This window comes from Pholcus phalangioides, unplaced genomic scaffold (genome assembly GCF_987345545.1).
Source record: "Pholcus phalangioides strain wild (caught in Gottingen) unplaced genomic scaffold, Ppha-v1.0 ptg000001l_1, whole genome shotgun sequence".
NCBI lineage: Eukaryota > Metazoa > Arthropoda > Arachnida > Araneae > Pholcidae > Pholcus > Pholcus phalangioides.
The window spans coordinates 15,454,691-15,598,869 of record NW_028301594.1 but is presented as its reverse complement, the minus strand read 5'-3'; the positions used below and the strand labels follow the sequence as shown (position 1 = coordinate 15,598,869).

Genomic DNA, 144,179 nt, shown 5'->3' with positions numbered 1-144,179 from the left:
CTTATAAATGCAAAAATATGCACTTATAAATGCAAAAATAAGCACTTAAAATTTAAAATGTGCACTGAAAATTCCAAAATATGCATTAAACACCCCAGAATATGCATTAGAAATCTTGCAAAAGTCAAAAATTCCGAAATATGTATAAAAAAGGGAAAATATGCATTAAAAAATACACCATGCAAAAAAAAGCGAATGTGTTTTTAAAATACATGTTTTCTATTAATGCATATGTATTTCATTTTTACCAAAAAATATCCCCTCATATATATATATATATACAGCATATGCAAATAACTTCTACATACTTTTTATTCAGGCATTTTTTTAGTTTTCAGTTTGTTGTAGCTGCTCAATAACGAAAATAGCAGTAATAAAAGAATTTCGACACTATTTCTAAAAACAAAATTAACATTTTGACACATCTCTAGAAATAGCCTTACAATAAAACAGTTAGTAGTCGTAAAATACTTTATATCGGCGTCCCAACGCCCCTTGCCGAGAGAAATTCAAATCCCGACAGAAATCGCGAAATGCGGCTTATACATGGAAATTGAATTTTTAAATTCGACCGTGTCGGGATTTTGACCATGTCAGCATTTTGACCCTGTCGAATTTCGACTTGTCGGGATTTTGACCTGTCGGGATTTTGACTTGTCGGGATTTCGACCCTGTCGGGATTTTGACCTGTTGGGATTTCGTCCGTCGGGATTGTGACTTGTCGGGATTTCGTCTCTCGGGATTATGACCCACACCCTTTATAAATATGTATTAATTCACTAAATTTCACATACGGGGAAAAAAATCGATGTTATGAAAATACTATGAACAATATTTATTTGGAAAATTATAAAAAAAAAGTGAGTTTAAGTAAACCTTCAAAAATATGCACTTATACTGGAAATTCTTTGATTTTATGCATTTATATGCATTAATGCTAAAAAAGGCCAAAATATGCAAATGCATATGCACATATGCATTTGCATATAATCCGGGCTCTAGTGATAGCATTTCTGGAATTACTCTTTTATTAATTATAAATTTTTATCAATATCATGAAATAATTTCTTCCACTTATTCCAAAATTATTTCTTTTCATAATTTTGAAATAAAAAATATTTCTTTCATTAATTCTGAAATTATTTTATTTATCAAAGGGTTTTTGCAAAGCTTACGTGAATTCTGCGATTACATATGCACCTTTCTGATGCTGACTTTCCCCTTCAGAAATATATGAAACTGGGGACAGCAAATAGTCTTTGGGCCCTGAAGTACAGGCTCCCAACAATAGTTACAAGCATTGCTAGATGGTCCTAGTAATGTATGAAATGCACAGCGTTATCGGTGAATATTGAAAGTATCTCACAAGCCCGCAAACCTGGTTAATATATGGCTGCCCTCAAGGTTCCGCTGGCTCAGTAGACATACATACAGTACAGCGGGTCCCGCTTATAACGTTTTCACTTAGACCAGGGCTGGACAAAGCGCAGAAAAAAATCTAGGCACCAGAACAATTTTTAGGGGCCAAAACAAAAGTTCACCTGAAGAATACTTCACCTGTTCCAAAATAATGCTTCTTTTGACTTTTTCAGCTCATAGTGATCCTCTTTCATGTTGGCAGATATGCTGCTGAAAATTCCAAACGTTTTGTGCTGCTCTCAGCCGGCAATTTAGTAACTACACGAAACTTTTAGGTGCCAAGACCAATTTTTTAGTCGCCTTAGTCTCCTGGGATTTGTTCAGCCCCGTAGACGACCTATTTTCATGGACCCAACTAGCACTTATACTCATCGAGATTTCCCATTTAAAGCGTTTTTCCATGATGGCTTTTCGAAAAACGTTATAATCTGGGTCCACTGCAAAAATCTCATTTCCTTCGAAATGCAAAATTTATCAACAAAAATGTTTCTGAAAACAGTTATTTGAACACTATGTTTTGGACTGCACTACAACTTTAATTGCTGAATATGTTCAATATTCAGAACGATTGCATTTCGGGAACAGATAAGGCTGATAAAAATAAAAATATATGCATGTACTCTTGCTTATGAAATCTTGTGAACCCAGTCGTGACCAAAAAAAAAAATTATACACTGGCATATTTCTAGTCTTACTTATTGTCACGGAATTTTCTTTTCTCCATATGCGTGTACGGAATCGAACCCGCTTCGGTCCAAGCGGTGACATCGGTGACCGTTCATGCGAAAAACCAACGGTCACAGCGATTATACGACCAAAACGAACGACGTCAAGCACGCTTTTTACATGTTTAACGGTACTGTATGCAACACTTGTTCATACGTTACGATATTGTAATACATTGTTATTAAACTACAAATATTGATAATGATGATCTCGATAAAAATTGTTACAGATCTATCTTAATTAACGCTTAGTCCCGCTCCACACTGGGTTCTATTTTAATTATTATCTTACATTAATTACTTATTCTAAGTTCACAATTTTCAAGTGGGATACAAGCAGGATAATAGATACGTAAGCGATTACATCAGCTCTGTGTAATGTTTGGTGTAATTATATAATGTTAAATACGACTCTGCGATCACAATGACTTCTTAATAAGTAGAATTTCCCCCTCACAAACTTAAGAATATATAAAAATGTACGTGGTTTAAATTCACTAGTGTTTTTAATGTCTCTTTGTGCACTTTTCTTCACTAAGAAATGCCCCAATTTGACGTTATTTATACTGAAAGGCCTAGAAAAATATGTATACATTTTAACATTGAGCCATTCTAAAATTATAAGTAGGCCAACTGTATTTATAGTAAAAGGGGAATCGACTCGAGTGGATTTTTGCAAGCACGGAATTGGGTAAAAGTAGCGAGCACTCTTGGGTGCTTAGTTGATGATCCGACGCTCGCGACTAACAAGCTGAAGATGCCTGGTGTATGCCTGTTATCAGAATAGAAGCCACATTTTTGCCCACCATCAGAAGAAAACCACCTCAATATGTCACAACTATGGCATATTTAAGACTAAATTTCGGTATCCACTCACAGAGTTTGAAGATTTCTGACTATGAGAATAAGCATTTACTAAGGCTTCGCACATAATGGAACGAGCAGGCACGCGGTACAAGCATTGCGATTAGGACTAAAAAAATCTCATCGGGTAGACGAAGAGATGTCCCCACATAGTAAAGGAGGTGGTTTCTGAAATGAAAGGGTGCGATGAAGATGATTCCTCCGCAGAAGTTCGTTTTTTTAAAGAGAAAAGGGGGGGGGGGAGGCAGAAAACGGACCAACGCGCTGACCAATCAGCAGATAGCAAAAAACAGCAGATCGACGTAAAAACAACAAGTCATGCACCTCAATAAGTGGCCTCTTTGTCTCGCTTCTCGAGTATGTGGTGGAGAATAAAATAATAACTGTTTTCGTCGCTAATCTCTACTATACACTCCCGTACATCTTAGGTCGTCCCTCTATATGCGCGGCCTAAGGCGGGTTTTATCTACTCACACGGTATCCATCCATCCGTTTCTTTCTATATTAATGTACGCAAACGAGTCGGGACCAGTGTTATCCCAATATATATTTTTGAGAAGTAATTTCACTCCTTAAAATCTTAAGAGGTATTTCTGTAAAGTGGGGAGGGAGGGTATTTTTCCCATCATAAAATAATTATTTAACAAAAATAACTTGAAAATTTGAAGCAGTAAAATTTAATTTTGATGCGTGCACCACGCATGTAGATACGTATTGGCGAACACTGGCACTACCTTCTACAAACAGGATACTCCTATATGTATATAGGAGGTAGTGACAGTGGTCGGGAGTATGAAAAAAAAGTCATTTCAACCGGTTAATCCATCCTATATTCTGGTTACTACCAGAGCTTGAAGTGGTAGTTACCAAGTGTTTAAAAAATTGGAATTATGCCTAAAATTTTTTTCCTTGTGTTTTTTACTAAATTATATCTAATGATCAGATAACGAAGCAAAATTATCGTAATTTATGCCAAGTGGTAACCAACAGGCAAAGAAGGGTCATCAAGTTGGGGGGGGGGGGAAATATTTCGGATCGTTTTTCTTGAAAAAAAAAACTTTCTTGGATCCTTAAGTCAATTGGTTCGTCCTAATTTTTTTTTTATTTCTCAAGAAAATTTAATACCTTGTAGAAAACTAAACCCTATTTACCACTTTCAAGAACCAACTACACATTTTTGTACCGTGTACAAAACAAAAAATACTGCAAATTGATGTAATGAAATTTTGAAATAATGAAATTGCGTTGCAAATAAAAAAAATTAAATTTCTTAAAATAAGGAACTTCAACTTGATATAGCATTACCTTTACTAAGTATCCTTATTTCTTCATAAATTCATATTTTTTATCATATTCCTTTATGGTTGGAAATACATTTTTTGTTTACTGACTCAAGAAGTTGAAAATTCCCCACCTGGTCCTTATTTAATTTTTTTTCGCGAGTTCTATCTTCATAAATTAGATTATGAGAAAATTTTCTCTCCAATAAACAACGCAAGTTCAAAAAGGGGGAAAAAACGACTCTCTTCGTGTGGTTTTTTTCCCCCTATTGTTGTAAGAAAATAAATAAATTAAATCTAATTTTTGCCATAAAAAGTAACTCGAATCAGGAATTGAGGATAGAAGAAAGAAAATAATATCGATATTTTTATTTTTACGTCCTTTGATATCGTTATCATTTCCTGCAAAAATATTAAAGAAATTCCTAAGAATGAAAATAAGGTGGCATTGATCTCTGGAAAGAAGTTTTAACATTTTAAATACAGTCTACGTCAGGGAATCTTAACTTTTTCTCAGCCGCGACCCAAAATCAACGAGATGATCAGCTTCGCGATTCATTGGTCTATTTTCAATTTAAAAATTCTGATTAAATGTTTCTGATGAACAAAATGTTTATTTTTCGAAATTAGTGACACCAGTTCATGGTGTCGTAATAGGTGGGCCAACAGGGCCCTGGATGCAGGAACTTGAACCCAACATAGAGCCCCCAAATTATTGAAAGCTTCTAATTATGAAATTATTTCTCATAAATTTTGAAATAATATTAATTTCGGAATCATTTCTTCCATAAATTCTGAATTTCAATTAATTCTAGAATTAGCCACAGGGACCCAAATTTTTAGGTCGTGATATCCGTAGGTTAAGAACCCTCCATAGAGAAGCTTTGTGAAGGTGTTATTTTATAGCGAGCAATAACCATTGGGAGAGGTTTTTTTTATTCTATGTATGGTGCTAAAAAACGTTTTCCCACACTCTATAACATGTTTTTACGTGTTTCTGCTCGACCCGTGAAATAGGTGTGGCGTATTGTTATCAGTTATCCTGGACAACAAAAACTCTCCTAAAAATTCTGAGCTCATTTAAAGAAGAAAAAGGGGGAAAAAAACAGAGTCGAGAGTCATATTGGGTATAGAAAGAATTTCGAGGCTTTTTATCACGCGCACCCTTTGCTCTACTGAGATATTGGGATTCTTCAAACAACGTCATTGAAAGCGATAAGATTATTGTTATTAATATTTCTTATCGAAAAATTCTTTTATTATTGCACGGAGGGGCTCTCATTTCTTACGTCAGAGCTTGTTTCTCTTTTCATGAAGAAAAGTGAAAAATGTTTCAGGTGAATGTCCAATAAGTAGAAATTTCCAATTTTGGTATCAATGAATTTCTCAGAAAAAGCACCGCAGCGGGAAAAAAGAAAAGCTATTTAAATATATTTGTGAGATTAAATTTGATCACTGCGCCTTCCTTAAAATGAAATTTAAATTTCGTTTACTTAACTGTTTCCTTGCATTCTTCGTAGGAATACCTCGTACACATTCCTCTACGGAATTTCTAATGAATATCTGTACATGTCGGAATGTCTTATGCGAATGTATGTATATGTATGGCCCTAACGTATTTAAGTTGTCAGAGTTGTGCTTGTTTCGTGTTCTTGCTGATGTGTCTTCCATATTTCAAAGTTGAGACGGTAAAAGTTTTCATATTATGTCAGCATCGTGTTGGTCTGCGAGATCTCTGCGGAGAGACTTTTTCAAATGGGGGACCGGCTCGCGTATTCGCGCCTCGAAGTTGGAAAACCCCACAAAACCAACTTCAGCCGACCACTGCTGTGCCGCCAACGAGGTTTGAAATTGGATCCTCACAATGAGAGTTCAGTCGACACCCCGTATAGATCTTATCTATAGGGGTGTTGGTTCAGCACGATGCCCATACGATAGCGACGTTCAAGAGGGCTGACACGGTGCTCCAGCCCGGGGGTCCCTGGAACGATTCTTATTTTTTTAGTTTATAGAAAAAGTTCATAATGTGAGAATAATGGGCACCGGCTACAGAATGTAGGAGCCTTGTCATAGAGTATATGAGACAATGATGGACTGACACTGATAGGTTTGAAAGCTAATCGAGTCCTAGAATGTCTAGTTGTCCATTGAGGAATGATTATTCGGGCCATAAGGCCGTCTTATGTTAGAGTATCAACTCGATTTTTCTCCAATTTCAGTGATTGGCAGGGAATCAGCAATGGTCGACGACCTTGTTCTACAAGCAACATTAGGAGATTGGCGGCATCACTAGGAAATGTTTTCGTTCTTGAAAATAGAAGTTTCGGTTCTTGCACTAAGTTTTAACCCTTACAGCGATAATCTCGAGATATCTCGTCAAACTGCTTCATTTCGGTCACCCCAAAATATCTAGTATTCTTAATACGCTTTTATTTCCAATATGACAGTTATAATGTGGATCGAGAAAATTTTAAAAACCGCTTAAAGGGTTAAGAATCGGAAATGCATCCTGTTGATCACAACTGCAGCAGTTAGAGAAACTTGGAGTCAATAATGAAACATACAACCTTAAACCCTGAAAATCATATATCAGTCTACGATGGCTACGAAAACCTGACTGGAGTCCAGTTGTACGTTTAATTACATTTCTGTCCTACGGGTCTCAGGTTCCAGATCTGTTGGAAAGCCTTTGAACGAAGGGGGAAAAAATGCATAAAGAAAACGGTGTAATTAGCTAGCTTTCGTATTCGTTGATTTCGAGATCCGGGCTGACCATTGGTTACTACAAAAGCTTCAACACTAGAGCGATTGTGTGCTCTATGTTTGCACATTTACACACCCCTGTGTCCGTCAAGGTAGACATTACGTTGTGCCTTCTCGTTAATTAATGGTTCCGGAATATATCTTTTCGATCTCATAATGAGCTCTGGGGAGCACGTTGTTTTGTGATGTCATCTCGTAATGGCTACCCTACCGCGGTGGCTTGTTTTCACGTATGTACTTTTTATTTTTTTTTTAAACATTAACTGTTGCCAACAACGCCGAGAGAAATACACATTATTTTTTCCCGTCTCTTCGTTTCTCACGAAAATGACGTTACGCCAGCTGAATAAGTAAACGTTTGTCTTCTCATCAACCCTTATTTTTTCTCCTTTCTGTTGCTGGTTCTATAATAACAGTTTTGTCGTGTAGTGAGGCGAGACTGATCGGTGCGACGCCCACGGAAGCTTCGACAACTGATCGTTAAACTGGTCGCCAGAGGTAAAAACACTACTATCACCATATAAAACGTGGCGATGGGTAAATGACTACCTGTGCTGTGCGAATAAGATGTCTCTTTATTTCTTCACTTAATGTAGGCCTGTACGTAATACTCATCTTTGCATGCTGATTTTCTTCTGTACCCGATCCCTGGTCCGAGCACCTTAAGTAATGAAAGGTTAATTTTTCTGTGACTTCCATCACTTGGTTTAGACAGGTTCTTTGATTCCAAACTTCTTTTTTCTTTTTCAGTTTGGGAATCTAAAAAGTATTCAGCTAAATTGAAATTCAGTCGGAAGCTCCTCAGTAATACAGTAGAACCTCTCGATAACAGACACCCATGGGACTAAAAATTTTTTCCGATAATGGGGAGGGTACGACGTACAGTGGGACCTCATTTATGTGACTTTCAGATTTATACGACGTTGGTTTCGTTCGCAATCGGTTTCTATAAATTTTAATGTAATAAATAATTAATTAAAGTTTATAATTGTTACCGTAAAAGTGAACACCGGTGCGGTAGTTATGCACAATCACCAATCGTCACGATAAAAAAAAGGATAAAATTTCACTACATTTATCACTTTTATTTGCGATTATGCATAGCTACCAAATAAAAATGTAAAGTTTAACAAATATGGGAAAACATTTATAACTTTTATCACATCATTAAACCAATTAATTATTTTTATCCGTACGTGATACGTGCACTACACGTAAAAACTGAATTAAAATAAGTGTGAAGAAGATAAAAAAAACCATTATCAGTCTTGTAATGTTGGCTTTCTTTACACGTGTCAACAAGTGCAAACGAAACCAACATTACCATTCAGAATTACCATCCTGGCCCATAGCTATGTTCAGTTAATCCTATAATTTATTAATTTTTTGTTCATAAATTGAGACTTTATCATATTCAAGGTGATTATGTGTAATCCCAAGCTCGTATTGTTAAATATGATGATCCGACAATTAGAGTTTGGAAAAAAAAAAACTGTGTTTGCCTGATTTTACTGCACGCTACCGGAGTTGAGAAAAGTGTTCGTTAATGGGGACTAATAATGTCCGTTGGGGGGGGGGGGAAGTTCCACTGTAAGTAGATTCAATGTAATCCCTGAAAGGTCGATTTGAAGAATTCGTGTGAATCTAAGCACTTTTTTTTTTGAGCCGTAAGTCCGAATTCTGAAAAATGTGCGTTCTAATAAAAAGGTTATTGATACACAGTGGAACCTCGTTAACGTATGTTAGCCAATTAAAATTGAAAAAAAAAAATAGAATCACGTTAATGTGAAATAATTTCCTTGATCCCTTTGACTGTGCATTTACTAGGGAGAGACTAATTTTGGGGCTTTTATTGACTTATTCCTAGACCAGGGCTTCTTTGGTTTACCCGCATCTTACGTGAATGGCACCACTGTCTCTTATATGGGACTCCTGGGAGCAAGCAGATATAGGCTTCTCGAATCGGGGGTCCACCTCTGCGGCCCTCCTACGCCAATAATAGCCCACAAGTTTTCTGTTGGATGGGAGGGGGCATAGTCCCCATCACCTCTTTCTTGTATCCGCCTATGCTTCTGGGCTCAAGGTATTTGGAATTTATTTTTGGAAAATAATATCTTATTTCGGTGTTTTTCCATCGGCGTACACCCGGGCAACCCTCGGCGATGCACTCAGGAATACCTGGGCTGCGCCATAGCAGCAGCTCGTTATATTCTCATTCTTAATGTCTGGTTTGTTCTGAATCCCCTTAGCAACATCTTGCGGACAATCTTTTGGAAACTGCTGTTATAATTGCGTGCTTCGAAAGATGGCTTAACAAATTTCAGCGCCAGCCAAATTTTTTTAAAAGCCAAGCATGAATTTTTCTCAAAGAAACAGCCCTAAATAATGTTTTTTATTTTTTATTTTACAGGGACTTAATGATCCCTCCAAGTTGCGAACGCACCGATCATGAAATCAGAAAAAAAAAAACCATACACACACGCTACTGCCAAAGCCCGACATTAGCCAATTCGTGACGGGGTTGGTGATCCCTGGCCAAAGCCCGATAAAAAAAAGACATGATTCGGGATCATCGTCAAGTTGGCGTATTTATTCTTTATTCGTGATAATTATGCCCATTAGTTATGGCAACCCAATAAACCTGATTCACGATGCGGTAATAATTTTTCCCTAAAACAATTTGGCAGAAAAAACTGTTTATATGCTTATTTTTGTAGTTTTTCCCTGAAATTTCACTTTCTTTCTCTCGTCACATGGAGCTAATCCGCTATATCTTCTATACATAGACATGCATCACACGTCGGTGATTAAAAAAATGGATTTGGCTTCTACTGGGCCGTCTTACACCAGCAAATCGAGCTTTGGCCACGGACCTCCGGAATAATGTGAAATGGCCGACCAAAGTCCGAATCATTTCTACAATTCGGACTTTGACCAAAACTCTTGACCGACTCGTGAATTGGCCGCACTTCGGTCTTTAGCAGTAATAACCCCCCCCCCCCCCCACCACACACATATATATATACGCATTACTGTATGCAAAAATTAGAAAAGAGAGACAAATGCAGAACAAAAATCGTAAAGACCCGGGTTCGAACCCCATCGGAGTCACATTGGTGGTCGGCTGAAGTTGGTTTCCCGGTCACACCAGTTTGCAAATCTCTATACTTTGTAATATGATCAATGTCTGGAGAAGCCTTTTGATGTAGGGATATGTTTAAAAAAAAATGTAACAAAGTTAACATAAGACACGTCTCTTGTCTATTCACCCATTCATCAGTGAATGACCCTTTCCGAAGACAGTTCGTGATTATCTCGAGAAAGTCTCATGTTTCGTGCCAAACAGTAATTACTTGGTCAAATATAGAAAACTCTGGAGCACTTCGATCACTTTTGGGCCTCAGGGGAATCACGATCAAGACATTTGGGTCCCTTTTTTTTCCCCTCCAGCTCTCAGAAATGTGAACCACCAGTGAAAATGATGTAATGTATTAATGAGTGAGTGTCTGGCAGTGATACCTGCGACGAGTTTTCATTTATGTAAAGCTTTATATAAATGCTACTGTCTTAGGAGCTGCCCATCAGAGTATAGCTTCGGTTTTAGGAAAAAAAAAAGTGTATAGCTTTAGAAAAAAGAAAAGCCTTCATTACGTCAGAAAATAGTTGCCGCTGTTGGTACATAGAACCCAGACATAACGTAACAACGAGTTCAAAGACCCCCCGAAGGCGGTAGAAGTGTTTAACCCTATATATACCAATTCTCTCGTGCAACTTGTGCTTCAGATGGCTCGTGTGAGTGTTTACTGTATTTCTTCAACCAAACCGTAACCGAACAAACCGAACGCGAGGAACCTCGGAGGCATATTTCACGGTCAGATGCTTTGGATAAGATCTGGAAAAGGGACTGATAATAAACAAAAAAACCCACACACACAAAACGGTTCCTAAATGTTCTTTCGCCTATAAATCTTCTTCATTGCAATGCGTGCGCGCTTTTCTTATTTTTCCCGTCTTTTTTACAGAACGTCTCTTTAGGTCGCCCTGACTTACCTCGTGAAACCCGCCTTCGGAAAAGAAAAGGCGGAAATACACTTCTCTTTCTGCGTGATCCTCCAGTCGTGATTGTCTCATAATTGTGGTTTGACGAAATCATTGGGAATCGCTTTCTAACCACGGAGTTGCACTCAGATAATGTACAGGTAATTTAGAGTAAGGCCAACACGACTACCTGTTAAGATAATTTTTTTAACCAAATTTTCGCCTACGGTGAGAGGAACATGACTTTTTTTTTGGTTTTATTTACTTGTACAGTATATTAGAGCAGTGTTTTTCAAACTTTTGACACTTGCGGACCAGAGAAAGTGAAAAATTTTGAAGACCGGCATTGATGGAAGAAATGATTTGCGAACCCGAGAAAAATAACAAATACAGAAGAGAAAATTCCTAATCTTCTCACTTAATATTCATTTGAGAAACGAAGTTAATGCAACGCTTTATACCATAGAATAAAGCGCTGATATAGTTTCAGCGCTTTATTCTATATATGTGTATATATATATATATATATATAGAGAGATATATATATAGTTAGTTAGTTAAATTCTCTGAAATTTTGCCACAAACAAAAATACCGTCGTATGGCGCATACAATTTTGGTATAAACATGTTCTCATTTTCATGCTGCACACCGGGTTAAAACCAACATTAAAAGTGTTTGGAGAATTGTAACACAGTTTTGTTTTTAGTGGATAGATGGCAGAACGGGTTCAAGCTGAATCATGTTTCTCTAGCTGAAATTCTATGGTAAACATAAAAGCATAGTAACCAGTAAAAAGTTACACCGGTTAAAATGAACGAGAAATGGCACAAACCATATGTTGCTTGAATTTCAGCTGGAGCGTAGTTTCCCAAACTTTTTGTTCCGTCGATCCCTTCGTGAGAAACTTCTTTTTTCTCACCGCCCCCAAGTATCCATAGGATCCTATTTAAAGTCCGTAGCTTCCATTGCCCACTTTGAGAAACACTGAGCTAAAGAAACATCGTTAACTGGAATTCCTTCTGCCATCTCTCCAATAAAAACGAAACTATGTTATACTTCTCCAAACACAATTGCTTGTCTTTGAACCGGTGTGCATCATGAAAAATGAACACATGGGTTATGATACCAAAAATTGTTTATATTTTTGCTGCACACCGGTGTAAATTGTATAGCAGTTATTGTATTTTTATGTTTGTCACGGAATTTCAGCAATAACCTTTTGCTGAATCAATTTAGTAGTACAATGAGAGAGGCATCCGCTGCTGCTTTGTGAAAAAAAAAAAATTGTATAAACGTTGTTTCTGGGATACAAAGCACTGAATTAACTTTGTCTGTCAAATGAAAACTAAGTGAAAAGATAAAGAAATTTCTCACTACAGTATATTGTTATTTTTCTCAGATTTGCAAATCATTTCCCCCATCAATGCTGGTCTGCGCAATTTTTGAATTAATTTTGCTGTTCCTCAAGTATCAAAAGGTTGAGAAAGTCTGCTGTAATATACGAGTAAATGGGGCCAAAAAAAGTAATGTCCCTCTCGCGTAGATGAAGATTTAATTTTAAAAAATTGTCATTTTAGCAGATAGTCGTGTTGGCCCTACTTACCTGACATTATCCCAGAGCAACAGAGAGGTTAGGAAAGTGATTCCAAATGCCACAATTATGGAGACATTAAGACCAAAATTGGTAATTGAAAAAAAGAAAAAATATATAATATATATATATGGAGGTTTGTTTAAGACGAGACAAATAATTCGCAGATCGTTATAAAAACGATTCACGGTCATTAACATCAAAGATGTATAAGTTGGAGGAGACTTGTTGTTTTCAGCTTGGTATAGCCGTTGGCTGACCATAGGGGTCCTCAGGTAAGTGCTAATTGAAATACACTGCTATGTATAAACCGTTTCCATTTAATCATTTTTCAGCTGCGTTTATTATATTCATTAACCGTAATGGACGTGCGACTCTCGTAGTGTGATGCTTTACACACCATATGGCTCAACTTCTATTCTACGTACATCGATGATTTTAAGCTGTATGATATATTTATTCGTGGAAACGATTTTCTTATTTGTTGGCATAGGGTGGTGAAACCAGAACAATTGTAAAAATCTGGAACGTGTATGTTATGTTGAACTGGGTTAATTGAATCAAGCAGGTCCCATTCACGAGTTTTATGGTGAATGAACGATCGCTATATCCTTGAGCGAAGCAAACGGGTAGGGCCATGTAAACAGCATCATGGATCTTCGGGCAAAGATGTCTGCGGGTTTCCCAAACAGCTCTCAAGTACCAGCCTACCCCAATTTAGAACCTTGTTAATTGTATTTTTTCCATTTGTCTCACAAATTCGAAGTTTCGTCATTCATCTTCAGTTCGGATACGTGCTTCATACGTTAACTTTTAGATGCGTAGCTTCGCATATATGCAAAGCGTCCTTTAGACGTTCATTACTGCAGCCAGTTTGAAGATAAAAAATTAAGAATCGATTTTGCACCTAAGCTTAGGTCATTTTCTTCAAAATTTATATCTTTAATTTGCTGGTAGATGTGTCAATTAAAGACATCAACTATTTGTTTGTTGCAGAGCATGTGTGTCTGTGATTTCATTAGTTTGTTAAATGTTTTTTTTTGCATTTCTTTTTTTCCTTGAAGTTTCCAACCCGAATTTTTTTTCCTATAGTTTGAATCACAAAGAAAGTAAGTAGTTATATTCATGCATTTGAAATGTAATATTACTTCAATACATTTATGCTATGGGTGATTTTTGCGGCTTTATATGGTTTCTTTAATACAAATACAACACCACAACGGGCAAATTTCCTAACGAAGGTTGGCTGAGAAAAGATGTCCATAACAAATATGAACGTCGTATATTTCTAAAATACAGCAACCCATTATTAAGGCCACCATTTAAGGCCCTATATAAGCAGTACAAATCGAGATTTTTTTAATGATTTTTTCAGACTACCTATATGTGCCATTAACTATGAAAAAAATTATCTCGGAAAAAAAAAACTGCATTTCAGTGTTAAGATGGCTTCTAGCAGGCCAAGACTATGCCTGATTTTTATCGGTATCCCCCCCTCCCCCCGTTTCCTACCTTGATTTTTATCAGCAGAGCTAACATTAAATCTCTAGAGAATTTGTTACGCACAGAAATGTAAAAAATGAGGAAGTTGGTCTCGGGCTACAGCCCCGGGATCTGTGCTGTGATTTCAAGGGGTTCGTGAACTGGGTATGAGAGAAAACAACTGACTTATTTTCATATTGATATATACTCGCACTCTTTTCCAACGTATGCTGTGCTGTATGAACTGAATATTACTCTGTAAAACGGCTCGTGGTGATCATTTTGTTGCCACAGAGGCTCCGTGAACTTCATCAAATTGACACAAAGAGTCCATGGAATGCAAAAGTTTAAGAACCTTTGCTTTAAACCTATCCTGGAGGAGGAGCCATGGGTGTGAACAGGGCACCTTTCTAGCATGAGCAAATGTAGTACGTGCCCAGGGCCCCACAAATTTTCGGGGCCTAAAAATTTGCATATCTTTGTATGTTGATTTTTTTTACAAAAGTGTTAACAAATATTTTTAATTTTTGATCGTCTGAGAGGGAACCCGTGCCCTTCTCCCTTGCGTACGTCTCTGTCCTCTAAGAAGGTTATATAAAGGGGGGGGGGGCCCTTGAAGTCCTGTTTGCCCATCACCGAAACAGGAACAGGTCCTTGGTGTAAATTGTCTGGACCATCCCCTCCGTTGTTTTCCAAACACCTTAATGTTTGTAAAGTGTTTTTTATTCATGCGTTTTGCCTTTCAAGTTCTCTCGGAAAAACCATCGACAAAAAAAAAAGTTATAATTTCTCGTAAATATGTATTTAATGAGTTGTGAATTACTGCAAATCTAATCGTGATGCTCGGTTTGATAACCAGAACAGTTAGCAGAGAAGAAAAAAATGCAGCTGTATTTATTTACATTCAAAAGTTACTGTTTATTACACGAAAAGAGGTCCTTGAAACCATTCGGAGATCATTAAAGTGCAATTACAATGAGGAATTGAAGTCACATTGATGCAGCTGAAGGGAAGCACGGAAACTTTTTTTTTCTTCTCTCTATTTGATAAGCGGAACTGTTGTGTGGAAACGGAAATACGATATATTATGTGTGTGTTTGTGTGATGAAAGAAATTAGAAGAAAAAGAATGTTCTTGCTGCATGACATGTTGAGCAAATTAGGGCAGTAGGATGCACGCATTTTGCCGTGAAGCAAATCAAATATCCCATCGTTAGGGTAACGATGTCATTTTAATAAATTGCAAATATGGACTTCTATCGAAGAACATGCATGTATTGTATGCTCCCACACATTATCGTTCTTGAAATATTTCGGTTAAAAAAAAAAGCTATACTTGGTTCCACTCTAAATTTTATTGTGAATTCATGGTAATCACAGGGCTGAACAAATCCCAGGCGCCAGGTCACTATGGCGACTAAAAATTTGGAATTGGTGCCTAATATTCCTCATGTACAATATCGTCTTAATTGAAGTCGAAGGGCAGCATAAAATTATCAGAAATTATGCCATCGTGTGAGCTAGCATGCATAAAGGGGTCCCTAAGTGCTAGACGAGTAAAAGAAATTACCTATTTGAAACCGGTATCATTGGAAATAAAATTTTACTTTCTCCTAAATTTCCTTTCGATTTCTCCAGCCATGATCTTAATACAGTAGACTCTCGATAATCCGGCCGTGTGCTAATTCCGTGTTTTTAGACGGGTTTCTCTTTGAGCCATAGAAAAGGAAAACATGCCGTTGCATGTCTGTGCAAATAATTTTGTTATTCAAATGGGCTTTTTCAACTAACTTCCAGTAATCCGGCTCACCCTGGACTGTATGTACGGGATTAGCGGGAGTCTACTGTAGTTACACAGTCGGAACTTTGTTTTCCAAAAAACATTCTTCCCTATTACGAATGCATTTTTGCAAGCCGTCTTCAAAAAGAAATCTTGAAAATTTCAAATAGCAGTGTGTTCAGGGGGGGGGGGGGGGGGGGGTCATGCATTCCCATCAAGTGCCGTATTTACATCGGTAAATTACATGTGAGCAACAACTATTGATTCGGGGGAACAAAAAAAGGTTATACCGGGCTTTGTCTAAGGGCTCTAGGCTGTATAGTGGTTAAGTTGGGAACGATTGACTCCTTGAACAGATTAAAAAGTCAAATACTCTGAGGATATTATGGGAATTGACATTAATATATTATGCAATAAACAGTCTATAACAGGGCTTGAAGATAAAAGGAAAATTAAGCCAACCACATTTCTTTTTCCGACAAAAATATCAAAAACAGTTTTACATGTCCAAAAACACCGTTTGCATGTCTAAGACGTGGGGGTCCTTTTTCCATACTAGCAGACGCGCCGACATTATTTACAATAATTTTTTGTTGCCCCCGGACTCCAATTCAGTTATCATAAATTCCTGTGTCAATGTCAAGTTTTAAATCGCCGTGATAACTTGTCACCTGAGATTTCTCAAGTCCCGGACTTTCATCGTTGCTTCTGAAGCTTGTTGAACATCGTTGGCTTACGAATTTTTCATGAACGTACCATACACCACCTCGAGTGATATGACAACCATTGATGAAGAATTTTTAGAGAAACTTGTAACCAGTTTTTTTATAACAGCGCTTTAAAATCTGGTCGCTTTGACTGGAATTTTTTCATATTCACAGACCCAAATTTTCGATCACTGATGGGCATAAGCGGATACACGCTCTTCAAACGCGGGGGGGAGGGTGGGACGTGTTTTGGACCTCCACCCTTCCGCCCATGCTAGTAATAGAAATTTTTTGGGGAATGGGGGCGGTGGCCCCCTCCACGTTCTAAGCAAGGCTCATTAACATTGTTCTCTATGGGAATCGGCTGTGGCCACTAATTATTGACATTATAGCCAAGGTTCTGTTACAACCGAGGTCGTTATATATAATCACAATAACACTATTAATGCTACCATCTAATGAAGAGCAGCTAAAATCTTTCAAAGTGATCGAATTTATAGATAATCTGATTTTTCAAGTGTCACACCGTATTGTGAAAACGTTAAAATTCAAGGCTTTTCAAAACGGCAACTAGAATTTTGTTCTGAAGTTCGGAGATATCAATGCGTATCATTCATCTGTACGTTCGGTTTCATTGGATGTGTAACATAAAATATTCTTCAAGAAGATAGACTAATCAAATCACTTTGATTTCATGATACGTCCTTAAGCTCATCTTTTGCATTTTTATGATGAGTACACAAATGTAATAAAGGTTCAAGGAAACCCTTTGAAAGAGATTCAGCCGATTGAAGAATAAACACGTTATCACGGGGCTTCCTGGTAATTTAGGGAAGACTTTCACACTGACCCCCAGTTCATTTACTGCAGCTTGAGAATTTTTCTTATCGATGCTAAAAGGTCACAGGCTCCTCAAGATACGAGAAAGTTAATTTGAACAGGCCTATTATCGACGTGCTAACAAGATAAACACCCTGCGTATCATCATGTACAGATGAACTGTTTTTGACTCCACGTGGAGAAAAATGTTATAGAAACTGACATATCTTGATTAACAACTTCCTTGAATGGCAACCCTTTGGGACCGTTCAAGTATTTACATCAGCAAATTTTTAGCCATTTTTCACCCCCTCCCCCCTTTGTAAGCGAAATTTTGACAGCACTTCCACCTACCTCCTAACGCATATTGGGATCAGAGAAACGTACACGGGGGGGGGGGGGGGAGCACGAGCACCGCTATGCCCCCCATGGTGAAAAAAAAATTATTTTCATGTAAAAAAAAATATATTTAAAAACAAATTGAAATTTCGGAAGATATCTTCATATGTTATTGTAATCAATTTCTGTTAATTTCAATGCTATTTGAAGACTAAGAACTCAAAATTTCTCTAAGAAATTCATTGCGACCCACTCTCTAAGCCATATGTCAACCTGTGGCCCGCCACCTCAAACCTAATTTTGTAAAAATGAACTAAGCGACACATTTACAGATCGCTTAAGTGACTCTTGGCACAATGCCAGAGAATTTTAAGCGGCCCGACACATTTCAGATCACTCAAGTACGCCCGTGGCACATTCATAGATCGCTTAAGTACGCCCGTGGCACATTCATAGATCGCTTAAGTGACCCTTGACACATTCACAGATTATTTGAGTGACCCACGGCGCAGTTCCAGAACACTTAAGGGGGTCTGTGGCGCAGTTTTGGAGCTCTTAAGCGGTCAGCAGTGCAGTTTTACGTCACTCAAGTTACCCGCGGTACATTCTCAGATTATTTAAATGATCCGCGGCATACTTACAGATCATTTGAGTGACGTGCGGCACAGTTCCAGAGCGCTTAAGCGGCCCGGACACATTTTCAGATCATTTGAAGGATCAGCGGGATATTTAGAGATTACTAAAGTGGTTCAATAGAGGGCTTACCAACAGAACGAATGTTAGTTCAGGTGACCACAAACTAGGGAAAGGTTTTTTTAGTTTTTGGTACACCTAGTAAGATGCCATTGAGAAATCTCATACCTTTATAAAAGGTGGTTGATGACAAGCAGCATTCAAATCCCACCCCCCTTTGTAATCAAAAGTCAGCAAACCAGATTCCTCCCCCCCCATCAATGCTGACATAATACTTGAATGACCCCCTTTTTTTATACCCGATTTTTCCAAAAAAAATGGCGATACCACTTCCTGGAGGACTGCTGCAGCCTCCTATGTAGGGGGGGGGGGATTTTTCTAAAGTTGGTATATACATGGCTCTCCCAAAGATGGGTTAGCCAGATGTCCCGGTTTTTTGCTATTGAATTCACTGTCCCAAGAAAGGCTTTCGGAACACCTATCTGTCACTGTTTTACTTTTCGCAATCAAAGATCTAATGAAACAACTATGTTGAAATACAGTCCATCTCGTGTACATAATATTCTTATTAGATGAAACATATGTTATTATGTATTCATATTACACATATACTGCCAACTAATATTTATAAAAAAAAAAACCGAAAATAAACCGAGACTTCTGTGTCTAAGTTGTCTTCAGTAGGTACATTTAATTACTTTGTTTTATTTTTGTTTACTATAGAGTCAATAGAGGACGCTAACATTGCCAATGAAAGTAAAAATCTCAAAAAATTTGCACAAATTCAACAGTTTGATGAATTATCTTGAAATTAGAAAAATGATCGCGGAAAGAAATGATTTCTGTTCGTGCAATTAATTAAAGGTTTTGGATGCAATACGCCCCCCCCCCTTCCTCACGGTGTACGCCCTTCAATCCCGTATATGAGGGACATCCGGTGTTCATCGCCCTATCTTGATGTTTTACTCATTTTGATATCTTTGTGTAGAAGCAGTATGATAATAATTTCGTAATATACCGCGAGTTTGCAATTCTACACTGTAATGTGCCCAAAAAAAAAAGAGTTTCTGTAATGTCCCAGTTTTCATTAATAGATTATGTGTTTTCTGCACTATAAATTCACTGTAGTGGGTGAGGCTCGTGAAAAATCTGATCGGGGCCCACCAATGATCGTATAGCTTGGGCCCCTGTTACTACCACAACAACATCTCACATGCACCACGTGTACATTCCTCTGTGGCATTTCTAACGAATCGGTACAAGCCGGAATGTGTGTCCCAAGGGAATGTATGATCCTAACGTATTTATGTTGTTAGAGTTATGCTTGTTTCGTGCTCAGGTCGACTAAAAAATCGGCATTGGCTCCTAAAATTTTCTGTGTGTGAATTCTAGCTCGGGAAAAAGAAATATGTTTGGCTCCCAAAATATTTGGTTACGTAGCACCTAGATTTTTTTTTTTGATTTCTCGAGCCATGATATGTTTACCCAGGCCTATCGCTTGGTCGATTTACTGCCTATTAGCTCCGAAGGGTTGGGTTGAAGCGGAAACGTTGACAACACCCGCCTTCCGGTCACCTCAAGAGCGGCCCGGCACTAGGGCCAACCGACTCGTATATCCTCCCACCAGCGGGGCTCAAGGGTGGCAGCACTCACCAGGGTACTGATCACCGTCACCCGCGAGTCCCGAAAGTGGACCCACTTCCTTCTCACATCCCACACAGCGCTCCGTCATCATACAGCATCACACTCGGGCCCCGTGCACGCACAAGACCAGAGAACAGCAATACGAAGTCACTTCTTTTATCCTAACAGACCAGCCCGCAACCCCCCGAGCGTAAGCAAGTCCATAGACGAAATCCGACGGGACAAGTCATTCGACTGATAAACTTTGTTATGGACAAATGCCCCGTGAGGTACGGCGCTATTATTTGTGCAGTAATTTGGCTGCTGCGCGACGATTCGCTCACAATTCGTGACCTGGCATATAAAACTACACATCCGCTTCGCGAGCGATTGCTTGCGCGGTGCTGCTCACAGGGCACTGCCACGCAACATGTGCTGATGCAGTGCAGCTTTCGTCGCCCTCTCACATGTAGGGTCCATAATAAGACAGTTTCGGTTTTAGTTACAGTACAGTTCTTTTCCCTATTCAGACTTTGCTAGTGCTGGAAAATGAGTTTTTCCATCAGTGAAGGATCCCCAAGAGTGGGCACTCTGTGGTCTCTGCTTGTGCCGTTCGGTATTCTGTCTAGTCTTTGTAGGGGGTCCTACTGCAGTATGTGTTGGGGGCACGAGTCGGTGAAAAGATAAATGTTTGGAGAACTCCTATTTACAAATGATGACCTAGGTCCATGACCCCACCAGAAAGAAGCTGACACGGCTATCGAAGGCTCAAGAATAGATGATTTTATCTCCATATATAAATTTCCTGTAAAATCAATATAGATTGCTGCTGCTCTCTCGTTCAAGGATTTTGGTGGTGCTAGGCATAGCCTGCGGTCGAGAGGCCGGAAATAGATATCCATCGTTGGATCGTTTCTGAAGACTTAAGATCCGGTCGAACTATTTTCGCTCTTTTAGAAATCGTTTCTTGCATCACCTTTAACTCGGAAGTATAATGTCTAAATGTCCAAGGTTGATCGTCAATAATGTTAATCCTCCTTGCGCTATTATGCGCTGATCGCCAACAATCCTCATTAAGATTATGGTTTATTAACAGGTTTAGTTTTGGCACCAACTCAAGCGCTAAATCCGATTAAATAAAATCTGATATTTCTCTTTGGTGCGTGAACTTCGATAAGAAACACGCACATCAAATATTTGTTTTCGTGTACATTTTTCAGCTTAAATTCACCCCCTCCTACCTATTAGAAGTGCGTTGTTTCAGGTTGCGTCTTGTCGCCATTAATGTAATTGCTCACCAAACAATGATGCCCGGGAGCGCATATCTTCTATCTGTTTGTGACTTCCCCTTTCAATGACCCACTTTTATGCTGCCCAAAGAATGCCAAAGAACAACTTTCTCATTTTGAAGCCGATTTCTTCTCTTTTTTTAAATCGTGTTTCTTATGTATTATATAGAATGTTTCTTATGTATTATGTAGAAAACATGTAGATGTTATGAATTTTTTTATTTTACTGTATAGGACTTCGATTCAATATTTGGCGCCGACTTTCTCTCCCAATATAATACAGAATGAGAATAAATTTACGTGTGAGGAAGCGTTTTCAACAATGTACAATGGAACCCGTTTAAGACGTTTCCGGTATTAATATACGTAAATAAATAGATTTTCCCCTTTGAAAATACATTTTCCATTTAATCGGATCTTCGTTGATCGATCGGTATCGGTCTTTGAAAGATTTATCTTCGAAAAAATCGCATCCGCTCATTGTAAGCAAACAAACTAAAAATCGTGGGAATTAAGTGGATCATTGTTCAAAGAAATCATTATTGGAGAGAAAGAGTAGGCGGAGTATTGCTTAAAATGTGATTGTTGTCTGGAATATTGTCAGAAAAGATTTGTTACAAGAAACATTGTTGAAAAAAAGCATTGTTACATGGAACGCCTGTTTGAATAACATTGTTACCGAAACCATTCTTGTTATTATCATTGTTAATTTTTTTTACATATTATCTAAAAACTAATGTGCAGCTTTACGAAAAAGGACATTATGATGTAATTAATATTATAGTACCATAACTTTTGTATTTTTTTTTCGCATGGTGTAATAATCCCGTACAGTTGAGTCTGTATATAATTAATATGTCAGTCGCGGTCATACGGTATGAACGTACCATATTTAGTGAGTAAACTCGTTAAACGTAAAATGTTTAGATATGTAAAATGAAATCGAAACTCTGAAAATCAGATTCCTTAACGGGAAAAATACCTAAATGGAAAATTTGCTAAATTTCTTAAATTTACATCTGCCATAGTTCTTCGACAATTCTCCGTCAGAAAAACATATTTTTTGATAATTTGATTTCTCTGGGGATTATAGTATTATTCTACCTCAAAAGGGAGGGATGACAGGCTCCAGTCTGAGTGTGTGTGTGTGGGGTGGATATTAACTTTTTTTTTTTTAACTCTTACATTATAAACTTATTAGAAAACTAAATTTCGTGAATAGAAAGAGACCTGTGGCAAAATTCTGATCTAAGTCCACTTTAGATGTGGTACTTATCCGTGCCACTTTAGAATGTGGGTAACAGAGGTAGAGGTCTGCCTGATTGAAACTCTGGCTTCCCTATCTCCATGTGAAGGGCTACCTACTAATTGGGAAAGTATTTTTCTGGTCCGGAATTCTTTTTCCTAACATATTATTTCATCTCTATTTAAGCATTAATCATATAAAGAACCGACTTTCTCGGGAAAGAGGTGTGACTTTCTTATAGATGTTTTACTGTAGATCAGTGGTTCTCAACGTGTGCGTCGCGCCAAGCAGGCGATATTGATTTGTGCCATTCATCGGAATGGTTCTTTGTTTTCTGTGAAGCCACGGATACATATTTGTAGGAGCAAGGGAGCCGCGGGAGACAAAATTTTGATAACCACTTCTGTAGATGATAACAGAAGTGGGCAGTGAAAGATTTGAAAAAATTTGAAGGCAGTGAATGCATTATTATTGTTTTATAATTATGTTTAGCTTTGATTTTGGTGGGTTTTTTTTTGTTTCTTTGACTTTTTTTAAAGTTTCATTCTTTTATTTTGGGTTGTTGTATTCAAGTTTTATGGAGATCCGCGTATTTAGTATGGGCATGTTTTTTGCAATAATATTTCTTTATGCTGCACAAATATATTTCATCTTTATTTATTTAGTTTTTTTACCTGTACTCGTCTGTTGTGGCCTTTACACAGTTGGTATTTATAATAGTTATTTATGTATCATTTTTTTTAGTTGGGTAAGAGAATTTTATTTGGGAAAAGTGTGAAAAATTCAGTGTTTTATCAATTTATTCAATATTACAGTGGTACTCGATGAAGAAATGTAGAGATATAGAAATTTTTGTTTTGTAGTATCAAATGTTTGAAAGTTTTTCGTTGGTATTGTAATAAAAATATGGATTGAAGAATTTTTCCTTATTATTTTTCTGTTCCGTGGAACATTGGCGCATCATTCCAGGATTCCGTGCGAACTAAAATCTCTGCTTTTCATAAGAGACTCTTCCTCAAATATTTTTTTCCTCGCAACGAAATTTTTATCGGAACGCTCATATATTTTCAATAGTTTACTTCACATTGAGGATATTTTTCCCCCATCACGAATTTTTCCGATGGAATAAAGCAGCTTTTTTTGTACGGGGACTTGATTACGTTTGGTTCGTTCTTCTGATAAAACGCACAGTACGTAAGAAAAAAATGTGTGTCTCGATGGCAAGAATTGGAGAGGTTTTAAATTACAACTTTCGCAAACCAACAAAAGGGAAAACAATCTAGTCATTACGAAAACACACACACCCGTTACAATAAGGCAAGTGTCTTTTCAAAACCGATAAAAAGAAAGGACACGAATTCGATTGTGTTCACGAAAAACACACAAACAAATAACAATCCACGGATTTCGTTGTTCTTCGAAAAAAAGACAGAAAATATAAATAAATAACAATTTTGAAAATTGTTACCTACAAAAATAACTGGCGCACGGCCGACCTCTCATGGGAATACAACACCGAGGAAAAAGTAAGCTGCATTGTGTTCAATTTTTTTTCTACAAGAAAGACATGATTATTCATGATTTTCTCAGCTCAGGACAGATAAAGAAAAAAATTAGACGAAACTCTTATTACAGAAATTTCTGTAGCAAAAGTCCATCTTTTCTTTCTTAAGAAGATATTTTTTTCTTTTCAATGGAAAAAAAACCCTATCTAAAATACGGTACCAAGTGCTTTCGAACATGTCCTAATCTTATAATGATATAAGGACTAGTCAGGCTATTCTTTTTCAGGCCCATAATCTTCGTATGACATAAACCGATGATTTCTATCTGATGATGTTGAAAATGTTGTTTGGTTGTTAGAGAACAGGTTCCGTTCAACCAGCCGTTGAAAAGAGAGGATTATTAAGGCACGGTAGAGTGTTTTTTTAGGTTATAAATATTATTACATCACACACACACACGAATGTTAGGAACTTCTTTTTTATTCCTCTACATGTTCCGTTAGATTATTCAGATACTAAAACGAAACTCTTTGATACAACATACGTATGGAAAAAAAAGTACACGGTGGAAAATAAAATAAGTTGTCCCATTCAAACCATTCTGCAGCTTTAACCAATAGTCACATAGATATTAAAATTTGAGCACAGCTTTTCGAAGATTGCCTTTAACGATTTTGCAGTAGAAGAAAAGAAATTGCTGAAAAATTTCCAAAAGAGGGCAATTTTAACGGCATACATACGCAGAAAACCGATACAAAATAACAATTTCACATTGCAGTATTACATCTTTTAGCCAGTGATACTGCACAATACATTCTTCATTATGAATTTCGTGATGCCCCGATTCGTCCTCTCTCCGAAATAGTTTCATCCTCGGGTGAGAAATTCCAGTTCTGTCGCATCTGCTCTGTTTCAGGGCTTGACAAATCAAAAGAAAAAAAATTAGGTGCTTGTCAAATTTCTCAGGAGCCAAGCGTGGTAAGGAAAGTCGAAAAAAATCATTATTTTTTTAGGAACGTTTATTTTTTATTTTTCTCTCAAGCAATATGGTCGTCGTAAATAATGCTTTTGGAATTTTCCGAGACTTTATATTTCCTTCCTATGTGCACTGTCCTTTTCCTATGCTCACTGTCTTTCCTATGCTCACTCCTTCAATATCAATCCATTCTATATTCACTGTGATGAAATCAGAAAATATTATTATTTAGCAATCTCAAACAGAAAACTTTAGGCACCAATACTGATTTTCTAGTAACTATGGAAACCTGGCGAATGGGAATTGTCATACCCTGTTCTCTTTAACCCTCCGCCCCCTGTGTAATCACTTTTTAAGCCTGGGGTACATTAGTGGTCTTCAATGTTTTTTACATTGAGGAGCATGGATGTACGCTTATCATTTAAATAGTGGGATGTGGTGACCCTGATGTAAGACTGACCCCCTTGATTTATGCTCAAATTATGATCAGGACAAGTGAAATCATGAATGTTTTATTCGGCTATCGACTAGAAAATCACGAATATGGAACACTCTTGGTACCTTAAAGAGCACAATGGTGCTCATGAGTTGTCACCAAAACGCAATTTTGAACCAAAATCTGTCGTAGAAATATCTAAATTCAATATTCTAAAATCTCCATGTTTTAGGCTTGATGTGGTAGAACAAGGGAAAAAAAAGGGGGGGGGGAAGAAAGGGGAGTGTTAAAACGGAATATATTTTATCAATTGAGGATGAAACAGCACTAGTTTGACTAGAGGATGAATCGGGAAAGGATCAAACCGTACGTAATCATGCATTTGCCATTTGATCAAATTTTTATCTAGCACGTTGCGATCAGTACTTGACAAGTCGAAAAAAATTCGGACGGCAGTCGCATATTATAGGGGCTCGCTACATTTTGTTTTCATTAATTAAGATTAATCATTGTTATTGGGCCCGATTGCCCTAAATCTGTCATTATGTTTCGTAGTTCTTCTTATTGATGGTTGTTGAAGTCACTAATCAATTTACTTTTGTTGCCTTTGTGTTGGAAGCGGTTCTATGTTACTTGCTATTTAATAAAATTTCCGGACGCATCCATCATTTGGGAACAATTCGATATCTCTGAGAGATGTGAAGTGGGGTGTATCCGGTCCTTGAATGCTCAATGTATTTTGTTTTTTCGAGCCATTCATCACACATAGAAAATTTTAGGCGCAGATACCAATTTTATAGTCGACATAGTGATTTGGCGCCGAGGATTTGTGAAGCCCTGGTTGTGGTGAACTCCCAGCCGAAAGTAACATGGATTTAGATCCGTAGAATGTAGGGAACATTTGAATCGATACGTCACATTGCGTGAAATAAGGAGGCAGGGTCGTGTCTCCAGTGGTGTAGATGGTAAAATGCTTGCCTGGTTTGCACGAGGGCTTGGGTTCAAGTCCCGTTGGAAACGAGATTACTTTTCTTTCCTAGTTCAACTCGGCATAATATCCAGAAAATACACATTTCCTTGATTTGATTCGATAATTGGCTGAACGTTGGTGCGAAAAAAAAACCAATTTGAGGTTATTTCGATTGTGGAAACTTAATTTTTGGAACTCGAATAAAATCCATTTATTTCCTTTCGTGCCGTACTTGGACTAACAGCATAATTATCAGGTTAAAAATTATTATATATAAAGTAGGGAAAAATAATAATTTTCCTTCATTTAAAAGTATTGGAATCCAATGTAAGGAACGAACGTATAGCCATTTTAAAAGATGGTATTGGAAATAGAATAGCATAGGCTGTTCCCCCCCCCCCCCCACAGATACAAAACTTAAAAAAGAAAAAAGACATTTATTTCTTATATTTTACAAACTCAGGATTCAAGAGATAGGCTATTTTTTTTTATTTTTATCATTGAAAAATCCACTAAAACGCAAGTGGTAAAAGCAGATAGAGATCAGAGATGAGAGATAAATTCCATGGAGTTATTAGATTGTGGTGATGGTCTGAAATATGACTTTTGAAGTTTCAAATAATTCAGCGGCTAGAAATGTTTTATTTATGATGTAGGGGGCATATGGGGGCGTAGGGGGAATGTGTATAATAAAGCTGCTATACATGACTAAGAATGTGTCATTAAATGACTATTTTTTGGAAGGATGAGTAAGGGAGAGAACATATTAAGGGGCGAGAATGTTATGGAATGAACGTTTCGAATAACCCTTCTCTTGGACAGAGGCTTGTCGTTTATTATAGATAAAAGGAAATAACTTGGGTTGAGAGAATATTTTTCCTGCCCCGATATTTAAATGTGAAATTATGTAAGAAAAATAAGTATCGGAGTAATCCAATTTTTTTTTATTTGCATTTACATTCACCTCGAAACGTAGAAAATGAGTGATTTGCCTACCTCAGTGTTTCCCAAAGTGGGCAATATCGCCTGGAGACGGTAGAAGCTATGTTTACAATTAGAGCCCGGATTATATGCAATAAAAAAAGTGGCACACTAAAAAATAGCAGTAAAACATGTCAAAACATGCACTTAAAATGCGAAAATATGCGTTAAAAACTGCACTAAAAATCCTGGAAAAGTTAATTTCAAAATATGTACTAAAAATGAGAAAAAAAGCATGTTTTAAAATGCATATTTTCTATTTCTTCGTAGATTATTCATTCACAAAAAATATCCCCCACGTATGTTATATGTATGCAAATAACTTCCCCATATTTTTTCTTTAGGCATTTCTAATTTGTAGTTAGTCGTAGCCGCTCAGTAACGAAATACCAGTAACAAAAGAATTTTGCTACTTGTATTTCTAGAAATAGCGTCGCATAAAAGTGGTCAGTTTTTGTTTACCTCATATTTAACATTTAACTCAAAAGATGTGGCAGACAAACAAAGCACCCTGCTTCCAATTACGGCCCATCGTAGCTATAACTTGCTAAGAGTTGAGTCGGCAATCTTTCGCAGGTCACAGCTTTCATTAACCGTAAAATAGTACCTAAAAAAAATCTCTGCTCAATAATACCTATATTAAGTTACGTCTTTCAGACGTATAGGTACCATTCTAGGGTTAAACTGTGATAAATTACTGAATTTATTTTGTTTGCGCAATTAATTCAACCTAATAATAATAATATTATTTTAATTTTGATCGCAATGCGCTATGATAGAGAAAACGAATTACTGAATCCCACCTGCGTGGGGAAAAACCCCGATGTTATGAAAAAATATTATGAGCAATATTCATTTGAAAAAAAAGCGAGATTTTGTAAACATTCCAAAAATGTGCACTTTGAAAATGTGCACTTCTATTCTTTGATTTTATGCATTTATATGCAAAAATGCAAAAAAAAGGCCAAAATATGCATGTGCGACTCCACTGGAGATGTATCTTCCACAAAATTTCCGGTGAGATGCGGCAAAGTGGACAATAGCACTTTCGACAGTGATACAGTGTTCCCCTAATGCAGAGGTTTTAAACACTTTTTAGTCGCCAGTACTGCCTGCACCCAGCCTCAAAAGAAGAGCGCCCTTTACGGCAAGTTTGACATATGAATGTATGAGGGCGCGGTAGCCCAGGTCGATAAGATATTCGTCTGGTGTACCAAAGGGTATTTAGAGGTGTCGCGAGTTCGATACCCTGTTCGTCCTTGTCAGAAACTTTCCTAACACAGGGGTACAACAAAAAACGGCGACGTAATCACTGAAATAGATTGCTACCGCTGGGGGTTAGCGCACCAACCTCTCGATGAATATACAAAAAAAAAAAAAAAATCTGCCGTTCGGAATGGGCAATAAATTGTAGGTCCGCTGTCTAATTAGCCCTCGTGTGCAGAAAATGGCCGTGGTGCGACAAAAATGATCAAATGATTAAACGAATGTATGAAATCAGAATGATTTCAATCCTCGAACGCAATTTGTAAAGGGTTTTTCAACTGGAAAGTTGATCAAGTGCTCGCCAGCACGAAATCGGACATGAGCATCGAGCACTCTGGATGCTTCAGGGAGCAGCACAGTAGTGCTAGCGAGCAACGGGTTGAAAAGGCCTGCCCTAATGGAACTTAATGTATTGTTTACTTGTTTCCATTGATCAAACGAAATTTGCAGCGACGTCGTTTTGTGTCATCGGACAAGGTGAAAGCAGCATGGCCCCTGACATTACGGAGGGTTGTACAAGACGGCAGTGTTTCCAGAAGCAGTGCGAGCTCTAGCCACTGTATTATCGCCTAAGATTTATTTTAAAGATGGTTGTACAAGCTTTGGAATCTTAAACTATTCAAGACAACGAATTTTACGATGAGGTCGGACTTTCGGATCGTTCCTCGTGAAAAATTTTCTCTAGATTGAGGTGAAACTTAATTTAAGGCAAGGGTGCTAATCCTTTTGGAGAGTGCGGGCCCCTTCATTGGTTTGCAAACATGTCGCGTGCCACCTGAGTTATTTGGAAACGTGGCGCTAGTCACTCATGTGATCTGGAAGGGTGACACAGGCAATATGTCATCTGGAAATGCACATCCGAAAATTGATATCAAAATATGCCACCAGCCATTTAAGTAATCTGCAGATGTCCCACTTGAGTGAACTGGAGATGTGCTGTTGGCAGCTTGAATGATCTGGAAATGTGCCGCGAGCCATATTAATCGTTTGAGAATAGTTCGTGGGCCACTTGAGTGGTGTGGCAATTTGTCACGGACCCCATCAGATGACTCCAAGGGCCACATTTGGTTCGTTGTCCATGGGCTCAGCATACGTGATTTAGGGTATGTTTCGTGGGAAATCCATTACCCTGTGCGAGTTGTGAAATACATTGGATTTGCTCAAAACGATCACACGCATCATACCTGTGTAATCATATAGATGGCAGACTAAAGTAAAATCAACGCCATCGCAAGATGAACAACAAGAAAAGCATCTGAAAATGAATATGGCCGGAAATCACTAGGCTAGGTAAGTCAGTGGTACCACCTGGTTGGAGGGGGTGGATGAAGGACATTCTAAGAATACGTAAATTAGTTTCCCAATTTCCTATTTTGAAAATTCGAAAGAGAATCCATGTGTTCGATCATTATTTTGAGGGATTTGAATTTCTAAATAACATTTATTGTGTCTGAAAAAAAAAATGTAAGTCTGCATTGCCATCATCACGAAATCTAATCAGTGGAAATATGTTTCCGAGAATTCGTGACTCTCGCAATATCAGAACGATGCGATCTTTGAAACTGGTTATCGTTGACTAGAATCGAAGTAGAAATGCCATCGATCACGAAGGTTTTGATGGTTCAAACATTCAGTTTCGCTACAACTATGAAATGGAGAAGAAAAACAACAAAAAGCATGGCGTACACTTCGTTATTTCTTATGTATAACAGGAAGATTGATGTTTGATGCAACTAAAGAGCCAATCATTTCTTGTATGAGCCCGAAATATGATACTGCAGTATAAATATACTCCAAACTGAATACAGGCTTCGAACCGTTTTTCAATGTCTACGTAATCGTTTTTCTTTTTGATTGGTTATGGTGACTAAAGTTCCTAGGAATCGTCAAGTAGGTTACTCATATCAAAGTGGTCTGTGCTATTCGGCCGTCGTAATTCCCTTCGCAACCAATCTAAAGGAACGAGAATTTATTATCACAAGAATTGCTTTTGTGAACGATTTTAAAAATATTGAAATGAACAGCCTCGCAATTTGGATAAAGGAGAATTTACAGGAAGAAGAAGAAACTGAAGAGCTTTCCCCGGTGGAGAGAACACTTTTTTTCCCGAAGTTCACTTCGGCCAGACAGCCTATTGAATTCATGTATCGTGGCCGGGCAAAAAAAATCATCATTCATCTCTAAACATCTTTTTATTTTACACCATATTCACAACCCAGTCGGGTTCGTAGGTGTCCTCTTACATGATGTGGTTAGCTCATTTGTGTGTCTCATGCATGAGGATGGAAAAAATAATCTTCTGGAGACCTCCATCCAGACCATTCAGTTTGATGCCAAGAGTCTTGCACAGTAAGAACATGTGCAACGAAAAAATTCTTGTATAGTTTTTAATACATTTTTCGCTTACAAGAAAGACCCAAAATCCTTTTGGAAGATAAAAATGAAGGCTTATTGGGAAAAGTGATTCTGAGGTTAATATAAATTAATTGGACTGTGAAGACAGTAATTCTGATGATGGTTGTGTGAAAATTCAGCTCACAACGGTGGTGTGATACGTGAGTGCTTGCATGCATATCCACTAAATTCTTTGTTCGTTAGCTGAATCCGTATTCGTTTGCAGAGGAAGAAAAATCTAAAAGAAAATCTTCGTTAGCCGTAGTAGAAAAACAGATAACAAAAATAAGGAATGTAAATGAAATAAACAACGGATCCTACGCCATTCCGTGGTTATCACTTCATGGGAGAATTTCCAAATATAGGTAACACAAAACGAAATAGTCAAATCTCAATGGAAATAATGTCGAATTCGATTACAACGTCCATAATAAAAAGTTTTCATAATAACGCCGCAGCTTCGTATAAGCCGCTCGTAATTTTCATTCAAGAAATAGAAAAAAAAAATACAAAAGTTTTTTTTGATGAAACTAAATATTGTACATACATCTTCAAATTTATTTGAGAACTTCTGCATCACTGTTTGATATTAGACATTAGCGCGGAGTGTAAAATATGCTGATAAAAATCCATTTGAATCACTCGAATGTTCAACGCAAGAAAAAAAATAACTTCATAGGCCACGGATTTGAATTTGCCACAACAATTGAAATGTGAATTTTAAAATCGCTGAAAATGAGAGAAAGAACAGTATGTGAAATGCAGAATCTCAGCTTGTCCGTTAGTTTGTAGTTCTTCCCTTCATTTTCAGTGATTTTTGAATTCACATATCTCAGTGAATATTGTTTCTAAAAAAATGGAATTTTTATGGACTCGGAAGAGACGGGGGCAAAAACTCTGATTCGGTTTTGAACGACAAGGCGACAAAATAAAAAGTACTTTTTTTTTTAAATTTTTGACAACTATGCAACCCTTTTTGCAATACGAATGTGGACTACAAGTTATTTGGGTACTTTGTCCGATTGGGAGTACTCTTCCAGGATCAACGGTTTACGAGTTAGTCCAGGGAATAATGTGCGCCCTGTACATTTTAACTAAATTCACGTGTCACGTAAGTACAAGTGAGGAGCTTATTTTCAAAAGGGAACATTTTCGCTTCTTTCCGAAATGCACTTTTCACCGGCTTACGAATCATTGGGATGAGCTCTGTCTGATTATACAACCGAGATTATTCAAGTGGAAATATTACTGGTAGAAATTACAAAAATAGTACATAATTTAGTCGTGTTTCTATCAAAAGGGAACATATTAATCTTTTTTCACACAATTCGGCATTTTTCATCTCGATAACGGACATCTAAATAACGAACATCATGGAACCGAAAATGTTTTCCTCTAACGAGGAGTGTCCGTGAATGGATAGCAAGATACAATGAATCCCGTCGATGTAATTCAAAATTGCGTGTGTTATGGGAGATTCTATTATAGAATGATCGTGTTTCTTATGTTGATGACGAGAGGGCAATAAAGGTAATTTCCTGGGATAGTTAAAATCTTCTGGAACCAACAGGTAACGTAAAAATTTCCAATTTTTTTAGACTTGACCAGCTCAAATTTTAATCATAAGGTAACATTTCCACTAATTTTCTATCAAAACGGAACATTTGCAAAATTCGAATATGAATAATTCTCTTGAATGCTGATCATGAAACATTATACTTAAATATTCTTCTACCATTCCTGTATGCTACCTGTTTTTGGCTATTTTCTAATTTTGTAAAGCAAAGGCATTCTATAGAAATACGTTGCTTGCTATAGAAATACGTTGTTCTGCTGTAAATTTAGCAAAACTGTGGAAATATTCGTTTCGAAAATAAGCTCCTCGACTGTGGGTTGATTGTGAGACAACAAAAGAGAAAAAAAAAAAAAGAGAGAGACAAATATTTGATTGAGAGAAAAAAGAAAAAACTGTTGAAACTAGGTTAGTACTTTCCCTTTTAATTAGTTATCTTAATTCCTTTAGGCATGAATGAAGCCCTTTTTTTATCAATTACCGTGACTCAATAAACAAAGTTTCCTCAAGAGGGACAAATGTCGCGAGTCAGCGGAAATAAAGACCTTGTCAACGTCTAGAAAATGAAAGATCTGCATTCAATGCTCCATTAACTTGCCATCTTGTCAAGTTGACAATGTAAAAAAGAAAAGGAATAAAAAAAAATCGGTGATGAAATTAATTAGCATACAAGAAGTAGTGGGTAGTTTGCTATCAATCAGTGTTCCTCCGTTTTACGTACCATGTGACGTCTTAAATAAGAAAATGTGAAACACCTTAACCCGGTCAAAGGCTTATCGAAGATGCTAATTATATGTGTCTTGGCGTTTTCTTCTTCATTATTATACACAGCCCAAGATATGATTCTGAGGTAGTAGACCAGCCCTACCTATAGTAACAGCCCTAGGGCATAGAATTATGTCGTGGATGAGGATCCTCATTATACCCACTTTGCAAGCGTTGGAAAAGAAAAAAAAAATTACTGAGGCAGAAAACATTGGAGATGTTTTCAAGGGGTCGACGGACTTACTGGGCCCTTCGGGGAGGTCTTTCAGAAACTTTTCGTTCCCCACCCCGTAAAAAGTAGCATGTTCATTTTTTATCTGCCGCAATGATTCCGAAAATGCTGTTTACTTATTTATTACGCGCTGTCCTGTCCATGAATGTCTGGAATACTTTGTCATCGGCCTAAAAATGGCCTTCGGTGTATGTTTTATTTATGACTTTTGATGGCTTTTCTACTCGCGCTATGGAATTCGCTCTCTTTGGAAGGCACTTGTTTTGGAGCGAAAATTGTCAGTCATTATGGCTTTTGATTACTTTTTGGTTGATTGTTTTTCTTTTGTCTATTCGAAACAGTCAAGCAAGACCGAGCACTCATTGAATACAGTGAAACCTCGATATAACGATATTCTGTAGACCAAGAAAAAATGTCGTTGTAGAGGGGGGGTTATCGTTATATCGGGAGGTAGCATTATCTAAGGCACCACCAAATTTATGCTATTGTTGGCATCTCTTCTGAATTGGCGTTGCTAAAATGCATTTATGTAGGTATTTATTAGTAGCAAAAAATTCTAATTCATCAGTTGATGAACAAAATTCAATTAGTTATTTTACGCTGTAAAGTGGTTTTTCCTCACAAATACTTTCGTGTACTACGCAGAAAGTAGCTTAGGGCAACTTCATTAACTCCTTCACTTACAAACTATAGGCATAAGATTCGGATGATCTCAATTTGACGAATGGGCGGTAAATATGGTAACCTATTCCTAACCTAATCATACAAAAGGAAAAGGTAAAAAGTAGACGAAAAGGAGAAAGAAAAACGTTAATAAGTACGGTAGATAAGAGAGTAGGTATATATTTCTTTTTTACCCTCACCCTACCTATTCTCTTTCGCTCTTATGTGTATATAGGAGGATACATTACATGTGGAAAAAAAAATCACTAATAGGAGTATAGAAATAAAAAGGAGGTAAAAAGAACAGCTTTGGTTCGTAGGGATACAACAAAGCCTCGGATGATGATGATGATGAGAGAGGAGAGGAAACAGAGAGAACTTGTTTGAATTTATTCCACCGACATTTGTACGCAATATCACGTCCTTGATCGTAAAGTGGTGAACTTTTTCGGACGGGGGAGATATTTCAAAGTATCGCTGTTATTAAATGCTCTTGAGAGAACAAGCACAGGTGAGGAATATAAAAATATGTTGAAGGTGATTTGATTGAAATATAAAAAACATCGTTATGCCGGTTTCGAAATACAGTCAGCCCCGCTTAACTGGGTAACGGATAATCTGAGACCTCGCTTATTCTTATAAAATCCTATGGAACCAGAATTTCTCCTATAGAAACAATGTTAAAGTTCACTCGTGATTAAGCGATAATTTCTAAAACTTTTCCCCCCTCTTAATCGAATATTGGAATTCACAGTAAAAATGGAATTATCCATAATGGAACAAGAAATTATCATAGTAAAGGATATCGTTGTATTGAGAGGATTTAACACTAGACTATACGCGATTCTAAACAAGATTCGGAACGAATAATCGTTGTATCGAGAGAGATATCGCTGTATTATACTTACAACTAAAATTCTAGCAAATAACTCGGTGGTCAAGTTGTACAGAAAGGAAATTATCGTGTTATGGGGATAATGAAAATACGAATAATACAAATAAGTAATGCAAATACGATTTTTTTTTTTGTTCACATAAGTACTGTATTTATTGAATCAAGTCAACTAAAGTAAATAGCTTTTGGAATGCGGCGTAAATGGGATTCGGGGTAGTTTCCGATCAGTTTACGAGTTGAAAGGCATTTGTGTAAATAGGACATCAGCAATTATTCCTTTGGAAGTAAAATTCTGAAAATTTCTCTCTCTTGATTACGTTATCATTCTTTCCCATCACTCTAATTTTTTTACGGTGGTGCCATCTGATATTTCATCGAAGCAGTTTAGATGATGTTTTGCGAAATTTAAGGCGGCTTTAAAATGAAAACTGAAAATTCATACTAGAATAGACACCACTTATTGGAATCACGGATAATGTTATCAATCGAGTATTGTTATTACTTCCGCAAAGTACATAACGGACCAAAAACGCAACACGAGAGAAGATTTCGTATATAGATATCACGATTTTGGGGTTTGTTATCAATATATTGCTTCGTAAAAATTTATTTTTTTGAGCATTTCGAATATGCTAAATATAAGGTTTAACCATACTTTTTATATTATTTTTCTATAAGCTATCATTATCGACCTGCAAGACTACGTAGGAGGTCATAAGGTGTAGCTTGCTTCCTTGTTTACAAATATTTCCGTACTCAATTGACAATGTCTTAATCATGTCGTAGTAACCACTGTGATCATGATATCACCATTCCTTCCTGTTTTACACGGCAAAAGAAAAGACTTTTCCTGGACATTAATGCCAAGGTGTGTGTGAATTCAGGAAGAAAAGTCTACTGGTCTCCACCGGGAATCGAATCCCGGTCATCTTGCAATCGCAAAAAGCGTACTATCACGGGAGACAGAACCTTAAGGCCGAAACACACTACACTGATGTGATTTCACGTCATGTCAGAGACGTTGTGAATTCTGATTTGTGGAAATTATGTTACGCGGAAGTCCCAAATCAAAGAATTTCCTCGAATCAAAATTCACAACGTCCCTGATATGACGTGAAATCATGTCACGTCAGTGTAGTGTGGACCTTTACTTTCTTACTTCACGCAGTAATGTAAGAGAGATTACTAGAGGGCACTAGAGACTTAAGTGCCCCTACACCTTTCTCTGACGTCAGAGTTGTGAATTTCGATTCGTGGAAATTCTGTGACGTGGTCTCATGTCACGTCAGAGTAGTGTAGAGTGGCCTTTAATTTTGTGGAAAGAGAAAAAAATATAGCTGTACCGTTTTTAGACGAAACTGGACGCATAGTCATCTCATTTGTTTCTGGGTATGGACATAGTTATTGGTTATAGTTATATATAAGTTATTGGATTCCGGATATAGTTATCAATCGGTACATCCATCCTCCGGGAAAACTTCGATATCTGAGAAATGTAAAGTGGGGTGTGTTCAATGTTATCAGAAACCCAGAGTCCCAACGCGATCACATCAAGCTGCGTGCTCTGTATTCAGTACATGGATACAGATTATGTACTTAAATACAGTGACATATTCGGTCACGATTGCAAGTGACCGCTTCCAATTTAGAGTAACTTCAAGCCTAATGACGATGACCCAGGACATCGAGCCCATAATTTTTCGTGTCTCCCAAAAAAAAAAAAAAAACCCGCAATATTATACACCATAGAAGGTTTTCCTGCTTGAAACTTCCTTTCGTAATGATATTTTCTTTTTCTTCTCGAACTGAAGGTTGCAGTCCACCCACGTAGCCACTATACAGCATCTTTTACTACAGGTGATGAAAATGACTCCGCTTAGCGCGTCATTCCTTTGTGAGATAATTATGCATATCTCATGGATAGTGGGCGGTTTTATTTTTCTCTTTCCCTCATTTTAAAGATCCGCTTTAGAGTGAATGGAATATTATAAAGAAAATAAAAGATCCATTTGTGGAAAAAAAAAATATCAAAGACATAATAGAAAATGTTTGAAAAAAATTTTAATTGGGTGTATGTAAGAGATTCGAGTTCCATTGCATCGCATATAAATTATATCCTATTATATAGCGTGTAAAGTGTATCAGTGCGTGGTGATAGCTTGATAATAAACGCTGTGCAGAAACGGAAATTTAATCCCCTTTTTATTATTAGTTGAAATGATTAGGCGTTTTTTTTTTCCTGCTAAATAAGTTTTTTTTTAGCTCTGATTGATATGCTAATGCGTGTTTTTTTTTTATTCATGTATTATGCTCTCTATTATTCGATTGTCCTGGGTAGGTCAGACGTGAATGTGTTTTTTCCCCCTTCTGTTTAGTACTTGTTGACGCGTAATAGAGTTCGAAATACGAGTAATAATGTTGAGGATATATATTTCATGGCTTTTATAATTTTCACTAATCGCTGGTAATCGAGTTGAGTAACTCTGTGAAAGTTAATATAGTCGCTGGTGAAAGGTTTTGACGTTGGGGGTTGAAACTGTATTAAATATAGCACGGAAAAAATATGTTCTTGTATTAAGGCTAGAAGTTGCAAAGTTTTTAGGTCGCACGGAACCCTTGATGGTACGTGACAGTTCCGCGGTATTCAAACAAAGAATAATTGTAGATACAGTGATACTTTGGCTAACGAACGCTTCGATTCACGAATTGTTTTGGTTAACGACGGTTTTTTTCCCCGACATTTGGTTTTACCCCACATTAGATTTGGCTAACGAACATTTTAGTTGATATGGATGCCTCAGCTCTCATAAAACAGCTAAATTTTTGTGCCAATCGAACTGAATCCAATGACGAACTGTCTCTAGTGTAATATATTTACACCTGGAATCGCTTTCCAGATGCACCGAATTTAGAAAGATTTTCAGCCATTTTTATAAAAGGAGGCATTAAACTGAAGAAAATGAATTTAAAAAAGACATACCTGGATGAATGGTTTCAGTGGATGCGGTAAGATGCTTAAAACAGTCCCAAACTGAAACAGTCTTGGCACTTATCCTTTCCATTCGCATGCGTGTGTGAGAGGCAAAAGCTGACTATATCACATAACACACCACCTAATACACTTTTTTTTCACGAACCCTACTGCATAACGTATATAGTGCGAAGTAAAAGATATGTGTTCAGTTCTTTATCTTTAAATCTATCCAATTGTGAAGTTGTTTACCTTAGACTTCGGTCAGTATTTGTCTTTTTCGAAGTGCTTAATTATTTAAATTTTAAGAGTGACGAAAGGTCTGATATCACCTAGGTTCAAACGCCACAGTGGTGGTCGGCTGAAATTGTTTTTCTGTGGTTTCCAACTTCGAAGTGTGAATGCCGATCTCTCCGTTAAAAAGTCTCGCCACAGAGAGTAACAGGCATACAATGGTACAAATACTTAACCATTAAACTTCACTCCTGAAATATAGATGGTAGTACTGAAAAATCATACACAACATTAAAAACACCTAAACTGTTACGTACACACACTCACACTTCTGGCTTAACTCACTACTTGCACGTGGTGACAGACCGGAGTTATGCTCGGTTTGAAAAAAAGCACTATAATAAGTATTACACAAAAACAAACTTCACGTTTGTTTCACAAAACATACACGCACATACCAATATGTACTCATTCGTTAGAGATTCGGTAGTGTGTAAATTATGGGCGAAGTGCATGTTTAGTTTAGTAGTGGTGTTACCCAGGTTAACGCCCTGTTGGCGTCTCGTTTGTGAGAATATTTTTTGAAGGATAGGGGTAGTTATAGATGTCAGGAAAGATGCTTATTTTGTTAGAAATTAAATTTTAAAATTTCTTGGTATGTTTAAACCAAAGAAATAATTCAAATAGGACTTTGTGTATGATTGGTGGTCAAATGTTGGCTGTAGTAGACAAATATATTCAGTCAGTGCACCAAAAATTTTATAAAAAAGAAAAAGCCGTCGATAAGGAAAAAAAAAGACGCTCTTGCAAGCTCTACCAGATGGCTCCACTTACTTCAAAATAGCGTGAAAGAAAGACATTGAAAATATTTTAACTTTCAAAGAGTCTGAATCCCGCATATTTTTCTAATAATTTTGTCTTTAGCTAAATTGACGTTCAATGTAGTGGAAACTGATAAAATGAAATCATCAATTCATAGTCTGATGATTAGTTGTTAAATTTTTTGGCGAAAGTTAATTTTTCTTAGAGAAATTTTTCCAGAGTAGGGTTACCATGTCCAAAAACAGAAAGGAGGATGAGACTGCGGTCGTATTTTTCGGAAAACGCCACTTTGCCAAATTTCTACAATAGATGGCGCCACTATTCCGACGAATAAACCGGCCAAAACTATAATTTTTCCTAACTCTAAAACAGAGCCACTTACAAAAAAGCAAAGACAGAAAAAAATTCTGGGAATTTCGAATTTTGACAGCTGTTGGTGAAGGCGTGCGAAAAGAAAACACAAAAACACTCGTATCAATGAAGAAATATGTTTCAGAGTGGAGAAAAAAAAATATTCCCCAGGGGAAAAAAGCAGAATGATTCTGGAAACTTAAAAAGGAGGATCAAAAGGATGAATTTTCCGAAACATAAGGAGGACGCTTAAAATGATATCAAGAAGAAGGATGGTTAGTAACCCTATTCCAGAAAGAAGAGAAAGATTTCCTATTATAATATCCATTTTAAACACCAAATAGTGCTGCCATCTGTTGTCGCAAGGAGAAGATTTTTGTTTCATTTTCAAACTGTCCTAAGTGATCGTTGTTATTTTTGTTTGCGAAAGAGTCAGGAAGTACCCAAATACAGTGGTAATTCTTATTAAATTTATATGCATGATTATAAAGCCAACAGGAATAATTTATGAACACAAATCATTTTCAATTTCCGAACTTGAAATTTTACGTAAACGAATACCATTATGCGTCCATCAACAGATAGCGGTATTAGACGCATCATACTAATTGTACGTACATTTACACAGGCCATGGCCTCCACATCTTAGAGCAGAGCCCTAGGCTGGGATCTTTTCGGGCCCCCTGGTTACACTTTTCACGGGCCCTTCTATAGTTGATTTATAGCGTGAAAAGGACAAAAAAAAAAAGATTAGAATTGCCCCAGGGCTAGAGTCCTGTCAGCTCCGCCCTTCTGGGGGCCTTCACACAAGTTACGTGTACGTTCAGTTATCACCTATTCAGTGTGTCTCGAAAATATGGGACGTTTGTTTGTCCCATATTTAAATTTTTCTAGAGGAAGTAGATGCACTCATTGATTCACAGAGTGTTAAATAATTAAAATTGGCGAGTACTGTGATATCTACAACCTTAAAAACCCATCAGAAAATTATGAAACTTTCGGAACATATTGATGAAGCGATGGGGAGAATTTCCGAAACGCTTAGGATCGGAAATCTCTTTATAGCTTTTGGTGCGGAATCACCGTGTTATAAATACAAACACAAAGGCTACAACAGGCAAGATGCCCATAAAAAATATGGTTGTCAAATGTAATTAAAATACAGCAACCCAATATATAAGTAATATATGTATAAATATAAAACGTAATAATATATAACGTAGATTAATTTATTTCATTTTATTAATTAATTATAGCAATTTATAACGTAATAATTTTTTATGAATATGAAAACGTGAATTTATTTCAACGTTGTATTTTTTAACGAAGAAATAGATATGGTTCGGTTGAAGTCGTTTGAACACCCAACGACGAAGCTTGTGCAGCTTGGTCACATGTTTGTAAAAAAATTAGCATCTGAACTGTAATTTGCATAGAAAACATCCCCCTTCTCCCCGCTCCAGTGACTGATGTCGTAACTGGTTAGTTTCACGCTCAATTTTCCCCATTCTTTCATTAAGATTTTCTCAGTTTCAGTGCTTTCTGGTGGGTAGTTAAGCCTGTAAATACCTCAAAATATGCCATGTTGGCTTCCATTCCGAGATTCGAATCCGAATCTAGACTTGTCGAACCGAAAGTTGTTATAACTACTCGACGGGGAAACGCAAAGCATTCTGGGTTTATCAACACCATTGCTGTTCAGTATTTTTAGCGATAATATGTGAATAATAATTGCAATTATATTCAATAATTTTTTGCCTCTTTTTTGTTTTTGTTTTATCTATTGTGTAGTTCCCCCTTGCGGGAAGATCGATCGGTGGATCCATTCCCAGATGGCCAATATGTTGGACACCGCAGCCGTAAGAAACATCGCGAAGCATCGTAATAAACTCATGTCTCTGGTGGAGACGACGAAGCGCAGAAAAGCCAATAAAAAACAAAAGAAATGGGCCGTCCCGCCTAGTAACATAGAGCACCTTGTGTTCAAAAAGATACCGACGAGCCCACCGGCCGGAGTAGGAAGCCCATCTGGTGATGCCCTGAATGGAACGGCCAAGAGCGACGATGATTACGACAACGATGAGGACGAAGACGAAAGGGACGATTGCAACAGTGGAGCCACAACCGAAGATGACAGCGAACGAGAAATTGCGGTAAGTTAGCATTTCCGAGTAACCTGCGGTAGCTTTTAGAAAAACTGTACGATGCAAAACAACCCATAAAAGAAATGCATGCTTATACTGTGCTGTATATTTGTTTATGGAAGAGTTATAGATCCGGTGATTACACTCAATTGCCTATCATTTTGATAAGATCTGCAAAATTTTGCTCATACCATAAGAATTTGACCGTCTGAATCAGGGTGTCGATAAAAACTTCGCGGACACGAAATAAGGTACAAGCATCCTTCAGCACTCTTGACTGATTCTATTAGTTATCACTAACAACTTAGTTACTGTAGAGGTTCTCAAACTGTGTGCCGCGGCAAACTGTGCTTTCCAAAGAGACTTCGGAAAGCTCTTCCTCTGGGGAGCGGTGGATAAGTTGATTTAAAGAAGGGGGAGCCGCGAGTGGAAATAATTTGTGAACCTACTGAGTTACTGGTTCTTGTGAGGTTTTGTGGAACAAAAATTATTTGTTTGTCATTTTCAATTGAAAACGGGGGGGGGGGGGGCAAACATCTAACTGAATTTTATTAATTAACATATTTAAAAAAATTATAGTCCCACACTTGTGATGTCACCTGGTTATCGTAAAGTAGTTATAAAGGCTTTATACTTCAAAATACCAACACCCAACAACGTATGTAAGGCAGTGTTTCCTAATGTTTTTTAGCCCGTGGCCCCCAATTTTCATTAGCGGCTCCCCTGTCTTATCCACTCCACCCCGCCCTCATCCAGGAGCTCCATTCTCTTTACTTATTGAATTTAGTCGAAACTGATTTTATGATGACGAAAGTCTTTACAAATAAGGTTGATCTGGGCCCCTGGACCAGAAGCGGAACCAGAGGGGGACGGTTATCCTTTCCAAGAATTTAATGGGGTGAAAATTGGTCTGTTTCGTAAGATATGGGACGATCCGACGAACCTATACAATAAATCGCCCTCTCCCGACACATCACCCTGGGTTTCTGCCAACTCTGTGTACAGTAAGCTGCTTTCTGAGGGGGGGGGGGGGTATGGCCGTCTTAACATCAGAATTCCCAGGGCAAGTGGTAAGTGGTGGTCTGGGACACTCCATACTTAGCAGGAAGTAATAACAGTTGATATATTTTCCTACTTGTGAAGATCATAGTACCATACCAGATCTCATCGTGTAGGCTTTCTACGGGCGTGAGGCTCTCGGGTCATACCCATGTATTGAGAGGTCCAGGTTCTATGCGAGACTGTTGGGTTCTGAAAGTAGTGACATTTCCCCCCCCCCATACTTCTTCACTTGAACGCTTTATTTCTACACAGCCGATTTTTTTTTCAGTTTTCTTTGGGCCTCTAACTACCTTTCGTGGCTTCCGTTTCACCTGTGCCCTCCCCCCCCCCCCGCCGCAGAATATCCCAGGATCGCAGGTTGAGAACTACTAGTGTAAGGGATCTTACGGGAGGTTAAAAAGTTGGTGGCACTTTAGAATACCGTCAGTACCAGGGCCCGTCATTTCAACTTTTTCCGGGGGGGGGGGAAAGCACATGTACTCAATGTATGTATATATATACACCATTTTTAGTGTATTTTCGAAAGTCAGGGCGCCCTGTTCCCCCCCCCCCCCAAATGAGGGGCCTGGTCAGTACTGAAAGGGTTAACCTTTTAAAAGGCATAGCGGAAATCACTAAATGTCGAGGAAAACAAATTTTTTTTACTGATTTTTTTCTTCCTAGTTTCATCAGTTAGAAAGTAAGGATGCGATGGGAGAATGTGTCCCATTGAGAAATCGGCTTTACGAAATACACTCATTGCCATAAAAATTTGCGCACCCAGAAGAAGTCGTCAAAATGAAACGAAATTTTACACATGTAAGTACTACGTTGATATAAGTAAGTGATTAGAAAATCCAAGAAAAAGGATCATTTATTGCAAAAAAAAGTACAGATGAACAGAAGTTTTAGTACTCTGTTGGACCCCCTCTAGCGCGAATGCACGATGCGATACGAGCGGGCATTGAGGCATACAAGTTCCGTATGATGTCCTGAGATATCTCGTTCCACAGTTGCTGTAAATGCGCCTCTAGTTCGACCAACCTCGTAGGGTGTCCAACTTGCCGTCCCAAATGATCCCAGATATGCTCGATTGGTGGTGACAAATCTGGGGATAGAGCAGGCCAGGGAAGGGTAGTAATGTGGCGGAGGCAGTCTTGTGACATCCTTGCTGTGTGTGGCCTAGCATTGTCTTGTTGAAAAATGGTTCCTGGGAGCCCTGCCATGAGTGGCAACACATGTGGCTGAAGGATGTTATGGACGTACCGCTGGGCTGTCATTGTGCCATGGATCAATATTAGGGGTGACCGTGTATCGTAAGCAATGGCACCCCATACCATGACACCAGCTGTGGGAGCGGTGTGTCGCTGTAAAGCGAAGTCAGGATTGAAGCGTTCACCACGGGGCCTTCACACACGAACAAAATTGTCATCACTGCTCAAGTTGAATCTCGATTCGTCGCTGAAGACGACCTGGTTGCAGTCCAATCCCGTCGTGCTCGACACCACTCCAAACGGAGGCGTTGGTGAGTGGGTGTCATTGGCAGCACATGTAATGGGCGCAGCGATACCAGATGTCCTTCAGCCAGGCGTCTTGCGATGGTTCGGGAAGACACAGGGGCCCGTAGTGAAGCTGCTGCCTGTGTCTGGATAGTGACCAATGAGGCAGTTGGCTCTACGCGTGCGTTTCGGATGATGTGACGGTCTTCTCGACGACTGGTCTGTCGAGTGCGTCCTGAACCCGGTCGCCGTGTAAATGACGTCTCTTCTGTCCACTGGTCCCAACACCTCCTCACAGTAAAATCAGAACGGCCTAGTTTACAAATACAAATACAACGCCACAACAGGCAAATTGCCCAACGAGGTGACTGACTTAAGAACATCATGGATCCCCCGAGCCATTTTTTGGATGCCCTACCTACTACTGCTACACCGCACATGCACCCCGCCCACACCACCTTCCCCCCCCCAATGAATCGGTACATGCGGAAATGTGCGTGTACGTGTAGTGAAACCTGACGTGAAGTTTTTTTGTTCCTCTGTAATGCTTGTTATGTGTAGTGCTGCCATCTGCCACCAGTTTTCCTAACTATGAGTGAAGTGTTATGATTGAATGATTTATCGTTGTAGGACTGTTGCTCTCTGTGGCGAGACTTTCTAACGGGGAGATCGGCTCGCATTTGCGCCTTGAAGTTGGGAACCACAGAAAACCAACTTCAGCCGACCACCACTGTGGGGTTCGAACCCGGATCCTCGCATCGCGAGTCCGTCACTATAACCACTCGACCACCACAGCGGCAAACTTACGAGCTACTCATCGAGCTGACCACCCAGCTTCCATCATCCCGATGATTCTTCCCCTATCGAACTCTGACAACTGCTCATATGGTCTTCGACGGCGGCGTAACGGCATGTCTACCTCAGCATTTCCTTTGCAAACGATTAAATACACTCCAGCAAGCTCTGCTTACCTGTTTTATACTCCAAGGAGAACGAAGTTCAACGCCCTCTAGTGGCATTACGCAATGCGCAATCACGCTGCATTTCTAATCATTTGCATATCTGCTCGACATGTACCTTCATGCCAACTTTCGTTTCGATCCCACAATTATTTCTTGGTGCGCAAATTTTTATGGCAATGTGCCAGCCCAGTGTATCTGGGCTGGCCGTTGCTAAAATGAAAGGCTTTTAAGAGAGAGATATCTTGACAATGTAGCTGAGAGTTAGACAGTGGGAGAAATTGTTTTTCCCGCAAATGCGGGTCAAGTCACATCACGATAGATTCGAAATGGTCACCTTAGCCTGACGTGACGTTAATTAAAAATAGAAAATATTCGATTAATAAAACGATTGTTTTGACATCTATTGGTTATTATTGTAACTTATTTTGCCATTCAATATTTCAGACGTCATCATCAAATTTACTACTTTTCAATCGCAATAGATATAAAGATGATAAAGTTATGCTATTTCAAAGTAAAAGTCTTTCTGAAACATCGTGCACAATTATATGAAGTATTGCAGTATATGTATGAAAACAGTGTAACATTTTGTGATGCTACGTCATACGATAACCTATGGTCTAGTACTTGTTCAGTCGAGACGAGTAAACAGGGAGCCCCGTTGTAATGTGAACTATATATGTAAAGGTTGAGTTCGGTACCTTAGTCCTGGGGCCCTTCTATTCCGCTGTCCCAGTCAGAGGCATATTTACGTTGAGGGAGGTGAACTTATTGGGCCACAGCGGAAAATTTAAAGAATGAGTGATCAACTGAATGAGAGAGAAATGAGGTAAACTATAAATCTTCTGCTTAGAGTGTGAGGGTCCAGGTCGGTGAGTGATCGAAAGCGTGTGATTGTCCGCCCTAGAGCATGTGCAAGAATGTGAATGACCAAAAGTGTGACCAAGAGAGCGAAGGACCAGGTCAGTGTACAACAAAAGGAGTGAACTAGCAGGTGCGTGAGTAAAGCAGTGTGCAAGCATGTGAATGACCAGAAGAATGATATAGAGAGTGAGGGTCCAGGTCGGTGAGTGATCGAAAGCGTGTGATTGTCCGCCCTAGAGCATGTGGAAGAATGTGAATGACCAAAAGTGTGACCAAGAGAGCGAAGGACCAGGTCAGTGTACAATAAAAGGAGTGAACTAGCAGGTGCGTGAGTAAAGCAGTGTGCAAGCATGTGAATGACCAGAAGAGTGATATAGAGAGTGAGGTACCAGAGGGGCGCGGTAGCCCGGTCGATAAGATGCTCGCCTAAAGTACCAAAGGATGTTTAGAGGTGTCGCGAGTTCGATACCCGGTTCATCCTTGTCAGAAAACTTTCCTGACACAGGCATACAACAAAAAACGGCGACTTGACCGCAGCAAAAATTGCTACCGCAGGGAGTCCCCCATCGAGGGGTTAGCGCACCAACCTCTCGATGAGTATAAAAAAAAAACAAGCCTGCCGTTCGGAATCGGCAATAAATTGTAGGTCCCGGTCTAATTAGCCCTCGTGTGCAGAAAATGACCGTGGTGCGACAAAAATGATCAAATGATCAAATGATCAAAGTGAGGTACCAGATCTGTGACTGATCTAGATAGTGTGTTAGCATGGGAGTGACGAAAAGAGTGACTTAGAGACAGAGACTTCGAATTTGTGTAGCCCAAGGGTGGCAAAACCATAAATCCGGCTCTGTCCCTAGTAGCAACCTTTCTCACGAAATCCATTCTAAGTGTTTCTTTCTCTTTAGCCATTTCCATCCAGAGAGGTTCCACAACCTCTACTGAAAACATCTTGCGTTTCCATGTGTTTGGCGACCGATTCTCATCATTATCAATTCTCTGTTTTTCATTGTTTTTCATGCATTCCATAGAAAACATTAATCCAAAACAGCGATTCTACAATAATCTGTCTGTGTGAACAATGACCAGCAATTTTTCAAGGAACAAATTAGTTTTGTCCGTGCTCAGAAATCTGTCCACGCCATGTTGTATCGCGTTCAACGTGTCAGTATGTTGTGTGTGGTTCACACACCATTGTGTTCACAATTTCGGGATTATGAAGTAATTTTGGTTGTACATAATCCTGATCTCTGAAGCACACTGACCCGCATTTTGGTGAGGAAATATGTTTTATCTTTTCAAGGTACATATAAAATGAACTTACATTTCCACATACAGTATTTTTTTTATTCGGACCAATGTGCTTAGACATGTTCCGTCGTTCACCGAGACATATGTTTGGCGTAGCATGGTCTCGATTGCGCCATAATAATAATAATAATAATAATAATAATTTTTTAGGTTGCTAATATTTTTTTTTGTTTTACCCTTTCAGAGAATTCCACGCTCGGGTGAAAGAAACAACTTACATTTTTATTTATTTTTTGGTTTCCGTAACCAGTCGACCTTCGATATATAAATGGGAAAAAAACTGGTCGTTGGCTGGCTGGTTGGTTTGTTATAACCACCGCACTCGTTACCGCTCTAGTTACGCCCCTCTCCATCTTCCTACCTGGGCCACTGAGCCAGTGTAGTGGCCATACAAAAGACTACACAAAGACATGCGGGTGATTCCAAAAATCTATGGAAACCCCCTTTCCTCCTAAAAAAAAAAAAAATAATAAATAAATTCACCCGTTTTTTGGCAACTGGGTTTCACTTAGCTCTTCCCGTTTCTGTACTATCTAAGCGTCTTTCTTAAATCCTGTTTCGTCCGAAAACTACGGGATCCCTTCTTCTCAGTTTAGGCCATTATTTTTCTTATGGTCCTTTTGTCTCATCCGGAGCCTTCCGGCATCTTTATGTAGGATTGAGACCCTTTCTATTTATTGAATGATTTTGATTTTTTGAGAAAAATTGTAGTGAACAAAAATTTTATGAATAGGTTTTGTTCTCTGGACATATGTTGGGTGAGCTTCCTATGCAGGACCGTAACAAAACTCGGACCTCGGCTAAAGTTATGGTCTTTGGACCAATACTTAGTTGGAAGTAACAGCTTACACATTTGCATACTTTCCCAGCATTTTTCATTAAATTCTTTTTCCCTTCAAATCTGATAATTTTTTTCCACAGCTCTCTGCGCCCATCCCCAAAACTACCTAGCTATGAGTTTCCTTCGACTTGATTTTCATCCGTGGCCTAACTAAGTCAAAATTGTTGAAAATGTGACTTACATCACTCTGAATTTAACCCAGGGTTGGACAAATCGCAGGCGCCAGATTGCCATGACCCCTCCCCAGCACCACCCAACCCACATGGGTAAAAGACACATATTCCGGAAGGGACAGAGCCCGGGTTGCGTCTGGTCTGACAGATCGTCATGGCAACTAAAAAATTTGATATTGGTGAATTTATATGACAATAACTCCACCTCTGCCTAAAGAGTGAGGGACTGGTCGGTGACCAAAAGAAGTGGGAGTGACCAAAGAGTTTGTAAGACTGTGAGTGACCAAAATGGTGTGCAAGCATGTGAGTGACCAAAATGGTGTGCAAGCATGTGAGTGACCAAAATGGTGTGCAAGCATGTGAGTGACCAAAATGGTGTGCAAGCATGTCAGTGGCGAAAAGCTTGACCAAAAGAGTTAGGGAATCTGATCAGTGAGTGACCAAAGGATTGACGTAGAGTATGTAAACATGGGAGTGGCTAAAAGAGCTACCTTAAGCGCGAAGAACCTGGTCAGTGAAAGGCCAAAATAGTGACCTAGAGAGCGAAGGACCTGATCAGTGAAAGGCCAAAAGAGAGCTTAAAGTGTGCAAGCATATGAGAGAGCAAAAGAGTGACTTGAGGACATAAGCATATTTACAGGGGGGTGGTGGTTAAGCAGGCTATAGTCCGTGGCTGCAATTTGAGAAATGAGTGGTCAATAAAATTACACTGGGAAGGTGGAAAATTTTATATGGCCCCCACAAGCGGCTAAACCATAAATTTGCCTCCATATGGCCCCTGGTTGAGAAACACTGGCCTAGCTCTTAGCTATCCTTATATTATATTATATTATATTATATTATATTATATTATATTATACCTCCTCTAAGGTCTAGCCTAGCAGGTACCACAGGAGCTTCAGCTATGCACGAATATTAAAACGGTAGAGAGAACTGGACTTCCTTTCAAGAAGCTCTTCCTCTTGGAATAGGCCCTCGGGGGGGGGGGGTGAAGCATATCTCTCTTCCCCATCCCTAGAAGAACCACCCATTCAAATTCATCGCAGGTGAAGCCAACGAAGGACCTCGAAAGCGGCATCACGAAGAAGACAACAACAACATACCTGGTAGGCACTAGAGAGGGTGTATAGTGTGTGAAAGAATATATGATATGGAAAAGAAGAAAGCCTGCAAGGGGAAAGAGAAGAAACAAGTTGCGAACCCGGGACGGAGGGGAGGGCAGTTATTTTGACATTGTGTGTGAGTATGTGTGGGGTTTTATATTCGGAGGAGAGGCAGCCGAACCTGTGTCCAATACCTGTAGTATTATTATTATTATATGGAGGTTTTTTTTTCTTTATTATTTCTCCTTTCCCTAACAACTACCGGCTTTTTTTTTCCTTTTATTTGCTCGGCCGGTTTGGCTGTGGTGTGTTCCGACTCGACCCGTGCCCTGCTATGATCAGTCAGTCAGTGCAGTAGTTCGTCCCGTAGGAAGAGAGAGAGAGAAAGAGCTGGTTTCGAACACGGGTGAAGAGACCACGCACGCATCTCCTCTTTTCTCTCTCTCGTTGTTTTGATGATCATTTTCATTACGGTTTTGTGGTAAAATAGAAGAGAGAGAAAAACCCCTTATATTTCGTGTGAAGTCTTGGTCTCGGACCACCATGGATTAGACTCGACCGGTTTTTTGAAATATTTCAAAGGATTTTCGCTTTGTGCTAGTCACATTGCGGAGAAGTTTCGTTAATACACTGGTGTATTGAAAGGTGTATGGAAACGGTGTGTGTTGTGCATGTGCGTTAAGTCGGATACTTCTGGATATATTGTCTTCTTACCATATGAAGTACATAACCATTTTCTCCAAATACGGATAATTGATGAGGAATCATTGTGTGGTGATTCGGAAGGTATTCATTCAAATTACGTATCGTCGTTGATTGATAACTTCAATATTGATGCATGTGAACGTCCTCGGGGAAGTTATTACAAGACTTGGGTAAGCATGAACAATTATATTGAAATTTTCCATGATCAGCTATTGATTAAGTCAAGAATATGGATTGTATAGATATTTATGTGAGGAGATAGGAACATTTGGATTATATTTACAGCGTTACATACGTTTAGGAATTTAAATAACCATTTAATTCAAGTTTTAATGACTATCTGAAACAGCCGACTGAGATAGCACACGTGTTCAGGATTTTTTCTTTCAAGTTGTGAACGTGTTCGTGATCAGAGAACAAGTTATGTGCATAGAAAATGCGAAATTTGAAGGAAATATTCGGTCTTGAAACGAAATGCTGTTGATGTTTTCTCATGGTGATGTCCATGTTGGGTTAAAAATGCGATGATTAGGGATTTGAAGTGATATTATTTATAGCGAGAGAGAGCGAAGCCATGTTGTTATGCGTGGCGAACACCACAAATGGAAATGGTTTCACGCAGCGTTATAGCAGGCCCAGCGAAATCAGCTTGAGCTCCTTGCCAGGACCCCCCGCGACGAAACGGGCCTCGACGCCCATGATGCTGCTGTCCGATGACTTGAAGGATCAGCACGTGACGTACCGTAGTAAATTACTGGTGGTCACTGAAGATGATCCACCGTCGGTTAGTGAGGACCCGGCGAAAGACGTTACGGCTACCACCACTTTCTTCGGATCGAGCTCCCACAACGGAGTGAGGTCGACAAACACAATATTCGTACGATACAAGCCACCATGGTCGCCGAACGGCCGTTCCAGCGGGGAGAACACCCAAGACCACCGCTCCCTGTCCCCGGGTCCGCTGTCGCAGTTACCCAGCTGTGATGATGATGGTAGTGCTGATGATGATACTGAAACCTCCCTTAAGTCCGAAGGGACTGTCTGTACTAGTGCGTGGGCTCAAATAATTGAATTGGAGGGCAATCGAAGTCCGGCCATCGGACTGAACAACGGACGTCCGAAACTCATACAAGGGTCCCAAGACAGCGATTTCGAGCCAAGTTCTAGGAGCGATAGTGATGATTCCCTCACTGGAGGATTAGGTTTGAGGAAAAACGTTATCGTTGTTCCGGAACACAAACACTCTGTGCCAGTCTTTTCTGCGGTGAACGGACGTTCTGTCAATCAGACAAGGACATTTCGAGTTACGAGACGTCCCAACGTCGAAATAAAGTCGTACACGCTTACTGGGGAAATTGCCAGCTCCACCAAAGATCATCACGTAGTTCCTCGCAGTAGTTTCCCTATTAGCAGCACATTGTCGGTGAATGCTGGGAATGGCAGTTCGTCAGTCTACTATGATTGCAATTCTCCCGACGAAGTCACCATACAAAGTCCTTGGATAGAAGGCGAAAAATCGACCGTGACTAATTTCCGGCAAATGTCGTCGGATCGAATGAATCATCGGGTCGCTTTGAAGGCTCGACGGAAGACCCTCCCGGACGCCGAGTTGGAAGTAAACGAAACTCGAAACCGTGTTCCGGTTGCTACGGTGAAGCATCATTCGTCTATGAAGACTTGTAAAGCAGTGGACACAGACCCGAACGCCTCCTGGGGCAGGTACAACTCCAGGGCTATGAGGGATTCAGCCATGAAAGTTGCAGAACAATATGAGAAACTGGCTTCCAAACAGAGACGCGAGAAGCTTCCTGCTGTCAGGGAAAATATAGTTGATTCTGGTATTCCGAGAAGACCTGAGAGCAAAGTCGGTTTCCGGGAGATGTTCCTTTCGAAGCCACCTTCACCGCTTGCCAGCGTTGAAGCGGTAAAGAGGATTGAAAATTCTCTGAATATCAAATACGTTCCAAACAGTTCGGATTTGAATAAAGGCTGCGAAAACAGCTTTACTATTAATGGCCATGTGCATCTGCGTGATTCTGGAAATACTTCGTCGTCAAATAAACTACCTCAATTGTGTGACTCTTGCGTGAAGACAGTTGAGAGATGTCCCCCGCTTAAGAGACCTTCCAGTAGAAATCGTGACTATTGTGAAGAAAATGTGACCCTCGACGACATTTCCAGTTGCCCGAATCGTGAATTTCCATCTTCGTCTAAAGATGAGCTACGTAGAACGTCAGTGACACCTGTCGCAACCCCAGTGAGTTACAATAAGAATGTGTCTCAACAAAATCGTCATCAGAGATCAGCTTCATTGAGTTCCGATTTCCCAAACGCCATTGTCTCTCTTCAAGAATCGTCACCGATTATTCACAATGGCGAACGTCCTGGTCAGAAAATCGAAAGAAAAAAGTTCCCGTTCATGTCACCCTACGTCGTCACAAATTGGTTGCAGAAGCAAAAGGACAGAAGGCGGCCTAATTCAACGGCTCCCGCTGATGTCCATCAGAATTCGAGGACGTCACCTGACACTGACATCAATCGCATGTCTAAAAAATCGACATCTTTGAAAAGCAGTGGGGGACACGAACGTAAAATCGAAGGGCGTTCGGCGAGATACAACAGCGTATCGGATTTACATTCCTTCAGCAGGAGTGCCGCGGACGATGAAGTTCGGTTGCTGACGGCGAGTCGAGGCCACTCCAACAGAGAGTGCGCGACGATGGTCAAAAGGGCGTCCAGCAGCTGTGGTCGAATGGGACCACATTGCGGTGGTGAATCTGATGTTCCTGATAAATCGCCACACGTGGACAGTGCCAGGCATCGCTCTGGTTTTCGAGCATTGCCCGAAGACCAAAAGCTGCTGCAAAAATCCGATTCCAGCCAAAGGTTCTTTTCGAGAGCCGCCGTCGTCTCACCATGCAACAACGACGGCTTTTCTCATTCGGCCTCTCCTCGTCTCAGCAACTCCACGAAAGTCAAATATCACAGCAGCGGATTCCGGCCGGTGGCTCACGACCACGCCAAAAGTCCCTTACCGGTTGTTTCAGGTGGATTCAACACAGTCTCCTATTCTCCACTACCTGGTAGCAACATGGCTCCATCTAGTTTCTTGTCACGGCCTACGTACTATAATTCGAGGCGCGGATCGTATTCCGCTGTCGAATCGTCCCCTAACACGGGCGATGATACGATGGTGCCTAGAGACCGACCTCTTCTGGTCAAAAAGCTGCTCAACTTCGGCCCGATATCACGAGCCCTATCCTTACATTCACTGAAAAAGAAGGCAAAGAGTAATTCGCCTCCCGTTGAGCAAGAGACCACCGATAATTCTCGAGACGACAGCAACGGTCCTACAGATGTCTCCGATCCCTCAAACGCAGATAGAGTGGGGCCGTTGAGGAAATGTCTCTCGTACGCGGAGTTGTGTTCCAGTGACACCACTGACAAAATCTGCAAGAAAACCCAAATCCAACCGACTTCTGTGCAAACGATACAACCAGCAGGATCTACCTACGATATGAAATTTTGCGGTAATTTGTTGGATCGCCAGGAAGTGACGGTCCCATCCGAAGAAAACGCCAAGATCCACGACAGAAGTTCAAAACGTTCCAGCAGCAGCAGCAGTTGCGCGTGCTACCCAACGAGGTTGAAACGGTCAGCATCACTGCCGAGATGGTTCCCCCAGAGGAAGAGGCCGCTGTTACTGAAGACATTTCCTGTCAGATGTTTGTCGCGTGTTGGTTGTCGACCGAAACGGAATTTCTCTCTGGGTTCGAAACCTTCCAAGTCTGAGTGCGTCTTCTCTTGCGCGGGTTTCTCCAGGAGAGGCGATAACTCAAAGGTGCAACTCGTGGAACCTAACAATTCAAAATTTTCTGAGGTGAGTAGAAAAGCATTCAGATATATATCATTAAGCATGCATTTCTTATGGGGAAAAAACAGTATTATTCCTTTTTATGTATATAGTTCTTATTCATCTCTCATGTTTATTCATTATTAATGTTTACATAAGTATTTATTATGTCTCACTAATACCTACGTTCTTCTCCAATCATCGGATCAATTATGGCTGGATACTGCAATCGATTTGTTCGCGAAATATTTCGGAATCGGTAGAATTATGTGTAATCGATACAGCCGTATTCTTACAAAATGGATTAATTTGCGATCATCATGTGTGAGACGGAAAACGAGAAGAGAACAACAAGACAACAACAAAGGTAAGAATTTAACCCTTGTCTCTTTAATTATGATGCATGATTCTCATGATCAATTAGAAACGGAAGTCGAATTACAGTCGACTTTTCCTTACAAAAAATCTTGGTTGATAATCCTAATAGGTGATTTTCTTCCATCTGGGTACATCCACTCATTTATATGCACTGCTATATACGGGGAGCCTCCTTCAACTCTCCCCATAGGCGTAAACTTGTATCCAGTGCATTGGCCCCGAGGCTTCCCCCAGTATTTCATACCATCTTCTTAATACCTATAGAGATATTTAGTTTTAGGTGCCTCCCCAATATTTTTGAGTTTTCTCAATATTTTTAACAGCATAACTCCTGCGGACGCTCCTTTTTTTTTTTTTATAAAGAATTAAACGATTTTGTATGAACGGAGTTTCCCATAAATTCGTGAAAATTTAAGGAAATGGTATATTTGAATGCGGGATGGGAAAATTTATTCTCACGTGGGGGATTTTTTTCGGTGCAGAAAAAAAAATTAGTTCGAAGTTATGTCGATAGAGGGCACTACACGAAAGTAGCGAATCGGGAGAGATTGGATGAGAACCTTACTTCTATCTCTTCTGTGACCGTAACGTTCGTAAAGGCTCGGCCGGCAATTCGTGGCTGAGGTAGAACAATTTCAAAAATAGTGAAATCGTCCCCGAATGTCAACAACACAATGAAAACCTGGTGTAAGCGTCAGTAACAGGAAAATTCAGAAACGAGCTATCAATCGTACACCTTGCATTTTATGTGACTCCGATCAGCATATTTCCAGTGCTTTGCTTTTTTGTATCTAGTGCCCTCTACTGACAAAAATTAATTTCAACTAATTCGTCTGTATCAAAATGAATCTTAATTCATAACTATAACTTTTCTTTCGTAAACTGCATTTAAATATACCAGTTCTTTCAGTTTTTATGAATTTTAAACTCTTCACTAATTTATCAATTTTTTTACATATGCGGTATGTATAATAAAATCTTTCGAGCTTAAACTTTTTTTTCGTATTCGTCAATTTTCAATAAAACTCCCACTAAAAGCTTAGGTCACTGGACATACAAGTCCTATTAATCAAGGATATGTGGGCTGCAAAATTGTTAAGGGAGTGGAAAATGACTCAGCGGCCCATGGGGAAATCGGGCCCATTTTCTTACGTTAGTACCAATGCCCGAAGTTCCAGTTCGTGATTCGGCCCGCAAGAGCCCGAACTACTCCCGAAAAAGAAGTTTTAGTTCACTTCGGACATTGGCTAAATCCTATTTCGCAAATCGGCCATCCTTCGAAATTACATTTTCTTTTTTCTGAAAAACTCTTGTCGACTGCATTAACAATGTTATAAAATCTGGTGTTTGATTGACTTTTGCAGAAATTTCTTTATGGCCGAAAAGACTTGTCGGTCAATATAAATCACTATTACTAAGTGAAATTTCCGATTTCCCTACTTTAAAAATTTTCGAGTTATCTTCGGTAATTTTCTTGTGAATTTTTCCACGATTAATTATTTCTGTTTCGGACGGGTAACTCGGTGGTCATTTTCCTGTTAAACTCATTTTAAGTATACAGATTCAAACTGCGCCATCTATGTATAAAGCGATCCCTGCTAGATCGTTAGGATAAAAAATTCATAGTTATCTCCCACAGCTACTGTGATTTTGCGGGCGGGGGGGGGGGGGGAAGAGGTGGGATCACCATTATTATCATTTCCCTTATAAATATTTTATGCTACTTCGTCTGAAGTTGGTGCTCATTTATTCATGGGAGTTTCGAACGTGAGTGGACGCGGATGTTCGTAATAACATCTTGTTCACGACGTGGTTCCGGGAAATCTTCCCTCATACGGTGGAAAAGAAAGAAAATGAAACTGAATAAATTAATAGGTGAAGAAATAATATTCTCTTATACGAAACTCGTCTGAGACGAATTTCTTTTGCTTATACTGAGACCAGGAAATAATCGCTTTATACGACCAATGAACAGCTCTCGTTCGACTGCCCATTCATGGACATTGAACTTCAATTAGTTTTCTCTTGTTGTTGCTGGTCGCATGTTAATTTTATACAGTTTTACAAAAGTGGCAACCATTAGTCACAAGCAGCTATAACACGCAGGGCAGGGTCTAGTCTAGTTTTTTTTTTTTAAATTATTATTGCGATATTTATGAGCTCACGGTTAGGGTGTGTAGGTGATCAGGTTCAGCTGGACGACGTTGTTAGTAGCCGCTGGCCTTATCCAGTAGAGCGTGAGAGACGATACTTTGTTGTTGAGGATAATCTAACACCAGTTGCGAAGGCCGATGCATGTCACATATGGAGCTAGTGAATGTGTAGAGAAACTTTTAAAAAATTGGCGCGTGGTCGTATACCTTAAAACCTCCCATACTGAAAAAATAACAAAAAATAATTTATTCAAAAAAACGTGCGGGCAGAAATGTTGAACGTGAGGTCAGCGGCCAAAGAAATCACACAGATCTTTTTTTTCGATTAAGTAAGGAAATTTCTCAAATGTTTAGCACTTTTTTTAGTTTAAAATTCCTCATTTCAACCTTTTGTTCCGGAGTTTTTTATTCCTGTCCGAAATGGGTTCAGCCCGTACTTTACTTCGGATAAAATAGATTCTACTATAATTTCTTTCTAATTGTGTCACACCTGAAAAGGATCGTTCTTACCATATTGGTTCCTCCTCTGGACGAAGAATTTTTCATTAATTTATTACAATATTTAGATTGTTCATCAACATTTTCATGGTGAAAAGACGCAGTCGCCTTGTTTTATTACAAAACAAAATTAATATGTATTTTGTTCATTTGTAAAAGATGTATACTACTTATGTGTGTATTGCATGTGCGAGTGCCCTCTCAAAGCATGCGACCCAGTGGGACCGAACCCAGGGGCGTAGCCAGAAATTTCGTTCGGGTGGGGACCACTTTCATTTCGGGGGGGGGGGGGACCAAAGTGACAGAACAATGGATTTGGCCATCTTTTTCCCTTTTTTCGGTCATTTTCTCACATTTCGGGGGGGGGGGGCAGACCCCCAAGTCCCCCCCCCCTCGCTACGCCCTTGACCGAACCTATCACATATCAGCGACTTTGTAACTGTGCATTGTCTGCACCATTTTTACTGATAATCTCAGAATCTTCTTCAGTTGGGATTTTTTTCACCAATTTTCGTCTTTAACCTTTTGCAGTCCTGTCGAGGTGGAAGCGACTTCTTCCTTATAACAACCCCTCACAATCACAGGAAGGCCCCTGTTAGTTTTGCTTCTTAACAGCACTAATAAGCTATACAAAGAAGAGCAATAACTAGGGGCAATCCAGGAACCTACCTCACTGCGGGAGGCGCTATACCAACGAAACATCGTAAAAAATCTGTGGAACTTAAAGGGTTAAATCTAGCGTTTATTAATGAGTTTTACGTGGGTAATCAAACCTAATGATTTACTTCATCTTCGCAGAAATTATTTATCATTAGTGAATCCAACCCATTTTCTTACTTGCCTAGTTTTTATTTTTCTGAATAATTCTTAAGGTGCAAAATAACTCTTAAGATATGTTGAATATGTAAAATAAGTGACTGACTTCATTGTATGCAGAGCCCATATGTTACCAATTTATGCTCAAAATTTTGCACTCTTTACGTACGTTTCAAAGGTAAAAAACACTCTTTTCTAGAATGTGGGTCGCGACTCTTCGTAGAGGACGACCGGTGTTTCAAGTACTACTAAAAAAATGAAGAGATGATGATTAATGATGAATTTTCAATTATTATCTCCCTTATTTGCTGATTTGGTTAAGGGGGAAAAAAACTTGAAGTACCAAAAATAATGAATCACGATTGACATCAAATTGAAACATGTCCAGCTGCGTTTATGGAGAACATAATGCTTACAATCAATAATTTTCCTAAATGTACAATTTTTGATAAATGTTTTTTAAAATACTTAATATATATTTATTTCATTTAAATTATTGTTTTTCCCAGCAGTTATATTTTACATTTGACATTTGAAAAAAAGTTTGTCAATTTTTTTTGGGAATTTAATTTGGCAGCATTGCAAGGAAAATAAAATATTTTGCTGCATTGGGAGCAGGAAGAAAAAAAAAATTTTTTGGGCTATATTCGAAACAGAACAGGTAGCTGATGAGAAGGGGGGGGGGGGAGAGCAAAATAGTTTCTTTTCAGATAGTAGAGGAAAAGCAATTTAAATCTACTCGAAACAGTATCAAATAAATAAATAAATAATAATAATTCATTTATGTTGTATTCGTGTATTGGACCCAACATAACAATCTGTTCAAGACACCCCTGGGAAGAAAAACCAAGAGGGTCACCCATTATTTCTCCGAGAACGGGAACTTTAGAAAGCTGGCCTCTTATTTTAGGTGAACTAATGTGTGTAGGAAAAAAAAAATGGCCCGATAAGAAGCCCCCTTCCTTATTAAATATGTGGCTCCCTAAAGGAGGTACAATAATTCACGAAATCATTTTCGAATGTGTATTTTCCGCTCGAGACGCTAATCGATAAACACGTGTATGAAAACGGCTTTTTTCCATTCACTAGCGTTAATTTCCTGGTACTCGTAATGTGACTATTAATTCCTCTTTTCTTTCCTTTACCTCGATTCGAGATCATTATTATTATTATCCGTGTCCATTATTGTTTTCGCCAGTTTAAGCGGAAGTTCCGATCATTTAAAAAGGTTTTATTCTCGGATGCATCATACTCTCTATGCTATAAGTAGGTAAATATACATTTGTATGATGCTATTTATATCGTAACCGTTCATTAGAGAATCGGAGGAAAAGGGATGATGCAAACAGAGGCTATTATCCTCAGAGGGCATAAAGTTGAATCGCTCTTCTCTTTTTGTCATCACGGCGAGATGGCACTGTTGTCACAATGCTGTTCACACACACGTTGTCAATGTTTGTTGTTATCGCACCCTAGAACGAGGAAAAATGAACGATTTTTAACAGAATTCATAAATATTGAATATCAATTCATTCTACGATTCTAAGTAATCTGAGCCTTATTTTATTTTTCAGAGTCAAACACATGAAATCCTTTATGTCCGTTTATAAGAATTTGTCCTGATGAAAGTTTCAAGTCATTTGAGTTTTTACACGCTTCTACAAAACTGACTCGTCATTAGGGACCGATATCTCGAATAGTTCACCCCCATTAGTTTTCAAACTAATTTATAGTGTAAAATTTTTGTTAAAAAGAAGAATAATCATCTCTCTAAAGGCTACCAGGCTTCATTCCTATCAATTTTCGAGTAAATTTACGATGTGCAGAATTTTTTTTTTCTATTTTCTTCTGTTCTCGAGTTCCTCCATTACCTATTTCTCTGTGAGCCCCCCCCCCCAATCTCCTAACATAGCCCCCATTTTATTCAAATTTTACTTCAGTCCCCCCCCCTCCCTTTAGAAAAATTCGGGAGAGGGGGAGAGCTATATGGCTTCAGGTTGTAAACCTTTGGCTTGGACGGAGCAATGGGATCAGTACGGCCCAATCTCCTACCATAGTTTCCTTTGTTTTTCGTAAAATAAACGCAAAAATACACTTATATTTACTTAAGAAAAAAACAAAACACAAACTCATATCACCCTAATAGCCCCCAAGGGCATGACGTCCTCCCAGGCAGCCCTAAGAATTTCCACGAATCAGATTTCACTACGTCTCTAACGTGACATTATACACATGAGTGAAGTGTGTTCGGTCTTTAGAGTTGAATTATTATATTTTGCCACCGTATTTGCCCGAGGATCATGCAGAGTGGATTACAAAGTTCTGGATACATTTTAAAAATTGATAGCAAACCAACCAATTTACATAAAAAGGTGTAGCTTGCACTAAAATACCTTTACTTATCATGGTTTAGAGTTTTTTTTTTGATAAAAAAATGTTTAAATTTCACTGACAAGTGGCGCTGCAAAACGGAAAACTCTAAGTAACACAGGAAATGCAACATAAACAGTGCATAATTAATGTTCATGACAATGTGCTCATATTGAAATGCGATAGTTTTATGTAACTCAAATTGTCATGAACATTAATTATGCACTATCTGTGTTGCATTTCAAGTGATTTGTCGAGTTTTTCGTTTTACAACGCCACCTGTGAGTGAAATGCGAACTTATTTGTTAATTTAAATAATAGAAAAAAGGGGGGGGGGTACTCTTGGCCATGATAAGTATTTTAGTGCAAACCCCAGTTTTTTTATGTCAATTGGTTAATTTGTTATTTATTTTTAAAATGTGTCCAGGACTTCTCGTCCACCCTGGATATTGTATTGATAAATGATATAATAAGAAAATATGATAACATCGTAGAACCACGTTATAATGGGCTAATAGGGAGGGCCGAAAGTTGTGTCCGTTAAATAAAAGATCGGTGTATGACATATAATTCTTATACGGGTGTAATGCTGCACATCAACCGAAGTACAGTAGTTAGTTGTAAAAAGTATTTATTTTACTGTACATCAAATAAATAACATCCTTCATTATAGTTTGAATTGAAAGCGATGCGTACGTATACACTATATTAATCTTAATTTTCCATCTGGTGAACGGTATGAGCGTGCAGTGCATCCACATTTGGGGGGGGGGGAAACAACGATCGATGCTTAATCACTTGTTTGGAAATCCATTTCTAATAAGTTAATACTTTTCGAGATACTTAAAACGAGTTTTAAACTCGTCAGATTAAAATTTTACAATTTTTACAGTTTTTAGCTGTCCGTTCTAAGCGAAGTCCGTTATAGTAAGGTTCTACTGTAATTTCAAAATGTTCTTATTTGATTTCCACCAGAGACACCTTTAGAATATTCCAAGTTGAGGAGGGCTATATGGTCCCAGGTTGAAAACCTCTATCTTGAAACAGTTGAAAATATTTCGTACTTTACATGCATATTACTTGGGAATATTTTTACAGCTTGAAATTTTAAATGCAAAGAGATACTTTCAATCCCACAGGCTTAAAATTAGTATGATTTTTCATTACTCTGAGAGAAATCAAAAATTAATGTGTCGTGTGTCTGAGGGTCCCCATGGTGGACCTCACTGTCAGTCGTAAGTAGGCCACAGCCGGCTTGGATGTTATCGCTAAATGATTCAATACACATCCCGAAATATTTACCGGTAAGAGGGAGCCCATCGTATGACGAAAGGGACTTTGAATGTTCGTTCAGATTTTCCTGCTTCTCTCAGCGGAGGGCACATAAATTAATTAAGATAGAGAGAGCTCTTGAGGAAACCCTGTGGATAGAGAACTTATCGCCCGTGATTACATGCGTTCACGCAGTTCTCGTCGCAACCACCACCGAAACCCCTTATTAGAGATGCGGTTCTCCTCCTCTTGGACGAAGTTACATTCCGTTAGATTTCCACTTTGCATCCCACAGTAACTTAAGCGTTCAGCAACTACGACTAAGGTGACAGCAGTATCCGAACGAGCTTATTTTCTTTATCGCTGTGGACTCTGCCGTAGCCTGGCCCCCATCCCGAAAGGCGACCTTTTTGTAATTCTTGACACGCTGCTGGCTGTGTCAGCTGATTTCGTTCACCAATGTCGTCGACATCTCACGAATATTTCGAGCTGGTTTTTTTTTTATTATTCTTTCTCTTTATATTATTTTCTTACCTACCAATCCTATTACTGACGACGACTGCATTGCATCACGACTAGCGGGTTTTAGCAAGCAAAAAAAAGAAAAAAACTCGTCGAGCTGGTCCTTAGACGAAAGATTGCATTTGCTTGATGAATGATAAGCATTTTCCCCCATGTTATAATATTTTGTTCGCTTTTTTCTTTTTATACAATCTTTTTATACAATTTTCCGTGGGTCAGTGCTAGACGAAATAGAAAATCCGTATTAAATAGGTGTTTTTACTCACATTTTCCCACCGAGAAGTATCACCCAGCCTGGGGTCTTCAACTCATGGCTCGCGAGCTAAATATGGCTCTGGGAGTGTTTTGCAGTGGCCCGCCCATAAAGAGAAAATAAATACTTTTCATTAGAAGGGGCGGGGGATCAAAAATCCAAACATCTAATCAGAAAAAAAAAATTTTTGAAGCCCGCTATCTACTGAGAGCTGCATTGCGGTATTTATAACGGCGATATGATTTCAGTACATCAAGAGCACTGTCTTAACCTTTAAGAAGCACAGCAAAAATCACAACCCCTTTAAAATGCCATTTCTTTTTTTAATGAAGCAGGCTGTCTTCCGATTTCCAACAGGTGCAAACTAAGGGATATAAGGAAAAGCATTACATTAAGAAATCAACTTTACAAAATATCTGGACTTTCCAATGCTAAGCCTATAAAATAAGAGGTTTTTAAGGAGGCGAGATATCTCGTCAGTGCCTCTTTAAGGGCTAATGAAGTCGTGGGGGGGGGGGATACCAGAGCTTAAACACTTTTGTGGATCCCCGATTTTATACATTTCGGGAGGGTGAAGATTGGTGCATAATTACAGAATTACTAAAGACGTGGCTGAAAAACACCTTAACAAGAGAAGTAATTTTAGAATCATTTGCAAAATATTTCCGAAATGATTTCTGAAAGAAATAACTTTACTCAGTTTCTTTTACGAAAAATTTCAGAATGATTCAAACAAATTATTTCTCGGAATAACATTGGGAAATGACTTGATAGTTATATACTATGCAAAATTAATTTCAGAATTCCTGAAAGAAATAATTCCACAATTGACCTGAAAAAAATTATTTCATTATTGATGAAAATTTATAATTAATGAAAGATATAATTTAATAATTACTTTTAGGAATGATTTAACTTAATGAAGAAAAACGATTTCATAATTCATAAAAATATTATTTTAGAATCACGAAACAGAAGGAAATAAAATTCAGAATAGGTGAGAGGAATAATCTTTTTTTCTCTCAGAACCATCGAAAGTTAATATTTGATGAAAGAAATATTTCAGAACAATACGAGATCCTTCGCATGTGGATCTATACAGGGGCGTCCTGTAAGTGATAATGCGGCCTTTATCTCATTAACCATCCGTCGTAGAGCTATGATTCCACTTTAAAAAATTCTCGAAAAGCGTTCAAAAATTACCGTGTAATAGTTTTGAGAGTGAAAATACAGTGTCACAAAATAAAACTAAATCTTTATACGGTCTCCTTGTTCTCTTACTTCCAATTAGAAAGGTGTTGCCCTGTTTCTCTCGAGGCCAACAGAAAAAGTTCTGTGTTTCTAAGTGCAATATTCGCTAAGATATTTTTGAATTCAAAAATCTGAGAGAAGTTACGAAAGAACGGCAAAAACTAACAGACACACAACACTACTTTCCCACATTTATGTTGTCCTTTCCCAACTCTTCTCCTCCGATTTTTGTTTTGGAATATCTCTGAAAATATTGCACTTAGGAACTTAGAATTTTTGTTGCTGACCTCAGAGGACAGACAGGGCAACAACTTTCCAACTGGAAGGTAGAGAACAGAGGGGGGGGGGGGACCGTATGAAAATTTAGATTTTTTTTTACTTTGCTACACACTGTATTTTCACTCTCAAAACTGCTGCAGGGTAATTTTTGAATGCCTTTTGATCATTTCTTTAATTGAAACTATACCTCTACGACGGACGGTTGAGATGAAGATCGCATTAGTACTCACAGGACAAACCTTTGTATGCTTCCCGCCTATTTTTTATTATATACTCCTTGAGAAAGTACACATTTTCTACTAAAATAGTTTCCCCTAGCCATTATGTGACTGGGATCACTGGTTGCCACCTCAAGATTGTGCGCTGAACATTAGTGTTCCTGAGGAAGGTGGTTCTGTATGTTCCAAATGCAATTGAATTGTACACGGATCTTCGATCATTTTGATTGAAGAAAAGGAGCGTAACAAGTATGAAAAAAAAAATCTCTAAAATATATCACCATATTTTTTGCCTCTAGATTGATGTGGGGAGTGTGCCTAACCCCCATTGAGATTGGTGCCAGATAGTGATGGTGGAAGTTTCCCCACCCCCAAATTATAATTATTGCAGACCAATATATGTTCAGTAAAATGAAAATTATTTCCTTGAATGGTATTCTCAGAACTAAATGAATCGCGAAAAAGAGAAGCCCCAAAGAGGGGGGGGGGGGAAACTCCGAAGGGGTTAAAGTTGGCGTGTTCTGCGCTGGCATGTCTGTCCCATAAATAACCGAGGTGCGTGTAGGACGGTGATAACGATTCCCAACACGACTGATCCATGGCGTTTTGCATGCTGGCGTTCAAGAACTCACTTAAATCGTGACGAAAATGGGACAGAGCACAAGATGAAGTCACCACTGTCCGTCTCCAACCGCGAAATGAGGCAATTTACTATCGTCCAGATATTGACTGTGGCAGACGCTTTCTCAATGTTTGGCGCCATCCTACTGACTATAAGACAACCACTGCGTCCTCTCAGAGCCACAAGCGAATATTTTGAAAGCGCGTTTTGTACCAAAGTACAGGGTGTCCCATAAACCCGTAAATGGTTTAGAAATTCGTAATAATTGAATTCTGTGAATTTTTATTTAAATTCTATGGGAAAAATTTCTTTGGATGTAACAAAGAAAGTTGAAATTTTTATTCATTGATAATTTTTCAGATTGGTTCACCATATGCCAATTTTGATTTATATATTACGCACTAATTTTGTACCGCATTCAATGCATAAAGCCGAGTTTTAATGATACAGCGCCATCTGTAAAGAAACTTTGAACTATATTTTTTTTCTATTTGCCCCAAAAAAAAGCTATAAGAATTTTAGTGTAAATTGCATTTTTTATAGTAAAAAATTGTTGAAAATAGTTATTAAAAAAATGTTTAAAAATCTAAATTATCAATTGTTTATATCTCGGCGAATTTTTGTTCGGAAATTTTGAAAAACATATAACAATACTACTGCATCAGTGTTTTCCAGATTGGTTCGATGTATGCCATTTTGTGGTTTCTACATCTAGAAACTGGTAATTAATACGCTGTTCCACCCATCTGGTCCGGTGTAGTCACTTTGTTACGCCGTTATCTCCTCCCTCTGTTCCCAAGTTTCACTCAAACTCGGTTATTACGATAACTCGGCTACGTCGTCAAAAACATTAGTGTTCTCGATTGATTCCCATAGAGAATAGTGGTAATGTTTCTTGTTTATAACGTCGATAAAATGCAAAGACCTCGGATATAACGACACTTTGCAGCGTTTTCTAAAGAAATTGGAATATCGCAGACTTCAGTACATTTTTCTGTTGTTCTATTGATACTTAACGATAAAAAAAATGCATTACATGTTTGACGGTTTGACTTGCCTATTGGTAAGACCCGTATACAGGACATTACTGTATTTTTCCGTAACTAGCCCAACTTATGAAAATGTCCCGTTTTTCAACTAAGCTCACTTCAATTTACAATCTTAGTATATTTGGGGATGAAATTAAAGTTGCATAATTTATTAATTATGTTGTAATGAATACGACTATAAATATTCCGTTTGTTATGTTAAACTTTTTCGTAAAATACATTTTATGTAACTGCATAATAGCTTTATTTACGCCTAGTATTATTTATACACAATAATTTGCCACCAATCGGTAACATTTTGTTGGCGAAATTTGGTAGTATCCCATCCAGTTTTCTATATTTTTCTCCCTCAATTATGGTCATTCTAATCACAATGCAATTGCACCTACGTGCGTGGTGTTTGATTGCATCTGATTATATTTTTCATACTTGAAAGGTCTCGAGAACGTCAATCTCGATTGTTGCGACTCCTTGGTAATAACGACAACTTACGTGGAATCTTCGATGGATGTCATGAGTGCGCTTAATTAAGATACTCGCCTGAACCACCAAAGGATGTTTAGAGGTGTCGGGAGTTCGATAACTGATTCGTCTTTGTCGGAAACTTTCCTGACACACCCCAGGTACAACAGAAACGACGAGAACATGACCACACAGAAAAAGATTGCTACCGCAAGTAGTCCCATACCGGGGGGGGGGGGGGGTTAGCGCACCAGCCTTTCGGTGAGTATAAAAAGGGCGAAAATGAGCTCTGTCGCTCGGAATCGGCAATAAATTTCAGGTCCCGTTCTAATTTGCCTTCGTGTGCAGAAAATGACCGTGGTGCAACAAAAAATGATCAATGATCTTCGATGTTGTTATAAGCGAGTTTGACTGTATTCTATTTCGAAAGGATTTTCCTGTACACCTTGTATAAAAAACAAATAGAAAAAGTCACGTTATTCTCTCACGCATACAAAACCAAATCCTGTTACAAAAACGGAGGAATTCGTGTTAAAAAACATATTTACTATTTCCCATAAAGCTCTCCCTCTCTCTACTACTTTTTTTATTACGCGAGTTTGAACTTGAACGCCGCGTAAGAAAAAACGAATTAGAACACCAGGGGTCAATCAGTGCTTAAAGTTAGTTATAATAGTTTGCACACACACATATACACACGTAACCTGGAGAATGACTTTGTTTACTAATCTGGGGTTTCGCACGCGATTTGTTTCCTACTCGCAGTGTGTTATTAGATAAAAGGAAAATATTCACATGTGTTCGAGCATTTTATTGAATATGATGCTAGTGTCTTTTTTCAATCTTTTCCCTGATAAAAGAAAAGAAGAGAGAGAAGTTCTCGGTTTTTTGTGGAGGTCAGGCGGACGACAGGTAATAAGATGTGTGAGATGATGCTTACCTGTTTCCTTACATGATTCCTAGCTCGGAGGCATATAAAGCGCCGCGACTCGCAAAGAATGCTGCCTTACGTGCTTTTGTCAGTCACAAATCTTCTCGACTCTGCCACTATGCGGCGCTGTTTCATACATATAAACATATTCTTTCTTTTTTTTTCTTGCCCTTCTCTCGTATGATTTAGATATTTATTCTTTGCCTCGTTGCTTCCGTAATTGCATATTTCATTAATGTATTCAATATTTAGCCTGTAACAATGATAATATTGTGATTGGTTGGTTGAATCTTTGTAAAGTTCTGCGGGGCTCACGGAATTTTTAGAAGTACGTATTCTAGGATGCGGAAATTTAAACTAGAAATCAAATTTTTTTAGGAATAAATTTTTACTTTACCAAATTTGATTTCAAAATTCCATTGGTTTCTTTTTTCAAGAATTAGTCTGATAAATTGAAATGTTATCGGGAGACCTAGATAGAGTAAGGGTGCTCAACCTTTTCATTATAGCCTTAGGCTACTTCATGGCTTTGTAACAGATCGCAGGCCATTTAATTGGGTTTTTTTTTCAACCGTTCCCAGGTCCATTAAATTAAATGAGCAAAAGTGTTTCTATTTGAATACCACAATAAAAATTTGAAATAATAATAATGAGTTTCACTGACGTCGTAAGTCGGAGATTTTTTTTTTCGTTCTGAATTTCTTTATTAAATTTCTGCGTCTTTCGTGTTATTCAGGCCCACGTGTTCATTTAGGCCCACGTCAGATGTATTCAAGGACCACATTTCGGTAGCAGGTCATGGGTTGAGCATGTATGGAGTAAAGTATTTAGGAGAGATCTGAACCGGGGGCATTTAACTTTTTATTTTGAGTCACGAGCACCTTCTATGGCCATCTCCATGAGATGGAAACATCTGGAAATTCTGACATGATCAAACTTAAATGAACAGAATGCATTGGCATTATGTTGGATGGAACTAGAAATGGTATGTTTGATCGTTGTAGGAAGATATAAGGAGGAAAATTCAGAGAGGAAAAACTCAGTTTCGACATTCACCACTGTAGGTGGTTGTCTATGCACATTAGATGTGCGCACATTTTATTTTTTTTAAAAAGTTACCTTCAAATTTCATGTCATTGTGTCTAAAACTCTCCAGCAGAACCACGTACATTTTTATATCTTAACTAAAAAGTATGCCGTTGAGCTTACATAAACGTGCTTTTTTGGTGAAATCCTTTTACAAACTCTTTTAATTGTGTCCACCAGTATGGATAGACAACGATTCCTTGCATGAATTTTCCTTGTTTATGTAATGTACATTTTAACAAATGTGATGATTGAAATTGAAAAAAAAAAACAAAAAAACCATGATTATTTACTAAATGTTTTGCGGTGATTTTCAGTGTTTAAAAGGGCTTCAAAAATATCCCAAGAATCTCTTGGTGCATCTCTTATTTTTGTGCAAGGTGTGTACAACTATCCGTAAAACGTCTTTAATCCCATATTCATCCTTCGATAATACAAAAATAACTTATACTTTCTAAAGCGCCTTTTATCAAAGAAATTTATTAGATGATATAGAACAGTTTCTCAACATTATGGTTCGCGACGATGGCATAGGTGGTCCGCAGGCAGACTTGACAATTCAATTCTAACTGAATTAAAAACCAAATGTTATAATTGATATTAGTAATATCCATATGGGTTATAATAAAAATTGTATCTTCACACTTGGGTTCACCATATCTCACTAAGGGACACTCGGGAGTTTGCGATCATAAATACGGGATTATTGTAGCCAAAAATGCAATTTACGACAAGTTTGCTAATTACTACTTAAATGGGTAAAGGGTAGGAAATAAAAGGCTAATAGAAATCACAGGAGAAAATATGTTTTTGACGAACAAAAACATTCAAATGAGTAGATTATGACCATATTTTATTCAGGTAAAAAAAACAAAACTGAAATCTCAAATACGGTAAAATACGGGACCTCACCAATCGTAATCAAAAACGTTGGCATAAGTCGGTAAAATCCCGAAGAAATCGCTGAAAAATATAGGAAAATAACGTATATTTTGGCAAATACGTAAATGAATATTTGTATTTATATCTATATTTATACCATAAATATATGAAAAAATGTTTATATCTTCACGATTTTAGTAAACATCACAAATTCAAATGAGCATCACTGAAAAAACGGGACAAATGTATAAACGAATTCGGAACTAAAAATAGAGAAATGTCCCGTAATACGAGACGCAAGTAGTCCGTCGAATTGTTTCAGACATTTTACTGGCCGTAGGGTTCAGAAAGGTTGAGAAACACTGACATAGAATTAAAGTATGCTGGTCTTTGTGGGATCAGGAGCTATGGAAACGGGAAATTCCGTTTGCGACATTATGTCAGGGAGTTCGCAGAAAATCCATCATAAAAATTTAAACCTCTATATCCTGACGGTACTTTAAAGTACCAAGTTAGATAATTTGTTTTAGGCCGGTATTACACTATAAAAGTTTTCTAAATGTCCTGTTATAAAACTTAAAAAATTCAACCAATAAGATTATCGTTTGCATTTGATCGAATGTAACCTATGAGCTTTATTGGTTGAATTTTTTGAGTTTTATAAAAGGGATTTTATCAAACTTTTATAGTGCAATACCAGCCTTAAACTAATTGTTTCAAAACATTGTTTTTTTGTCTTTAATTAGAACTAAAATGACCTACCAAATAATTTATATAACTATTTATTATTGTTGCATTTGTACTTTTCATTTATTATAATTTTCTTATTCCACTTTTCATAATGTCGTATATAAAGGGTTAACTTACGATGACTCGGTGTTCTGTAGAGCTCATCATTTTCGGGAACCAAAAAGCCATCATGCATTTCTTACATATGTGCAGAATTTTTTCAACAATTTTCGTTATCGAAAATGCACGTGAGCCATTAATAATACCTCAATACAGGGTGATTATAATTAAAGTTCCCTTGCCTTGAGCAGTTTTCCTCAAAAACTATTAATCTTAATGCAGCCAAATTTTTAGAATATCTAAATGAGGCTATGGGAGAGAGATTTATGAAATAAAATAAAATAAAAAAAAGTTGAATTTTCGACCACCAGGTGAAGAAGTGACGTTTTTTATTGCGTTTTGCACTTTGCCATGGTCCATATACCTAGCGTATATACCAAGTTTCAATGGAATACGTCTACTAGAGCTGGCGCTATATAGGTCTGAGCAGTTTCATTATGCCGATAGTGCTCAGACTAGTGTAGCAAACGTCACTGTACTACTTCACCAAACACCAACTCTGGCCATATCGCAATATTTCAATTCACTGCCATTAATGAGATGGGTTGGGAATGAAAGCGCTACCTATCGGTGATCGCCTCAAGTTCGTTAAGGATAATATCTTATCTATCGCCACTATACTGATACTACTCCGGCGTATGTAGTGCCTGTTCTAGAGGACAAATTCCATTGAAACTTGGTATATCCGCTATACGGTCCATGGAAAAAAGAAATTCAATAAGGCGCCATTTGTTTTCCTGGTGATAGAAAATTGAACTATTTCTTTTTTATCACATAAATCTCTCACAATTTTATTAAGATATTTTAAAAGATTTAGCTATATTTGGATAAGCAGTTTCGGAGAAAACTCTCAGAGTACGAGAACTTTAATTATAATCGCCCTGTATATCTCTATGACAAGTTTCAACCAATATTTATTAATTTTTATTTAAATATTTCGGTATTTAGGCCATAAACAGGTTCGGGAACGACTAAACACTGCCGTTTTCGAAGACAAATAAATACTAATTATCGAGATTGTGTCGGAATTCGTGGAATTTCTAAGTATCAGACATCGAATGACTCTTGTATAGATAACACGCTTTTGTTTTCGTAAGAAGCGAGTTCCGATTCATAACTCTTACACCCTGCTTTGTTTATCAACGTCTGCCTTGAAAACATTTTTTCTTTTACTTCATTGGTTTATAAAAGATGCCCATAAAAAGAGATACAAGGAGTTTAAGTAAAAGAGATAACATTTTTTTTTTCTCTGATTGTCTGAGATCATTGAGGCTTGACATTAGCACCAAGAGAGAGCGAAAAAAGTTTTTTTTTCTATCTTTTCTTTTCTAAGGAGAAAAACATTGAAAAAATATCTCACACACACACACACACATTACGTAACTTTTCTGTAACAACGAACTTTCTCTTGAATGGAATAAAAAGCGGAATAAGTTTCGGACACATGCTATTGCGAAATTCAATCAGTCAACAACTCTCAGATTCGTACCGAACCGCTTTTCTTTTATTTATTTCAGTGACCAACTGACCATTACCTTTATTAGTTGAGACAACACAAATGAACTTTCTTGCGGTACGATTTTTTTTGTTTTTTGAAGATCACTTCAGTTTATCTATGACACTTTCCCCAACCATAATCCATTCTTTGTGTGTATCTAGGCCAAACACCTGCTACCAGTTGCTCGGCGTTCACTACTAAATTGTACGCGCACCTTGTAAACCATACAGTATATGTGCCCAAACACATGACCCGCGGGCCAAACGTGGCCTTCAGAGTCATCCGATGTGGCCCGCGAAATAAAACCTAATTTTGCAAAACGTAACTAAGCGGCACATTTACATATCACTCAGGTGAAATGCGGTGCAGTACCACATCACTTGAGTGACCCACGGCATATGTACAGACTATTCGGTAACCTGTGACACAGTTTCAGAGCTATCAAGCTGCCACACCACTCAAGTGTCCGGCAACGCATTTTAGATAACTTAAAGTGACTTACGGCACATTTATAGATCACTCAAGTGACCCGCGACATTTACAGATAACTGGTGTGTCACGGTTGCAGAGCATTTTAGTGGCCATTGGTGTAGTTCCATATCATTCAAGCGGCCCACGGCACACTTCCACGTCATTTAAGAGGCCGCGACGCATTTATAGATCACTTAAGTGGCCGCGATACGTTTTCGAACCAGTGAAGCATCCCACACTCTCCTAGAGGTTCAAATGTGGCCCTCGGAGTCATCTGATATTGCCCGCGACCTCAAACCTAATTTTGTATAATGAAAATTGTATGTAAAAATGAACCAAGCGGCACATTTAGAGATCGGACCTTTGGGAAAGAAGCTTAACCAGAGGGGGACGATCATTCTTTCCAAGAATTTAAAGGGATGGAAAATTGGTCCGTTTCGTAAGATACGGGACGATCCAGCGACCTACACAATGAATCGTCCCCTTCCGTTCACCCTCGGCCCGTGTCTACCCTGAGCTAGACACCGGCTGGGGGGATATATTCAGGGCCGTCTCAACACCAGAAGTCCCAGAACACCACGTTGCCACAGGGAAAAATCTCGTTCTGGGACCCCCATACTTAGTAGGAAGTAACAGTTAATATTTAATATATTTTTATACTTGTGAAGATCATAAAACCATGCGCGTAGGCCTTCTATGGGCCTCGGGGGCTTATGCATTGAGATGGTCCAGGTTCTATTGGATTCTGAAAGTAGTCACATTTTTTCCCACCATACTTCACTTGAACACTTTATTTCTTCACAGTCGATTATTTTTTCTCATCTCTGTGTGCCCCCACCTTTTGTGACCCCTTTCACCTAATTTTCAGCCGTGGCCTCCTAAAATATCCTAGGGCTGCAAGGGCCTATGATTCCAGGTTGAGAACCACTGAGCAAGAGATATGTTATTAAAGGGGATGTGCATATGAGTCAGAATATTGGTTATTCGAGAAAAGGTCATAAGCAAAGAAATCAGTCGCATTCCTATTTAATTGATCTGATAATAAATCACTCGATGCTTTGTACATTGGCTGGATGTGTACGTTTCCTGATTATGTGGATCATATGAAGAGATGGTCTTTCATTACGCACGGAACTGATCTATCATTTCTCTGATCTAACACGCACTGGCTGATCCGTTCTTTTTTCATACATCCCCTGATAAACATTTACTAAAGAGTTCTGCTCTCAGGAATCTACTGCGGTTGTTGCGGCGGCTGGAGCTGTTGCTGGAGGAGGTCCCGCAGCTCCTTCATATCCTGATGTTCCTGTTGTCGGTTCAAGAACGTCCCGAAGAGGCTATTGATGGTGTGCCTGACGGATTCGATGATATCCGTGTTCTCCGTATAAGCAGGCAAAATGACTCTGTCGAAGATCAACTGGGCGCCGTTGAAATCTCTCGGCATGGAACCACCTATCAGGATCAGGCTCTGTTCGGATAAAAGGGAAAAATTACATGGTCGTGATAACTAGTGTTAATACTTATTGGGTATAGAACTGACAAGCATGAAATTATTCTGGTCAAATATATGGGGCCATTCAAGTATTACGACGGAAGATTTTTAGCCTATTTTTTGGCTATTCCCCTCTATGTCAGCAAATGCAGCAAAACTGACCCTCCCCCACCCGTCAGCAAAATTTTGTCCACTCTGCCCCCTACCTTCTAATGTATATTGAGATCCGAGACGCACGAGGGGGGAAGGCACAAGCCTCCTATGTCCCCTCTCCCCAAGACGATCAAAAATTTATTTTGGTGCAAAAGGTATTTAAAAATAATTGAAATATCGGACGAAAATATCTTTGTATGTTATAATCAATTTTTGTCAATCTTAATGCTGTTTGAAGGCTAAGAGAACTCAAAGTTTTTCTTTAAAAAATTCATTGTGACCCACCCCTAAGTCTTTTGTGCCCCCTCGATCCTGCGTACGGATCTGATTTGGATTGCCGTTCGAGAATATGCATAGGGCGGCGGGGCGAATGTAGACGATCCCCTCGCCCGCAATCACCATGAACATTCCCGGTAAACCTCTCCTGCCGTTCGAAGATCATGTATCCGCTTATGTACGGAAGTCCAGCAAACCACTCAAGGATATCGCGTGTGACGCACTGAGTGGACGCAAAACCGTTCCGTCGCTCTCTTCCCCCATTTGTGAGACAGGTCATGGGGAGAGGGACGTCTGATGAGATCTGATAAGTCTACTAGAGAAGGTCTTTTGAGGATTTATCTATGGAAGGAAACGTGTTAGTTCAGTTCAGGTGCACACAAATTGGGGAAAGGTTTTTCTCATTGTTCACATTCCCAGTAAAGATGCCATTAAGAATATTTCGTATTTTTTTTTAATTTTTCATAAAGGGTGGTTGATGTATCAGTCAGAAAATCCGAACCCCCCCCCCCCTGCCCCCTGTTGACGTAATACTTGAATGGCCCCTTAGCCAGTGGTTCCGTACATATCGTGCGTATGCTTCTGGGGCAAAGTGATGTGGACCTTGCAAGAGCACGTGATTAATATTCACTTCTGCGAAATAATATTCAAAACGTTAGTGATTATACAAAAAATGGGAGGGGGAGTGTATGCGAGTTACGTGTGTATTTATAGGGGTTTTGTTTTCTCCAAAAGAACGAGAATGGAACTGTGGTCAGGTACAATATAATACGATTTTTATTTTTTCTCTATAGGTCAAGTTGTCTTATGATCCAGTTTAGCGCAACTGCGCGTTAAATCTTTCTTGTTTTGGCACCTTCAGTGCTATTCCGAAATGATTCGCATAAATTCACTTACAGACGGATTCTGGAGTTATGGGGCGCCACCCTAACTCGATTACCGGGGGCTTCCGAGAAGGGTAGTACAAATCCGTTTACAGAGAGAGACTCAACCTTGATTCACACAGCAGTTTCCTAAATGAGTCGTATAGATCCACTTACAACACTGTTATAAATGTACTTATTGCGTCACTGGTTTCACTAATTTCGAGAAGAAAAAAAAGCCCAAGGGTCATGGAGCTGATCTTGTAGTTGGTTTTGGGGGTTAAGAACATCTAGCTCACAAGAATTCTCCGTCAGTGGCGTTGGAGCCGGGGGTGCAACGAGTGCTCGAGCAACTCATTTTTTACTGCGGCTTCTAAGCACCCGTAGAATAAATTCAAAAATCAAAATTTGCTACTTGAATTTTAAACTGAGCACCCGCAGGTGTGAAACCTTTCCGACGCACCCTCTTTCAATCTCCCTCACAACATCAAAGATGTTTGTTTCAAGAGGTTTCCAAGTTTCTGACGAATTTTATTAATTTAAATCTTTAATTTCCTGGGTATCGTGAAATAGGGCGTCCGCGGTAAGAGATAAGAAACCCCCGCTCCCTTAGAGCATTTCTCTCTAAATTCAAATGCGGAAATTTCCTAATTTCTGACCTTGAGGAGGCATACTCCGGGTATAAATCGCGTGAAAGGTTCAAGACACTGTTCCACCATTCGGAATGCTCCGTACACTGCCCAGAATATGAGTAATTTCCTGGATTCGTCAGGGTCCGACATCTGCGTCGCGAGGATCCTGTAAAATAAAGTCCAAAATCAACAAGTAATAAGTGAATAATAAAAGACGGCATCTCTCTTTTGCCACCCAGACATAGGTCAGACGCGACCCTAAATAGTGTCTGCCACCAGTCCCTTACAAGACACGGCTGCTTAAGCTAGGGCCACAAATATGTCCAGCCTTGTCCAAAGGAAACACTTGTTTCCAATGTTTGTTCTCCCAATGAAACACCTGGCATGGGCTAGCTACACACTAGCCTAGCCTGTAACACAAAGTTCTTCGGTGAATATTTGCTTCCAGAACTCTTCCCCCACGGATACTCATGTTGCGATTGTAAGCGTTCTTCGACCAATGTGTGGCCAGACGGATTGATAGATCGGGATGGAAGGCAAAAATATGTAAACCTTTAACTTGTGTGAGGGATCGAAGGTCTTGGCCGTTTTCTATCTTCCAGCTTTCAACATTTGAAGATTATTGTCGATTGCTGAACGGCCACACTACTCGCCCATGACCAACTTTGGAACGTATTGGGCCAGGCTAGACACGAGTATGGCCTCGGCTTTACAGCAGGGATTTCAGAACTTTTGCGGTCGCAACAATTCTCGGTAAGATCACAGAATACTAAATATCCCGCTGGCCCCTGCCCGAAGAAATCTCTCTCCGAGAAAAGATCTCTCAGCACTTTGGTGGTAGGCCTACTTGAACAGGCGCAAATCCATGTGACGGAGGAAGGACTTCTTGAAGAAATGGCCTCATGGTCCTGTATTTTACAGAATAGAGAGAACCATTATTTTCTTCCCCCCTCTCTCTCGGATCTTCTGGTTATGAAGTGGGGGAGGGGGGGTGCCTCTAGATCCTTGCCTGAACTAGAATGAAGTGAAACATAATTGCTGTGGTGTGCTGTGAAAAACGTGATTAAGATTTTTCACAGCGTTCAGTATAATTTTATATCTCCGTGATATGTCGTTGCAGAGAAATATGTTGCCGGCTCCGAGAGAGAAAGACTGATCTCGTGAATCACTGCCTCAATGGAGGGGGGGGGCACATTTTCATAATCTCAATGGAAAGTTTTCAACTTAATCGGAATGTGCCGTGCTGACGGCACATTCCGTGTGTGCAACTGTTTAAAGCTTTGATGGTATTGTTATGATGGCAATACCCGGTACCCTCTAAAACAACGCATTCCACAATGAATACTAGAGTATTTTATATCAATGGTACTCACGTTTTGTACATCGGGTATCCCAGGCCGAGTCCTAGGCACAGAACGCAGAATCCGTACCCGAAGATCACGTATACCAGCAACACAGAGACCAGTGCTGAAATAGAAAGAAAAATTGAAAAATGGATGCTGTGTGGGGGGAAAAAATGTGCAATCACTAGTGAAACTTTAATGAAATTCAGCATTCAAATTAGTTAGGGAGCAGACAGAGAGCGCCTCCTTTTAGGGTACGTATAAACACAAATGCACAAGCCGGTCATATTTTAGTCGGATCATGAGGCACCGGAACCTCCAGGCTGAGGTCACCAGTGCTTTACCTCCAATAAACTTCGTTAGGGCAACGGTTTCCAAACCGGTGGCCCATATACCCCCCTCGTGTTCCTGGATTTTCGGGGGGGGGGAACATGAGTGGAAACCAGATGGAAAAGGGATCCACGGCAAGTGGTGGTGGTCACTGACAGCTGTGAAGAAATAAAATTTTCTAGTAAAATAATATTAGGGAAAAATGTGACTAATTTCAGAATCCATCAGAACTGCACATGAAACAAGGCCGATCCTTATAAATTTAGTTTTGACTAAATTCAGTAAGTAGAAAGAATCTTTCTCCTATATTAAAGTAGGCTGCTGTGGGTGAGACAGGAGATCTACAAGAAGGGGTCCCTTATGGGATAAAAGTCCAAACGGGGCCATAGGCTAAAAAAAGGTTGAGAACCACTGCGTTAGAGGACCGAGTCCTCCTAACACTTCACGTATATCTTATACAATGGAAAGCCTGTACCCAACTCTAGCGTACGCTCATGTATTTCTCTCCCATATATATGGGAAGTCAAACAATCCTAGCCTCCCTGTCAAATGTTTTGTTCGTGTCGGTGCCTCTGTTTCAGTGTTTGAGAGTACTTTTACGAGCTGTGTAAGAGCTACGAAGGCCAGACCCGAATGAAAGTGATTGCATTTCAGCAGTATCGTGGGGGAGGGGAAGGGCGATACTTTTGAAATAGCCGTGCATAGAATTAAAGCCTCTCAGCGCATAGGCCCATCAGGGCTGTCCCTTAGCCTGATGTCAATGGGGGGATGACTTTTAGTGTGATCTGGCACCATGATCTTTTGCGAGTAAATATTTTGACTGTTGCTTCCTGCTAAGTTCGGGGGGGGGGGCTTTCCCCTGAACGTCATTTTGCCCAAGGGTCCATGGCGATGAGACAACACCGCAAGAAGAATCCCCACTGAATCAGGGGTCGACTTACTAATGAAATTTTTGTTCACTATGAATTTGGTTTTTTTTTTTTAAATCGATTAAGTTGGAAGGGTCTTTCTCTCCTTGATAAGGAAGATGGGTCCTTCCTGGGAAGGTGGGATCGCCACGGAAAAAAATGATTCAAAAGAGGCCGTGGGTATAAAAAAAAAATTTAGAAACTGCCCTTACCTACGAAAATGTAGAACCGAGGTATGCCGGTCGCTTCCTCCGCCCTGGCCAATATCCTGCAGTACCAGTTGGGTTTTCCCAGATCAACCGAACTCTCGACTCTCCTCCTGACGCTAATGAAGAACTCCTTCGCAGTGTCTCCGAGACTATTTGCATCAGCCATCGCCCGCGTAACTTATCTCGACAAGACCACTGATAACCAAGGTGTGAATGGCTGTCTAACTAAATCGGGGGAGGTTCGGTGGTGCGTTAGGTTGGCGAATTTCGAAGAAACGAGACGGAATACCCTCACGGTCGATTTATCTAATCAACAAGAATGTTCGTAATTTTTTTTTTTTTTTTTTGGAATATCGTGACCTAAAATGTTTTGAGATTTTGCCTGTTTAAAGGCTTGTCAGAATATGAGGTGAAGAATATGAATCAATTATAATGATATATGACATACAGATCGACATAAGTTTATCAACTTCCGTACTTTTACGGGATAAGTACCACTTCATTTGAATGCAGTGAAATTAATGATATGAATATAACTACAAATTCGGTTGTCTAGATTTTCGCTATAATGATATTCGTTAAAACGAGATTTTCGCTATAATGATATTCGTTAAAACGAGATTTTCGCTATAATGATATTCGTTAAAACGAGATTTTCGCTATAATGATATTCGTTAAAACGGGATTCGACTGTATAACTTTTTTTCGCTTTTGTTTACGTTTTCATGGCGTTTTCTCAAGAAATTCTTAGAATTGGAGCTAATCACGCTCAGAGAATGTTCAGCTGTTATTCTTTCGATATCTAACGATTAAAAAAAATTATATGCTTAATGCTTTTCGACTTGCTCGTTACATGACCCGTATACGGGACATTCCCGTTTTCTCTCTCTTAATTATGCTTCTCCTGACTTTTTCGTACATATTTACTGTTTTCCTCCACGAAGCTCACTTTTATTCTTCGTGGACGAAGGTAATTTTCACTTTATAAGTTGCATCATAATGAATATGACTGTTAATATAGATAGAATACTATAATAGAAATATAAAAAACCATACATATAATGAATATAATTTTTCTTCATGACAAATCATAGTAAGGGAATAAACATGGCTGAAAGAAATTGTATGGGAACCACAGTAATCGAAGTAAACATTCAAAAATCCATTGCTGGGGCCCAAGAAACATTGTTTCCTGACAGTTTTTTTATGCCATAATTGTAACTATTCACATATTTGCAATGTTAAATTTTTTTATACATTTTTAATGAAATACTGCAGTATGTATACGTAATAGAAATGTAAGGGTTATGTATGAGCGATGTTCGGCAATTTTTCTGACAGTTGGAAACATTTTTGGCAAGATAAGGCTGTCTTTTTTTTTTTATGATAACAATTTTTTGTATATATTTTTTTGTCAAATATGGTCACTCGTAATCACAAACTTCAGGAACAGCATTTAATTGCGCCAAAAATATCAAAATGTTCAACCTCGGTTATAACGAAAAAAATTTCATGGGATAATCGTTATAACCGAGTTTGACTGTACATACTCTTCCAGAAAAGAAAAATATATCATTGTAGAGTGATTTTCTCTCTCGAGAGTAATCATAATTACCACTCACTGGCAAATTATTGCTGTTCTCGACATCTCTTCTGAATCGGTGTTGTTATGTGGAAATGTTGTACCAGAAAATGCACTTATGAGCAATTATTGGCGGCACAAAATAATAACAAAGTAGCTTAATCACTAGTTTAATTCTGTGTTAAATGATTTGCCCCTGTGTGTTACGATTTCGTGTACTACACGAAAAGTGATTACAGTGAATTACCAAGAACATTAATTTTTTCGGGGGAAAGATGTGAAATACCTTAGATGATGTCCTGTGGAGGAACAAGAACAAGTGAGACGTATCAAAATACTTGTATATTGGAGGTGATTTTGAGCGAAATTCTAAGAGAATATCGTTGTATTTGTTTCAAAATCTCTTTCAAAAGTATCGTTATAGACGAATTCATCGTAGTAAAGGATATCGTTGTGTATCGACAGGAGTTTAACAGTAGATTAAGGATGATTCCAAACAAGGTATGGAAAAAATATCGTTGTAGAGAGATTCATTTTTGCTATATCGAGTGTCTTTGTAGCAAGGCTTGCCGGTACCGCTCCCCGAAAAATGTCGACCAATTAATTCATATAGCCGCTACACAATTTTAGGTTTAATAAATTTTTAGGGAGATATTGGGGCGCCATTTCCGAAACTGTCATTGGTTTTGCCATATCGGCTCTACATTTTGAGAAAAATAGATATAGCTATTGTTGGATGCTTAAGTGGGAAACAAGATATAAAGCAACGAAAACGTAATAGTAGAAGAAGCATTACTTTCTCTGTATGGTCTTTATTTCTCTCTGAGCCATCAGCAGGTCTACGAATTAATTTTTCCGTGTAATCTATTCCCAGTCAGAAAATTATTTCTTCAAATTATATTTTTTTGCCGGTTAGCAAATTACTTACTTCTATTTATTCATTTTTACCTGTGTTGAAATTACGTGTTACGTTTATTTATTTTTCACCGGTCTGCAAATTATCTTCCTACGTTTTTATTTTTTGCCGATCTGCAAATTATTTCTCTCATTTATTTACTATTTGTTGGTTCTCAAACTGTTTCTACATTCATTCATTTTTTCCCTGTTCTCAAATTATTTCTTCAAATAATTGTTTTCTTGTGCCTGTTGTGATTGGATTGGCAAAAACCGTTAAAAAGACGGAACTTTTTTTTCTTCTTCAATATTTCAAGCATAATTTTCATTCTTCAAATTCTTATGTTTATTACTTTTTCCTTAATTTTTTTTTATGCACTTTTGTTTTCTAACATTTATTTCAAACACCACAGTTATATTGAATGGAAAATGAATTTATTATTAATTTTTTTATATTCAGGAAATTCAAATTAATTCCTTTTATTTTTATTTTGCAGACTTTATTCTTTTAAATTAATTTTTAGCTTTTTCATTTGTCAAAGTGAGAAGGAAGAATCATTTTTTAGTTTCGGTAACTTTTTATTAAAGATAGTTGTTGGTTGTAAAGACTGAGTATAGATGGCAGCACAGTTAGAGACCTCGCAATCGGATGCTTTTCTCAAGCAGTTTTCGTAATTATTTTCTAGGAATAAATGCAGTATCATGGTTCTTGTTCCTGTTTTAGATTCTCTTTTCCCATATAAGGAAAATTTCCCGTTAAATGTTAAAATTATATGGTTCCAATGACCACAATTTAAACTGGACCCACTGTAATTTTGAGCGATGCGAACGATTCTATTTTTTAAAAGAGAGGTTTTTTTTTAAATTCATAATTTAAGTAATTTTTAATACGTATAATCTGTACATATATTTCTATATTATTTGGAGGAATTTTTATTCATAAAATTTTCTGTAATTCTTATCATTCGGGGAGAAAAGTTATTCCTCAATTTCTATCTACAGAATTTTTTTTTCCTTCGTAAAATCAATTTTTAAAAAATTTTATTTTATCAAAGGTCATAAAGAGCCAAAAATATTTATTTAGTTCTTTTATGTATTTTGAACCATCAGTGTTGTATTCACTCGTGTTAATATCGATTTTCAATCATCACTCAACTTTCAGTTGATGCGCAGTTCCCCCCGGCAGAGTGCAGGCATTACGGAGGCCACTCATAGGGTTAAAACTTGGTTAGTGAACGTATACTACTACTGAACCAGACATGCATGCACCTCGTCTATCTTCCACTGTATTAAAGCTTCTTAATACAGATTTGCTAGAGAACAATGTTTTTTTATCTTGGGACCGGTATGGCTCCCTTGTGGTTCAGGGATATTCTGGGGGAGGGGGAGGCACGGCTGAAAATCGTATGAAAGGGGAGCTACGGCAACTGGTGAAGGGGGCCACAGAGAGTTTCGAATAAATCATAGACAGGATAAATTATTTATTCCGTGTCTATGGAAGAAATAAAGTTTTCCAGTCAAATATGGTGGGGGAAAAAAGTGACTACTTTTTCAGAATCTAGCAGAGCTGTCCAGAGAACTAGGGCCAACTCAACTTATAGGGACCCCTTGTGGGCATGACCCAGAGCCTCATATCCGAGAGGGGTAACACGATGAGATCTGGTGCTATGACTTTCGAATATATGCAAATATGAAAACTTTCACTAAGCGTAGGGCCCCCAAAACATCGCTTTGGCCGGGCACTCATGATGTTGAGACGGCCATGCATATAACCCTCACGAGAAGGAAGCTCACCGAACTCTTGCCCAGGGTGCAGGGCCGTCTTAAGAGTATCATGGGCCCTGGTCCAATTGATTTTTCTGAGGCCCTACGAAATTCTCGAAAATTTCAATCAGATCTCATTTTTGTGAGGCTCCCGGGCTGTGTCCGGGTGGGCCCATACGTTAAGACGGCACTGCCAGGGTGATGTGTCGGTAGAGTCGATTTATTGTGTGGATCCGTTGGATCATTTGTTGTTTTTGACACACGGACCAAATTTCCTCATATAATTCGGCTCTTAAGGGGGGGAGGGGAGATTATCACCTACCTTCTGGATTCAACGCAGATCGATTTTATTTATAAAAACTTTGTTCATTATAAATTTAGTTTAGATTCGATAAGTAGAAAGGGTCTCGGTTTTGGGTGAGGGTAGGGAGCCCTGGATAAGACGCTGGTCACGAGAAAAAATATTGCCCGGGGGGGGGGGGGGCACGGGCTTAAACGTTGAAAAACACTACCCTTCAACTCTGCTTAATCCGAACAGCTCATCATTAAGAAAACCTTTGCATTAAGACGGCACTGCCAATGCAAGTTTCCGCTCGTCCAATACAAAACCTGTTAATTTCTTAGGAATACCGATTAGCAACGGGCTCTATTTGATCTGAGTCGTTATTGAACCCAGTGGCGTATTAACGAGTGAGCCAACAAGGTTCCTGGTGCGTTTCCTGGAGTCAGAAGGGGAGGGGCAATTCAGCGGAACTCATTTGAACCATTTTTTGTTACCGAAGTTGAGAAAATTGACCCACAATCATTTTTGGGCCTCGGACCTAGTTGAAATAGAATTTTTGCGTCTTCTCTCATCCAATGCTAGGTGCGAATCCAGGGGGAGCGATTGCCTCTCCCAAGGGCCGGATGATATGGAAATATAATCGGTCTCTCTCTGAAAATGCAGAAAAATCCTACGAACCTATGCAAACCTAGTACTGTAGTAGTACAGTAAAACCCCCTCTTAATGGACACCCCCTCAGATGTGATCACCCTTCTTTTACGGCCAAATAATAATTTCCCCTTGTACAATAAATTAATGCATTGCAAACCCCCCTGATTCACAGTCGCCCCTCTTTTACGGACGAATTTTTTTGTCTTACCGGTGTCCGCAAAAGAGGTTTCAATCTAGTATCGCATTTCACGAGCTTCCATCGCTCTGGATTCGCGCCTGTAATGTTCGGATTCTCACGATTCCCCACTTGGTGCCGGATACCAATTGTGGGCCCTCACTCTAGAATTTTTCACGGAGGTGGCCCTCTATAGCGAATTTATAGTGTAAAATCTGGTCTCTCGTTTCAGCTTTCAGCTGCTTTGACGGGGGTCGGTCCCAATTTGTTCGGATTGGCAGTGTTCTCCTGTATAATTTTTTAAAATTCAGTCTTTCAACAAAAAATTATCTCTACTCAAAAAAAAAAAAAAAAATATATATATATAGAATAGTTTTCCCTCTTCTGACAGCTTTTTACGTCCTCGCCAATTTTGGCTCAACCAACGTATCAACTGGTGTCATTTATCTTCGATTTGGCGATCGTATGTGGGACATCCCGAGTTTTCAATTCGTGGCAAACCTTATGTTTTTCGGCCTCTCTCTTTCTCTACCTCGTGTGTGTGTGTCTCTCTCAGGCACATACGTGCAAATCAGTTTTCGCAGAGGATTGGACTATTCCGTGTGTCAATCTTATCTCCGGTGGTGGTGTACAATTGAAATTGGTGATCAGTGTCGTCAATATTATCATTATTATAATGCTTGTCAAAACTGGATTACCCGAATGCTATGAGATTACTTGATGAAACAACGGTGAGTATTTATTTATCCCTCCGCGAGTAGAAATTTATCTCGCGTGTAACTATATATCGTCTCCCATCACATACAATAGGGACTGATCGTGATCTTTTAAAGGATTTTAATCGAATGAATCGACTAGATTTAATTTCGTGGTCACATCTGTCCTCACCATTTGTTTGATTTATGTTTTTACGACGTATTGATTTCCGTGACATTTTTAGACATTCCGTCTCGAGCCAGATTTGTGTTTGCTTTTTGCTGGTAGGATGTTGGGGGGAAGCCCCGTCGAAGAATTGAATTTGATGAAGTAGGCGTGGCATTTCCCATTTGTTTCGGGGCGGGGGTTTGGGCTGGGTCGCCCGTGTCTGCTCAGGTTGATTTTTTTTTTTCCCCTCTGAGATTTTGGAAAAATTTTGAAAAAATGTTTGAGGTTTTTGTTATCACCGCGTGTTCGTATCTCTATATACGTTGACAGAATACGCGGAAATGGGAATTTTGTGATAAATCGTGTACGAGACCATCTGGTTCCCGTATGTTTTGTTGTTTGGCTTAAATGGATCGTAAGATGACTGAAATAGATGGTGGCAGTGCAGTCTTTATACTAGTTTGGTGAATAGGGCCTAACCGTTTTTGTGGTCCCAGGTTGAGCCTAATTTATACATTATTAATACGCATATAAAATATTTTAAATTTTTAATTATTTTTTTCACTTCTGCCTCTCCGTTCAGACGCGATTGGATGGAGGTGTATTTGATACCTACGAACTATCCACATGATAGTCGTGGCTCCGAATCTCGATAAAAGCGATTTCTCTACTTATGTATTCGCACATCTCAACAGGCAGAGCCCAATTAGAGATGGAAAACCCCACACCCCGAACATAATACCAAAAATACAAAAAGTAATAAAAATACAATGCAAAATTATTATAGTTCATCAGATTCACACATCCATTACAAACAGAATACAAAAATATATATATAGTGGAACCTCTCGATAATGGACACCTGTGGGATCGAAATGTTTTGTCTGCTAACCGGATCAAGAAATCAATTTTTACGTTGATTTAGAAAATTTTTAGAATTTCCATCCTTGCTTTTAGCTGAAGTGATTTTAAAAATATCCGCATATTCCGGGATTCCAATCATCGCAAGAGATGCCTATGATCATCAGGGAATGGCTTTTCTCTTTTCTGCTCTCATCGTGAAATGTAAGTGGTTGAGAGATTACTATGAAATAGGTCGTAATATACAGTATTTAATTTTTTTTTCGCCCATGGCTCCTTTTGGACCATATTCTCTTCTCCGGGGCCCCAACCTCACCCAGGTGGTGTGATCCTAGGCCTATAATTAGATTTGATTGAAATTTAGTGTGAACAAAATTTTTGCAAATAAGATCTACGGACCCCTGGTGAATGAAGTCAATGAGCTTCTCTCTTGAGGGTTTTTTTATGATGGGCCATCTCAACACAATGAACCTCCCCCCCCCCCCCCCCCCCCGAGCAAAATCATGCTTTTGGAGCCCCCGTGTTTAGTTGGAAGTAAAAGCTTACATGTACATATTTACGCTCGAAAATTATAGCATGTACCAGATCTCATTATGTATGATTTTTTTATTAGGCCTTATATGTGATTCCTGGGCCATGCCTGGATTTGAACATGCATTAAGATGGCCCTGATTGTATGGGCCGTTTTGCTGGATCCTAAAAGAAGTCGCGCCACCTAGTCACACTTTCCCGACTTCATATTTCACTTAAACGCTTTATTTCTCCAAGGAGGGGAGGTTCACAGAGCTGACCCCCCCCAACTATTTTTAATGATACCGCTTCCACTTGATTTCTCTCCGTGTTTTCCCCCTAGAATATCCCAGGACCACAAGAGGGTATATATATATGGTTGAGAACCACTGACATGAAGGGCCCTAGTTTTTAGTGCTCTTTTCAGCGTCATTTGTCTTGTAGCCATCATGCACTAAATCGAATTGCCAGTATAAAATGTAGAAAAAAGATGATTATGAATTTTTCATTAATTTTGATAATTTAAAGCTCTTGTTTGATAGTATATATAGCGACCAAAATTTTCATGTCACTTTATTATACATGTGTGAAATTCATGTTTGCATGAATCTGAGTCCAAGCTTTATGTTCAGCATTTTGATTGATGTACATTAACGAGTTACTTTATGGCGGATATGCATTTCGACAACTAGCGGTCAAGCAGTAGCGTCGGAGTTGGGGGGGGGCGGTGTGGCAAGTCCCCACGCGGTAATTCGTGACACGGGTCTAAGCACCCACTTAGTTGATTCAGAAATCAAAATGTCCTACATAATAAATGACGACGAGCACCCACAGGTTCGAAACGCTTCCTACGCGAATGTGGTCAAGAGTACATACACTTCTGTGCTCCCGCAGGTAGTAGATCCGCCTACTTCCAACTCTAGTACTAATATCTTGAATAATTTTTGTTTTGATGAATATGGAAGGGTATTTATTTGGCCGTCTGTGTAAACGATGCTTCGGAAAATCATGATACTGCATTTAGTATAAATTATATAGGAAAGAAATGAACAGAAAAGGAATGTTCGCGTATATATTCCTTGTTTTTTTACGACCACTTCCGCCGGTTTTGTTGACCTTCATGTCTTCCAAGGGCAAGGTTTTTTTAATGGAGTTTTTCCCGTGTCTTCTCAACCGCTGACTAGTAATTTGTGGGCATCATAAGGATATTTCTTTTGCAGAAACGATTAAGGTTCGTTGCGTAACCCCATCGTCTATCGTTTTTTTATGGAGGTGGCTCAAAACCAGAACTTCACGTTGTCGCCATCTCTCGGGAGTCCTAGAATTCCGGACCTTGTTTACACATGCATTCCACATGGTTTCGTGTGGTACTTGATGAACAGCTGTGACATTGTGTATACATATACGATGTAAAATTGATTGTTCTTTTATGAGTGGTAGGTGGGATGGAGGGGCATATGCTTTTTGGTTGCACGTTCGTTGAGGAAAACATGTCATCGCTGCTTGAAATAGATTGAACACCTGCCTCTTCAAGAGTTTGGTGCAGGTGTTTTAAGAAAAATACACGGGGGGGGGGGGAAGGGAGTTGCTGATCTTTCAACGGTTTACGCAATTTTTTTTCTCAACGTCTTTTCGTCTAGTCTCTATACTTGATGGACTTGCAATGACTGACGCTTGTATGAGACTGTATCAAATATCAACTACTTGACGACTGTTTCATTTGCCGCTGTGCCATATAAAAAAGATTTTCGAAACATTCTCGACAAAACTGAGTAGGTGCATATCTGAGCCTCGCTTATTCGACGGCTAATTTGCTTAAATCCTCCGGGCATTGCCCTGTTTGTTGTTAGCTATGTTCCTGACTGCTAGAGGTGTATTATAAAGGGGGGCGGCTATAGCCCATGGTGTAAGTTCGAAAGCGAGTCAAATTTAAGTAATGGATGGTCAACATTTAATTGGAACGGGAGAACGACAGCCAAATTTGAATGGCCTGTAGGCGGTGAAGCTATAAATCCGCCTCTGGTGACTGCTATGAGTGAGTTACCAATTCTGAGGGAGTAAAGACCAAAGCTGTATTAAATCAAAAGTTGTACCTATACCGAATATCAAACATGACTTCCATACAGAAAAGGGGTTTGATCCGGGATCGATCTTTTTTTTTTACTAAAAATTTACGATAGACCTGAGTTATGCTCGGTTTGAAAGAAAGATTGAAGATGCCAGTCTTTCACTTATGAATGTTGTACCCATGACTGAAGAGACGCAACGTCCATTTATGTTGGCGTGGAAAAGGCATCCTCAACTCACGGCATTTGATTTTGTACTTGGGTGGGAGGCTTTCTGTCACATAAAAGTCGCATTCAAAAATCTGCATTACGTTGATTTGAGTTGAGGCATATATTATCAGCTGCCATATATGCGCTTCCCTCGTGAGCATAGACCAGCGTTTCCCAATCTTTTCGATATTTTTCGGTTTCCCACCCCCGTAGTGAAGGTTAATGTTCTGCGGAACCCCGTTGTGTCAGGTCAATTTTGAATCCTCCCTCCCCCCATAAAATTTAAAATTTGTTTTTATAATTTGCATGCCGTAAAAAAAAGATGAATAAATTACGATTTCACAGCACAAAAGGTGTCATCCATGCAATGATAGTAAATTTAACCCGTGCACTTCTTACAAAGTACTCGTGGACCTCAGAAGTTCCGCGGACAACAGGTTGAAAAACACTGGCATAGTCTGCTTGTCGTTCACAGAGCGAAGAACCTCCCTCCCAGTTCAAAACAATCAACATAATAACACTTCCGAAGTCACTCGTCCGATATTCGGCCGTGCTTTTCAATGTGCTGTATTTTAGGAGAAACGTCGAACGTATCGGCACCATCTGGATGATTTCTAGGAGCGATCGACCAGCCCATGTCACGTAGGAAAAAATAATTTGCGACGTAAAAAATTGTAACATTGTATCTATAAAAGTTGAATATTATTTATGTCTCGGCGATAAGTGTCTAGTAAATCTTTCATGTGAATTTTTATGGGTGAAAAGTCACGAGGCTGAAGATAACATATTACATGAGACAAAGTTTTCCTTCTCCCCCCAATTGGGAGATTGTAGATCTTTTTTTCTTTTTGTAGATTTGTGTGATATAAGATTTATTGTTTGTTTATTTATTTATTTTTTTGAGCGTGGCTGGCAATTTTATTGCGAAATACCGCTGATGGTTTTCTGTTCTTATCTGTTTGGTGGTGGAAGTGTTCCCATTTGTGTCGTTCCGCAGATGATCGACGAAAGCCCGTTTCACACACATTCAATCTTATTGTTATTTTTTAAATTGCTTTTTTTTTTTCGGAAAAATACTGGGATATTTATTGGAATAATGCCATGAGAAAAACTGCCGCGAGATGTATTTGTGTATACTACTACTCAACCATACATGCACCTCGTGCACGTTCCTCTGCGGAAATGTGTGGTCTCTGGCATATTTATATTGCCAGAGTAGTTCCTGTTTCGTATTCTTGTTTGTGCTGCCATCTGATTTCCTTATTTTGAAGTGAAGATGGTAAATGCTGGAATTTTTTTATGCCATGTGAGTATCACATAGGTGGTCTGCCTGCTCTCTGAGGGCATTTGTATATACTGGATGGCCACATGGGCCAGACTTCAGGCAATGGCGAGTTGGCGGACCGTAAACATAATATGGTACGTCACCTGATTAAGTGGGTAACGGATACCCCGATCATTCGAATAAAATCCTCCTGAACCAAAATTTTTACCATAGACAATGTTAATTTTTTTTTGTTCACAATGTTAAAGCTCCCCGCTAAACCACTTTACAATCAAGGACGTAATATTGCGCCCAAACGAAAGTGGAACGAATTCAAACAAGTTCTGTTTTCTTTCATCTCTCCTCATCGCGCTTTGTGGTGACCCTATGAAAAAAGTTCTTTTTACTTACATAATATTTTTTACCAAAGTAAACGGATCTCCTTCTATAACGGATACCCCGATATATAGCAAATATATAGCAAAAAGAAAAAAAAAACAGGTGAGGTGAGGGTGAAAGGAGAAATCTACTTCGTACGCACTATCTTATCAACTTATGTATTATAGTCTTTCCCCTTTCATTTGTTCTTTTCCTTATCTTTCCTTTTTATAACGTGCGGTTTTGGTTAGGACAAGGTTACCATACTTCCCGTTAATGATCAGTAGAATTCCTTGCCAATAGCATGTAAGCGAAGGGGTTAATCTCAAATTTTTAGCTTTTCCCCGCTTAACCGTACACACGACAAAACTTCGTTTACAAGCTGTTGGCAAGAAATTCTGATCTCTATTTGACAAATCACCGATAAATATGGTAACCTTGTCCTAACGTAACCGCGCGTTAGAAAAAGAAGCAAAAAAAGTGGGGGAAAAACAAATGAAAGTGAAAAAGCGTAAGTTGATAAGAGTACGTACGAAGTAGATTTCTCAAACTCACCATACCTGCTCTCATATGTAGTAGGATGCATCACATGCAGAAAAAAAATCACTTATTGGAACATAAAAAGAAACGAAGATGAAAACTTTTTTCATAGGGTTATAACAAAGCTTCGCAATGATGAGAGAGGAAATAACAGAACGTGTTTGAATTTATTCCACTGGTATTTGGGCGCAATATGGCGTCCTTGATCGTAAAGTGGTTTTTTAATACAAATCAATAATGTACGTGATATTTTCATTGGATAAAAGATGGAAATTATGGAACATATATATTTCATTTCCAAGTTAAGATTCAGAAAACTACACTTGAGAGTAGATGCGGGCCTCGAAGTATCCAAGTTGTGTTCAGTGCACACTATTAATGTTATTTTTGTTCTCAGTTGAGTCAATAGAGGGCTCTTCTATGAAAAGTTAAAATCTTAGGTACTGTCATCGTTGTAATTCAGTATAATTTTCATTTCATTTTGAAGCACGATTTATTACATAAGCTTTATGAATATTCAAACTGTACTGTGTGAAACAGCAATTTAATTGTTTCCCGCTTAATCGGATATTGTGCTGAAACCGTTGATATATCAGTTGAATCAGGGCCGGTTCTTTTTTTGGTAAAAGTGCCCCGTATATTTTCATGAATCTTATTTGAATTCCCATCTTTTCAGTGGAATCGCGGATTCAATATTCTACGTGATCTGCAAAGCATTATTGTTACAAAATTATTATTTTTTAATGAAATTCTCATTAGCTTTTCATTATTTTGTTGTAGATTTCAATTTCCATGGAGTTTTGAAAAACTTTTCCCACCAATTAGCGAATTTTTTTAGGATGATTGATTTATGTCAGGGCTGGGCAAATTCTAGGCACCAGATCGCCAGCTAAAAAAAATGACTGGTGCCTAAAATTAGTTATGTACCTTTTTTTTTAACTATTACTTTGGAGACTTGTCTTCCATAACATTGGAAAACAAAAGTGTTTTCCATCTGAGCCTTTGGAAAACAAAAGTGTTTTCCAATGTTATGTCAGCGTGTCTATCAACACGGAAAAGAGTCCTGTAAAAGTGGGGGGGGGGGGGGGGGGTAACCCTTATTTTAAACCGTTCGGGAAAAAAACCCGTTCGCTTGGCTCCTTAATGACATTTCAGTATCAATATAATTTCAGCTGGTCTCTAGTTTGAAAAATGTTTCAACATGGCGCTTTATTTATACACCAAAAGACGCCAAATTGAAACGGTCATTTTTCGAAAACGACCGTTTCAATTTGGCGACACGTGTCCCGTGTTTCAAATTTCATTGAAAAGCATCAATTTTTTTTTCATTTTGCTCTGTAGGCATATATCTATGAATTTTAGCATGTATTATGGATAGCCATTAATGAATTAAAAAATTATAAACTTTTTATGGCACAAATTTGCAAGTTTTTCTTCATTTTCAACTTTTTTTTGCCAAAATTATCATGAAAGTAAATTCACACAGTAAAATGCATGCTACAATTCATTGATATATGCCTACAGAGCAAAATAAAAAAATTTGCTTTTCAATGAAATTTGAGACGCAGGAGATAATTTGACCCCCTTTTGGTGTATAAATAAGGCGCCAAGCTTGTTAAAACACGAGACCTGAAATTATTGAAATGCCATTAAAGCATTTTTTGATTGAAATATAGAAAAATAAGAAATTTTCATTTGAACGTCACGTGTCCCTTTAAAAATTTATCTTCCCAAAATTATTTTTCATTTGTCCGTCATTACTACGATTTGGCAGTGTCGGGCACAATTAGTGAATATTTTGCTGACGTCCTTCATTTTCTGTTACAATATCCTAAATATTTCTCGTACGTGGTCATCGTTTTAACTAGTACTCGCAAGGGATAATGATGCTCTTTACTGTGTGACCGGCCACAACTCTGGTTGAACAACCATTGAGCAATTTTACCTTAAATTTCTTGAGATTTGAGCTGCGCCGGAACAGTTCTTTGTGAAACCTAGCGGTTCATGTGATTATAGAGAGTTATCTACTCGGGAGGTGTTCATATTTGTGCCGTTTCGGTTGGGGTCACAGACGAAAGCAGTGCCTCTCATTTTTCTTATTACTTAAAGAAAATTTGCTTTATTTTGGCAAGATACGGGGATATTTATTGGATTAATGCCCCGAAAACCTGCCATGGAATATATTGTTCCAGGCCCCGTTAAGGAACGTATCAAAGACACTACCGGCAAAAACTCATAAAATAGCCGGTGGGACAAAATTACGATTGTTATGGTTGGAAAATCCTTGAGCTGCCACCTTTTTTTGCTGGTGGTGAAGTTATTGTGCGCATTTGTTTTCGTATCCGCGGATGTGAATCCGATGCCATGACAAAACAGAATAGAAGGCGGGCGGCGGATGCTCAACCATGCGTTGGAATATCAGACGGGTTTTTTTTTCTCTCCTTTGGGTGGATGTCTGCTGACCATTTGCCAGGAACATTACGGTTTTTTACTTAAATTTTTACCTGTCTAGGTTTTTTTTTAATGTCTTGCGATTTCGTATCATTTGAGTTCGGTGTTTACCTTTTAGAGAACAATGTCGATACCTCATTCGTGACCCAGATTATATGCAGACGGTTTGGGAAAATGTCTGCCGTGATGGGTGTGTTTTAGAATCATTTTGTTGGCTTCAACCCATAGGCTGTTGTCCAACATTCGTTAGATGATATTATCCATATACATTATGTCCTTATTCTTATTTTTTTGCGTAATGCAATGCGATAACACGTTTTGCCAATTTTAACAGATATTCGTCAGTTTACTTGCATTGACTTTGATGGATGCAGTCCAATCCTGAACCGATTGTCAGTATAAATCCATCATTCAATGTAAGGAAAACATGTATGATAAGAGGACAGAAGCCCATTCGAACAGCTTCAGCATAAATATTAACTTCCCATCAATTGCCGTTATATGTCCACCAGACATCGATGTTTTTCGTATTCCGCCAATTTTTTTTTCCGGTCTAGTTCATATGCGTCTACAGTAGTAGTAGTAGTAGTTTATGGTTACTCACATGGATACGTATATCACTTAACTAACCTAGAGCTCCTCAAAATATTTTTTGTAGGCTGTGGTAGCTGGGTCGATCAGATTAAGGCACTCTAATTTGACCGACACTTCTACATTTTCGAAGTGGTGTAACAAAAATATGTAAGGGTTTCTTGGTAGCCATGGACAAACCTTACCGACACTGGTATGAATTTTCCTTCAGGTTTGAATATCAGACTTGCGGCACGCTATCGTGATGCTATATCAATTAATGAAATATCTCGGAGAGCACAAGATGCAGGTAGAAGCCAATGGTTTCTACCAGGGCTGGACAAATCTGAGAAAATTTTGTGCCATCCGAATTTCTTTGGAACCGAACAAGTTTTTTACCCAAGAAAGTAGTCTTAAATGTTTTTTCGATTTGAATGGGGATTAATGATCCCTTCCAAAGTTGGAAAAAAAATTATGGAATCAGAAAACTTTGTGTCATTCGTAAAATCCAATTTACCTAGCTCATACAGAATATTTTAGGCACCAATAACGATTTTCTAGTCGCCATGGCGATCTGGTGCCTGGAATCCAGTTTAATGATCAATCATAGAAAATTTTAGGTGCCGATATCAATTTTTTTATTTACTATGGTGACTTATTGCTTAGATTTGTCAAGGAGAGTAGGGATTGATCCGAAGTCACCTTGGATAATTGAAATGGTCAATTTTGCTGAATGAATTCCATCCCATTCGATAGCAGGGCCTCATGTCTCCTGATAAGTGCTTTCTCCTGATGGATGATTAGTGAAGAATGTATTTTAAAATCCAAACATCTCGTGAAACCACTCAATGCTGTAATTCACTCACGGCGATTTCTTCCCAGTGAAGGTAGCGGGGTTTGACCCTGCATTGACGTGGTTTTAAAGCTCTTGGCTTCGTTGAATTTTCGATAAGAAGCAGCATGTTTCTCGTCTTCACCAGCAGCATTTTCACTGCATAAAATCGTGACTACAGTGGATTTTGTTGCGGTTGCGTGGGCATCCACTGCTCTACTTTCACCGTAAGTTCGGGTCCGAACCCCGTTAACGCACAATGGTGGTCGTCTGTGGGTGGTTTCTTGCGGTTGTTCATTTTCGAGGCGGTCTCCCGTCTGAAAAAAGTCTCCGCAGAGAGCGGGTAGGCCATCACGATACGTATATAACATGAACATCTTCAGAAAATGAAATACAAGTGGCAGAACAAGCACAAATCTGACAATATAAATACGTTCCAGAGAGGGCCACACAGTCTTGGAACACACATTCCGAGACGTACTAATTCGTTAGAAAGTCTGCTGGGGAATGTATACTAAAAAGGCCACAATAGGCACATTGCCCAACGAGGTGGCTGAGGGCTGAGTTTCATGTATAATTAAGTAGTAGTAGAGTATGCCGTGGTCCTGTCAAGTGCCCTGGTTAATCGAGAATCTAGTGCCAGTCACCCGCGATAACATGCCATGCTTTTTATAAATTATCTTCCCTTTGCACTAGGGCAAGGGTTGTTCAATAGGTGGTTTAGTCTGAACTACTTTCTGTCGGTAATTGGGAAAATTTAATTCGATTCGTAAGTGTTTTTCACTAACGTGATTTGAAGTACTTGTGATCTCAAAGACGAAATTCACAAGAGTACTTAATGCTAATTGAATATCCATCTACTTCAAGTGGGTGACGATGGACCAAGATGAGATGCGACTTGTTTACTATGATTTATCACGTTCCCGTCGTGGTCAGAAGGAGAATCAAGAAAAAGAACAGCTTTTGGCAGAGAACGGTGGCCATTGTTTTTTTGAACATCTGTTGTCGTAAATTTAGAGCTTCTTGTTGACTCTCTCGACCAAGAGTCGTGACCTGCCATAAATAACTCCGAATAGATTATGAGATGGCGAAATAGAATTTTTTTGTCTATTGTTTCGAAAAAAAGGTTCCATAAGAGCTATGTCATACGCGTCTAGATCCTCCAGCTCTTGAGCATCACACGTGTTCTCTCATATAACTGTATACTAAGTACGTCACGTATGCCCACTTGAATTGTAGTGATTAGAGGATCGGTGTTGAATAAAATGTGTGTATAATGAGAACAAATTTGAATTACTATTTTACACCGATATTCGAAGATTTCAGTGTTTTCTCACAGTACAGCATTGCAAAATCGTGATTTAAATGTGAGTGGGGTTAAAGCCGGAGTGGTCATATTTTCACAATTTCTAACTTTGATGCAATCTAGAAGTGCTAAACTGTTGAAAGAAAAAAATGAACCAAGTCTCAGCTTCAATAGTTCACCTCTGAATTGTGAAATTAGGAAGTTTTTAACGTGGGACTCTATGGCAACAATTCTAGTAAAATTTTTCCTCAAAATGAGAATTAATCGACTTGCACCACTGCTTTGAACCGCCTCATATGAATGTTTATAGCCGTTCCATGCATTACATGCAAATAGATGCACCCTGATATGACGCCTCTTAGCCAATATCTTAAGCAGACTCCTACAACATTGATTTTTCTAGTAAATCTTCTGATACAAAAAAATGTTGATATCCAGGGTTTTAGGATAATTATAGTCCTGCTAATCTTTCTCTTGCGTCATGCCTAAAAATATAGGTGGCCGCAAAATTGTTTTTAAACTCTCAAAATCATGGTCCAGTACTATAGTTTCTGTGGATCCAAACATCCAGGGTTCGATTTTCAGCTTTTTCATTAGTGTTTTAAAGCAGGGCTCGGCAAATCTCTGGTCGCCATACGACTTAGAAATTGGTGTTGGTGCATTAAAACTTCCTTTATTGGTCTGAGGGTGATTTGAAATTTATGCCGGTGTGCCCAACATCAAGAGGGTTCGTTCATAAAGTCTCGGAAAAGTCGAAAAGAAAATTATTTTGGACAATTTTTCTTTCGGGGATACGGAAAAAAAAGTGTGGCTTCTGTGAAATTTGGCTGGTGTCCGATTTAATAATTATTTTTTAGGTTTGTCAAGTCGTTTCCAAGTGAGTCGTCCTTGAGTAGCCAGTGGTCTGCTTGATAGGCCAAAATGAATAAACACCTTGATGTGACAGTTCAATTTTGTGTGAATATTTTTACGTGTTATTTTCTTTTATGGGGTATTCGTTTCCGTTGTCACTTTCATGAAAGAGAAGAATAAAACACAAACCGAAACTGGGTCTTTGTATTAGGATGATCCATCCAAAACAAAAAAAAGATATAATAAAGAACTGCCTGTGCAGTTTCGGGAACGTCCCTGGCGTCAATGCAACTGGGGAGGGCGGAGATGGCAGCAGCGGCGTAGGGAGTGTGTTGGTTTGTGCGTCACTGGTTTCTAGGACAACAGTGGTGGCGAATTTTGATTTGTGTATCCAGCATGGTGTGAATGATGTAGGCGGTTAGATGAAATATCTCGCCACCATCTGTTTGTGAGCTGAAAACTCAGAGTTTCATTTCATCAGTCATAAATGCTGCATTAAAGTTTAACCCTCCCCCCCCCCCCTTTTTTTTAACGGGAATCCCTTCGTATGCAGACGGATGACTATTCAATCATATCAAACTTTCATATGCATTTATTCACTACTCTTTGAATACCGTGATCTTGTAGCTATTCTGATGAAGATCCGTGCGCTAAAGTCGAACACGGGCTTTTTTGACCAGGATCTTTGGCAGACTTAAGGCCAGGGTTATATGCAAACCTTCCTTTTTCTTTCCTGGCCTTTAATAGATGGCTGTAGTTTCTGCTGCTTGGGTTCATGGCAGACATTTAAGATTTCCGGGGGAGGGAGTGTCTACGACTAAAAAATGGCGGATCCTGATAGACACACCAAGATTTCTGGGGGGGGGGGGGGTCCACCACTGAAATTATTTGAAAACCGCTGGGGTCTAAACAGCGCTGATAGCCTCCTCCGTGCGGGATTCCATAGTTGAACCCGGCATTCTATGGTTGGAAAAAAGATACGAACGATTTATTGAATCTTGAGACAGACTCCCTTCAGCAGTATTTTATGTTCATTTTCCATGAATCATGTCAATATCAAATGTAGGTGTTAGCTGCACAGAAAAATCATTTTATCTGCTCTATTTCTTGTAATGAATGAAAAACTTTGACATTGGGGGGAGCATAAAAATTAACTGCTAAAACTGTAATAAATGCTCAAATATTTGTAATAAATACGGTATATGTTCAAATTTGGAGCATGACATGAGCTCCGGCACCGGACTTCTCCCTTTGCTGAAATCTCTCGGCCCTGCTTCCTGGCAGAGCGTGGAACAAAATTTTGGGGCTTCGAAATTATAAGCAAATGTCTTATTTTTTTTTTGACATGAACATTCACATAGAACAAGAAATAAAAAAAAGAAGAAAAAAACTAAGAAAAGAACAATAACGCATTGAGCACATTATGTACCCACAAGAGTCATCTAACGTTTTTGGCCTCATGGAACGACAGATACTTCACATTTACATTCGCCGTCATCGTTCGTTAGATCAAGTACGTGACACATTTGCGCATTTCAGAGCAAATAACGTCCAGTTTCTAGACTTTTATTTTGTGGAAAACTTCATTGGTGGTTTTGTTCCATGGGATCATTGTGACGTAAATTTAGGTGTTGCAGAAAAATCCTATCTACAAATGAAATTCTATCGACTTTATTCCTTGTAACTAGACACGACTAGAGTGCATGAATGAATGAACGCCAGAACTTTGCCGACTTATCCCGTTGCCGCGATCTCCCCCATCCCATCCTCGCGGCATGGTCTGGGTTACTTTATTAAATATTGTTATATTTTGGTGGTTTTTTTTTTTATTTCCCCGGGACAATTGGGTTCTGCAGTGATTAACAAATTTTGTCGTGATGACACATGAAATGGGGTTTTGAGTTGTTGGAGAATGTGCTATTTTATTAAAAGCAATTAGAGAGCCCCTGTCATATCATGTTATCTTGCATGCGTCATATTATGTGCGTAGAATTCATAAAAATTTTCACTGCATAATATAAAATGTCCACTGGAGCGAGTCGTCTCTCAACACCTTGTAGGGGAGTTGGTTAACGTTGTAATTTCTGGGCTAGAAGTCAGCAACAGTTTTAATGGGTTGAGTTAACTCTCTCTGGTGTACAAGATGAAAATATAAATACTGTGTGGAGGCAGGGCCGGTATTAGAGGGGGGAGGGAGGGCAACTGCTCCGCGCTGCCAAATTTAAAGGGTGGCAATTTTAGGTGAGAACAAAGAACACGGTTATAAAATTACCGAATTTTAAAGTTTTGGGGGCAGGAAAATAACGTCCGCCCCGGGCGGCAAAAATCATAGTTCGGCACTGTGGAGGAATATATACAATTAGGGACCGCCCGTGCCATCTCTCATCCCATCATTTCGGTTCATTTACGGCAATATGAGTATGTTGTGGACATGAAATGCGAGGGAAATCGAGGGGGGGGGGAAATATGCATACATATGCAGTGGATGCCGCCCGTAACGCTTCTCAAAAGAAACGTAAGCCGGAAAACGCTTTAAACTATATATCCCGGTGAGTATTAGTAAAAGTTGGGATTACGAAATTAAGTCTTACTAACAGGACTGCAAAGGTGGTGTTAAAGGGGCTTAGGCCGGGATTACACTATAAAAGTTTGATAAAATACCTTCGACAAAACAACCAATAACAGCATCGGTTACATTCTCTCCAATGTAACCAATGCGCACATTGGTTGCATTTTTCAAGTTTTATAAAATAATTTTTGCAAAACTTTTATAGTGTAATACCGGCCTTAGAGACTTGTTATATGTTTTAGATTAGTCGAATTTGACCCCCGAAAATCACGGGGGGTTCGTGAAAAATGCTCTTCTTGCCTATGCGGAAATCGGGCCCACCTCGTAACGTTCCTTTTTTTGTTTTCAGAAAATCACAACTATTCTTGAATATTTTAATTTTATGTATTTATTCGTATCGATTTCAAATCTCAACCTCGAATTATTCTTGTTCTTTTTGTTTTTTTTGTGGATAAGTAATTCTTCCTCTATTTTGACTATCGAAAGTAAATCTTGAGAAAAGTCAAGGTAAGTCATTGCGAGGTTATGGCCACGCATATCAACAAGTGGATTAGGGAAATGCTTAGCATTTATTTACCTTTTTGTGTCTTTCCGTGCATTAGCGAACGAAGTGTGACCGACATTTCGTCCTTTTCTGGAATCTGGGTTCTCAATCCTTGTGAATTAGGTTACCCAGTGAATCTGCTTAACGAATTCAAGGAATTTCTTACGTTTACTTTGGATGTGTGTGTAGTGTTTTTGTTTGTTTGCAGCTAATATTCGATGGTTTTTATTTGTTCAAAAATATATGTAGTAATAGCTGGCAATCTTCAAACATTTATACATCGGTACGTAAGTTCCTTAACTTCCTAAAGTGTATCCGTTGTGTTAGATAAATGTGCGATTGTCACATACTCCCATAAGAAAAATATTTATTACGCACATTTCCGAAGTAAATTGATTTTAAGATTCAAATTCTGAAAGAAATGGCATTCACCTGCTGACCATGTTTCTTTGAGACCGATTACACTGCTCAACGTTTCCTTTATAATCGAGCACAACTGTCTATCGCCATGGGCAATTAACTACCGATTGATTTGTGCCAGAAGTATGTGTGTGGGTACGTAAGTCTGAGTGCGTATCTAGTGTGTGTGAATTTTTAGTGCTATCATCTATATTGTGAAGTGTAATGATTGAACATTTGTACGTCTCTTGCTCTGTGGCGAGATTTTTTTTTTTATCGGGGAGATAAGCTCGCATTTTCACGCCTCGAAGTTGGGAACCACAGAAAATCAACTTCAGCTGACCACCACTGTGGCGTCCGGGTGACTTATAAACAATCCCTACATTTCTAGCTACATTGTAGAAATTTAGCTCATCGTGATTGGCCGAAATGAGTGATGAACCATTATGTCACTCATGGTGAAATTTTTGGCTGGCGACGTTTACCAATAGATACATTTAATTGTGCTTGAATCCGTCATCCACTGTTGGAGTAATGGTTATAGTACGAGACTCACGTGCCGAAGGTTGTGTTCGATTCGGTCTGAAACCCATCCAAATTTTTTTCCCATCCTTCCAACTTTGAAGACAATAATAATGGCTCTCGAAGCGAGCGCCCTACTATCCTTTACTGATTCAATAAAAAGTGCTTTCATTTTTCGTTAATGAACTTTGAAATTCAGTTTCGCCCAAAACTCCGCCTCTCGTGACGTCTTGCTAGCTTTTTTGCTCGCAGTAACCAATCACTGGCGTTCTAATGTTTCCTTTGTTACTAAGAAAGTAGGGATTGTAATTACCCGTCCGGGGGTGGGGTCCGTCACTATGACCACTCGATCAACGCTGATTTTGTTCTTAAAGATATTTCAGTGATTTTGGCACTGATACCGCGAATGTTATTGGTTTTGTCAGATTGGCTCTCGTTTTTAAGATAAAATGAATAAATATAAAAGTGAAAAACTGCATAATTTGGTGGCTTCTTCAGACTACACATTAAAATTGTGAAAATATTGATTATTTCAAAAGCTTTATTCAATCCAGCAAAAGTAACTGTTTTTGAAATCAGTCGGCCGAAAATACCCCTGAAACAGTTGAAACTTCTTTTCGAGAATACAATTTTTTTCTCTTTTTTCGACATTGGTTTCAGACGGGACGTAAACAACTGTTTTATTTTGGCGCTCGGTAATACGTTAAATTTACCACTTAAACTGCGAAAAATCCACACGTGAGAAGTGAAATTGTGCCAATAAGGGATCGTGTGGGTGTAACTAACGCCACAACGTTTCCTTGACGCGCGCATATTGTCGTGCTTTTTTTTTTTAGCTAACACAATTGAAGACTCTTTTGTTCCCATGTTTCTTCATTAATAAATTGATCGATGTGTATTGCGTTTAAAAAATACTCTCATTGTATATACCTATCATCTATTGTCATTGAGCAATTTACTTTCGCTTTACCCTCTTGCTCTGTTGGAATTCAGTGTTTGGTCGAATTTAACCGTACATGTTTGCAAGTGTCGCGTATGCAATGTGTCTGAGTGCTACCGTCTGTCTCCGAAATCGGGAGGAGAAAAAACACAGTGAATATTCATTTTTGTTTGTGAAATTTAAATGTTATAGGGTTGCTTACTCCCGTGCGGGTAAAACTACTCCCCCCCCCCCTTAAAAACTTTTAAGGGGGGGGGGGGAATACCTGCTCTCATATCCGCCTCGAAATTGAGAAAACTGTAAGATGGGGATGAAAACCAATCAAGGATTAGTATCACAAGCTATACAATTGGGTTGCCCCTCTCCCCAAGAGAAAACCATACATAAAATAAACTTTGGCTGACCATCACTGCCGCTTTTGAAGAAACTTCGCCATTTTTCTCGTTTCTCAATACGATTCGTACACCAACTTCTAAATACGGAATGCCCGTTCTAAATATTTCTAGTCGGATTCCCCGTTATAATGAACTCCAAGAGACAGGAGAAATCACTTCGTTATAAAGGAATTGCAGGTTTTTTGCATTGTTCCAATGTGAACGTATCCGGAGGATTAGAGAAGTGTTCGTTAAAACAAGATTTTCGCATTAACGGTATTCGTTAAAAACGGGATTCGACTGTACTTTACATCCACCTCGTAAGCATTCCTCTGGGGAAATTTTAACCAATTGGTACATGCCGGTACATGTGTTCTGAGTGTATGTGAGGGGCATAACGTGTTTGTTATCAGAGTTATGGGTGTTCTGTGTTCTACTCATGCTGCCACCCGTCTTTGATATTTTAAGGTGAAAATGGCAGATACTTGAACTTACCGTGTTGAAGGTCTGCCAGCTTTCTGTGGAGACTTTTTCAAATGGTAGAGACCGGCTCGCGTACTAAATACTGCTGTTTACTAATCCTATTTTAAGAACTTTCCATAAAAAACAGCAACTTCTTATAGATATACTGTAGCTTATAGAAGTTATATTTATTAAAAATTGTGCAGATTTTGATACTCTTTTTCACGAGAGATCTATAGCTATTCTTGTTTAGAAAGATATCCTTTCCCCATTTCGAATCTCCATTAGTTCAGCGACGATCACATCGAGAATGGATTTAACCACCTCAGGACGCGATGGTGTTGTCAGCAGGAAAACTCAATCACGATTAGCAGATTCTCTGAGCGTGAAAGAGGAGGAACTAACTCTCTGTGACGAGAAAGCACAAGAGACTTATTATTGTCCTTTTATCAAAGCTTATTGTTATATACTGTATATAAAAAGTATTTCTTCCTTATCCCTCTGGTCTTGTTATATATATATATATTGACTGAGTCACTCTGTTCTTGTTCAATGCCGAAATTCGTGTCCTTTTTTTTCTCCTTTGAATTAGTAGAGATGGTTACTTGCTTGTTTGATGGAGCCACACTGATACAAAGAAAAATCAAAGATCCAGTGTATTCTCTTTCAACACGGCTTTCACTTTCTCCAAAATTGATCGTAATAAAAAACACTTTTGGCCATTTTTCTCTCCCTTTATTCCGACTCGAAAGTTGCTTCCTCTCTTCTGGTTAATTACTTTAGATAAGGGATATTTTTCATTATTTGTGTAATTGCCTCTCTGGTATCGTCGTTCTTCAACCCTACGGAAATGAAGAGGAGCAGCTTCTTCGCTTCAGCCATCCCTGATCTGATTTATTTAGACCTATTGTTTCACGTTGGGCGGCTGCGCATCCGGTGTTAGCAGCCCATCCCGCTTTGTTCTTTGTCTAATAAGGTGATAAAAGAACAGAAAATATTTAATTAAAATCGATATTCTCCCTTGTATGTGCATGTGAATTTTTTTTATTCCCTTATGTTTGGTGTTTAAACAACATGTGGCACTTTTTTTATTACGAATTTGGACCGTTTCAAAGCGGAAGGTGTGTTGCGTTGATAGCTGATCGAGTTCATAACTCATCGTTAACTCTTCACACCTGTGCCAAAACTGGCTATTGACCCTTTGTGTCCGACATTGTGAAAGATAGAGTAAAAAGAAAATTAGAATTTAAAATTATTTATTATCATTGCATTTATTTTTTATCACTTAAATCATTTGTTAGGTCATTTTATTTAGTTCTAATTGGAGACAACAAAAAAACAATGTTTGTGAAATAATTAGTTCGAAACAAATTTATCCTAGTACTTTAAATTACTGTGAGAATGTAAAGGGTTAAAACGTTTTTTTTCCGTGATTGATTTGTGTTTATTTTGTCGGAATTTGCCCTTCAAAATGAGAATATTTTTTTTTTTAAATTTGGGTCATTTGAAATGACTCATTTCATACTAAGAACATTTAAGTTAGAGTAACCTCGGGTCTTAAATTGAAAAAAGAATCATTAAAAACCGTTAAAAATGAGGTACACGTGTACCTCCAGAGCGGATTATGGTCACAATATGATCAGCGGTAAACAGAAATGCACATGTTATTTCAGGCATTGGAAGTTTTGAATCTCAATTTCAGAACCAGAGAAACGCCATTTTTTTTCTTGTATCTACTGACGGAACTTTAAGATCCCGGGTTAGATAATTTGTTATCTACTAACTAATTATTTGAAAAACTGTTTTATTTGTTTTTTAATCTTTAATAACTAAAATGGCCCTCCAAGTAATTTACACAAGCATTTATTATCTCTACATTTTTGTTTGTCATTTTCTTCATATTGTACTTTTCATAATCTATTAGATAAAGGGTTTACCCTTGAATGCTCAATTTTTTTTTTTTTTTCGAGCTGATAATTTTTTTCATAGTGAATGACACGTATTGAAGTCGAAAACCAGAAAAATAATTTTAAAAATCTATTTCCAATTGTACTGCTTATACAATGCCTTATTGAAGACGTGCAAAGCCTCAAAAATCGCACATAAAATTAAATGTATTGAAGTAATATTTACTGCAGTACAACATAACTACCTTCTTTGTGATTCTATAGTAAAAGAAATTCGTGTTGCATAATTCAATACAGAAAAAAGAAGCGCAGAAAAAAACATTTTAACAAATTAGCAAAATCACCGCCACACAAGCTCGTTAATTGGACATCTACCAGCAAATGTAAAATATGAAAATGGTACGGCCTCACCTTATGTGCAAAGGCGATTCTGAATTTTTATCTTCAAATTGGCCGGAGTGTTATGAACTTTTAAAAGAACCCCCGCCCCCCCCCCCCCCTGTATACACTTACACAAAGATACTCATTTAAGGGTTGATAGAGGATCCACAAGAAATTTGCATCGAATTTTTCTTGCGTGATTTCGTTCTTGAATATTATGGGTTTTTTATGTGAATGAAATCGAAAGTAGTAATATTAAAGGTTTTGAATACACACCAGAGTACATGAGCTCTGTCGAAGTGATCCGTATCTAAATAGTGCGCTGCTTTATTCTAAAATTTTATCGCTTCCATTATGGATAGACACAGGGTATTTTTTATGCAATCTCCGCTTTTATATGATGTACTATGAGTTTTTTTTTTCTAATGCAGTCGTCAAAATCGATATTTATTCACGCTTGAAATATTTTTAGATATTGTGCTTCAGTGATGCGTCCAGAATTCGGATGAAGTCGCATGCAAAGGGTCATCAAAATTTTGTTTATACTGTAATGTGTTTATATTTCGCACAGATTCTGCACTTGGAAAAATCCGCTTATATAGCATATCATTCTTTCAATGTTGCCATCTTTGTTTTCATGACCGATCTGGTGTCCAAAATACAAAAAAGTTTCAAATCTCGACTAAAAAAATTCGTTCAACCTAGAAGTTTTCAAACTTTTTGTTGTTGTGGCTTCCCGAGGCATCCAAAATCTGCACATGCCTTCCCATGTTTTCAAGAGGTCTCCAATCTTTTTCCTAAGTATGTATGTATATACCATTTCAATCCTATCATTATAAAGAGCATGTAATAACTATGGCATATGCTCAGACTCAAATCATCTCAGTGATGATCTTTGTATCCAAATAAAATGAGTTTGATTTGAGTGTTCATTAATAACTGGCTAGAACGAAATCGTACTCGCGGTGCTCACAGATCGAACATGCCTGCCCCAATAAAGAATTATTAATTACTTCTAAATAGCTTTAAAAATTTGCGAGTTCCTATCGCTTCCCTTGTAGGCCCGCCTCAGTTTGACTGACTGTAATCCGGCTTAGGCAACACCAGCTAACTCTAGCTGGTGTTGGCTTAGGTCACGGAAGTTCGACCCACTTTAACCTCCAACGTGGTCCAGAACAGCTATTGACGTGACCTAACAAGCAATTTTAAGCCTATGAAATCAAAACAGTGCTAATAAAATAGTCAAATTTATTTTGCCAGAAATTTTTTCCTATATTTGTCACTTTAAGTTGAAGACTACCATTCTATTAGCTATTCAATGTATTTTGAATGCGATCCAAACCTTCTCCCCCTTTAGGGGCCATTAAAGTATTACGTCAGCAAATTTTTAGCCATTTTTGATTCCCTCCCCCTTGTCAGCAAAATTTCGTCAGCAGCTTAGAATATTTCAGGTCTTCAAAAAAACGTGGTTGATGACGTAAGTAAATCGGAACCCCGATGCTGACGTAATACTTGAATGACCCCATAGCCGATGTGGCTTAAAACATTTATTTACGTACATCCCTAGAAGGCATGAATTATACTCGACATGGGAACATACACACAAAAGACGAGATTTTTTCTCAGCCCAAGATATCAAGGAAACGGATTTTTTTTCTGGATATTATGCTGAGGTGAACTCGGAAAGAAAAGCCATCTTGTCTACTCCGGGACTCGAACCCAGGCCCTCTTGAATGCCAGGCAAGCATTCTATGAAGCAAGCGTACCATGGAGACATGACCCTACCTTCCTTATTTCTCCAGTGGTGTAGATGGTAGCATGCTTGTTCGGTATTGCTAGAGCAGGGGTTCTCCACCTTTGGAAGCTCACGGCCCTGTTGATTTCTTTTTTGCGAGTGGAAGGCCCGTCCATACACACAACTAAGGGGCAATAAATGACTAAAAATGAAACGATGAACCACTCACAGCCCGATTTGGCTGATGTCAGGGCCCGGTGGTTGAGAAACAATGTGCTAGAGTGTCTGGGTTCGAGTCCTGGTGGACAAGATTTTTCTTTCCGAGTTCACCTCAGCATAATATCCAGAAAAAATTCTGCCTGTAATTTCCTGTAAAGAAAACGGCCAATCACTAAAAAGTGAGGTGAGTTGATAAGCAAGTAAAAATTAAGACGAGCAAGTTTTCTTCATCCAATGCGGACCAAAACCGTTTGGCTTTTTTCAATTCTGTTAATGGCAACATAAGCTATTGATTGGAGATGGGACAGATTCATGTGAATGCGAATTGTGGACTTGATTGAGTGTAAAGTATTTGTCCCTATTTTTTAAATTATCTCGTATGGCAATTATTATTGGCTATTACTTGTATTATCTTAGTGGTGTAGAAAACCCGAATGTTCGGCTACTCCTGTTTTCAAATTTTCACACTTAGTTGTCTGTCACCCGTTAGATAATAACCATGGTAGTGACTGGTCCGTTCCTACCGGGTTCCATTGGATTTAATTATGCCTGACAATTGTAACTTCCTCCCTGAATTCTATAGCCCATTTACCGTCATTCAATAATTTAGTTATATTTTGGAGATTGCCTGCTTTTACCAGGAAATGTCGATGATTTCGAATTTTCGGACAGTTTCTAAAAGTCGCCTATTATTGAAAAGAAAACATCCTCGTTCTCTCAAGACAAAACGAGGTTTTTCTGTTTTTTTTAATAGAGTAGTATCCTTACATTTGGTAAAGAATAAAAGTGTAGTTCCTCTACTTGGGATCGTAGCATTGCCCCCCTTTTATGATATTTCTCTCATTATTCCTTTCCAACTTTTAAAAGAATTTCGGAATTCTTGCACGAAAACCAAAAAAATTCTCTTCTCGAACACACACACATGTTCAATTTTATACTCATGGTCGCCCAAGCGTATTTTTTTCTATTCATTTTAACTTTCTCTCTGTGTTTGGTCTTGGATTATGTCTTGTCCCCTTGGGGTAGTCGTAGAATCTTTTCTATATAAACAATAGCGTAGTCTTTTTCCCCTATATTACCCTCGTTTTTGTAGCCATCTTTGAGTAGAATTGTATTGTATACTACCCCTTTTTTTTTCATGTCATTAAATATACACTCCCATTTGCCCACGGGGAGAAATATGAGATCTGGTGGTTGGTACTAGAAATGGTTTTCAATTTCGGGTGTAATTTCATGTAAATTACGTTCGTTCTGGTATGTAACGAGACTATATCAGACTGGTTTTGGAAGTATTTTGGGTTCAATTTATTTCTTTTTTCTGTTTGGACACGAAAGTTGTTGTGTTGGCCTGTTTTTTTAAATTTATTTCAACAAAAACTACTGTTTTTTTTATTTTATTTTCCCTCTTGGGCTGTATTTACTGTTGAATTGGGAAAAAGTCCCCCCCCCCCCTGCGAGTTCAATTGTATTTTAAAGGGATCAGTGTCTTTAGAAGGAAAACGTATTAACTTGGAATTTCTGAAACGGGTTTTTCAGTTTGATAACCTGAAATTGCTCTTTATACCTGCCCCTCTGAGGCTGCTTTTTTTTGGTGTACAATGGTGCATAAGGCTTTCACTAGTTATATCGGAAAGTCAAAAAAAGTCAAGTCAACCCTAAAAATGTCTTTATCCTCACCGATATACAGACTTTGTTACTAGGAATCTATAGGGAGGAGGAATAATTTTTGCAGATGTAGTGTAAAACGTTATTTATGAAAATTATGCATTGAGTCAGGGCCCCGACTTTCATTTGAGGCATCTGTAAACAAAGGAAGGTATTGCCTCCTTCCCCCCATCCAGCGGATACCTTATATTTGTTTTTATTGTGAATTTATAGTGGAAAAAAATCAATATACAAAGTTGATGCTTGGTATCCCAGGCTGGGGGGGCCTATGAAGTAAGCGTGAAAATTCACTAAAATTAAAAATTTAGATTTAATTAAAAAGTAGATGACGTAACAAATTAATATCTGGCTAATAAAACGTAAACTAAAATTTAACTCAAATACATCTATATGAAAACAAGAAACGTGAATCTTAATGAGTACGTGCATCTAAAAATACAATCACTGTGGCTGCCAAGATAAAGGTGATTGTTATTGTCAAGAAATAGAAAAACTTATGAGTATAATTATCTGGGTGCAAAACAATACATGACCTTAAATGGAACTCGCACTGCGATATTTTAATCAAAAAAATCAGAAAATATGCAATAATTATTTACAAAATGAAAACTTGATCAATGAAAAATCTTTTAAAGAATTATTTTATGCATGAGGGATTTATTCCGTCATTAATTATGCAATTTGTGTCTGGGATGGAGCATACAATGATAATATCCGAAAATTAGATAGCATGCATGATAGAATAAGATCTCAAATAATAAGACATTACCAAAATACAGTGCTACCCAATATCTAAAGACAAACTACTTACATAGAATGATAGAAATTTCACAAGTAAATGAAAAATATTTAACAAAATGGAACCGCACGTAGATACAATAGAGTATACCAAAGCCTAATAAAACACTGTAAAAAGTGCTTTTCCTACATAGGCCCTAAAGTTTTAAACTTATTTTATACTGAAAATCAAATTGACAATAAAAAAAAAAGATAGATCATATAGTATTTGACTTTGTTAAAAATATTGATTGTGAAATTATTTTAACGAATACTTTGTAAACAGATATAAAAATAGTTTTACATTAAGTACAAAGAGAGAGAAATTGTATAAAATGATGAATGGGTGTATATAGTTATTATTTATATATGTATAGATTGGTGCGCGTATGTAAATATATGTATGATGTGTAATGTACTGTACTCATCATCACAATTAGTAATTGAATTATGTAACCGTATGACTCTCTCGTGAGTAATTTAACATTTTAACGTATACCATAATCGTAAATATATAAATAAAAATACAATATAATATGTGTAATCTTTATAAAAGCTGTTGTCTGAACCATGTGCGATTATAACCCCCTTTAAACCTGCTGGAAGGACTTACCAAGTCCCTTCGTGTCACCAAGTATTTGCATTTATGTTTGTTTTTGTATATATGTCTGTGTTTTTGTGATTTATTTACATAAGTTTAATAAATCTTCCTACGAGATAAATTTTGGGTCCCTAAAGCGTGTGAGCTCTGGGTGGATAAAGCTTGTCCATGTGGGAATCGGGGCCCATTATTCAGTTGGTTTTTTTAAAATGCTAATCAGTAATCCTTCTCCGATTTAAATAGTTTCCATAGAGAGCAGGCAGACCTGCAGCACGTTATTTAAATGAAAACACAGATTCGTGGATCTTTTTTTTCTGATATCGAAGACAGATGGCGGTGCTTATTGAACATGAAAAACGTGTAACTCGACATACGTTAGGGCTATGTATGTACACGCAAAACACATTCTAGCATGCACCAGTTCGTTAGAAATTCCCCAGAGGAATGTTCACGAGAGGTGAAGTGGGACCGAAATTTTGTCTTACAAGAAGAAAGCGGAGAGTGCCCGTTAATATATAGCTATGTAGGCTACATGAAAGCTCTGTTCCAGTCTTCAAAAGTGACCATGAACGGGAGCTGTCCGTTATGGGAGATTCCATTGTAGTTATATAAAGTACACCTACATCCTTTTGAGTTCATCATAACTAAAAAATTTGCTATTTCAACTTCGAAACCATTGATGTTGGTTGGAAGTATTATAGAAGAAATTGTATTAATATCTAAATTCAAAGTGATGTTACACTGTGACGAAAAATAACTATAAAGCAGCGCTTGACAAATTGAAAAAGTATTTTGATTCCAATTAAGTTTCTTAAGGAACCAAGCACGGTTTTTTCTCCAAGAAAAATTGCTCTGAAGTTTTTTTTCGATTTTTCTGAGACACTTTTCCATGTTGAGAGACACTAGTGAAATCAGAAAATTTCGTCATCCTTTCTTCAGTTTAGCAATTACATTTAGGAAATTTTATGCACAAATATATTGATTTTGTAGTCGCCTTAGATTTTTCAAGTCCTGCTATAAAGCACTCTGGAACAACTTTTAGGATTTTCTTTCAAAAAAAAACTTTCCGAATGTAATTCTTGCGGAATTATGTAGATTTTGTCCCACGGTGGTCATTTAAAATACCCAGAAGCTAGATTGAAGGAATCTCTTGCTTGAAATTGCTCCATATGGCTGTAAATGATCCATTGGAAGGGATTCAAAAATTTTAAAATGAGCTCAGCAGTTATTCAGAATGCGATATGGCCACAGCGTTAGCTCGTTTTGAAAAGCCTCGCTTTGAAATAACTTTTATGGAACTTTAACGATAAGAACAAGTTTTTATCGGTTTCCTCCGCAAGTTCGTAATATCATTATTCTCATTTTTCTGCCGCTGAAGAAAATGAAAAGACGTTCTCTCCCCAGTTTCTGGAAGCAAGTCAGTTTGCTTTTGAAAAGCGTCCGGTAGTCATTGATTTTGGACGCGTGGGAGCCGACGAAAGGAACGTCAGGTCTCTAATTTACAGGCGAGCAGCGAAATGACCCGCATAATAACAGTCATTAAAGCCGACGCGAGCAGCACCCGTTGAAATTGCTTGCCAAGGACGACATCGATCCCAACGTTCCTTTTCTATATTCCCCCGAAAAAAAAAAGAATCCAATAGCGTGTTATTTGAGGGACATAGTCTCTAGAAAGAAGCATATCCATAATATAAAGGCCCCGTTTAGTCGCCATTTAATTTAATTTCAGATCGACGAAGAAGGGGCGTTAATTAAATTTCCCTTGTCGAGAGAAAATTCTTTGTGAAGAGAGTATTTCTTAAGGTACGTGATTTATAAAAAAAAAAAAAAAAAATCGGAGAGAAAACGGATCTGCGAAAGTGGAATTTATTCTGTCTGGCATTTATCAAGCTGCTGCTCCTCTTTCATCTAATCACAGTGTTGAAAATAACTCCCTTTTTTTTTTTTTTTGAATTAATCTTGAACTAATAATTTATCATCGCGCTTCGCCTGATTTTGATCTTGTATCGTAAAAATATCTTCCGTAAATTTAGCGAAAAAGAAAGACTCGTGATCGCTGAATAGATAGCAGATACGCATTAATGATGCGATAACTATCGCATTAGAATTTACTTTAAAGCACGCACTACTCTCTCGTTTACTCGTTTTTCTTTTTACACTAACATTATTCGGATATAACATCAGTAAACGTCTTTCCTGGCTGAAGAACATTGATTCGTCTGTTTTTTTCTACCGCTAATTGTAACGATAAAAATAGAATTCGCCGAATGATTGTCGATTGCAGTGGATCTTTCTTATAATGATCTTCGAAATACCGTCATAAAAATGCTGTAAGTGGGAAAACTCTTTAAACAGGAAATTGTAATGAGAATTAGAGTTTGGACCATGAAAATTGGTTGTACTAAACGGCAAAACGTTCCAATTGAGAACGTTATAAGCGGAATCGACCGTATATGATGTCGCTCTCCGCTTTTCATACAAGGGTTGAAAAGCGGGCCAGATTGTATCAGTCCGTTATCTGAGGGGTTAAAGCTTTCACACCAGAGCTTGATAAATTAAAAAAAAAAATTTGGGTACCTGTCAAATTTCTTGCGCCCTAGTGGTGTGGTGCTAAGATGCTCGTTTCCACCGGGGAGATTGCAGTTAGGTTCCATGTTCGAACCGGAAGAAGAATGTAGATATATTTTCTCCTAACTAGCTTGAGGTGACCACTGATATATGATGCCTTCATTTCGAACCCAACTCGTTAACGGCAGTAAATTGCGTACAGCGATATGGCCGGAGTTGGTGTGTGGTGAAGTAGTCAAATTTCTTAGGAGCCAAGCTCGCTGAAGAAAAATGGTCTTGAATAATGTTTTCTTGACTTTTCCAAGACTTGATATCCTCTTTTCATGTTAAAAGAACTGTCATGAAATCAAATTTTGCTTGATTCTTAAACTCTAATTCAGCAACTGCATGTAAAAAAATTTTAGGCGCCAATACGGATTTTCTAGTCACCATGGATGGTGACTTGGAGCTTGGGATTTCTCAACCCCTGGTCCGTAAGAATTTCTTGCTGATCCGCAAAACGTTTTGCCAAATTCTTAAATTTGTTAGTATATGATTAAAGAGCTGCGTTATCGCAGATTCAGAAAAATGCCCTTGAAATTTTCATTTATGTGAAACAATATTGTTCAGCCGTGTCACAGTAATAACTCAAGAGGACAATCAGCGCTTTATATCACAAATACAACGCTGTAGCCACTTGCATGATATTTTTTAACAAAGATCAGCTGATACACCACTATTAAAAAAAAAAGAAAAAACCGTGAACCTTAAATGAGCCTATAATTCCTTATACATATTATAACAAGCATTTAAAAGGGTAAATCGGAAGATTATTTTGTAAAGAATAACATGTTAATCGATGGAGCCGTATGTTTCGTCCGCATATTTTGCTGAGAGGCTGTATTTTTTTGGCTTCCTTGATTACTTCAGAGCAGTGATGTATGAATGAAAGACGTCTGTCAAGATTACTTCAAAAGGTTTGAGTGTCAGAAGGATGAATTACGCGTTTCCTTGAAAATAGATTGATGTGTTCCTATTCTATTCGCTTTCCCGTTCCAATCTTTTTGTGTGGAAGAGAGATGTGTATCAATATGCTTGAAATATAGAATTCAAGCAATATTTATACTCATTTATCTTCTACAAAAAATATCGAAAGAAATATCTATCAAAAAAAATGGCTCTTGCTGCCACCTATCAAATAAAAGCAAAACTGTTATAATTTTTTGAAGTGAAGTTGGTTTCAAACCGGTTATGCAGCATGAAACGATAAAATGTGTTTTGATACCATATATGTTACTTATTTTTATGCTGCACACTAGTATAAATATTATGCGCTAAAATACCTGTTTTACATTTGCCGCAGAATCAGTTCTTGTACCAACAGTATATTGACCGGTATTTTTGCTCATAAAATTTGTGCCGGTAGGCTATGCAACACAAAAACAACATGCAGCATCATACACATTGTTCATTTCCATGCTGCACACCCGTTTAAGACAATAAACCAATTTCATTTGAAGAATCATAGCAGTTTTGCTTTTATTTGACAGGTGGCAGCAGTGTTCCCAGCAAAAAGATTTTTTCCCCCGTGTACAATAACAGAACATATTATTTATTGTTACGCCAAAAACTGCTGCTGCCATAGAATCGTGTACGGTCCTTTTGCATGTAAAATTATTGAGCGTGTTTTTCAAGCGTCTCTTGTTAGAATTTAGATATATTTCCCCTGTTGTTTTCAAAGAAATATTTTAAGTTTTGGTTAACAAAAAGAAAAAATATATTTTCGTTTCGAAATTATGGGGCCACAATGAAAATGAATTTCGCCCTCAAGTCTCGGATTGAAGTCGAAATTTGAGTATCAGTAAGTGGGTGTTTGGATTATTTGAATAATCTAGATTTCCCTACATGACTAAAAAGCAAGCATACAGTGGCAAAATATAAATTCCGCTAACAAAATAGCTTGAATATGTCTCGGGTTACCACGTCTATAATGTCGCGGGATGAATGATCTGTTACTAAGGATATGTGTGTGTGGTTCTGCTACATTAACGCAAGACTATCAAATACGTATCGGCATAATATAAACCGCTTTCGTTCTTTGACGTACGAGCATATCAGACAATGCTAAGGGATCATCTTCAATTGCACCGTAGCAAAAACAAACTGAGACATAGCCAAGATGTCTTGCACGCGATTGCTTGTAGTCTCTGAGCGTTGTCGCCTCACACGCTATCTGCTCATCTTTTAACAACGCAGCCTTCCGTTTCGAATCGGTTGGAAATTACTTTTTTTCCTACTGTTGGGGCCTTCAAAATTTTTTACCGCAGTTAGAACTGAGGCAATAGCTGGTGTGTTGACTGAGGGCCTTCCAGGAGGAGGAAAAAAAGATTCATGCGGGCTGCCACTCTTTTGAAGGCCCCACACAGGTATTTTTTCTTGAGAAGGGCCGTTGACACGTTATCGGGATTTCTTATTTTATGGCATCAGTGTCATCACGAATGTATAGCAGCGGAAAAGAAATACAGTAATTATACCGCACTAGAAGGGGTTTGTGTCCTTTTGTCTTTGAATTGATGTGTGGGACGACCGTCTCTTATTAACCATTCCTCTCTCTATAATAAGAAAAGGTTTCTTATGAATAGCTGCCATTATGAAGGAACTTGACCTTGAAAGATGATGGGGCCATTGGTTGCGGTATCGCCGGATGTTGTAGAAGAGAAAAGAAATTTATGCTCGGCATTTATCAGAGGGGCCATTTGCATGATAATTGTCAGATGGCACACGTTTTTCCATATCGTTATAGCACTGACACTTCATCAGGAATGAAACTGACTCGATTGTGAATAGGTCGGCATTGAGCGGCAAATGGAATTGATTGATTTCAATATCCTCTAGGACAGCGGTTCTCAACCTTTTTGTACTCGCGGAGCCTTTTCAGTATATAATTTCTGCGGCGGAGCCTTGTTTGACTCGAGGAGCCCTTTTTCGTACTTACTTTTTATGGCAGAACCTTGTAGGCATCTCTTATTTACTTATCTATCAAATTTACTGATTCATTTTATTTTCCTCGAGCCGCCGCGGAGCCCCTGGGAGGTGCACGCGGAGCACCGGTTGAGAACCGCTGCTCCAGGAGAGCAAGCAAGAGCTAACCTAGCTCTAGAGAATAGTGGTTCTCAATCTGAGGATATATGGACCCCCCTGTGATCCTGGGATATTTTACGCTGGCCCCGGTGAAAATCAAGTGGAATGGGAGCCGTGAAAAGTTGTCACAGGGAGCTGTGAAGAAAATTTCGATTTGAAGAAATAAAAACTTGTAAAATCCCTGTGAAAAACACCTGGTGGGAGGGAGGGCCCTCATGTCCATAGTCTTCATTGAGATCTGGTATGATTTTTGTATAGGCTGTCACTCTTCTAGCCGAGTACGTTGCCTCAATATATCCCTCTGTCCAGCTGATAAGACGACCCTGTAAAAAACTTCGGAAGAGGAAACTCCCCCCCCCCCCCCCCACCTAAATTCTAGCTCGGGCCTGAACATCGATCAGTTCAATTAATGTATATTTTGTTGGCTATAAATTTACTCAAAAAAAAAATATATATAGATTTAGTATGTAGAAAATCTTTCGCTCCTATACAGAGGCATATTTACGGAAGGCGGTGTAAACGGCCTATAGCCCAACATAGCAACTTCGGATGGATGGTAAATTTGAGTGTATACAATTGACAGGCAAGAAAACCGAACTAAAACAGGAGAAGAGTGACAAAACTATAAAGTCGTCTCCGTTCCTGGGTAAAGGTGTAGGAGTCCTAGATAAGACGGGGAGGGGGGGGGGGGCACGAGACAAAAATATGGCCCATGGCCCTCGTTGGAACATATTTCCGTCTCGTCTCGTAAGAGCCATGGGCAAAAAAAAACGTTAAACATCATTGCTCTAGAAAACCTTATGGGTCTATAGTAGTCGCTAAGGGCGTTATATTCCCCCCTTAAAATTATAAAGCTTTAGCAACAGCTGTTTGAACTCTCGCATGTTTCTTAGAAAAAGGTCATTATATGCACAACCCTCCACCATACTTTTTTAATCTGTGTAATATGAGATTTTGTTCCGACTCCCTTTTCTTGAGGTCGCGTCCCCACCCTCTTTAAATTGCGTACACGTGGATAAGTCTCGACTATCAGTAGCAGTAGAAACTCTAGTTTGCTTACATCTGTTGAAGATCACGTGTTCTGCCGAAACTTTTGTGGGGGGGCCCCACGAACGTGAAAGTGTGAACACATGCGTCGCAGGTGCTTCAGCATAAATGGGTGATGAACGAAATTGAGACTTTTGCCCGTCTGCTTATGAGAAAATTATCAATCGAACATTCATTAGAACAGTCTTATCAGTAAAATGAATTTTCTTGAATGAGGCTATAAAAATGCCTTTTGATGTGGATCCTCGGACCATTTGATTGGTGCACACCTCTAATGACCTACTGAGCCGAGTTCGCTGGTTCGACGTTCAGACACTTGTCCTCTGTTGCCCGCCATTATTGCCAAACACTGCGTGTCTTTCATTCTCAGACTCTGCCCTCGATCATTTACATGGCCTTTACCGGTGTTATTTATAGGGCTTAATGTGGCAGTTTATTACTACGTACTGTAGAATCGAAGTAGGGAAAAGAAAAGAAAGATGGCCACACATCGTCGAGTCCTTGATCTATCGCTCGCTACATTGGTTATTTAGTGCTGTATGCAAATGTTCCTTTTCTTTCTCTCAATGTCGATTTTATATTCTTTATAAAAGGGAACTTACACGTGAGGAGGCAATACGCACTGAATAATAAACACTTTCAGCTTGTAAATGGATTGTTTGATCTTGATACCCACACCATGCATTGCTATTTCGTTATGCGTCCATTTGAATACAAGATGGTCGAATCTTCAGACATTTGCAGAATCTCAATTTCGCATTTGAGCTTCCCTCAAGAGGTGGTGTCCATGTGCTGAATTATTTAATGTTGCCCCTTACACAAGGGACTCTCTTCCTTTATTGCGTTTTTTGTATCTTTGAAAATGAGATTGGAGCTTTGAATATCTCGTCCCCTTCGATGGGAAAGAGATGGGGGAAATGTTTCTGAACTGTCAAGCCCTGCAATATACAGCAGAACCTGTTTTATCTGAAATAAAGGGAGCTGATCCCATTTCGTATTTGAACATTTTCTGAATAAATTTCAGTTTGAAAGAATATCTACTTAATGCTGTAGGGGATCCAAAATAAGGAGTTTTGAAAGTAATGAAAGGATAAACATACAAATTTACTTTGTCCTTTATACAATTTTTCATCTAAACAAGTAGCGCACGAATTATTTTCACTATTTCTTTGGCCACACCTCGAGTACTCACTCGTTCATACTTCAAAATACGCTCATGTAAGAAATTATTTTTATTCCAGATAAGATGAGTTTACTGTAGAGGCATACACAGGAAGGCGTGTAGGGACCCTTGCCCCCCCCCCCCCACATGACAATCAAAAATTGAATTTTATTTCAAATATTTTTGCAAAAAATTAAAATATCGAAATAAAATAATTTCATATTGTAGGAAATGGAGATAGACATCTTTTCCTCAGCCCAATGAAGGAAACATTTTCTGGATTTTATGCCGAGGTGAACTCGGGAAGCAAAGTCATGTGGTCTTCACTGGGGCTCGAACCTAAACCCTCTTGCATACTGGGCAAACATGCTACCATCTACACTACTGCCTCACGCCACAGTGCTTGAAATAAGGAAGACGGGGCTGTGTCTCCAGTGATGTAGAGGGTAGCATGCTTGTTCGGTTTTGGAAGAGGGCCTGGGTTCGAGTCCCCAGCGGAGATCAGATGACTTTTCTTCCCGAGTTAACCTCGGCGTACTCTTATTTCATCTAACTCAAAATTTCTCTGATAGAGATGAAACCCGTTATTTACCACTAAAGTGTCCAGCCTGCATGCGCATCTGGTTTCTGTAGTTATTGCTTAAGTACGGGGTGATTATCAAAAAACTATCCCGACATATGGGCCCCTAACTATCATACCATTCACAGAAACCGAATGAAATTTTGGCATAAGGTATTTTGAGGTATGCGCTCAAGAATGATATGGAAAACAACAGTGTCACTCTAACAATTACGGTTACAGTGAGAAAATTTCGAAAATATCAAATGGCAACACCAAGTTTTTTTGTATTGGAATGCGATCTCCATACTGAAAAACATTAAATAGCGTTGGAATGGCACCTGTAGCACGAAAATCCCCGGAGCTAGGCAAGTAAAAAGGACTTTGCGGTGCACCAGAGCATTAATGTTCGTTTCATTCGTCACACCGTTTCTTCGGCTGAGATCCCAGCCTGATTAGTCCTCCACAAGGTCATGTGGGAATAAATTTGTGAAACACAATAAAATGCTTTATTTTATGCTGCTTCTCTGTCCTTATTGGTTGTCCTCACTTTTAGCCTATCTACTGCAGGTGATTTCATGCTACAGTTGCCGTTCGAACGCTATTTAAGGTTTTTCACAATGGAGATCACATTCCAACACAAAAAACTTGGTGTTGCCATTTGATATTTTCGAAATTTTCTCACTGTAACCGTAACTGTTAGTGACACTGTTGTTTTCCATATCATTCTTGAGCGCATACATCAAAATACCTTATGCCAAAATTTCATTCAGTTTCTGTGAATGGTATGATAGTTAGGGGCCCATATGTCGGGATAGTTTTTTTATAATCACCCTGTATCTTGGGACATCATCGTGAGGATCTAGGTTCGAACTCCGTTGACGGCACAGAGGTGTTCGGCTGGAGTTGATTTTCTGCGGTTTTTTTCAACTTCGAGATGCGAATGCGAACTGTCGGCTCCCCCCTCCTTCCAATTTGAAAATGTCTATCCGCAGAAAGCAGGCAGACCAAAAATCACTTACATAACGTGAAAATTCAGGCATTTACCATCTTAACTTCGAAATATGGAACACAGATGGCAGCACTAGTAGGAACACGAAACAAGCACACCTCTAACATCATAAATAACTTAGGGCCACGCATATACAAACACACAAAACGTTCCTGCGTGCACCGATTCATTTGAAATTCCGCAGAGGTATGTGTGCAAGATGCATGTAAGGTTTAATAGTTGTAGTAGCACCTTATGGGATGCCGCAGTAAACTTTTAGGAAATCACTGCTCTGAAGTGAAAAATGAAAATTTTCTAAAATAGGGAGTAAAACATTTTTAATTTAATTAATGATATGTTTAACATTTGAAATTGTAGAGAACGTTTCGTCTCTATTCAACAAAATTACTATTTTTGCATTTAGAAGACAAAGTAAAAATTTCAGTACTGCAGTGTTTCTCAATCTTTCTGAAAACAAGTACCAATAAAATGTCAAACAATTTGACGGGCCCCCCTTGTGTCCCGTATTACGGGACATGCCTGTAATTTTCGTTTTTACGATCTTTTTATACATTTGTCCCGTTTTTTTTCAACGTTACTTATTTGAATTCGTAATAATTACTTAAGTCGTAATACACACACCCAGCGTTTTCATAACAATTTCCCCCGCCCCCCCCCCCATAAGTATCATATTAGAATTGATAAATATTAATGCGATCGCACATCAGAACTCGGGGTTTCTGATAACAATAACTGGTTGGTAACATCCAATAGAAATCCAAAAGCAAGTACGATGATCATATCTCCAGTCTAATTGAACGGGACAACTCGGTATTTATTTTCCACGCTGCTGGTTGTAAAATGTTCAGACTGCACCCCCCCCCCACGTTGTTTTAAAACAATATTTTTACTTTAAGCTAAATAAAATTCTGCGTTTAGTAGTAGTATTCAGCCATTGTGAGGAGTTTGAAGGAAACCGTCTGGTGTGTTTTGCGAAAGTTATGATAATTTTTTTCATGTACGGTACGTTCCATAGATCTCTTGAGTGTCTTTCATCCGAGTAACTGTGAAACATCACGAACTGAAGGAAAAGGCTTTTGTTTTTAACATTATATGTGTCTCCACTATAGGTGGACTATCACAAGAAATTTCATGCGTATCATGAATCGATTACAGCTGCTGCTACTGCCAAAATAGGGCATTATGAACCGTGTAGAGAAAAGATAGTTGATAAGGAAAGGATATGCCTTCTGACACCCCATCCCACAGTCTTGCACGATAATTTATTGGGAAAACCGTCCGATTCAACTTCGGCGTCCAAACGCGCAAAAAAAAAAACTTCTGACGGGAAAAAAAATTAACATAAATCAAAATTCTGATAGCTAAAACGAATTTTTTCTTATGTTATGATATTGGTCGGTTCCTACTTCGTAGAAGTCGTAACAATATCTTAATGGTAATAAATACACGCATCATCATGATTCTAATAAGATGTGTCTACGCCATTTTTCAAGTGGGCGTTTTCAACTAACTTCCAGAAATCCGGCGATTTAAAACCTTAGAGAAGAAATAATATATTCTTATTTCTTTAAGTGTTTAAAACCCCAGGACGGACAATAGGGTCGGCACTATCCCTCGAATCCGACCTCATTGGCGCTCGACTCGGGAATTATTTCTATTTCGCCCTGTCAAGTATGTTACTGGGCAGGACTGCAGCGTCTGATTTTACGAAGTTACACTCTGACCCAAGGTTTCTAGAATATATAACCTTGAAGGGCATATAGGTTATCTGAATGGATGATCCGACTATTTCGGTAATTCGGCACACCCCCTGTTTGATATGTGCCAGATTAGCGAGTCTACTCATGCCTGTAGCCAGAAATTTCGTTCGGGGGGGGGGGGGGGGGACACCAAAGTGATAGAACAATAGATTTGGCCATGTTTTCCCCTTTTTTCGGTCATTTTCACACATTTCTGGAAGGGACCAGACCTCCAAGTCCCCCCCCCCCCCTTCGCTACGGCCTTGAGTCTACTATATATCAAAATGTGAATATATAAATCCAAAATTTTCTTGAAATTTCCCTGAAAAAGAATTCTCTTATTTCGTGGATAATTTTTTTTCTTTAGGTAAGATTCAGCCCGAAATAAGACACTAACTAAAAGTTTTCTCTTTATTTCTGGAAGAAAGTTGATTCTCGAGTTTCAAATTGATATTGGCCTCCTCCTACTTCAACCAAGAATTTCCCTCAGGAGTTTCGGTGTTGTATTTCATTCACGGGCCCAGCCCCAGAGATTCTTTTTTTTTTTTGTCAGTTTTTTTCTTTTCATTCGGAGAAAAGTGGGTAATAGTCAAGACATTGGCTCAGCAGGTTACGTATTCGTGCGTGTGTTTGGGAGAAATAGAGCAATTTGCCGCTGCTGGCGAATTGCTCTCTCAGTCAATGGCTTCGTGGGTTGAATTCGACAGCGAAAATGGTTTCCTCTCGTATAACTCGAATTTACATCAGAAAGATATTAAACTACTAAGGTTTGCCGCGTTGCCTGCTGTGAAGGGAGAAAAAGAAATAGCTCTCTAAAATTTGGTGTTTGAAAGCTTATTTGGCGGTTCAGGATCTTGCTGGAGTTGTTTGCCGAGTTTAAATTGAATTCCAGTTCGAATTTTTTATACATTTTTAACCGCTTTTTTGATATTATTTCATGGAGAGGATTATCAAAATTTAACTTCCCGAATTGAGAAAAATTTAGGTTTTCTACTTATCTAAATGATGTCCAATTCGTAATTTCAAGGACCAGGCAACACACACATCCACCCACCTTATTTTATTAGATACGATATTAAATCGTTTCCGGATGATCAGTACGTCTGGAAGATCGCAGCTACTAAAAAACACATCACCCCACGGACACCCCCAAGCCTTAGGAATAACCCAGCCCGATTCTCACAAGACACTTCAAATGATGCGATCGTTATTTATTACACATATTTCTGTGGGGGGCGAGCTGGGCTTTTTTATGGTTTTTCAAACACTGTGTAACGCTTTAAACACTAAAAATTGCTTTCAAGGATTACAATTAAAGCATGTCGATTTCAATATGTCTAAGTTTGTGAGGGCAGGGCAACCTTAAAAGCATCATGCCCCCGACACTACCTGGCTAGAAATGAGTGCCTACAAATTATGTTTACTCTCGAAAATTTCAATCTGATCTCATAATCATGAGGCCCCTCTGCACTTGAATCCCCGAAGCCGTGCCCAGGTATACCCATGCGTCAAGATGATACTGGGTCAAGGGCGTAGCCAGGGGGGGGAGGGGACTTGGGGGTCTGGTCCCCCCCGAAATGTGAGAAAATGACCGAAAAAAGGGGAAAAGATGGCCAAATCCATTGTTCTGTCACTTTGGTCCCCCCCCCGAACGAAATTTCTGGCTACACCCCTGTACTGGGTGAGGGATGCTGTTCGATTGATGATGGGTATAGGTAGTGCTCGAGAAAAGTTGAAGACTCCTTCTCTAGGTCACTCACATGCTTGCACACGCTCTAGATCAATCTTTTTGGTCTTCAGACTCTTGCTCTCTGTCACTCTTTTGGGTCTTCAGTCTCTCTTGCTCTCTGTCACTATTTTGGTTAGTCCCACTCTCATACATTCTTTAGGTCACTCACTGACCGCCCCCTTCTTATAGGCCACTGCTTTGATTAGTGGTCTAGGGGGGGGGGCCCGTTCAATATGTCCTCCTTGCTTAAAAAAGCTATTTTTCACAGCCGACTTCGGAAAGTCTGCATTGGTCTAAATCAGTGATTCCCAACGTGAGCGTTAACGCCCCCTGGGGAGCAATAGGATGTTCCGGGGGAAGGCGGTAGAAACTACGGGTATAACAAGATTCTATGGGTTTGATTGTGATTGGAGAAAATTTCTAAAGGGGGCGATGGGTTGGGGAAACTATGGTCTAAATTAATAATGGGAAGGGGTGCCCTTGAAGGCTGGACCACATGGGCTACTGAAATCACTCTTACAACTCCTTCAACATTGTACGAGGATGCCAAAATGTGAATTTATCAAAGTACCTGGTTGAGGCCCTGGTTATGGGTTTTATGGTTTTCTTAGCAGACCTGACAATAAAGTATAAAGTATTGTGGTAAATCAGAGATATTGAACACATTTAAAATGATACGGCAAGCAGTGGCACCACCTATCAGTGGATTTTTGTGTTATTTTCAAGTCAGCAAACTTTTCTTATATAAATTTTACATAGTCAATGAATCAGTCAATAAATTTTTGATGAAACTTTTCCTTTTACAATTTTTTACAGCCGTTTGTTATCTTTCTCAAAAATACTTAAGGGTGGGGAATAAGGGCAGTGCCGTCTTAAGGCATGGGCCCACCCGGGCACCTCAAGCGAAGAGGGGCCTCACAAAAATGAGATCTGATTGAAATTTTCAAGAAGTTGTTTGGTAGTGCCTCAGAAAAATAGATTGGCCCGGGGGCCCATGGTACTCTTAAGACTGCCCTGGATAAGGACTGCAAGTCCCCAGTTCTTCAAAGTCATGATTATAATTGGATAAACATATTTTATCAAGCTCATTGGCATTGCAGACGATCAATAATGATGCCATAACTGTGTAGTATCATTTGCAAATGCTTGCACCATATGTTTCCCCTCCTAATTAGATGGGTATAATGAGAGAATTTTTTTTTAAGTGCCATTACTAGGGAGGTCTGTGAATGCCTAAAATTTTTTCTTCATAATTTGAATATATTAACTAAGCTTTATGCAAATTAGAGGACTATGAAAGTTTACTAATGAATAAACGAACAAATATTTCTTTGAGTTTCCCTCCCACAAAAGGAATTTGTTTCAAAAATAAGATAATATATTCAGTTTCATTCTGTTATATTTGAATGTGTCTTTTGTTCTCATTGTGTCACATTGTCATTTTCTTTTGTTTTTTATAGAATGGAGTGCATGGAGATGACATTCAACTCACATTGAGGGCTGGTGTGATCCTGAATGAAGTCCAAAGTAGGACTTCATCGGGAAAGTCAGAACTGATGATAATGGGTCTAGGCAGCAATCATGTGACGAGCTCCCCTGACGAACTATCAAATAGGAAGATGGTCGAGGAGGTGGTTGATACCAGTGACATTAGTTCTGACTCTAACAATAGCTGTATTCCACCAATAATTGCGAGGCAGCTGTCACCTGTTCTTAGACTAAGAAATAGAGCTATGTCTAGATCCGAGAGGAATTCCAAGGGTAGAAGTACCAGTTCTGATATTGGTTTTAAGAAGTCTGTCAGGAAAACTGTGTCAGATGTCCTGGAGAACAAGAAAAGACCAACTTCACAGTTTTATGTGTCTGATGAATTCTTTGCAACTGCTGACGAACCTTCAAATAGCGTGCTAAGGAAGAACTCCATAACCAGTGGATCTCACCCAGTCTTATCTTTAAAAGATGAGATGCACGAGACGCGGAATATAGGTTCAACCGGTTTCATGCCCCAATACATGAGGACATCAACCCCTCATCTGTCGTCTGTGGACAGTCTCCTGCAGAGATTCCGTAAAAGTTTCATGATGAAGTTCCAAAGGAAGAAGCTGGACTTATCCAATGGAACTGGGACTACATTAGATACAAATAGCATCATTACTAAATCTGTTCCAGAGTGTTTAAATGGTGATTCTGAAATATGTAATGAACATGTCATTGTTTCGACAAAACCAGACATTATACAGGAGGGAGTTCTATCATCTGATGTTGATAAAAGTGGTCCGATCACAAGCTTTCATACTCTTGTCTTGAGAACTATGCGAGAGAGGAAAGCTAGCAGAAGAAAAAATGAAAACCGAATGAGTTTATTTTGTGATAATTTAGTTGCTTCTAGTGAAAGCACAAATGGAAACCATGTTTCTGATGCATTACTAGCGGTAAGTTCAATGAATGACTGATAGCAATGATGATGGAATAGGTTGTGAATAAATGTATATCATTTTAATTTTGCGAGGATTTTTATTCATATTGTGTGTACAGTTCATACCAATTAGTGTAAGGGGTGGAGTTAGAATAAGTATATAAATAATTATACCTGAAGTTACTGACATGCTGTGGCACATAAAATATCCAAAATTTTAGAAAAGATGCATTTAAATTTGATTCCCATTCAATGGTACATTTTTTAATTCCGTAAGGACCCAGGTGTTTTGTGCAGTCTGGGTTCCAAGGACCTAAACATGTTGAAATATTGTGACTTTATTGTACATCATTCTTTAGCTGATAATATTTATCAAGTATTAAATGATTAAATTAAATACAAACCGAGTAGTGGGGAGGAAATATTTCTTTGGTCTTAAATGATAATTTTATATACAATGAGTATTTAACATTTGTTTCAAATTGTTTTACTGCATTTAACCATCAATATTGTTTTTCAGGTATCTGGGGGAGGGTAAATTTGCCTCATTTTTGCTTTAAAAATATATTTTCAATCTCCCTTTGTATTTCTCCAAAGTTGCACAGAGAATCAAATGTATGTGCATTTAGTAATTAAATAACTGTCAAACATTTTCTAGTTGTTCACAAAATTTACATGAATTGATCGGAAGTAATTAAATTTCATTTAATTTTTTATATTTTCAGAATTGCTCAACTGGAAGTGATGCCAACCTTCTTAGAAAAAGAGCCGCTTCCACTTCAGATTATTCGCCAAAGTCAAAAAATGGTCAGCGTCCATTTTCCGTAATAGATAATTTTGCTGTGAATGGCACAACAGGTTCTAAGAATGTAAGTTTTGTTTCTTTGTTAAACCTTTTTTTATAATAGAATATTACAAACATTCAAATGATATTCCTATAATAACAAGGATATATTGAAGGATAAAATACAACAATATTAAACTTTCGAATATTAATTTAGATTCTTTATTGTGTATTGAAAGATGTTATTCAAAATTATTTCCTGATTTTAAATATTCAACATTCTTTTCTAATGTAAGTTTATGTTAATATCTAATAACTTAGTTTACATGTTATTTTTTCATAATTTTGGGGATTAAACAGTTTTTATTAACATTCTTTCCTTATGCATAGGAGGATAAGTCAGAATGTCTGAGGGAAAGTTCTGCAGTTGAAACGAACAATGATGTTGGTTCCAAAGATCTTTTGAACATAGATCAGGTAATTAAATGTTGTTAGTCTTTTAGAACTTTCAAGTCATTTCTAAAAGTTATTTTTTGATCAAGTTTTTACAGTTTTTACTACTCAAATGCTCATTTTTGTGTTTGAATGAAAGAATATTGATACTGACTTAAATGTACTTGAGGACAGTGTAAAAAAAAAACTTGTGATTGCAATATTAATGCTGCAAGAATACTTAATATTAGTTGCTAATTAGTATTTTTTAAAATTTAATGTTCTCCCTGTTTAATTAGCATGTTCACTGGGTTTTCTGTTGACACTGATCAAGAAAGTCAGTGAGATAAAACAATAAATCTGGATTTCTTATCTTAGTTTTTTATTTCAGACATGGAAGGCCAACCCTATGAAACTGTGCAGAGTGCACTCTAGGTTATTAATGTGTCGCCATAAAGGAAGGTACAGATTAAGAAGATCCATTAGTCAACCAATTGAATTGGAAAGTTTAGGATCCATTCACAATTTGCATGGCTCTTCTCAAGGTATATATAACTTTTTGAATATTTTTGTAACACTGTTCAACTAATGGGAAAGTTTTTGATATGATAATTTTTCTTGATAGAAGTCTGTAATACAGTTTGCCAATGTTTTGAAATGATTAAAATCTAATGCGAGAAATCATCATCAGCTATATAGACATTATGCCACTATTTTAATTTAAAAAAAACAAATCTGATCCCAGCAGCACAGTTGGGCCTTGGTAAAAGTGAGTCAAAAAATACTGAAAATATTTTGTACCAGACAAATTTTGTATTTATAAAAAAAAGATTTGATTTTGAAAAAAAAGAAATGTTATGTAATTGAATGATGCTCATAGAATACCAATGTTTAGATATTCTAGAGTTAATAAGTAAATAATCTTATCATAGGAGTGCAGATTAGAAAATGTGATCCAAAAAAAAAATCAAACTAAATTACATCACACAATTTATGTAACCTTTTAAATTTATGAAACGGTGAAATATGTAGAGAGAGCTTTCTTCTCAGCCCAATGCATCAAAGAAATAGACCTTTTCTAAATATCATGCCAAGGTGTCAACTCTGAATGAAAGTCATATGGTCTCTGCTGGGAATATAAGCCAGTTCCTCTTGTGAACCAGGCAAGTATGTTACCATGTACACCACTGAAGACATAACCCTGCCTTCCTTACTTCAGCATTTCAGGCCACGGTGCAGGAAATAAGGAAGACAGGGTCGTGTCTCCAGTGGTTCATACGGTGCGCCTGAGTGGCATGGTGGCAAGATGCTCGTCTAACACCATAAAGGTTGCCATCATAGTCCCAGGAAAGAATATAGATAATATATTTTCCTATATAATGAGCTCTTGAGGCACAACCACCAATATATGGTTCCTTCATTTCCAACCCAACTCATTAATGGCAGTAAATTGTAATATAGCTACATGGCCAGCGTTGGTGTTTAGTGAAGTAGTAGTGGTGTATATTGTAGTGTTTTTGCCCGATTTGCAAGAACTGGATTTGATCCCTGCTGAAACCAGACTTTTCTTTCCAAGTTCACTTCTGCATACTATCTAGAAAATGTATTTTTTCCTTGAGAGAGATTTAAGCATACAGTACTGATACAGGAGAGAAATACAAAATTTCATAAGAATTTTTTTAATCAAACTTTTTAGAAAACCAAGTAATTCCAAACCCTTCCTGTTTCTAAGAGAAATCCTTATAGGGTCCATCTGTATAAAGAGGCATGCCAAATATGCAGAGCTTACTAAAGAAATGCAGTGCTCCTAGTGGCAAACTGAGGAAACTTTTTTAAATTTAATTTGGAAATAAATTTAAAAAATAAAAATTAATCTTGGTATTTTTAGAGCATTTTCAAATTTTGAGGAACTGACTAAAAAAAAGACCAAGGAATTGTCGCCCCATCATAGATCAGAAATTTGGAAGAGAAGAATCTGTTCTCATTTAAAGGGCGATTATCATTTCGTCTTTAATGCAAGTTTGTTGTTTAAATGCTCGCATTAAATGAAATTACTATAGTTATTATTTTGAAGGTTTTTATTGTTTTTCAAACAAGTTTATGTTGCTAGTTATTTCCATTATTCTGGTGATTTATTTTGTTTGCTGTACTGTGAAAATGTAGTGTGTATGGCTCGTAGTTGTTTTTATTGACTGAACTTTTTTTTTTTTCTTGATGTTTAATTAACAGTTGTTCATGGTTTGTAGCAATAAAAGTGTGATCTATCAGAAAATTAATACAAACATTTTATGTTAATTGAAAGAAAATATCCTCTTTCTGTTGACAGGTTTAGCAGATCAAGAAAATTTTCATAAATGCAGTTCCTCAGATGATGATGCAGCTTCCTCCGACAGTGATATCTATCACAGTTTCTGCTGCAGTCCTACTAGGAGATCAAACACTTGTTGGGAGGTAAAATTATCTTGATTTCCAAAACATTCACATATACACCTTCACATGAGCTTACTCGAACAATATCCCCCTTAAATCAGATTGCAATTTCTATGGTTAATGTTTCATAGAGTGAAGGAAGTGTACGAACAGTGAGCAATCGATCAACAACATTCAAAATTCATACATAATGTATACAGGAAATAACTTGCTAACTTGTTTCTGAATTTGAAAGACAAATGATAGCTTTTCTTGCCCCCAATTCCTAAAAAGAATCTTCACATTGGGACAAAATATATAAGTAGCACTTTCTGGCATGCACAAATTCATTCATTGAATTCCTGAGAGGAATGTCTATGAGAGGTGCATATGTGTTTAGTAGTTGTGTGAAATGTGACCATCTTCAATTACAGAAATGGGAGATATATGGGAGCACCATCAAGAACAGGAATCAATCTCAACTCAACAACAAATACATCTGGGGATCATACATACACTCAGATAGCAGATGCACACACGTTTTGGAATGCACCAATGCATCAAAATCCAGCAAGCTGAGTGGTGGTAGTTGTGTAAATAGTCAAAGTATTTTCTAGACTAGTCTTTCAAACTTATTTTGTTCAACTGCGCCACTCCCTTTCCTATGATAAAGAACAAGATCCTATGTTATCTTATTTACCTCTATGTTCCATTGTGCCCACTTGATCTATTCCATTGCCCCATGCCCAAGGGGACAACACAGCCTTCAGTAAAACACTATTGCAGACACAAGTTTTATTGGTACAGTGAAACCTCCCAACAATGGCTACTAATGGGATCATTATTTGTAGGCTAAGGTTGTTAAAAGATTCAGTATTTCTGAAACATGTATGTTAAATTTCTTGACTGCTTGTAGAATTATAACAGCCCCTGCTACAATTAATTAGAATCGGCTTTTTTGCAGCACATGATATTTTTCCTTGAAGATACTTGAATTTTTTATGAACTTTATTTGCGTGTGATTTCATATTAATTTCATTTAACAATTTCATGAAGGAAAATGTATACAGTTGCATCATAATCTCTATATTGATTCGCATATTCTTCGGATCAAATTCATCATCTAATGCAATCGGCTGTTGTTTTTTTTTTAAATCTTAGGTAATATTTTTAATACCTTAGTGTTTACTGGGGTTTACTGTCTTTGTCAAACAGCATGAAAAACGACTGTCTGGTCTATGACACTTGCCAAATTCTAACCTTAAATTCTACTCATTTTTTTAAAAAGTGCTCCTAGTGCACCCATTAGCATCTACTTGAACATTTGGGGGACCACATTTTGGAAACCACTGACATAGAAAAGTATCTGTTGGCATTTCTTATATTAAAGAGGCTCAAAGAAGGGAAAGACTCCTTTCAAGCAAACCTTTAGGTTTATTTCTCTTATTTGATAATGCATCATTTTAATTTCCAAAAGTGGCTGCTATTCAGAGGATAACTTCAATGTTCATCTTATGTGATGCTTTCTGTTCCAAGGAAATATGGCCAAAAGTGTATGTATGTCAATTGAGATTTTATCAGTGTCTGGGTGCATATGTTTTGTTCACATTATCAGAGTTTTCACCATATTGTTGAAGGATGTAAGAATGATGGAAACTCGGATAATTTGAACAAAACATGCACCCAGACACTAATAAAATCTCAATTGATATATATAAACAAGTTTTAGAACATACCAGTTCATTAGAAATCCCAAAAAGAATGTTTATGAGGTGCATATGTTGTCTGATAGAAACAATCAGTTCTCCAAAACCACAAACTCTATTAATGCTACAAAATGTGAGAGCAGAACCTCTGTTTCGACTGTCTTAATTTCAAAGACTGAATGGCAATAGATGAGATTTATTTGTTAATCATTATTCCAGTCTGGGAGAGCTGCCTCCTTGATCGCGGCATTTCTGGCATCGGGTAAATATCACAACACTAGTCCTGGAACTTTATGTAAAAACATGGTGCAAGATAGGCTACATTTATGCGTCTGCTAACATGAATGACATTTTTTAGAAGTATACTGTAAAAAGGTGTAATTTTAATTGATCAGGTTCTCTTACTTCCATTTGTTCCAGTTATCGAGCGAAGGAGGAATATTTGCAGAAGCTTTGTGGGATCATGAAACATCTGATTCTGAAGAGCTGCCTTTCCAAGCCGGTGATCTTATAGAAGTGACTGACACCAGTGACCAAGAATGGTGGTGGGGGACTAGAGCAGGACGAGGGGGCTGGTTTCCTTCAGCTTTTGTCAGAGTAAGTGAATTATTAATCTTGAAATTTCCAACTTATGATGTTGGAAATAAAAGGTAAAATTTACTTCAATTTTTTTTTTAATTGGACTAAACACAACACATAAAACAGGTTCAAAACAACAGAGAAAAACACAATGACATGCATGACAATGACACAGAGACTACATGACTCCAAGGGAATGAAAGTCCTTCAGTGGGTCAATATTAAATAATTAACTTGAAGTTTTTATGTAGTTTGTTAACAAATTTCAAATATATCATTTTCGTTACATCAAAAATTATTTTCAAATTAAAAATGTATTTTTTTCTGTTCATAATACTTTCAGCTTTACATCAACCATAGAGGTCCGTCCAATAACTTCAGCAGTCAGCAATCAGACAACGTCCAAAATCAGTGTTCACCACCCTGCAAAGGAAATTTAAATAATCTGAGCTGTGAACAAGTAAGAGCGAATATTGTTCAAGAGATTGTGGCAACTGAGAGGGATTATGTCAAGCACCTCAAGGATGTTGTGGAGGTTTGTATTCATGTCTATCGTCATTTTTTAAAATTATTTTGCTCAAAAGCATATTTAACCTTAGAACTTCACAAATAGTCTTAGATACACAACAGTCAGCTATCTTAATTGGATAACATATTCTGGCATCAAAATTTCTCCCACAGAGACGATGTTAAAGTTTTCCCGCTTGATATGGTAATTTCAATGACTTTATCTCGTTTATTCCAATATTATGCTTCACGCATCAGTTAATACAAATCAACCATTATACACATAATGTTTTTATTAAATGAAACATTTTGGAATTAATGGAAAATGTTACTAAGTTAAGATTAAAAAATATATATTTAAGAGTAGGTACTGGCTTCTAAGTATTGAAGTTGCTTTTAATGTGTATGTTTAATTTTATGTTCTCTGTTGAGCCAATTGAGGGCACTGACTTTCCTAATGAAAAGTAAAAAGCTTGGGTATTGTAATTAAATAATTTTAATTCCATTTTTTGTCTAATTTATTCCAGAAGCTTTGTTAATATGAATTCTTCATCCGTTTTCAATATACAAACTATACTAACATTGTAAAATGACAACTAAATTGTTTCCGGCATGATCAGATACCTGGCTTAACCAAATATTGTATGTTGGAATCATTGATATCTGATTAAGCAAGGCTGACCGTATATTTAAATTAGTGTTTCCCCAAAGTGGGCAATGCCCCTCCCCCCGGGTGAGCGTTGGAATGGTATAGGGGGAGGGATAGAAACTACGAATTTAACATAGGATCTTAAGGGTTCTCTTGAGTTAGGGGGTGATTAGCAAAAAATTCTGAAAAAAGGGGAGCGATGGAATAAAAAGTTTGGCAAACAGATCTAAATCATGAACTGACCGATTTAGGACTTTGGCTATAATGTATGTATCCATGATGTGTAAAAGAAAAATTCACCTTTTCTTATCATTGAAAACTGTTAACCATTTCACATACAAGCTTTGGCAACAAAATTTGGATATCTCTATTCGACAAATTGGCAATAAATCTGGTAACCTTGTCCTAATCTAACCACATCTTAGCAGAAAAGAGGGAGAAGGAAAAAGAAAAGAAAAAAATATATAAAAGGAACAACAGTATAATATATAAATAGATAAAAGTATTTTATAGTCTATTTTCACCCTCACTCTGTGTTCTCTTTTGCTCTTACATGTATATAGTATAAAAATGCATTATAAGTGAGGAAAGAAAATTCCTAACAGGATTATATAAAAAAAACTGGGTGGAAAAAGAACTTGGGTTCAGAGGGTTACAATAAAACTTCACAATATTGTGGAGAAAGAAAACAGAACTGAGAGAATTGCATTTATTCTTCTGGTTCTTGGATGAAATATTTCATCCGTGATCGTAAAGGGGTTAATAAGCAATTGGAGCAATCTACAAAGTTCATAGCCTGGAAATAACTGTTAATTTTAGATTATCAGCTATGCATAACAATATAGCTATTCAGCTATACTGTTACGAGAGGTTCCCTGGAATGTTAATCAGATGCATGTGTGGTCATAATAAAACTTGTCAGATTTGAATTCTCGTATAAGCATGGGGTTTTTTGTTCCATCAAGCATTTAAAATATTTGATATTCTATTCAACTTGTATTTTAAATTTATCATACAGGGATATCTGAAACAAGTCTTGCGTAGGCCAGATATGTTCAGTAAAGAAAGAATTGACACAGTCTTTGGAAACATCAAGGACATCTACCTCTTCCAGAGTCAATTTCTGAAAGATTTGGAGCTTTGTTTGAGTAAAGAATCGCTTCATTTAAGTCAAATAGGAAATTGTTTCCTGAAAAATGTGAGTAAAAACAAAAAAAAAAAAATATTTTACGTAATGCACTGGTACTTTCCGAGCCATTTTAGTGTTTTTAATCGAATCGTGCAGTAGTCACTCACTGGATAATTTTTTTTATTCCTCTAAATGAAAGTGAAGTAATTTTTGTTACATCAATTTTTTCAGAAAGAAAATTTCAAGATGTACTCAGAGTATTGTAACAATCACCCATTAGCTGTGAGTGAGCTGCAGGAACTTTACTGTGACTCTCAGTACATTCATTTCTTTGAGGTAGGTAGGACAAACTCTTGAGTACAGTGGAACTTTGGTTAGCAAGTGATTCAGAAGAGTAGCAAAAATTTTAAACAAATTACAACTCTATATAGGAGCAATGTCTTGCACAATGAGAAATTAAAAAAAAAAATTGCCTTTTTTTAATCAAATTTTATTTACATTTGAACCAAGTATAAAATGTTAAAAAAAAAATAAATAAATAAAATAAGGACACTTGGTCTGATTAGATACAAGATTTTTCAGAAGACTAGTTATATTTGGAGATGATTTTAGGAAGAAAATTTATCTCTTCATTTACTGGGACTCAGATATTTCTCTCAATACAAGTAGCACATATACTGAAGACTACTAGATGAGCAGTTTTCGGTATCTGAGGCTAGTCTATCTGAGGCTTTGTGTGCTCTTTGTGTATTTCTTCATGTTGTTGGTTGACCATTGAATGCTTACAATCATAAAGCTGACAATTCACTTTATCTTACTGTGAGCAAATCAGTCTTATTGAGTTGAGAGGCCAAGTTCAAGCATTTTTTTCCGCGGTTTTTATTATTTTAGTGAAAAATCAAGTTGAAATTTATATTGGATGCATATGTGTGATAATGAAACCTTTCAATAGTTTAAGGCAGGGTTGTTTGATTTAAACCACGTTGGTTTAAACCATGGTTTTAACCAAGTGATTTTTTTAAAAAAACCACTTTGGTTTTTTTCAAAAAATCAAATAAAAGTTGCCTAAATATAATTTTTTTCCTTGAAAAATATCATATTGGTTCATTATTAGCCGAAATGTTTCATTTTTACCACATTTTATTACCTTGGGGTACATTCTGGTGGTATATCTTTAAATGACATAAGATTTTATAAGTGGTTTTTTTCAAAAAGTCTCATAAAAGTGGCCAGAATATATATATATTTTTCATATGAGGTATATTAGTTAATAAAGTTATATATATAAAAGTCAAAATTTCTCATTCTTACAACAATTTCTAACCTTTGGCTACATTCTGATGCTCTATCTTTAGCAAATTCATGAATAAGGATTGCATCACACATCTAAATGTAGTGGTGTATTATCTCACAGGGTTTCTTTTTCCCTTCACAAAGAAGCAGCTACAGTAGTGATACCATCATGCTAGGGCCAGGTGGTCCTATAATCCAATAAAGACACCAACTGTCTTTAAAGGGCAAAGACTGGAAGACTGGTGTACTAGTAGTTACATTACCTCACATACATTTTCATTTTCTTTCCCATAAGAATTAGCACATCTTCTACTGTATATCTCCCAATCTTAATATTCAATAGTTGTTTTTTTTTTATACTTTCACACACACACTGTTAAGCCCAGTTAATCAAGGTTCTACTTACTGTATAATAGTAACAGATTTATGAAAAATAATCAGCTATATACAGGGTGATCATAATTTAAGTTTTGATTCCGAAACTATACAATAAGTACTGATCAGAATGACTTGAAAATTTGCATGGATACTCCTGAAGCAATGGAAGTTTTTTTCGCAAAAAAAAAAAAGTACAAAATGTGCAAGTAGATTATGCTGTACTTAGCCAGCAGTATAATCTATTTTGTGCAACCACATCATTTCGGCACTTCCACAGCATCAGTGTGTGGATAGAACTTCTATCAAGATGCACATTGCAATACCAGAAAAGCAGCTGCTGAAGACCCATTTTGCCAGGATGCACCTTAACCGTTGCAACTTTTGGCTGTGGGGGGTACCTCAAAATGTTATAAACAGTGGTCAGATTGCAAACTTTGGTGAATTGCAATCTCTAGCACATTCCCTATATGTTAGAAGTTCCTCAGGAATATTAACGGGGGGGGGGGGGGCATTTGGTTTAATAAAGCTGAATTGCAAGCACATCCACATCATGACCATGGCATACTCCGATTCTGTTGTTGAACAAGAATTTTTGTGCTTTCAACCTCATAGCCAGAACATGCGGTGGACAACATGTTTAACATTTCTTAAGTAAGTTGTAGTTATTTGTTCAATTACTTCGTTTTTTGTGATGTTTCCATGAATTATGAAATCGTGAAATGCTATAATTAAGGTATTCTGCCATGACTGGCTATCGTTTCCATTCTGCGAGCAAATTTCCCACATGTTCGATGTCATTAATTTTACATTTTCAAATATTTTTTCCCCTTTATCAAATAAAATTGAATTTTTTCAGGAATATTCATGTCAATTTTCAAGTCATTCTGACAATCGTTCTTTTTTTACAGTGTTTTGAAATCAGAACCTTAGTTATAATCACCCTGTATATCGTAAATCATTGCTAATTAATCTGCATCATTTATGCTTCATTACATACATTGTATTCACCTAATTTTTATTACTTTTTGCAAAATAGCTTCCTAATTAAGCATACTGAAAGTAACTGGAGAAAAACCTTTATATATTATATGATTAATAATAACATTAAAAGAATTTTCAAACACACAGTAATCCATTGAGTTAAGCAAAAAATAATGAAATTGCAAAAGTTGGTTTTTGTTAAAACGTAATAAATATTTATTGATTAATTAGCATGGGAATAGTGTTAATTACATTAATAAACATTTTATTTTAGTTAATTATTGGAAGTTCAAATGATTTTTCAGAAATTTCATTGTTTTTAATGTTAATACTATTTAAAACAAAAAACCGGTTTAAACCAAAAAAACCCGGTTTTTTGGTTTTTTTCAAAAAAACCGGTTTTTTTACCAACCCTGGTTTAAGGGCCATTGTTTTGTTTGGGCTCAATCGCTAAGATGTCACTGACTACAAGAGTGGCATTCATAGCACAAGCCCATGAAAGACTAACTCGCCCACTTGGGTGTCAATACAAGTGAAAATTTCAAGTGAAACCCCTTGTTATTATTGTATACCTTGTTAATTATTTCCTGTATAATTCCATAAATACTCCAACTTTCAATATAATTAGATAAAAATATAATTATTTAAAATAAATTAACCTGCTTTTTCCTTTGAGAATAATTGTGGTTGGCATGAGGGTAACAGTTATGGAAGGAATCATTTGAGTTTCCATAGGAAAGATTGATTCTTTATACAAGTGTTTCAGATTACGACATGTCCACGGAACAAATTATGCTTGTAAACCAAAGTTCCACTGTATTATATAATTTAGTGGTACATTTTAGCATCTAATATTCCATTTGTGCTCATTTAGTATTGCTGTGATACAGTGGATCCTGATTAAGATGTCATCTTTGGGACCATATGTTAAAAGTTATTTAATTAAGCCAGAATACTTGAACTGGAAATATTTCTATATTGTAAATAAGATTTTTTGGAATATTCTGGAAATGTTTATGCAGTTGAAATCCTATATAATTGTAATCATCTATGTAACAATATTACTCTGGTCCTGATGCACTTTCATAGTGTCGGTACATACCATCTAAAATGATACTTCCTTTATAACGATATGGTTCTCTGATCCCTTGAGTATTGTGATAGAAGCATTTCACGGCATTTAGGTATCTGAATGGTTTCAAAATTTTAAAAATGTGTTTAGATTTTTGAATCAATATATATTTATTGAGAATTGTTTGTTTTAGGCATGTAGGCTACTCCAAGAGATGATAGACATCTCTCTAGATGGCTTTTTGCTGACACCCATTCAGAGGATTTGCAAGTATCCCTTGCAACTTGCAGAGCTCTTGAAGTTCACTGATATCAGTCACCCAGATCACATTCCAGTCACTAAAGCATTTGCTGCCATGAAGGAGGTTGCGGAACTTGTCAATGAGAGGAAAAGAAGAATGGAATGCCTGGAGAGGCTTGCAGAGTGGCAAAACACCATAGAAGGATGGGAGGTCAGTGAAAAAAATATATGCAATCGTAACTTGAAACTTTTACTCTTATGCCAATGTTTTCTGGTTCCCCCTCATACTTAAGTTTTTTTTTTTCTTATTTCTGAATTTCCTATGCTTGCTTGATTGTAGAAACTTATTTCCTACCTTTGATTTCAGGGTCCTGATCTTCTTGATACTAGCTCAATATTGATCCATTGTGGAGAAGTGACTCGAGTGACATCCTCGTGGTCTAGAGATGTGTACATATTTATATTTGATCATTTACTCGTCTATTGTAAAAAGGTATGGAGCACATAAATATGAACTTCATAACATTTTTACTTTGCATTATTCGTATTCTTATTTCATTCTTTACTTTTATTTCTATAACAGCATAACAAACTATGGTGTTTAAATAAACTTCTTTTTCACTATTTTGTAATAGTATCTACAAATGTTTATTTAAAAGTTTGGTTCAAAACTTTGATTTCTTACTGAAATCTTGAAATTTCAAAACCTATAATATTTACAATTGGAAGCAAGCAGAATCATTATTTTAAATATTTTGGTTAGTTTATTAATTATGTATTTTTGTTGTAGGATTTATTAAAACGCCATACATATGCATACAAAGGCAGGCTAAACCTAGATGACTGTGATATTTTGGACATAGATGATGGAAGAGGTAACATACGATTTTTTTAACCTGATTTTTCCCCTTAGCATGAATTCATGGGATGTCGGTTTCTTGCTATAAATAGTAGATTTTGACAATAACATTCCAAATCAAATCAACTTCATTTGATATAGGAACAAAAACCAAAATGCAATCTGGAGTAAAACATATTCATCATCTAGTGGCAATGTTTCATTTACATAACAAATTAAATTAATGAAGTGAAAAAAATAATAAATGCCTTAAAAAATGATAAAAATAATTACGTTACATTAAGAAATATAAAAAAAAGGATAGCCTATAAAGTAAACTAGACGTTGAAAAAAAACCATTAAATGTTGACATTAGAAAATATGCACAATACAAACAAGACAATTCTTCAAAAGGGGTTCTTCCAAAGCAAAGTGATTTGCATTGTTCAGCAATGAGCCTTTATTGGATTGAAAATGTTCTGCAGTGAAAATTCTCCTAAGTGCTTTCGATACCGAGAAACATTTGTCTCTTTTCTTGAAATTTTTCTCAAAATTGTTCTGCAGTGCACCGAACATGCTGAGCTATATGTTGCAGATTTTGGGATATTCTGCTTTGGGGAATTTTTTCTAAGTAATTTTACTTAGAAATTTTTTTTCTTGTACTTTGCTTCTTAAAAAAAAAGTAAACTGTATGAGATGGTTTTCAATTCTTGAATTATTAAATGGACATTTTATATGAAAATTTTGAAGAGAAAATCGGATTGTAATTTGAAAAAATATTTAGTTAGTTTAAAAATTTACCTCAATTTTTCTTTCTTTGTTGAACAAAAGTTCAAATTCATGAGAAAATAATTATCAAATACAATTTTCACTATCAATGAAGTACTTTGAATTGGAGTCTTTTGAGTTATTAGTTTTGATTTATATTGCACATTTGAATTTCAATATATGACAGAGTTAGTAAAGCTAGCTCATTTTTATTGGGATGGCTCAAGTTAAACATGAAATTTTTTTAATTAAAAAAAAATAATGGTATAAAATATCTATTGGAATACAATATAAAATTGTGAGGCCCCCTCATTTCTGCAGAATTAAACTCTTAAAAAAATATATATTATTCTAAGTATAAAATTTGTTTTTTCTATTGAAAACAGATCCTCAGTTTGCACTGAATGTTAAGAATGCTTGGAAGTTGTACTGTAGGGGAAAAGAGAAATGGTATTTATTCTACGCCAAAACAGCAGTCGAGAAAGAGCAGTGGTTGGCTGCTTTTGATATGGAAAGAAAACGAGTTGAAGACGATAAGGAACAAGGTAAGAGAAAACAAACATCTTTTTTGACATCTCATCAATCACTTTTGTTTTTTTAGATTTTTGCAGTTCTTTTCATTGGCGGGGAAAAAAATTCAAGTTGAAAACCAGTGGCTACGGTTCAGGTTTGCTAGATTGTGTTAGAACTATCATACATTTTATTGAAGCTTGGACTGAAATGATGAAAACCATACATGATTCTATTGTTTCATTATTAATTAGCCTGAGACAAATAATTAAAATAGATTTTTTTTTCTTTTCAGGTTTTGTCGTTACAGAGGAAGCAAAAAGAGCAGCCAGAACAGCCGTACTCAACAAACAGAAGCCAAAAAGGCCAAGAGGTATAACAAATGAGAAATACTTTCATCCATTTTTTTTGTTTTAATTTGGATCGTTTTATTCATTTTATATGGTAAATCTTTTTTACGTTAACACTGACTTAAACAAATTGCTGCCTCTGTATTCATAAGTTTGCTACAGTAGAACTTTCCATATTAAAAATAGAGGGATCTAAACCAATTTTGGTTCTTTATACAACTACTGAGAGTTAGAAATTTTTTAAAAAAGACAATTCTTTTGAAGTTTTAAATGCTCAAAATATCCAAGTATTACAGATTATGGCCTCTGAAATTCAATAATAGATTTAAAACTGTTAAAATAGGCATTTATGGCATGAAAATTTCAAAAAATGCATTTTTACCAAAAAAGTTTTAAAATAGGCAAAATGTTTAAAAAGCATTTATGGCATTTTGTCTGAACTTCCAGGCTCTGTCTGAAAATCTGATATTGGTTGGGTCAATATTTAATGAAATTGCCCATTTCGCAATGGCTGGCCCAATCACAAATTGGCCAATTTTTGGTTTTGGCAGTATGTCCCGAAGCAGAATGTTTTGTGATGTTCTGCAACGAGTTCTCAGCTGACTGAAAATGTTCTGCGGTAAAAATTCGCATATATATAATAGCGTTTTTCTACACTATTCTTGGCACATTCTGCTTTGGGGGCAGTATGTACTGTTAACACATATACTGCATATGCAAATAACTTCTACATATTTTTTTAGGTATTTTTAATTTCTAGTTCATTGTAGCTGCTAGGCAACTAAAATACCAGTAGCAAAAGAATTTCAACACTATTTCTAAAAAGAATTGAATGCTATTGACATATCTTTAGAAATATCCTACAATGAAACTGTTTACATTTGGAGAATACAGTATTACAAATATATCTATTAATCCATTAAATCCCACCAGCAGAAAAAAACCAACGTTAAGAAAATATTAACAATGAAAAATATGGACGTATTCTGAAAATTCTTTGAGTTCATGCATTTATATGCATTAATGCTAAAAAAGGCCAGAATATAATATAAGTCGGGCTCTAGTGATGACTTTCTATTCAATCTATATCTATCTACAGAATGAATATCTATTCATTTCTGTTTGGTTTTTCAACTTTAGGCATAGCTTTTGGATGTCCCACATGTACAAGGTTCAGAATCACCCACACGGGGGACATGCATTGTATAATGATGATACATTGTATATTCATGAATTCTTGGGAAAGGACCAAGTCCTCATTCAAAGTTTAACTTGATATGTATAAAGGCTTAAATATGTTGTATAAAGGCGTAGGGAGAGGAGGGGACTTGGGGTTCTGGTCCCCCCTCCCCTGAAATGTGAGGAAATGACAGAAAAAGGGATAATGGCCAAATCTATTGCTCTATCACATTGGTCCCCTCTCCTGAAATGAAATTGGTACCCCCGAACGAAATTTCTGGCTCTACGGGACTGTTACACATGCACAATCTGCATATAAATAATCAAATTTATGCCAAAAAATAAAAACAATTTAGAGTTCAAAATAGTAGCAAAATGAAAATTTTTATATTGGAGGGCAACCATACAATATTTTGCAGAAACGAAGAGAATGTTCATGTCCCATAAAAACTAGACACATAGTCTGCCTGTTAAAATTTGTAAAGTGGTGAAAATAATCTTGATTGTGGCATGGCTAGGGAAAAGGGTTGGCCATCTCTGATTCAGACCAATGTTTTTATATTTTGGTTTTGATGTTTTAAGTGGATTTTTCTTAAACAATAAATTATCCTAGTTCACATTTTAATGAATCGTGCAACCACTTTCTTTACATGAAACTAAGTCAATAATGGCAGAATATTGTCGCAGCTTTTTTTTAATATTTGTGATTACATACTGAGAAATTTCTTTGAATGAGCCATATGTTTATATAAGTGACCTCTCTTTGAAGAGCTATGCAATTATATTTGATACATAAGTATGTTGCTGTGATACAGTTGAAAAAAACCAATTTTATATTTTTGCAGCCAAATTCACTAAAAATCGCCGCCAACATCCTGATGTAGCTGTTACAGAATTGCTGCTGGATGTTCCAAGTGCCAAATCACGTACCGGCAGTCTTCCCTCCAATATTCACCCAGAATTAGCAATTATGGCTGGTGCCAAGATGGGTCCACCCCGAAAAAAAGGTTCAGGATGGTTCCATTTTGGCAGTGGAAAGAAGCCAAAGGGTTAAAATAAAGATTGTGGTTGTAACAAAAAGCCTGAGGTGTTATATACACATTTGAAGAGTTCATTTACGATTGGTGCAACTCTTTCCCAATCAGATAAATGGCATGGTATGGTTCAATGGTACTGCTAAGAGCTCATAGCTACAACATAGGTGCTATCTTACTTTTGAACAATCTTCCGTTTGTTATTGTTTCCGTATTCCACCCATTTATAATTTTGATGACTGTATTGCATTGATATGTTTAGTTATACATCAATTTGTCACTGTAAAAATATTTTGCTATGGTCTGTACGAGAAGTTTAATAGAAAAACAAATCAATTTCTTTTGCACCAATCATTCTCATTCATGAATTCTTTTTAGAGAACTGAAATTTTTTTTTGCATCAGCTTTTGTGTAATTTTATTTTCTGTAATGATTTTGCTAAAACCAAATTCTATTCTCAAACTGCGTATATAAAGCAGATTTTCATCAAAAAAAGTTGATAAAAAAATATCTCCTAAGAGATTTTAAAACTCAAGTGTGTAATATACTCACTAAGTCTGTTTAGATAATGAAAGTATATTATACAAAATATAAAAATTTAGATGATAGTAAATTCTTTGGAAGGAAAAATTTTGTCATTAAGTATTGCATGAAATAAATCTTATACCACCTTCCTTTATTCACAGATTGAAAATATATTGTGTGGACAGCTTTTTAAAAGATATATACAAGCATTACTGGTAAAAGACAAATTTTGTTGTTGATGTGGAATCTATCTGTAAACTTTTATATGTATATTTGAGATATAGTAAAAATTTTCAATTAACACAAATTTCTGCTTGTCGTGTCTAAAAATTTCCACATCATAGCAAGTTCGTATTTTTAGATGTCACTTATATATATAAAAAAAATGTGCAATAACAAATTTTTCCCATTTCTCACACTTGTTATTTGACCATTTTGCTTTTAAAAAATATTTCCGCTTGTAAATACAGCCTTTAAGTCCTGTTTGATTGGAAACTGTGATAGCGAGACATGTAAAGCTCATTAAAAAGATTTTTTTATTTGATATCCATGTGAAGTTACATAAAGAAAATATATAGAGAGTTATACATGACTATAAAATTAAATTGTTGCCATTAAATAACTGCTTTTTAAGTTTTATTGATGAATGTTATCAAATCTAATGTAAAAAAAGTGTTGGATTTGTACAATTTTGTGATGCATGATGGAGTTTCGAATATCTATTGGTTTTGAAACACTGAACAAAATAGCTGTTTAGAGAAGATATTAGAATAAAATGTATTAATATATTTCTACATTAATCAATTATGATTAAATTGTAATATGTAATGGCATCTGAATGGATGTTGAAAAGACCAATTTAGACAGGTTTAGTAACTTTCCTACATGTGCATCATTCATTAGTGCCTGGGATATTTTTGAGTTAATTCATCACTCATTACAATGCATTATTGATCAATTGCATCGTAAACTATTCATAAGTTACATCATGCCAAAAAAATGCTAATATTGTTGGAAACTTTTTTTTAGCGTGCTAAGCAGGTAAACATGAACATTGCTTCAATTTAATGTAATAAAAATGGAATTTTTTAACTATTTCTAAGAGAAAAACCTTAATATATTGTGCAAGAATTCATTTGCATACCATACGCGTAGCTTCAATTTTTTTTTCTTTATACTGTTTAACATGCAAGATATTTTTTTATGGAAGTTGCTTTGAAGATGAATAAAAATGGTGCTGGTGCAAGATATATTTTATGAGGATTTTTTTCTTGAAGGAAGCATTTTTTTGACATCTTGATTCCTTTTCTTCCCTTTACCCATTTAACGAAAGTGGCCACTTAGCATAATGAATCAAACATATCAGTAGCCGCTTTTGTATCTTCAATAATATTAATAACAAAAAAATTATGCACATATTTGAGAAACTTGCACCGGACTATTTTTACTTTTTGATTTTAATGTTTTGCAACTTATTTTTTAACTGCGTAATTAGATGCGACAAGTCATTGTTGTGAATGTGTCAAGAGATGTGGATATGCATACAGTGAATAAATAGCAAATAAATGACAAAGAAAATTGCACCTGGAAGATAATGTAGAGAAATTTCTAATCCTTGAAGATTCATTGCCCAAATGTGTATCTGATAAATTTGAAAGAAATCGCTGTAAAATATGCTGGTGCTTGTATTGATTCCTCCTCTTTTGTAATTATATTGCTTCAATGAACAGGGTTTTAAAATTTTTAAACTGTGCTTTTATTAATTTTAATAACAATTAATGAATATTACTGTTCTTAAGTGTTATTTTCCTGTGAACAGTAAATATAATGATTGGTGGATCAACTAATTACATATAGGTGTGTAAAAATGGGTATGAATACAAAAATTCAGTCACAAGCAAAGATTTTGCTACTGTAAAGCTTTGATGTTCGAAAATTGGCCAGTGTTATCACCATTAAAGTATTGTTTGCTGCTTTGGGATTTATTAATGAATTAGCCATTCCCTTTATTAAGCTATAATTACCAAAATGTTATATTTATTGAGTTGCATCTAGTATTTCAAGA

General features: G+C 37.7%; 2 protein-coding genes across 2 annotated transcripts; one reads left to right on the top strand and one right to left on the bottom strand.

Annotated features, from left to right (window-relative positions):
* Positions 1–50,828: 50,828 nt before the first annotated feature.
* RhoGEF3 (Rho guanine nucleotide exchange factor 3) lies at positions 50,829–141,743 on the top strand. The gene is made up of 15 exons (XM_089231125.1): positions 50,829–54,212; positions 125,477–125,620; positions 125,926–126,012; positions 126,359–126,512; positions 128,294–128,418; positions 130,503–130,679; positions 131,005–131,196; positions 132,836–133,015; positions 133,178–133,282; positions 136,864–137,121; positions 137,278–137,403; positions 137,701–137,785; positions 138,903–139,061; positions 139,322–139,399; positions 141,401–141,743. Exons 1-15 carry the CDS (start codon positions 50,907–50,909, stop codon positions 141,607–141,609), a joined length of 5,385 nt encoding a protein of 1,794 aa, XP_089087251.1. The 5' UTR covers positions 50,829–50,906; the 3' UTR covers positions 141,610–141,743.
* On the bottom strand, positions 73,057–75,666 carry LOC149089940 (receptor expression-enhancing protein 5-like). The gene is made up of 2 exons (XM_089231137.1): positions 75,489–75,666; positions 73,057–73,513 (listed from the first exon to the last, which is right to left on the bottom strand). The coding sequence occupies exons 1-2, from the start codon at positions 75,609–75,611 to the stop codon at positions 73,280–73,282; spliced, it is 357 nt and encodes a 118-aa protein (XP_089087263.1). The 5' UTR covers positions 75,612–75,666; the 3' UTR covers positions 73,057–73,279.
* Positions 141,744–144,179: the final 2,436 nt, after the last annotated feature.

What these genes read in the sequence shown, in the direction of transcription:
- RhoGEF3 (XM_089231125.1), top strand. Translation starts at nt 50,907, where the DNA reads ATGTTGTTATGCGTGGCGAACACCACAAATGGAAATGGTTTCACGCAG. An exon ending in GCACAACAGGTTCTAAGAAT is followed by an intron (nt 125,621 to 125,925) that starts GTAAGTTTTGTT and finishes CCTTATGCATAG; the next exon opens with GAGGATAAGTCAGAATGTCT. An exon ending in TTCCTTCAGCTTTTGTCAGA is followed by an intron (nt 130,680 to 131,004) that starts GTAAGTGAATTA and finishes TAATACTTTCAG; the next exon opens with CTTTACATCAACCATAGAGG.
- LOC149089940 (XM_089231137.1), bottom strand. Translation starts at nt 75,611, where the DNA reads ATGTCGGACCCTGACGAATCCAGGAAATTACTCATATTCTGGGCAGTG. An exon ending in CCGGAGTATGCCTCCTCAAG is followed by an intron (nt 73,514 to 75,488) that starts GTCAGAAATTAG and finishes TTATCCGAACAG; the next exon opens with AGCCTGATCCTGATAGGTGG.